Genomic DNA, 134143 nt, shown 5'->3' with positions numbered 1-134143 from the left:
GGCAGACATGCCTGCTTGATCTTACACGTGGGTGGCCTGGGGCAGGTGACATTGCTTCCCTGAGCCTCAGGTTCCACAACTTCATAAAACAAAACAAAACAAAACAAAAGTCACTTCCCTGCCTCTCTAACTCCAGAATAAAGAAACAGCCCAAAGCAAGCCCTAAAGGGTTCCCATTGCCCTTTTACCAGAGATCGCTAAGTAGCCTTACTTACATCTGATCTTCCCTAGTGCTACTCACACTCTCTCCAGCCAAGCTAATTGTTTCCCATCCTGTACATTTTGAAGGCCATTTATTAGTCACTCTATCCCTAGAATATAAACGGCTAACTTAGGGACTTTGTCTTGTTCATGGCTGTATGTACAGTACTTAGACTGGCATAGGTAGGTAGGTGTGTAATCATTCTGCCTGGTATCTTCAAAGTGGAAGCACATAGCCTCCCCTCCCTCTTTTTTAGTTTTAAGTAATCTCTGTGTGCAAGGTGGGGCTGGAACCCATGACCCCAAGATCAGGAGTTGCATCCTCTACCAGCTGAGCCAGCCACGTGTCCTTATAGCTCACCTTCCTAATAGAAGAGGTTTTCTATAAGCTTTGGTGGAATTAAGAATGACTGAACGAATGGGGGCACCTGGGTGGCTCAGATGGTTAAGCGTCTGCCTTCAGCTCCAGTCATGATCTTGGGGTCCTGGAATTGAGCCCCACCATGGCCTCCCAGCTCAGCGGGAAGTCTGCTTCTTCTTCTCCCTCTGCCTCTCCTGTTTGTGCTCTCTTTCCCCTTCAAATGAATAAATAAAATCTTAAAAAAAAAAAAAAAAAAGAATGAATGGGCCGCTGGTGCCTGCTCATTTTTTTTTTTTTTTTTTTTTTAGGATTTTATTTGTTTATTTGACAGACAGAGATCACAAGTAGGCAGAGAGGCAGGCAGGGACAGAGAGGGGGGAAGCAGGCTCCCTGCTGAGCAGAAGCCCGATGTGGGGCTACGATCCCCGGACCCTGGGATCATGACCTGAACTGAAGGCAGGGGCTTTAACCCACTGAGCCACACTGGTGCCCCACCATGTTGGTTTCTTAAGCTGAGTCATCTTACCTCATCCTCAGGCACCTTTATGGTGCCTTCACTCATCCAAACTCTGTAAGTACTTCCACTGGAATTCTGAAGGGATGGGCAGAAGCCCTAACTAGAAATAGAGAAAACTGTCTTGCCCAGCTGCTACCCCGATCACTTCCTTAGCATCCTTCACCTGGACTATTTTAAAAGCTTCCTAAAGGGACCTGGGCCTCTGCACCACTTTCTCCAAGCAATCCTCCATATCCGTGTCAAAGATCCTTTGAAACACAAACCTAATCTGTCATTCTCATGCTTGACGTCTTTCAACTGCTTCTCCCTATCAGTAGGATGAAGTCCAAACTCCTCGATTTGAATGGCACCTGATAACCTGGCCTTGGGCTAGGTTGTGATCCACCCCCTGATTTTCACAGGTGCTGAGTTTTAGTCCTACCACACTACTGGCAATCGCTCCCATGTGCTATTTCACTCCTTCCCATCTTTGTGTGGGCCAAGCTCACCTCCCATTTGCCTAGGCACTGCTAATCAACCCGTAAGTCTTTTGAATCCCTCCCTAATGCCTCTGTCAGAGTTAACTGATACCTTTTCTGTGCTTCCAAAATATTATACAGTATGTATCTCTCCTTTGCATTATAATGTGCTTTTTGCCTGTCTTCTCTCCTGGGCAGATCAGAAGAAGGAAAGAGACGATGACTCTATTTTCTTGAATCCCCTGTGGAGAACACAGTGCCTGGTACTCCATAGGTACTCAAGAAATACAAGTGGAATGACTAAAGACTTCATGCTTCCAAGACTGCTCTATGCAGCTGAAGAGTTTCCAAAACAGGAATCCCTTGAAGGGTTTGCTGTTAATATTTCTAGACAGCTACTTCATTTTTTCCTCTTTAAGTGATTAATTTTAGAGATTATCCAAAGTTTGGATGCTTGGGCCTGGAAGATGTGACAAAGCATTTCTCCTGGAATTTTGGTGATCACCCAAGTTAATCTCAGATGTTACGATTTTAGATATATACACACTTGCACAGTAGCATGAGAAGTCTCTTTCAGAGGATAAAGGTTGAAATTGATTTCCTTGAGACACATATGAACTTCCGTGGAGTCCAAGGTGCAACCCAATGAGCTCTCACCCTCTTCTTTATTTAGAGGTTCCTAGGACACAGCACCATCGATTGCGACAGGACTTATGTATATAAGTTCGCAAACTTGTGTTTATCGCTCAAAGGGAATTTATTTCACATTTTAAAAATATTTTCCAGTTCCAATATAGTTAACATACAGTGTTACGTTAGTTCCAGGTAAAATACAATGATTCAACAATTCCACATATAACTCAGTGCTCATCAAGATAAATGCACTCCTTAATCCCCTTCACCTTTCTCACCCAAACCCTACCTCCCTTCGGGTGACCATCAGTGTGTTCTCTATAGCTAAGAGTCTGTTTTTTGATTTGTCACTTTTCCCTCCTTTGTTTGTTTTGTTTCTTCAATTCCACGTGTGAGTGAAATAAGATAGTATTTATCTTTCTCTGACTGGCTTATTTTACTTAGCATTATACTCTCTCAATCCACCCAAGTTGTTGCAAATGGCAAAGTTTCACTCTCTTTTATGTCTGAGTAAGATTCCAGCATATATGCGTGTCTGTATCTGTATCTATCTATACCACGTCTTCTTTATCCATTCATCTGTCAAGGACACTTAGGCTGCTTCCATAATTTGGATCTTGTAAATAATTCTGCAATAAACATAGACGTGCATATATCCTTTTGAATTTGTGTTTTCGTATTCTTTGGGTAAATATCCAGTAGTGTGATTACCAGATCATATGTTTTGCTTTTAATTTCAAAAGGTAATTTTATTTTACTTTATTTTTTAAAAGAATCTGTATATTTATTTGAGAGAAAAAACAAGTGAGTGCATGTGCACTAGGTGGGAGGGAGAGAGGGAGGGGCAGAGGGAGAAGCAGACTTCCCACTGAGCAGGTAGCCGGACATGGGGCTTCCCAGAGAATCATGACTCAAGCTGAAGCAGACTCTTTTTTTTTTTAATTTTTAATTTTTTATTAACATATAATGTATTATTAGCCCCAGGGGTACAGGTCTGTGAATCGCCAGGTTTACACACTTCACAGCACTCACCATAGCACATACCTTCCCCAATGTCCATAACCCCACCACTCTCCCCCTACCCCCCTACCCCCGGCAACTCTCAGTTTTGTGAGATTAAGAGTATCTTATGGTTTGTCTCCCTCCTGAGCCCATTTTGTTTCATTTATTCCTTTGCTATCCCCCAACCCCCCCGCATTGCCTCTCAACTTCCTCATGTCAGGGAGATTGTATGATAATTGTCTTTCTCTGATTGACTTATTTTGCTCAGCATAATACCCTCTAGTTCCATCCACGTCATTGCAAATGGCAAGATTTCATTTCTTTTGATGGCTGCATAGTATTCCATTGTATATACATACCACATCTTCTTTATCCATTCATCTGTTGATGGACATCTAGATTCTTTCCATAGTTTGGCTATCATGGATATTGCTGCTAGAAACATTTGGGTGCACGTGCCCCTTCGGATCACTACATCTGTATCTTTGGGGTAAATACCCAGTAGTGCGATTGCTGGGTCATAGGGTAGCTCTATTTTCAACTTTTTGAGGAACCTCCATGCTGTTTTTCAGAGTGGCTGCACCAGCTTGCATTCCCACCAACAGTGTAGGAGGGTTCCCCTTCTCCACATCCTCACCAGCATCTGTCATTTCCTGACTTGTTAATTTTAGCCATTCTGACTGGTGTGAGGTGGTACCTCATTGTGGTTTTGATTTGTATTTCCCTGATGTGAAGGCAGGCTCTTAACCAACTGAGCCACCCAGGTGCCCCGTCAAAAGGGAATTTTTTTAAAAAACATTTTTTGTTATATAATATATATTCATGGGTGCCTGGATGGCTCAGGGGGTTGAGCATCTGCCTTTGGCTCAGGTTATGATCCCCGGGTCCTGGAACTGAACCAATGGCAGGCTACCTGCTCAGCAGGGAGTCTACTGCCTCCTCTCCCTCTGTGCTCTCTCTCAAGTAAATAAATAAAATCATATATATATATATATTCAGAAGGGTATATAAATATACGTGTATGATTTAAAGAAAAATAGTAAAACGAATACTCATACTCACCATCCAGCTTAAATTGGAAAAGCCCTATGTGGTCCTCCTTGCTAGTTCTCTTAGAGTTAACTTCTGCTAGGACCAACTATACGGTAATCAGTCCCTCCCTTTCACTGTAGCTTCTATACACGTGTGTCCTAAACTATAGACTTGTTTTACCTATTTTTTTAAATGGAGGAAAAGATGTATTTACTTTCAAATTATATAAGAAAAAAATGTTGTTTCTAGAAAGGATAAATGGCTCAGTTAATGAAAAACACAACAGAGTGGGCAGCACACCTTAGATAATACACACAGCATTTTTTACCTGAAGTCCCCCACATTCATATGTGTGGTCTGAACTATACGCTCATATCCTTGTTTATGCATTTTTGAATGTAATTGACCAGATGGCAAATGGCTGGGCAGTTGCCTATGTTTCTGCCTCTGGACTCCTTAAAATAGAGACTATATCCTATATTCATTTTGTATTACTCATGATACCTAGATTCCATCATTCTGTCCATTTCTCCATTCAGTTGTAATTAAAGATGATGGATGGATGAATATACTTCGTGAAAATCTAGATGTTGTTGGGCCCATTATTAAATGTAATATAAATGGAATCACAGTGTCAGTATCGTTCTCTGATTTAACTTCTTTCACTCAGTGTCCTGTTTTGAGGGTTCACCCATGTTGAGCTGAGCTGTGGTGCATTGATTTTCACTGCTGTGTATCACAACATACACTCCACTTCCCAAATTGAAGAATGAGAAGGTGGCAAAATTCAAGTGATGTTTGGGGGGTAGGTGGACTTGGCGGGTGAGTTCTCCCCAGCTCTGCCAGACAGGAGGGTTCTGGCCCCAGCAAACAGCCACCCCAGTAGTATTTAGACCTCTGCTAGAGGGGAAAACCACACAGCCCCTCCTTCCCGCACAGCCGAGATGCTATATTCCGGTGCTGAGCTGGTTTTGGTATCCTCAGGATGCTTTAGGCTAAAGAAGAAGAGAAGAGGGTTCACTTTGGAGCAGCCTGGTCAGGGCATTTGGAAGCAGAGGTCAGGAGCTCCCCCCGGAGGCCAGTACCATGGGAGGAGCCCCGTAATTCAGTCCCCACATTTTGAAGGGACTCCATAGGTCCTTAGGCAAGAAGAGATGGCATTTCAGGAAGGTTTTCTCTCAGCAGGCTTTTCTGGGCATCAGAGTGGGGGCAGGGGTGGGAGATGGTGGGGGGTGGCAGCCAACCAGCTCTGGCCTCTATCTGCATATTCATAAGCCCCCCCACACCGGTTGGCTGGGCGAGGCAGCCCCCACTGTCCCCTCTGCTGCCGGCAGGGCTGGGTCTGTCAGATGGTGCCTTGCACTGAGAAGGGGCGGGCCGGAGGCTTCCCTCACTCAGCCACAGGCACCCGGCCTGCCTGGGGAGGAAGCCAAAATCACTTCCTGACCATGCTTCTTTGCGCCCAAGGCTGGTGAAGAGTGGGCTGCTCCATCTTCTGGGATAGCAGACCCCACCTGTGCAGAGCCCAGGACTTGGATCTCCCCGAGGGCGTCTTCTCTGTGAGTAACACCATCACTTCCATTGACCTTGAATGAGCACTTTAAAAAAAAAAAAAAATGATGGAATGTTTATTATAAAAATGTTCAAGAATGCAGAACGGTGGAGAGGCTAGCATCGCAAGGCCCACCCCCTACATGTCATCGGGGTTGGTGCAGTATTTGCTTCATCTGTTTTTATTGGCCAAAATATTGTCAAGCACATCACAGACGGCAGCACTTTTTGATCTGAACACCTCACTCTGCCGTAGCTGCCTCTCCGGAGCACATTCTAAACTCTTCTTTCATCACGTTCTCACACCAGTCTTGAGTGAGGGGACGATGTCATCTCCATTTTAGAAAAGCAGAAACAGCAGAAAGTGTGTCTTGAGGGCAAATGGCTGGAGTAGAGCCCAGACCTCCTGACTCCCAGCCCAGGGACCAGTCGCGGCCACAGGAAAGGATCTCACGTCCACCAGGGTTGTGCTAGATAGCGAGGAGACAGTGCAGCCCCTTTGTGACCTTGGGCATGTCATTTCACCAGGCTTCGGTGGCCTTATCCTTGAAGCAAGGGCAGGGCATGAAGATCCAAGGTTCCCTCACACTGCTCTGTGATGTTTTCATTGGTTTTCAGAAAAGGCCATGTACGGGGTTTTACCAATCTAAATTAATTTGGATACACCCCCCTTCCTCCTTTCTTTCCTTTTCTTTTCTTAAAAAAAAAAAAAAAAAAAAGAGTAGTTAAGATTCTTTTCTTTTATGAAATAAAAATGATAGTGGATGGTAGTCTTTTGCATACCTATTTTGGGGGAGTTTCACCTGCAAATAAAGTGTCAAGACCTCTCAGGCTGGTCCAATTTTTTGTTTGTTTTCATTTTATTAATGGTTGAAATCTAAAAGTCTGGAAACCAGGCACTGTCCCAGATGATCCCCAAGTCCCCTCCAGGGCTAAATAAAGTTCCAGGGCTGTAGGGCCTCCCAAGCCTGCCCTAGAGGAAAAGGAAATTGCTAATTAAGGAGTGCCTATGGCCCTGCACTAGAGAGAGCCGCCCCCACAACTCTAAGAAACAACCTGTCATCAATCCAATCCTTTTTTACAGACAAAGAAACTGAGAAAGGAGAGAGGCAAAGTTAACCTATGTAAGATCACGTGGGAGCTAGTAGTGAGTCTGGCCCAGGTCCAGCACGCAGGGGTCACCCTCACAGACACCAATGACAGACCAGGAGGGTTTCTGACTTGGTGGTATTTATTCTGTCTGTGGACAGGGCTGCCTGGACTGGGTTGTCAAACTGACCTCCTATACCTATTTCCACGGTCAGCCAACGCAGGCAGAGCTGCCCAGGGTTGGACCAGAGATGGATGGGGTCATTCCTCACTCATAGCCACATGGGGAGGATGCAGGGATCCCCCAGAAGTGAAACCGAGATGAGGTTGTATATGGAAACACCTTAGTAAAATGTAAGCATGCTGTATGACCTTGATCTGTGCCACGCAGTTCGTTAAGCCTGCTGAGTACCCGGATGAGAGGCTGCTCGGGAACGCTGTACTCGTGCACGATGAGCGATCACTAACATGAATTGCTTGTGATGGACCCTTCGATCCTGTGCCATGTGCACGGGAGAGGCTGTTTCAGGCTACGGCACTTTCCTCCATATTTCACCAGCCGTATCGTGCGTGGGTGGTTATTGGGTAGGAGCAAGACTGGTCCCATTGGGATCCAATCATCTTGCATAAATCTGGATCAAGCATCAAAGGCAGCGATGAGAATGAATTGCATCTTTTGGGCTTTGCGTGATGCCCCATAGCCCACCTTGATTCACTGATTGGCTCTCGGATGGTCCTGCTGGAGTGTATCAGAGGTGTTTGCTGTTCCCTAAATGTGGGCACAGCACAGAAAAGGAGACACAGGCTGTGAGCTGCCCTTTCCCTTTGCCCCATGAGCAGATATCAAGGAAGATTTCTTGGAAGGGCATAGATTTGCAGGGAGAAGGGTTCCCCTGCTAGAAGGTGATCTGCATAGTTGAAAATTCCACCCACCCTGACTGTCTTTTCAGCCAGGGCCCATGGTCTCTAACACTTCAGACACCGGTTTCTTTCTTAGCCCTATTTTTTACTTGAAATTCCACCTTACTCTCATTTTACACTTTCTAGCTATAAAATCCTACATAACTTTGCACTTATTTCATGAGCCCTGTGTTCTGTGCTCATGTTTGTAGCTAAATTTGCTTCTTTAGTGGAGCTTTTTACGTCTGGTGCCCAGGAATGTATATCCAGGAAAGAGTCAATGAGAAAATCCAAGCTTTGTTTGTTTGTTTGTTTGTTTAGCAGACTTTAATTTTTAGAGGAGTTTTAGGTTCACAGCCAAACTGAGATTTTCCATACATCCCCTGTCCCCACACATGCATAACCTTCCCCACAAATGCAAGTTGTTTTAATATTAAGGGCAAAGGTTGCTTTTTTAAAATTACAATGTGAAAATGTGCCCGTTGAAAATATGGAAAATACAGAAAAGTAAAAAGAAGAAATAGAGAAAAAGAACTATCCATGGTTCCATCACTCGTGAACAACATTGCTAACATTTAATGTATTTCTTTCTCATCTCTTCTCCTTTGTATTTTTAATAAGTGATTTTCTCACTCTCTACTTATTATAAAATAATGTTCTATAAACTCTTCATAAACATGATTTTTTAAAAAATGGATACATAATATAGCATCACATAGATAGTACCTTATTTATATTCAACCCCCATCTACTCTTTAATTGCGGGATGTTCATTTTTGACATAAATCTGTGTGTCTGGCATCATTTTCTTGATTTTACTTCTTAGACAAAGAACCATTGACTCAAGTGGTATAAAAATGTCTAAGTTTTGTAATATATATAGAAATATTTCCCCAAAATACTTACTCCCAAATATGAGAAAATGAGCCAGCTTGCTGAGAATCAGAGGTATAAAGGGTGAGATGATATTTTCACCCATCGTATTGGCAAAGATTTAAAGGACTGGCAATACCCAGTGTCAATGAGGATAAGGGGCTGCAGGGATATGTGTTGTTTTATAGAGATGTTGGTAAGAAAGAAAATTGGCTATTTAGAAGTATACACACAAACAATGCAATGAATACATCCTTATAAATAAGTCCATCAGAGAAAGACAATTACCATATGATCTCTCTGATATGAGGAATTTGAGAGGCAGGGCAGGGAGTTGTGGGGTAGGGAAGGGAAAAATGAAACAAGATGGGATTGAGAGGGAGACAAACCATAAGAGACCCTTAATCTCATGAAACAAACTGAGGATTGCTGGGGGGTGGGGGGTAGGGAGAGGGTGGCTGGGTGATGGACATTGGGGAGGGTATGTGCTATGGTGAGTGCTGTGAAATGTGTAAGCCTGATGATTCATAGACCTGTTCCCCCGGGGGCAAATAATACATTATATGTTAATTAAAAAATTCAGTTAATACAGAAATATACAGAGTAGAAATGGAAAGTTTTCCTGTAGTCCCTCATCTCCACTACCAATCTGTTGGTACATTTCTGGAGGGCAGTTGAGCAATGAGTGTAAAAGTCTTACACATGCCTAGTCTTTGACCCTGAATTTCAACTTCTAGAAATAGATTTCTAAGCAAAAAGCAGTCTAAGTTTCCCAGAGATCTAGACAAGACTGTTCATCCCAATATTATTCATGAGAACGATAGTTAACATTTATCAGTAATTTACTATATGCCAGGAACTGGTCCAAAAACTGGATCCTTTACAACAACCCTATGGTAACGGTAGGTATTAATGGGTATTTCCACGCTACTGATGAGAAAGCTGAGGTACAGAGAGGCCACCAGTCTAGTAAATGCTCTAGAGATTTAAATCGAAGCAGTCTGACCCTGTGGTTCATACTCTATTGTCTGTATTGCTAAACTAGTGACAATATAAGAAAAAAATCTGTCTGATCAAAAGGGAATTTATTAAATAAATTATGATATATACTTACAATGGAATGCCTTCAGATTTCACAGTGTTGTAGATGGATACTCATGGACATAAAAGACAAAAAAAGAGAAGCCATAGGACTATGTATTTATAATTCCATTTAAAAAAATTTATGTGATTAGGAGAAATCATGTAAGTTTATCTGTACACAGAGAAAAGAAGTATGGAAAAAAATGACAAACACCAAAATGTTAACTGTGAGGTGTTTTTCCTAGGAGGCAGCTTTATAGGTGCCTTTCTTTTTCTCTCAGTACATTTCTATATTTGGCGAGCAAAACGACCCTTAATTGCTTTCATCATCCAAGAAACGCAGTAAAGCTATTTTTAAAGGGTTGTGGCAATGGCTCTGTCATCAGTGAATGTGAGTGCGCTGCTGGTTAATTTTTAAATAGAAAACATTGCTGCTTCATGCCACACCCAGGTGAAGGGCTCTGGGTGGCACGTGGACCCAGCACGCAGGCTTCCTGTTTCTCAGCTGCCCAGATGCAGAGTTTCCATGATTGTCCGAGATGGACGTCATCCTCTCTGGGCATCTAACCACAGTGGGGTCCGGCTGGATTTCTAGTTTCTGGCCTCAAGACATTCCCGCTGGCTGTTGCTTCATTGAGCACACCAAGTTCTTCTCTTACCCCCATAGTTCTGCCTTCTGGGGCACACAGACTACATGGAACCTCAGAGAACAAAGCCCTAGATAAACCACAAAGGAGATTTGGCCAAGCTGGTGGCTTTATGCCCTATCTATCTGTCTATCTGTCTCTGTCTTGGCTTTGTTCCCTGTAGATGCTAGAAAGATCTGAAATAATGTACATCTAATGAAGAGACAAAAATCAGTCTATATGAAGTACACACAGAAAATTTATGCAGCTGCATCAGCAAACATCGACTTGGCGACCGTTGGAAGCCAGGCACTAGCTGGGGTCACAGTCTGAAGGTGAAAAGACAGAGCGCCCGGGTGGCTCAGTCAGTTGGGTGTCTGCCTCTAGCTCAGGTCATGATCTCTGGGTCTTGGAATGGAGCCCCACATTGCATCAGGCTCCTTGCTCAGTGGGGAGTCCGCTTCTCCCTCCCACTCTCCCTCTGTGCTCTCTCTTTCTCGAAGAAATAGATAAAATCTTTAAAAAAATAAAAAATAAATAAAGGAGAAGAGACATTGAGTACTTCGGAGAGGAGGTGACATTTCATTTGGATTTCAGAAAAGGAGTAGGTGTTCGTCAGGTAGAAAAGTGAGAGCGGGGCCTTCCAGCATGCTCAGGGAGCACAGAGCCCAGGACAGCTCAGTTGCAACGCTTGCAACGGGGCACATTTCAAGGACAGTGGCTCCGGAGGAACTGAGACCTCTCTACCTTCGATTCAACAGGCCACTAACAAAGACTGATTCCATGGAGGGCCATAAGCAGGCCCATGTTTTAGAAAATTAATGTTGATGCCAAAGTTGCTAATGGAACAGGGATAATCAAAAGGGAATTTCCACCGGCTCCCACCACCGCAGCCACCCACCTGGCAGCTCCTGTCCACGTACACTGCCTTCCCCCACTACCATGGGTGAACCAGGGTTTTGCTTCTCTAAAATCGATCTCTCCCCTGGCATCACATCTCGCCCCATCTTCCTACGCAAGGACGGGTTCCAGAAATTCTCCCCCTCTGGCCTACATTAACAGACTCTCTTTCTACGGCATCACCATTAGCCTACACATATGCTGGCGTTTCTTCTATCTTGAGAACCCCCCTCTTGACCCCATTTCTCCTTCCAGCCACGGTCCCATTTCTCTCCTCTCTGCAGAGCTCCTTGAAAGAGTTGTCAGAGTTAATGTCACCAATTCCTTCTCTTGTCTTTTGCCTTCAATCCACTGTGACGGGGCTTTTTCTCCTTGCATGCAACCAAAACTTCTCTGATCAGGCTCTCGGACGCCTCTGTGTCACTACCAATCCTTATGTGACTTGACCTCTCCCTGCTCCTAGAAACACTTCCTTTGCTTGGCTCTCAGGAACTCCCACACCCCTAGATTTCTTCCTAGCTCACTGATTGCTCCTTCTCATCCTCAACTCATTCCCCTTTTACCCCAGCATCTTTATGTTGCTGTGTCGCAGGACTCGGACCTTGGCGCCCTCCTCCCCTCTGTGTACATCCATTCCTCGGTGAGCTCATACACCTGCCTGTTGACAACCATCAACCTTATATTTTTAGCCCAGATCTGTTCACTGAGTCCCCAGGCTCACTTATCCAACTGCTTTCTCAACATCTTCATTTAGCTGTCTCATAATTATCTCAAACTCAACACATGCAAAACAAAGCTCCTGAAACTCCTCCCCAAACCCTCTTCTCTAGAGTCCTCCCAACACAGCTCGTGCAATTTGGTCCTTCAAATCGCTCAGGCCAAATGCTTTGGAGTCATTGTTGGTGATACTTTATTTCTCTTTGTGCTCCAAATTTGTTAGCAAATTCCAATCTGTTAGCAAATTTCATGGGCTCCACATTCAACATACACCCAGGATCTGATGTAACTTCCCACTTGCATTACTACCGTCCTGGCCCAAGACACCTCCTCTCCATCACTACCCTCCAGGTCACTGCCTAGATGCCTAGAGGCGGAGAGCATCCTAAGGCTGTTACAACCCTTGCTCCCCACTCCCAGCCTATTCTTCATCCAAGAAAGAATGATCTTTTCAAGCTGAGTCAGGTCATAGTACTTATAACCGTCCAGCAGGTCCTCATTTATGTGAATAAAGGCTGACATCCTCACACTGGCCAACAAGACTCTAGCACAATGGCCTCCCTTACCTAGTATGTCATGACATCTGGCTCCCTTTGCATGAATGTTAGATCCACGTGGGCAGAGGATTTGGTTATCAACACTCGATCCACGTTTGCTGAATGAATGAATGAATGAATGTAGAAGCACCACAGGGAGAACAGGCTAGAGGATGGGCGACCAGTCACGAGGGATTGGAATCGTCTAGGTGAAAAGCCCGAGACCCTGAATTAAGAAAGTGTAATGGGAAAAGCAAGGTGGAATGTAGTCCAGAGCAATTTTTTTTTTTTGCCATAAATGATCAGGCGTGGTAACCAAAATCAGTGTTGAGGATGAAAAGTCAGGGAGGAGTCAAGGAGACTCGCCTGCTTCCAGCTTAAACAAGATTGGTAGTGTGCGAGGTGAGACCGAGGGGCAGCTGTGGAGTTTGGGCTTGAAAATGTTGAATTTAAGCAGGACGTGTTCACTCAGCAGTTAGAGTAATCATAACCAATCTCCTCTTCTTTTTGGAAGGTACTTAACTGAAAATATATATAGTTTGTATTACTGCAAGTCTCTCTTGGTTAAAATATCAATTCTGCCAGTTCAGGGATCATTATTAGTTAGAAAGCAGGCAATGCGAGTTAATGGATGACCCAGGTTTGCCTAGCAGATGGTAAGAAAGAGCTGATGTAAAAATCGCTTTTTCATATTATACAAATAATATATATTCATTGTCAAATGAGTACAGGAAGTTAACAAATTTAACTTTTTAACACGTTAAAAACGTGTTTCTCTTCAAGAGGTGGTAAACCATCCAAGCTGTTGAAAAGAAATTAGCGATACATTTTAAAATGTACATTAATTTGGCAAATGATCTATTTTATTTTAGTAATTTACAAATGTCTTACTCAAAGCAAAATCCTTCCAATGATTCTGATCCAAGAACCTCCCTTTTAGCAGCATTTTCCCCATGATGGCTGAGCAGCTGCCACCACCTCCCACCCTCCACCCTGGCGCCCGGAGCAGCATGGCTCATGGAGAGCTTGTCCAGGACTCTGGTCTCCCGGTAGCTCCAGGTGGAGGCTGTGGCCATGCCCATACAAGAACCCAGAGGCTCCTGAAAAGCCAACTTTACCCAGGGTAAAGAACTCCAAGTAAGCTTCAGATTCAGAGTAGGAAGGAAACAAGCAGTCTCTCTCCTGCCAGCATTTGTGCAAGTGAAGTAAAGGAGAGTGGAAATTTCTAGAGGAAAGAAATTCATTTACCTCTTATAGGAAAGGAAGCATCTGCTTGACCGACAGAGAAGTCAGTCTCTTTTTCTCTCTTTAAAGATTTATTTATTGATTTGAGAGAGAGAGAACAGAGGGGAGGGTCAGAGGGAGAGGGAGAGATAGTCCTCAGGAGAGCCAGACCCAGGGCTCCATCTCAAGATCCTGAGATAGGGACTTGAGCCGAAACCAAGAGTCAGACAATTAACTGACTGTGCTGAGCCCCGAAGTCAGCCCCTTATATAGGTCTTTCCATCTCCAGGGTGGCAGCTAGAGTGTGGTTGTGTCAAAGGATTTAGAATCTTAGTGGCTAAGAACCAATCTCAACCTCACTGAGCCTCAGTTTCCTCATCTGTAAAATGGGTGAATGACACTGACATTCAATTCAAGTTTGGCACCAGGTGCAATGAGGTGGCATGTTCAGTAAACTTGAAGTGCTTTAAACTTGCTATCTGAAGCCTCCTGATTCAAGTACAGTGTATTTTGATACTTTGTGGGGGGAAATAACAGCTTTAGGCAGGCTTTCCTAAAATAGCTCCCCCCTTCTTCCCACACCCGCATCCCAACCTACAGCCCCTTATTGCACTTTTCCTTCTTAGCAGGAATCACAACCTGGAAACAGACGTGTTCATTCCTTCTTCCCCTGAGGGACAGCCAGCCTCACGAGAGCAGGATTCTGCTGGTTCACCACTGTCTCTCTAAGTGCTCTGACAAAGGCCCGGCGCATAGGAGGGGCTTAATAAAGTCGTTAAACGTGAACAATGAAGGCAGAACCTGATTCTTCTGGGAGCAGGACAGCTGGTTCTCAAACTTGGGTTTACGGGTTTCAAATGCAGATTCCCTGTCCCATAGAGGGATTCTGACGGTGCAGGGCAGGTGGGGATTCCTGAATTTGCTATTTTAAACAAGTGCCGGATTGGAGGCCGGGGGGAGGTTGTGGTGTAGACACTGAGAAAGTTACTCTGAATCAGATAAACCTTGTTTTGACTCCAGCCTGCCAATTGTGGTATGACCTTAGGAGGATTACTTAACTTCTCTGAGCCTGTTTCCTTATCTCTTAAGTGAGAATGACAACACGCTCAGGGAGTTATGAGAATTAAATCGGGTAATGGATGTAAAGTTCTTGGCACAATGCCAGTGGTGCAGTTAGCTACTGCTATTACACTTCTTATTATTATTGTTATTATTATGATGATCCTATTGTTATGCCCTAGCAAGAGAATTTCTCCCTGAAGGATCACTCTTAGGAATGTTCCTTTTTTTTTTTTTTTTAAGATTTATTTCTTTGACAGAAAGAGGGAGAGAGCACAAGCAGGGGGAGCAGCAGACAGAGGGAGAGGGGAAAGCAGGCTCCCAGCTGAGCAGGGACCCTGATGCGAGGGTCAATCCTGGGACCCTGGGACCATGACCCGAGCTGAAGGCAGATGCTCAGCTGACTGAGCCACCCAGGTGCCCCAGGAATGTTCTTATCGTAGGATCCCAACCAGCAGCGCAGCATCACCTGGGAACTGGACAGAAATACAGAATCTGCCCCACCCGAGCCCTGCTGAAGCCCAATCCGCACTGTAACAACCTCTCTAGGTGCTTTGTTTCCACCTTCAGGTTTGAAAAAGCACCGCTCAGAAACACCTATGCTGTTGTTTTCTTCCCGTCTCTCATTCCAGAGTCGGCTCAGGTTTGTAAGCTCTGGCATCACGGAGTCTGAGTCCTTGACAGCTGCTTCTCATCCTTCTGAGTGCAGAGGTGGGACACCCCCCCCCCCCCGCCCCAGGCTCGCTCTGGGTACCCCTCCCGCTGAGGACATTCGGAGAAGGGACTTCCTCAGGGAGCCACGGCTCCGAGCAAGTGTCTGTTTAGCCTGGAGCTGGATCCAAACTCTGGCTTGCTTCCTCCTCTGTCCCAGGCTTGCTCCGGCCTGCCAAAGCCCTGTATGGAAGGTGAGAGAAGCCCAGCCCCCCGAGAGAAGGGCAGAGACTCCCCCTTTGCCTGGAGCCCCGGCCCCAGCTCCAGCTTCGCCGACCCTGACTGGTTTTGGGATGAGAACATCCAAGCAAAGAGGGCCAGGGTGGAGACCATCGTCCAAGGCATGTGCCTCTCTCCTCACACTCCGGCTCCGGCGCCCGGCAAGGCCCGAGCCAGGGACGGCGCCTGTTGCCCAGGGAAGGCCCGGGAGCGGAAGAGGAAGCAGAGCCTTCCCATGCAGCAAGGCCCCCTGAAGCCAGGCCCTGCCGGGGACCACGGCAGCCGGAAAGGGGGCCCTCGGGTAAGAGAACAGCTCCATCAGCTGAAGCAACAGCTAAGACATTTACAAAAGCACATCCTGAGGGCTGCTGAGCCCAGGGACACAGCCCAGGACCCAGGGGGCTCCGAGACGGACAAGGGCCCTCTGAGGGCACAGCAGAGGAATGGTTATGGACATAGGCCCCGGGCTCTGGACAGTGACCACTACCAGGGTTCCCGTGGGGATCACCCCAAGGAGGAAAAGCCCAGAGCCTCTGAGGCGGAACACCAGTCTGAGGAGCCCAGTTTCCTTCCCTGTGGAACACAGGCTTTGCTGGAGATTCTGAGGAAAGAACTGACCGGGGCAGTGTCCCAAGCTGTGGACTCAGTATTACAAAAGGTACTGTTGGATCCACCAGGCCACCTGACTCGGCTGGGCAGAAGCTTCCAGGGGCTTGTGCCAGAGGGGAGAAGTGAGCCCTCACCTCCTGAGAGAGGCGCCTGTAAAGACCTATTTCCTCTGGCCACGTTGCCCAGGAGGGCCCAGCCACAGACCGGGGTCCTGTCACAAAACTTCTCACTGGCCAAGTCTCTGGACCCTCCCAGGTACCCTGTCTCTCTGAGGATGATCCCCACACCCTATCAGGGTCCCCCAGCAAACTGTCCTTTGACTGCGCCTTCCCACATCCAGGAAAATCAGACTCTTGGCCAGCTGCTGGGTCACAGACCCAGTGGTCACTGGAGCAGCAGTCTTCCCCACAACTCAACTCCCCAAAGTCATTGCTCCTCAGAGTCCGGCCTGCGACCGTGGGGAGCGGTCAAACTGCGGCCATCGGTTCTGAGCCAGCAGCAGTACGCCTTGCCCTTCGCTTCCCCCCGTCTGGAAAGACTGCCCGTTCTTCCCTCGGTGAAGATGGAACAGGGCGGCCTGCAGGCTGTCCCCGATGTGCTGCCTTTTCCTTCAGTCCACATATCCTTTACTAGAGAAACAGGAAGCCTGGAAGGTGAGGGGAGGTGGGGACAAATAACTCCATGGCATTAAATAGCTTGCTTTCCTGATGGCCTCCTTAATGCTTGCTTCCAGGCCCTCCTTCCCTGTGGCTCAGTTACCAGGTTCTGACAAGAGGGTGGCGATCTTTTGGCATTTAAGGATGCTGGGAAAGTTCATCTACCTTCTTGTGTGATATACTGGATTCTACCATTATTGACTCTTTCCTTTGAGTCTGAAAGAGTTTCATTTGTTTGTAAACTCAGAAGGGCTTCCAAAATAGGATAAATACCCAACGGAAGGAAAAAACACCATAATTTGGTTGTCAGCAGCCTGTACGCCTAGGCAGAGGGTCGAAGGAATGACCTTGTCTGACGCCCGGCTTCCCAATCTCTTGGCTCCGCAGGCAAAAAAGCCTGCATTGTCCAGATAATTCATGGGAAAGACAGGAGGGACCCGAAACTTCTGAGGCAGATGGAATAGGGGACAGTTTCCTGAGGGACTAGACCCAAGAGGCAGCTGGGAGGGGTAAGAAGCCTTTAGTTTAAGGAACAGCTTCTAACCGGCAAGTGAGAGGACTAGAACTTGGGGGCTGGGCATCTGGTGGGATGGCGGGGGCATGGGGAAGGCTGAGGGGCCCCGGCAGGTCTGTAGGGACCTGGATCTTACTGCAATCCTCAAAGAGTGCTGCCCAGAGTAACCCTCCCTCAGGATAGTAATGGTTGTTAAGTTAGGGAAAAAGCAGCTTGGATAAATACTAGATTATTGCTACTGGTTATTTAAACACTGGTTGTTAAATACTGGTTATTTCTATTACTGGGTAGTTTGACTGCGGGACTTCTCAGAGCCTTTAGCATGCTGATGTCCTATGTGAAGCTCTAAGAGGAGAAGGTCTGCAGCCTCAAACGCACGTGAGGCAAGATCGTCTTCCAGCAGGCGTCCTTGCAGGGCTAAAGCTCCTGACAACGTTAGGATGTTGCTTTTTTAGCGAGCGCAGCTCACACCGCTCCTTCTCACGGGCGGCCTATAATTGAGTCTCCAGAGGTCAGTGCGTCCGTGGAGCTGCATACCCAGGTGTGAGCAGCCTGGGAAGCTGTATGAAGGGCGACAGGACGGGGTGGGGACCCGCTCAGGGCCACACGGCGGCGGGCTCTTGTGTTCTAAATACCTCGAGCGCCCTCTTCTGGTCGCAGGTGTTGGAAACACGCCTAAAGCTTGGACACCACCTCGCCCTGCACAGGCAGGCAGGCATCCAGCAGCTCTAAAACCAACGCAGGAACACCTCGCCGGCCACTACTGCCTCTCAGGCAGCAGGAAAGCTTCTTGGAGGCGTAGAGAGAGACCGTCAGGAAATCGCCCTGTGTGGCAAGGCCCACCTGTCTGGGCCTTTGGTAAGAGGCCACTTGGTTAAAATTAGGGCCATGGTGGAAGAACCTAAGGGACCCAACCCCAGAGGTTCTTCCCTTGGTAGGGCAGATGCTGATCCTTCTCGGGCGCCTACTGTGTGCCTAGCCTTGCCCGGTAAAATGAAGACTGGGCTCCGCTTTGGGAGGTTTGGGGGCCCACCCGCGGGTCCTGGCTGCATGGAATGGTTTGGGGCCCCCAGGCGGCATTCTGGTTCCCCAGCTGGTCGCTCATTCCGGTTGCCGATACTCCAGCATCAGCGATGTGTTCTTCTGGGCGGCTACAGCCGCTAAGAGCAAGCTACTTTGAAGCGTAAAAGAACGTTCGCGGTCGCGCCCCGCCCGACGCAACAGGCGAAGCAGGCGCGGTGACCAGACGGCAGGGGGCAGCACCTCCGCGCGGCGCTCCTTCCCGGTGGCCGGCAGGGAAGCGGCAGTTCGCAGGGACCCGTCCACCACCTCTTAGCCGCAATTCTGAGACTCGAGAGCCCTGAAAATCCCGGTGATGCCCCCTAAGGCTGATGGAGACGATTTTGGCGGCAAAGCCTGGCCTGCCCTGTTCGGAGGCTGTCGATCGACTATGCCACTTTGCTGTGGAAATCTGTATTGGGTTTCGCACCGCTGCCGCGGACCCCGCCCTGGCCCTTCTCTGACCTATGGCAGATGCACCGTGTGGCCCTTACTGGGGAACAGATTCTGAAATCTGAAGCCCATTTGGCCCAGCGTTTCGGAGAGGGGGCTGTGGGCTGGTGTGACCCCACCGTCTTCAAGCCTCCACTCGAGATCGAGAGGCAGGGACGGAGAAGCAAACTAATCTGCAGAAAGTCCCAAGACGGACACCTGCGGAGCCAGGAGTCACACCCCGGATCTGACTGCCGGACACACGCTTTTACTACTACGCTTACATTTTAGAAATGAGGCCCAGAGAAGGTAAGGGGCTTGCCCCTAATAGGTGTCTGAAACTGGGTCTTTGGACTCCTAAATCCAGCCTTCTTTCCACAGCATTTGTGAACCTTTAGGAAGGATAAGAAGTGGGTCCAACGAGGCCCAGGCAGGGGTCCTCTGGGCAGCCGCCTGGGAGCCATGGCCAGCTGTGGCTGTAATTCATTGGTCTCCTTTGGCTAAACTGATAAATCTCTACTGAGAAGTCTTCATTGTCCTAAAGGTACAGCTCTCTGACCTGAGCTCCAGCGTGACTCTGTGTAATGCTTCTCACCCAGCCCCATGCCTGTCCCCGGGAATGCTATGAGTTCTTATGTAAGAATCTTTATTTCCCTCCCACGCTGGCATTAGGCCGTCACAGCACAGCTCCCTGCTTTTGTTAGAGGAGAAGAGATCTGTTCTCAGAGTGAGGTATGGGTTGGAGTATAACGGGTTCAGGTTCACCATCTAATCACTCATTCATTCTTTCAGCCAACAATCATTTATTGAGCACCTACTATGTTCCTAGCACCGGGCTAGCCACGTGGGATACAAAGAGGAAAGGATAAGGTCCTTGCCCTCAAGGAGCTCACAGTCTAAATGGGGAGACACACATGCAGTAAAATTTCCAGTCAGGCTATTGCTACAACAGAGGTTTGTACAAAGAGCCTTGGTAGCCCAGGGTAAGGAAGGCCTAATTCAGCAGGGAAATATTTCACAGAGGAGGGGTGTCCGAGCTGAGCTGGGCGGGGTGAGGGAGAGCTCTGCCAGGCACACGGGGAACAGGCGCAGCCGAGAAGTTCAAGCTTCCGGAGCCGAAGCAAACTGGGATCTTGCCCTTAGGCTGGTTTGGTGCTTGTTGGTTTAAATGCTGCCAAGGGAGCTATGAGAGCAGAACGGGGGCCGTCTAGTTAGCTCGCCTCCTTTTACAGATGGGGAAACTGAGGCAGAGAAGGGGAAAGAAACCTCTACATGGGGTTTTGAAATCTGGGACAGACCTGCCATCTCTTCCCATTCTATTTTTTTTTAAAGATTTTATTCATTTATTTGACAAACAGAGATCACAAGTAGGCAGAGAGGCAGGCAGAGAGAGAGAGGAGGAAGCAGGCGCCCTGCTCAGCAGAGAACCTGATATGGAGCTCAATCCCAGGACCCTGGGATCATGGCCTGAGCCGAAGGCAGAGGCTTTAACCCACTGAGCCACCCAGGTGCCCCCTTCCCATTTATTCTGAAAGTAGACACGCACAAAGTATGACAAGCTGTATTTGATGTCATATATGCCATAGAATTTTACACATAAATTTTTTTTTAATTCTGAAAATTTACAGTATACATATGCTATTCAGCATCTGGAAAAAGATTTTTTTTTTCCCCCAGTAAGCTCTAGGCCCAACCTGGGTCTTGAACTCAAGACCCCAAGATTGAGAGTCCCATGTTCTACTGACTGAGCCAGCCAGGCACCCTAAGAAAAAGCTTATCTGATCAGACTTGCTAGAGACAGAAAAATGGAACTAATACACCATTCAGCTAGAAAAAATAAAATAGAAACCATAAGGAACAGGACAATTCATTATTTGGATAAAGTGATACAATTATTTGATAAACTGATGTTATTTTCCTTGACGCTGAGATAAATCCAGGAGGGCCTAAATCCTGGTCACTTGAAGAAGGCCAAACTGATGTTTTTCTTCACACGCTACCCCAGCTCCAACCTCTTGAAGGCTTACTTCCCCGATGTCCAGGTAAAGTCATTCCTCACCTCTGAAAGCCTCGCAAAACTCCCAAGAGGCAGTGGGTTTTGGCCAGTGGGAGGCAAGTCCTAGGTCATCATACGTGCCCCTTAGGTCCCCTTCATGTTGCTGCTGGAATCACTACAATTTCCAGTGCTGGGGCTGAGAATCTGCATGAATAACCTTGGACCACAAAGGTTGGGTATCTGAATTTTAAGATTTTGAGTTGTAGATATACCCAGAAACACATGGGGAGGGAAGGTAATGGCATCTTTGGCCTCGTGTTTTGTCTCTGCTGGGCAGACCATGAGAAAGAAAGAATATATAGAGTCAGGCTGCACTGTCATGTTTATATCCAAAGTGCTGGATTTCAAAACTGAAGGTGCACAGAGATCAAGCATGACAATAAGGAAGAGAAAGCTCTGATGGTTTGAACCAGACCTTGCCTGTTCCCATCAAGTTTCTGAGGGCCGCCTCCACCGTGGGTGTTGGGATAGGGTGGGTAATGCTTTGTATCTACATCTTTGTGTTTTCCAGCTCTTTCCCTCATATTCAGTTGCTCAGCTGGCCCCTGCACCACACTCTGATTTCAATTCATTCTGCAACTCCAGGGTGGCAATGAACGGCTCTCTGCTCTATACCCTTATCCCTTCCTTTCACCCTTGACCTGGCAGAAGGCTCTGGGGCTGCCATGTAATCTGCCCAGGTGCAGCGGAAGCATCTGGCCTTGACCCCAGACTCTCCCAAAGTTACCCTAGATACCATGGAAAGCTTTTCATGGGTTAAAAAAAAAAGGACATAAATCCAGTATATCAAAAACAGTATTTTCTAAGAGACATTATAGCTAATTGAGATTTTTCTGTATACAAGTGAATAGACTAAGAAAACACTGTGGCTTCTTTAAAAAAAAAAAAAAAAGCCCTTTTGCACAGACCTGTAGCCCTGGGGCTAATAACACATCATATGTTAATAAAAAATAACAATTTTTAAAAAAAGAAAGCCCTTTTGGGGGTGCCTGGGTAGCTCAATCAGTTAAGCATTCGACTCTTGATTTCAGCTCAGGTCATGAACTCAGGGTTGTGAGACTGAACCCGGGGTTGGGCTCTGCACTAGGCATGGAGCCTGCCTAAGATTCTCTCTCTCTCTCTGTCCCGCGCCCCCCTAAAAAAAGAAAGCCCTTTTGAATGGTGGTTGAAGCCATCCTCACTAAAACCTGTGTTGAACCGGAAGTTGACAGTTCTGACTCTGAGCACCTTACAGCAAACATGATGTTTTTGGCAAAAGACCTGATGGACCCTGTTGTTTGTACAGTTCAACCGCTGCATAACCTCCCAGATGATCAAGTGGTTCAGCAACTTTCGGGAGTTTTATTACATCCAGATGGAGAAATTTGCCCGGCAAGCGACTACAGATGGTGTCACAAATCCCAAGATGCTGGTGGTACTCCGTGACTCAGAGCTTTTTCGAGCTCTCAATATGCACTATAACAAGGGAAACGATTTTGAGGTAAGACCATGTACTTGGATCCCATGAGGTCCGATGAGTGCCTTCCCTTCGTGATTGAGTTTTAGAAAAGATCCCCTTCTGTGTCTGTCCTTAAGTCGCTGAGAGCTGGGGCGGCCTGGGGCCAATGTTTGTATCACCCACAAAGACGAGACTCAACATCTTCTCTGAGGCAGTGGGTGGCTATCAGAAGATGAATATACAGGCGGTCTTCATTCTGAAACTAAAACAGAAGTTGACCAGATGTTGTGCCGTTTTAGATCTAACACTCTGCAATGAAAATGCCACAGCTTGTTGACCTTTTCCCCTTAACGCCAGGAGGCCCACAACTAAATGCCCGGCTGTGGTAGCGCCTAGACTTGGCCCCCGTTTTCTTTACAATTTCTGTTCGTTTCATCATTTGGTTCTTTATTCTCCCTTGGACAGTTTTATTTGTGGGCCTTTCATGGCAAGTCACCTCAGATCCTTTCTTTCTGGAAATACTGAAGAAATAAACAGTAGTCAAGCCTCTCGGTCCTCTGGGGATCTCTGTGAAGGCACACTGTTGGCACCTTAGAGGTAAAGCATCAGTCGAGGGTGAGCAGGTGGCCTAGATGTCATGGGTGAGAACCCCTAATGCAGACACGCATGTCCTGTGGGCAGCTGACAGCTTGGCTGGGTTGGCCGCCCATTCTGGAGGTCACTGACTACACTTCCCTCTCCCTGCCTTTCTCACTTGATTCGGATACCTCAGAGAAAGGGAAGGACTGTCGGCAGCTACCAAATGTCTGTCAGGATGTGTTTGGAAACCTAAGCCTCCTTTCTGAGGCTCGTGGGGGAAAGGGCGTGTGGGTGGGGCACGCAGTGTGCATTTGGCACGCAGTGGTGGCGAGCCTGGGCCAGGCTGAATTTGGAGGACTGTGGGACTCCCCATCATTTATGGTGCCAGTCTGCACGAGGTCCTGGAACACATTCTTGAGCTCCCCCTTCAGCCTCGTGCTTGGCTTTGGAAGCAGGAATGATTCCAAGTCTTTTGGATCCAGTCCCAAAAGATGGTAGGATGAGGTACAACAGCTGTAAACTTGGGGGGGGGGATGCCTTTCCTCATTAGGCACTAAGGGAAAGCATATTAAAGACCTTTGAACCACACATTTAATTTCAATTGGAGTCAAGAGTTTCCCACTTAGTAAAATCACCACCATTAGTAGAATCAGCTCCTCCTACAAAGGGAGTGTCCCTAATAGGCTTTTCCCTAGGGGTGTCCCATGGGTACCATCATTTTAAGGTTTGTAGTTGATGAGAGAAAGCAGGGGATTCTTAGGGCTGCAGAAATCGAGAGCCAGGAGAGCAGAGATGCTCTTATCAGCCCACTACCCAAGGAGCAGGCAGCATCGAGGTCTGCGTGGCACTGGGTCTCCTCGGCCTCATGTCTTTTCTTTCTTGTGGGTCTCTCTGGGAATGCAGGTCCCAGATTGCTTCTTGGAAGTTGCCAGCCTGACGTTACAGGAGTTCTTCAGGGCTGTCTCCGCGGGGAAAGACTCAGATCCTTCCTGGAAGAAACCCATTTATAAAATTATTTCGAAACTGGACAGTGACATCCCAGAGATATTCAAATCTTCCAGCTATCCCCAGGAGCTGTTTCGGAATTAAGATCCCACAAAGTGAGGAGCAACTGGCCAAGGTTTCCTAGATTTGTCTTAAATGGCAGCCAGTATAGTTGTAGTCATAGGAAAAAAAAGGGGGGAGCATAAGGAGAACCCCCCACAGGTAGCAATGACCATTTCTGATCATTTATTTCCTTTTTCAGAATCCTCAGAGTCTTAAACCTAACCATAAAAATATATCAACCAAACGTAATGGTGTGCTGGTAGCATATTATAAAAGGGACACAACAGTTTGCAGTTGGAACTGAAATCTCCACTTCATTGTTTCCCGGTGTTGGGGCCTTGGGAACTTGCCAGCATTCTGCATCTGCAAAGCCAGGTCGTGAGGACGAAAAGATATTCTGACCTCAAGGACTCTGTGAACTATTACTCACTACACAGCTGTTAGTTTTCTCCCCCTTGGCTTTCAGATGAAGTTATCTCATGTGTGTGTGTGTGTGTGTGTGTGTGTGTGTGTTTTGTCTTCACACATTCCCAGTTCTAGTTACCTATTTATTGAGCTCCGCCTGTTGGCTAGACATGTGCAAAGACATTATCTTTAAGCTTTCCAGTTGGAAAAGGAGATGTTATCTTCATCTGAAAGATAACTGAACCCAAGTTGGGAGAGCTATGAGGCAGCTTGCGGAAGTATAAGGCTCGGGCGCTTGGGTCGGCGGGGATGGCAGGAGTCTGGAGGAACCCGAGCCCTTCTGATGCCGGACTATATGCAGGACCACCTCATGCTGCTTTTTGTGATCTCAAACAGGCCACTGTCCCCAGGAAGCATCCAGCACTAATGGGGCACTGTCATCTGACACCCTCTGCCTAGTACTCAGGAATGCCTCATCAACCAGGATTTCCGCTGATTGTGCCAGCATGCAGAAAGCAAACTTTCTGCTGGACTTGAGCTTTGCTGTTCATTCATTCATTGGCTGCGAGTTTATCAGCGGGACAACCCAAGTAAGTGCTAGAAGACCAAAGCAGTTGATGCCCCAACCTCTTACATGCAGAAGAAACTGAACGTCAGACCTGGGAGCTGGAAGGGGCCTTAGGAGATCATCTGGCCCGCCCTGCCTTAGTTAGGAAGGAGGGAACTGAGGTCCAGACGGGACCCTTGCACAGCCTGTGCAGAGTCCCACAGACGACGAAAGGCATAACTGGGAGGAACAGAGCATGACACATAGAAACAGAAATTCTCCCACTCCATATGGAAACTATGGTCGATCTTTCGGATGAAAGAATTCATGAAATCAACATTTCCCCCCCTACTGGCCCAACACAAACTGTGACTGATTCCGAGCGTCTAGGCAAGACCTGTGCAAAGCTGAGTCACCGCACCTGTCTTCACCACTAGTGAGGGTCAAGTCTTGTAAGCACTGCAAAGGTGTGCAGAGCTCAGGGCCTGCCCTTCTAAGGAATGTCTGTGACTTCATTAGCTTACTTCTTCCCCATCCACACAAAACAACTTTCTCTATTCAACTTCCCTGACTTTTTTGGGGGGGTGGCTGGATCAGAGCCAATAAAATCCCTAAACTATTGCTAGATGTATCAATATAAAAAGGTATGAAAATTGACTTTCTTTTGAATTTTCTCTTACTTCAAACAGCTTGGAGGGAAACTAAAACAGGTGGATTCAGCCCAAACCAATCTTTCCAGGTTGCTTTAAGGTTATTTGTAAATATCCTTTGATATATCCGGTTGCACTCAGATTACCTTTGCCATATTTTCTCCCATAATATTCCTTTCAAAAATGAAGCATTCTCCGAATCTAAGTTTTAAAAGCAGGCAAGCACTGAGTACCCCAAGCAAGGGCAGTTACCAACGGTTGGAGATGGCAGAAGGACCCACTACCCAGACTGGAATTACATAGTTCCTAAAGATATTCATGGGAAACAATTCCAAGTTCACATGATTGTCTGATATGGGGCAGCCATTTCTGGGACATTTCTGTCCCAAACCTAAAATTCGTTAGGGTGTTTGAAAGATTAAGCCAAGCCACTCCAGGGCAGTGAAACTGGTCCCAGGGACCAATTAGATGAAACGTACAAGCTCAAATTGAAAACATTTGTGTCCTATAGTCCTTCCAGGAAGCGTTCTCTACCCACTGACCTAAACACAGAAGAATGTATAAATACACATGCTCTGCCAACAGAAGAATTCTAATTTTTTATATTTTTGTTTCTACCAAGTATATCTCTTTCTCTGTTGGGAACACATTCTGAGCTGGTTATTAAGTTCTTTTAGCTGTCCTAACATTGCCGAAGATCTGGCCATTCTTTCCATTAAGGTATATGTGGGCACTATTGTCTCCCAAATCAGACATTTTCAAAGTCTGGTCAAACACTGCATAATTGTCTAATCCTTTAATAGTAGACAGTAGGACCTGGACTGGGGTTTATGACGATGGCACTATGAGGGAGTTAATGCTCAGTTAGTAACTAAAAGCAGGGAGTTAGTTGGCATTGCACGCAGGAAAATGTTCACTAGGAATCTTATTTCAAACATGGCTTCATACAGTATACACAGCTCCAAACCAGATTTGCACAGTGAGGAGGACAAAGGCACTTCCTGGGCATATGGACGGAGCCTGCCTGAAGTCTTTCCTTTCTTTCCAAGGAAGGGCAAGGCACTCAGGGCAGAAGGAACAAAGCCCTCTTTAATAGGGTTTTGTACCTCAGCCCTAGCCCTTTATGGAAGCCTGCGGGTCCACTCTAAAAAAACCTTTTGTTTTTAGTGACAAAATACAGAATCATCAGAAAAAATAATTTAAAACGAGACTTCTATAGCATAACTTTATATGTATCTTTAGAAAATATTTCTTTTAAAAATCCTTGTAAAATTATGGTAATGAGTTTCTTGAAGTCCTATATATTCCAGATTTTCATAATCTTTGATTCTAGCTCTTTTCTTTATAGTTTGGACTCTTTGCACTGTAAAATAGATACAAAGTTTCATGATACCTGCATTCAAAACAAAATGGAAATTTAAAAAACCCTTTGATGTTTTTTATACACACTCTATGAGGCATTGGCACATAATGCAAGATCATTTTCTCAGGACTGAGAGAATAAAAAACAATAATGAAAGTGTGATGGGTAGGGCAGAGATAAAGAACAGGTTGGCTAAAATAAGTTACAGTTCTATCAGGCTGATGTTTAAATTATGCACATTTAAATTAGAGGAGTGCTCTACAATTCTTAACAATTGCTTCTGGGCTTGATGCTTTGGGGGAGAACATAAGCTTGTGAAAATATAGCAAATATAATACTCATGAAAGTATAAACATATTCTTGGCCAGATTTAAGTATATATGACACACACTGTAACGAATGAGCTCTGGTTACCTATTTCAGAGTATTAATACATATTGTATCTCAGAGGTCGATCATGGTACTTACAATTGAAAATTATGTATTAAATGCTCACCTGTGGAAAAAGATAACTCATGAGTATTTTTCAGGGGTACACAATTCCTATAGACCAAGAAGGAACTCTTCCAGACTATAGAAATCTAAGTATGCAGGAGTTGAATGCTCAGTCATATAAAACAACAAGACAACAACAACCCCCAAGCCCCACATGTTAGCCTCCAGAAGAAGGGACTGTCTGAGGAAACGTTGAGGGCAGGTAGACATAATGAAAACAGTAAGAGAACATCTACCCCAAGTCTCACCAGCTCACACATCTACCCGCTCTCCGAGGAATCTGCCTTCTCCTTCACCAAGAGTCTTCCGCGCTGTTTGGTTTCTCACAATTGTATCCTTTCATGCTCACAGTCTTGTTTTGTTATTTCCAAATTCTCCAGTCACCCCTCACACACACACATCGGGTCCTAGTCTTCCCTTTGAACCCCCTTCCCCTCCATTTACTGACTTCTGTGGCTCAGACTCTTATTCCTTGATAACCACTTCTGGCCTGGAAATTGAGCTTTGGTAAAGAACGTTGTCTCTAACCTAACCTTTTCCCCACCTTCTCCTCAGGGATCTGATCTGTCACCCCCAACCCCTTCACTTTCCTCTCCATCAATACCTTTCTTGAGAAGAGTTCTGCCATTCAGTGCATGAGTCCTGGAGCCTGGTTTCATCCGGGCTCCAGCACCTACCAGCTGTGGATCTCTGCAAGTTACTCAGCTTTCCCCCCAGTAAAAGAGATATAATAAAATAGCTCCTACCTCACAGTGATGGTCAAAGGTTTAGGTAAAATATGCGTGAATTTCTCAGCCCATTCCCAGTGCACAGCATGTTGTTAGATATATTATTCCTTAGCAGCCCTGAACTGTTAGAGTCAGGAATTTGCACAGCTTTACAGTGGGAAAAGAATTCTTAGCTTAAGAACGACACTGATGTGTTGTTATGGATATAAGAAGTATTCTGAATTTTGTTTTTAAAATGCAATAAAATGCACAAATACCTGTGGTGACAGCATAAAACTGAGCTTTAAACTGAGATGTTAACAATTTCTGAGAGGGAAAGAAAATCCAGCTAAGAAGCTATAAAGTCCATATGCTTTCCCTCATCTCTTTACAACAGTCCTGTGTTGATGTGTCTACTTGGCACATGACGTAACTACTGTCGCTATTTGCTGGTTGGTTACTAAAGGCTTGTCTTTTACAAGCTGATACATTGTAGTCAGACACCCTCTTAACCATAAGCTTAGTGACTAACGAGGTATTTATAAAATTATTCAATTTGCGGGGCGCCTGGGTGGCTCAGTGGGTTGGGCCGCTGCCTTCGGCTCGGGTCATGATCTCAGGGTCCTGGGATCGAGTCCCGCATCGGGCTCTCTGCTCGGCGGGGGGCCTGCTTCCCTCTCTCTCTCTCTCTGCCTGCCTCTCTGTCTACTTGTGATCTCTCTCTGTCAAATAAATAAATAAAATCTTAAAAAAAAATTATTCAATTTGCCATCTTTAACAACTGTCCATTGAATAGGCTATATGGCTTGAATATTTTCTTGATTAACTCCTGGATGGTTGTTCAAAACATCTTTGTAGTTGTTCCACTCCTTAAAAGTTGGATGGGAACTTAGGGGGATCCTATACTGACACAACCATACTTTCCCTCTCCTAATGTTTAAAATCCATGCTCAGAATCACATTTTCATAAAGGTAAGCTTGCTTTTTTTTTTCTTTTTTAAAGATTTTATTTATTTATTTGACAGACACAGATCACAGGTAGGCAGAGAGGCAGACAGAGAGAGGAAGGGAAGCAGGATCCCTGCTGAGCAGAGAGCCTGATGTGGGGCTCGATCCTAGGACCCTGGGATCATGACCTGAGCCGAAGGCAGAGGCTTTAACCCACTGAGCCACCCAGGTGCCCCATTGCTTTTTTTTTTTTTTTAAAGAATTTTATTTATTTATTTGACAGAGAGAGATCACAAGTAGGCAGAGAGGCAGGCAGAGAGAGAGGGGGAAGCAGGCTCCCTGCTGAGCAGAGAGCCTGATGTGGGGCTCGATCCTAAGATCCTGGGATCATGACCCGAGCAGAGCCGAAGGCAGAGGCTCTAACCCTCTGAGCCACCCAGGCGCCCCAGCTTGCTTTTTTATTACAAATAATCTGGTCCCTTTTCTGTGTGTGTGTGTGTGTGTGTGTGTATGGTTTGTTTGTTTGTTTGTTTGTTTCATCTTATAGTCATTAATGTTGATCTCCCTCCTCTGCGTTTTCATGGATGTGGGTTGGTGATGATCTTTTTCAGAATATTTAAGACTCTTAATGTTTTTTGGCCACTCTGTTCCTAAATAAATTGACTTTTTCAAATCCAGTGTTATGAGACATTGGGATTACCAATTTGATGCTTTGCTGAATTCTTACTATATTAAATCCCTACAAAAACCCCACAGTTATGCCTGGTGGCATGTATTCTTTATCCCAAAGCTGCTTTTGCTCAAGATGATTATCTTGATGTTTAGACACTTTCTCATCGCATACCCCATTACTTCATCAGAGCTGAGCTCACTGGACCAGCCGGAATTTTCCAACCTATCAAGTCCAGAACTCTTCTCTCCTATAGAACTCTGGCTAAAAATGGAGACAGAAATGGGTTTCCAAGAAAGATTGGGGTGCAGGTATTGGAACAAAGCATACCTATAAGCAGTTTTGCTAGACTGTAGATTTATCAGCAAATCCTGGGAACAAAAGGTTTAATGACACGGAATTTACATTCCTAAACACCTTGGTTTTGATATACTAGGTGCAAAGACAGTTAAGATCCTCATGCCATGTAAATGGTAGGATTATGTATCCTTAAACTCTGGAGACGGCAGTTACCAACAAAACCTAAGTGATGCAAAGTTTAATATACTGACAGTGCTTAGAAGATGGTATTGACTGTTTCCATTTCCTTATTACAGAATCATACCTGTTCACTTCAAACACATCAGGGATTTCCCTCAAACAGTTTATCTTCTGTTTGAGGAACTACACGTGTGCACCATTTATTGAGCAAGTCTCAAATGCTCGAAAGCTTGGCAGAGAAGGAACTTTATAGCATTCAGTCCATTGCTGTTGTGCCAGAATTGGTGGATTTGCCCCCAAAGTAAAGACCAATAACAGATGTTTACATTCGGGGGTACAAATTTTTCATTTCACGCCCTTCACATAAAGTGACCGTGATTTACCTCCTTAAAACACAGTCCTTGATAAATACATCTTTCTTGATGATCACATAAAAAGAAAAGTCACTTTCTGTTGCAAAAACTAAGGTACTTACATCCACAAAGCAGCAGTCCCCCAAAATACGAAGTCCTGAACTCAGGATGATGATGGGACTACAAGCAAAGTGACTCATTCCACACCCCTTAATAGTTCTTCAAACCCCACATGGAGCACAGTATCTTGACCACAGTGGTGTTACATGAAGCCATGTAGTATAACACTGCACAGAACGCCTCCCCCAACACACACACTTTTAAAGCTGTAAAAATCTGAATAACCTCTGTGGAGTATTCCAATGTCAGTTTCTTAGTTTTGAGATATCTCTGATTTATAGATGTTACCATAGGTGCAGACTTGGTGAAGGATGCAAGAGAACTTCCCTGCACATTTTTTGCAACTTCCTATGAATCTGTAATTTTTTCAAAATACAAAGTTAAAACACACACACACACACACACACACACACACACCCATATAGAATTAGAACCTTTGATAGAATTCTATTGAAGGACTGATGTAAGAAGCAAATAAAAGTCCATGCCACCAGAAATGAGTGCTTTTATAAGGACATTTAAAACTACAAATAACATTATCTTAAATACTAAAGCAGGTTAATTTAATAAAGTACATTCTAGCTTCTTGATTAAATATTAATTTTCATTTTGTTAGGATTTATTTGGTTTTGCTCTGCGTACACAGATAATCAGAACTATCAGCTAATTCTGCTCTCCTCAGAATCAGAAGAGTCATAGAAAAATACCCTGTCCTGTCTACCCACAGCACTTGTCTTCTCCCATCTAAGATCTCTACACATCAGTCTTCTCTAAACTTTCCAGTTTAAATAACATTGTACCACAACTCACTTCTATTGTTAGGAAACTTCACCACAACTGGAAAGGTTGTGGCTTGTTTTTAGACCCAGGGGCACATATGTGTTTCACATTAAAAGACATTTTAAATCTTGGCTTTATTTGCTCCCAGGAAGCCAGATTCTCCATCTGCCTAGACTGTTTCTTGTCTAAAGCATCTTTGGAAACTGCATTAACTTTCAGGCTATATGGATTTTATTTTACACTTAAAGAGTTTCATTAATTGTTATTAACAAGTATCTTTCCAACATCTCCAACATCTTCCACACCTACAAAGTACTAACACACCAGGGCCTTTGGAAGTTATGATTGCTGAACTTATCTTTAGATGGAGATGGAATAAAATTAAACATCTCCTATAGCCCTCTGGTTCTCAAACTTGGCTGCACACTGGAACTACCTGGTGGGCTTCAAAAATTACCGATGTGGGGGTGCCTGGGTGGCTCAGTCAGTTAAGGGTCTGCTTTTGGCTTAGGCCATGATCCCCGGACCCTGGGATCAAGCTCTGCATCAGGCTTTCCACTCAGCAGGGAGCCTGCTTCTCCTTCTCCCTCTGCCTGCTATTCCACCTGCCTGTGCTCTCTTTCTAATAAATAAATAAATCTTCAAGAAATAATAAAATCTTTAGGGCTAACTTGCATTAAAAAATATAAAAATTACCAATTGCGGGGGGACTGGATGTCTCAGAACATATGTCTCTTGATCTTAGGATCATGAGTTCAAGCCCCCCATTTGGTATAGATATTACTAAAAAAAATAATCTTTGAGGGATGCCAGGATGGCTCATTTGCTTAAGTGTCTGACTTTGGTTTGGGTAATGATCTCAGGGTCCTGAGATGGAGCCTTGCATCGGGCTCCCTGCTCAGCAAGGAGTCTGCTCTGCCTCTCCCTCTGCCCCTCCACCAACTCATGCTCTCTCTCCCTCAAATAAATAAAATCTTTTAAAAAGAAAAAACTTAAGGGGGCACACCTGGGTGCATCTACCTTTGGCTCAGGTCATGATCCCAGAGTCCTGGGATCAAGCCCTGCATCAGACTCCCTGCTCAATGGGGAGCTGCTTCTCCCTCTCCCTCTGCCTGCTGCTCCCCCCAACCTCACTTGTGCTCTCTCTCACTCACTCTCACAAATAATAACATCTTTAAAAAAAACTTAAAAAACATTTTTTAAATTACTGATGCCCGAGTCCCATCTCTAGACTCTTAACTGTTATGACTACATGTCATGACTCTTAACTGTTAACTACATGTTACATGTAACTACATGTAACTGTTAAATACATGTTACATGTAACATAACTACATGTTACATGTAACTACATGTAGTTAACATGTTAACATGTAGCTTGAGCCTTGGGAGTTTTAATAGATTCCCCACGTAATTTTTTTAAAAGATTTTACTTATTTATTTGACAGACAGAGATCACAAGTAGGCAGAGAGGCAGGCAGAGAGAGAGGAGGAAGCAGGCTCCCTGCTGAGCAGACAACCCCATGCGGGGCTCAATCCCAGGACTCTGGGATCATGACCCGAGCTGAAGGCAGAGGCTTTAACCCACTGAGCCACCCAGGCACCCCTCCCCACGTAATTCTTAGATGTAAAGTTTTATAACTAATTGCTCTACCATAGAGCTTTTCGCATGGAGCACTATTTATATTTCGCCATTCTGCCAAACACGCATGCATAGAGAGTACTCTTATGTTCAAGTGCTAATGGAATCTAACCAATTATTCAACTAGAACCTTACCAGCTCTTAGTTTAAGGCCACCATTGTCAATACGCTTCCCTGACAAACTTTAGGAATGCCTTCCGGATCTTGCAGAGTCCCTATCGACACACTCAGATTCACATCTAGTGAAAGCACAAGGCTCTTATCAAAAACAGAACATCCTCACAGTATATCCTTAAAAAAAAAAACAAAAAACCAGACTGAGTCATGATGGGTTCATAGCAAAATCAAGCAGAAGATACATAGATTTCCATATATTACCAGCCTCCATATAAGCACAGGCTCCTTCATTATTAACATCCCCACCAGAGTGGTGTATTTGTCACAACTGATGAAAGTACATTGATATGTCAGCATCACTCAAAGTCTATAGTCTTCATTAGGGTTCACTCTTGGTGTTGTACATTCTGAGTTTGAACAAGTGCAAATGACATGTATCCACCATTACAGTATCATACAGACTAGTTTCACTGCCCTAAAACTCCTCCCTTCTCACTAACCCCTAACAAGCACTAATCTCTACTATCCTCATAGTGTTGCCTTTTCCAGAATGTTGACATTTTCCACTTTCTCATATAGTTGGGATTATACAATGTGTAGTATGTGCTTCTTCTTTCATTTACCAATATGCATTTAAGTTTCCTCCATGTCTTTTGATGGCTTGAAGTTTTTTTTTTAAGTGTTGAGTAATATTCCATCGTTTTGATGTACCACAGTATACTGATTCTTTCACCTACTGAAGGACATCTTGGTTATTTCCAGATTTGGGTAATAAATATTTAAATTTAGGGCTGCTATAAACATCCATGTTCAGGTTATTGTGTGGCCATAGGAGTGTGACTTCTGGATTATATGGTAAGAATATATTTATTTTTCTAATAAACTGCCAAACTGTCTTCCAAAGTGGAAGTATTCATGTTGCATTCTCATCAGCAATGAATAAGAGTTCCTGTTGCTATACATCCTTACCAGCATTTGGTTTCATCAATGATCTAGATTTTAGCCATTCTAATGGTATATGTTGATAGCTTGTTGTTTTCATTTGCATTTCTCTGGAGACATGATATGAAGCATCTTTTCATATGCTTAACTTGCCAACTGTATATCTTTTTGATGACCTACCTGTTAAAATCTTTGGCCCAATTTTAGGTTGGGTTGTTTTCCTATTCTTGAGTTTTAAGTGTTCTTTATACATTTTGGATAATAGTCTTTTATCAGATATGTATTTTGCAAATATTTTCTCCTAGCCTGTGGCCTTTTAATTCTCTTGACAGTGTCTATCATAGAGCAAAATTTTAATTTGAGTCAAGTCCAACCTATCAATTCTTTCTTTCATGGGTTGTCTTTGGTAATCAAAAAAGTCATCACCAAACTCAAAATCATTTAGGTTTACTCCTATGTTATCTTCTAAGAGCTTTATTGTTTTATGTTTTACATTTAGTCCTATGATCCACTTTGAGTTGATTTTTGTGAAGGGTGTAAGGTGTGTATCTAGATTCAACATATTTGTACACTGATGTCCAGTTGTTCCCACACCATTTGTTGAAAATACTATCTTTGCAGGCGTGTGGGTGGCTCAATTGGTTAAGCTTCTACCTTCAGGTCAGATCATAATCCTGGAATCCTGGGATTGAGCACCACATCAGGCTCCCTGCACAGCAGGGAGTCTGCTTCTTCCTCTCCCTCTGCTCCTTCCTCCGCCTGTGCGCTCTCTCAAATCAATCAACCAATCAATCTTCAACAAAAGTACTCTCTTTGCTCCATTATATTGTCTTTGCTCCTTTGTCAAAGATCAATTGATTATATTTATGTGAGTCTACATTAGGATCTCATTTCTGGTCCCTTTATTTCTGCCTATTGTCTATTTTGTCTGTTTTTGTCTTGATTACCGTAGCTCTATAGTAAGTCATGAAATCAGGTAACATCAGTCCTTCAGTTTTGTTCCTCTTCAATATTGTCTTGGCTATCCTGGATCTCTTGCCTCTCCATATGAACTTTAGAATCAGTTTGTCAATATCCACAAAAAAACTTGCTGGGATTTTTACTGGGATTGCAGTCAATCTATAGACCAATTTGGGAAGAACTGACATCTTGACAATATTGAGTTTTCCTATCCATGAACATGGATTATCTCTGCATTGATTAAGTTCTTCAATTTCTTTCAACAGAATTTTGTAATTTTCCTCATATGGACGTTGTACACAACTTGTTAGATTTATACTTTAGTAGTTTGTTGTTGGGGGTGCTAATATAAATGGTATTATTTTAAATTTGAAGTTTCACTTGTTTATTGCCAGGTACATAGGAAAGCAATTGACTTTTATACATTAACCTTGTATCCTGTAAATTTGCTATACGTTTTAGTTCCAGGAGTTTGATTCTTTTGGATTTTCTACATAAATGATAGTGTTTTCTGCAAACAAAGGTGGCTTTATTTCTTCCATTCCAATCTGTGTATCTTTTCTTTCCTTTACTTGTCTTGTTGCATTATCCAGGACTTCCAATATAATTTTGAAAAGCAGTGGAGAGAAGGGACTTCTTTGCCTTGTTCCTGATCTTGGTAGGAAAGCATCGATTTTCTCACCATTAAATATGATGAAATACGTTAGCTGTAGGTTTTTTTGTAGTTACTCTTTACCAAGTTAAGGAAGTTTTCCTCTATTCCTATTTTATTGAAGGTTTTTTTTAAAATCATGAATGGATTTTGTCTAGTGTTTCTTTTATATGTTTATGTGTTGTGATTTTTCTTCTGTAGCCTGTTGTGATGGACAACATCAACTAATTTTTGAATGTTGAACCATATCTTGCATACCATCCCACTTGGCTGTGGTGCATAATTCTTTTTACACATTGTTGGATTCAATTTGTTAATATTTTGTTAGAGGTTTTCACATATATGTTCATGAGAAATCTGTAGTCTACAGTTTTCTTTTCTTGTAATTGGTTTTGATATCAGGATAATGCTGGCCTCATAGTATGAATTAGGGAATATTTCATCTGCTTCTATCTTCTGAAATAGATCATAGGAAGTTGGTATAATTTCTTCCCAAAATGTTTGATAGAAATCCCAGTAAACCCATCTAGGCCAGGTGCTTTTTGTTTTTGAAGGTGTGTAAGTATTGATTTGATTTCTTTAATAGATACAGACCTATTCCAATTGTCTTTTTCCTTTTATAGTTTTGGCAGATTGTGTCTTTCATCTAACTGGTTGATTTCATCTAGTTGATCAAATCTGTGGGCAGAGTTGTTCATAGTATTCCTTTGCTATCCTTTTAATGTCTATGGGCTCTTTAGTGGTATCCCCTCTTTCATTTCTGGTATTAGTTATTTGTGTAAAGAATTTTTTTTAATCTATTATTTATTTAAGTAATCTCTACCCCCAATATGGAGCTCAAACTCATGACCTGAGATCGAATGGCATGCTCCTCCAACTGAGCCCCCCAAATGTTCTTTTAATACCTAAAAAAATTTAACTAGATCTTCTCATGTAAAATGGGTATTCCAGATTTGACCAAGCTAATACTTCTTCTTTTATAGGGTATGAAAACTTTTATTTTCCAGGATTATTCAAACTAGTGTTAAACAAGATGTGTGATGTGAGAAAATATTTTCATAGCACCTATGGATCCAGTTGTCATAATTCCAAAGGGAGAGGAGAAGGAGTTGAAAAAAAGAACTTCATGATTAAGGGAGATAATCTTCTCAGTTGAAAATTTAATTTCCCTACCATTGAAGCATAGCACCTATTCCCGAAAGCTTAATAGTCTTGAACTATGTATGGCTACTACCTCGAACATATTTTGCTTATACTTATACTTATTAATTCCAAATTTATTCAAAAGATTGAATTCAAATGAGAGCAGCATAAAAAACTGGATTTTAAAGTACCAAGAAAATAAATTTTGATATCCCAGCCATTAAGTTAGGACTCTTTCTTAACCACATGTACAGATAATTATTAGGAGGACATAAAAGGAGGAACTGTTTCCCTATGGCCCAATATTTAAATTCTTCTGTATTTCCCTGGAAAATTTAAAACTATGCCCCAAAAGGGCATTTACAAGAATGCTCAATCTAATATTGTCATGACAGTGAAAAAGTGTTACAAATAAGAGAAATAATCTACGTTATATAGATATCATGTAATACACACATACACACATGTATGCTTATATATACATGTGTGCATATGTATACACACAGACAAAAGGGGTCTGCAGACATGTAAAGAATATCACTCATGTAAAAAAAAAACCAATAAAACCATATCCTTACAGGTATATATATATGTATATAAATGCACAGAAAAAGATTTGGAAAGCCACACAAAAAAAATTGTAACAGTTATTACCTCCAAGATTTTAAAATGTTTGTTGCTTAGTGGGGGTTTTAGAATTTGTAGTATTTTTCTTTAAATTATGAGAATGGACGAATTTGTACTTTATGGCTTGAATAAATTTGAAAAAGTTAATGCCTCAAGACATACTTTAAGAAATCAAACATAGCAAAAGTATACCCACCTTGACATGGACAGGTAGCAACCAAGGAGCTTTAATGACATACATCCTCTTTCCCCAGTAGAAAGAGTAGAAAGCGATGGAGAGTTATAAGGACATTCTGGTCAAATTCACAGCTCGGGATGGCTGTTCAGCCACTCTGCTTAACCAAAGGGAATTCTTGCTGTCTTCTTTCTCTGGGATAAGTGTGTGCACACTATTTAATTGTGCATACGCAGGTGCTTACCTGCCATCTTGATGAATGGAGGCACGGAAAGGATGTCACCCAAGGAGGAGGCAAACAGACATGTATTCCATGTGACAGCAAGCAACGAACAAAAAATAATCTACTGCAAATTCAACATCAGTGTATTATGTAGGTATTGCTATCTGGCTCAGTGAAAACAGAATTATTTACTCCAAAATATCAGTCACAAGGTACTGATCAAAATATTTACATACAATCTATGTAATCTATGTAATATAACCTGATGTTTCCTCTCTCAGGGACATCTGTACCAGTAATTGCCTTTCAGACATCTTTTATGAATCATGTCAGAAGTCCCAAAATGATGGCCTATAGGTAATATGTGGCCTCCAGCTGACTTGCTTTGCCACTACTCTATTGTCCTCAGAGTATTTTGAAAAAATCACATCTCATAAAAATCCAGCTTTCCACTTTTATCTTCATCTGGTTACATGGTCTACCTTGCCTCACAGCAACCACAGGCTGGAGAAGAGCAATCTCACTGGGATAGGGCAAGCACTCTGCATCCTCTCAGTCCCTACCGAGCCCTACTGCCTTCCCAGGCTGAGAGCCAGCTGCCATTATCACTCTGTTTCCACTGCCGAATTTCTCACAGTCGAGTTAAGAAGAAAATGAACACTTGGACTTCTATCTCTACCCAGTGTGGGAAAAGTAAAGATACATAGTGTGCAATGTTTCGGGAAAAATTGGAAAGAGGACATCTTCCCGTGAGAATGAAGAATATTCCTACATGCCTAGTTTGCAAAATCTGTCCCTGATGAAAGAACAGAACATGCCATTATGAAACTACTGGCCAATTCTCTCACTTACGTCTTCCTGTCTATAGCAGGCATTTGAACTTATGATGGGTTATGTAATACTTACGGAAATGCCACCAACTGGAAGATACAGAGGCAGTGAAAAAGCAAACTCAAGAATTTGAGTTCTGTGAGTTACACATATATTGACCCGTCCGAACTAACTTTATATTTAAATCCATGCATCAGTTCTGAATATGGTTGAGCACCAGCTGTACATAACAGGTATTGCATATTAGGGATTCTATGGATGGAAGAAGAGCAAAAATAGAGTTCTAACCCTCCAGGAGTTTGCATTTGGAAATGCGGAAGGATGGGGCAGAAAGACAAGACAGGCTTATAAGTTATTCTACTAGAAAGATAAATTAAGAGATCACAGATCTATGGATGGACACTTGGGCTGCTTCCATATCCTGGCTAATGTAAATAATGCTACAGTAAACACAGGGGTGCATACATCTTTCCTTTTGGGGGAGGGCATAACTACCCAGTAGTAGAATTACTGGCTCATTTGATAATTATATTTTTAATTTTTTGAGGTACTTCCACACTCTTTTCCCACCGTGGCTGCACCAATTTGCATTCTCATCAACAGTAAGATGGTAATAATGTTGTTTGGTGACAGATGGTGACCACACTTACTATGGTGAGCACCGAGAAATGTACCAAACGGTAGCATCATTATATTCTACGCCTGAAACTGTGCATATTAAATCTACTTAAAAAAAAATACATGTGGGGCACCTGAGTGACTCAGTGGGTTAAGCCTCTGCCTTTGGCTCAGGTCATGGTCTCAGAATCCTGGGATCGAGTCCCGATAGGGCTCTCTGCTCAGTGGGGAGCCTGCTTCCTCCTCTCTCTCTCTCTCTCTGACTGCCTCTCTGCCTACTTGTGATCTGTCAAATAAATAAATAAAATCTTTTTAAAAAAATTAAATACATGAAAGCCACATCCAAAAAAGAAAAAAAAAAAAAAGTGACCATAGGACAAATCAAGCAAAATCCTGTGAGAGCTGGAAGGAGGGAGAAAACAAGAGGGTCAGGGAGAGCACAGCTTCAGGGAGAATGGAGCATGTGAGCTGGGCCTTAACACATAATTCCTAAAGGAAACAGGAAATTTGAGGGAAAGCTGAAAGTACCATAAATCACAGAGTGTGCCTGCAGTGTAGTGCACATGTGGTAAGAAGAGTGGAAGAGAAAGCTGGCAAAGTCATTGGGATCATGTTACTGACAGAGTTGACTGCCATGCTGATGAGTTGTCCTTAACAAGATGGGTGATAGGGAACTTCCAAGTGAAAGAGGTTAAGATGCTTGTCCCTGGAGCTAGAGCAAATAGGCCAGTTATAGAACCTAAGGAATTACAAATTACAGAAAACCGTAAAACGTGATTTCCTCTCCTCCGTTCTTACATAGTAATTCAGTACTCGTCAAATTTTTAAACTTCTGCGATTAAAAAAGAGGTATCAAACAAGCTAGTAAGCAATAAATGAGACCCCAAATGTACAGTTATACTGTGGGAGTGCAAGGAAGATGGTTTCAGAGGTAACCAACTGAATCACGTATTTACATCAGAATGTACTTCCAGGTCCACAGACATTAGGAAACATGCACCTGTGCACGCACAGACAGCACACACAATACTGGAACGGTCACCACCCTAGAACTTATGAAGGCTTCAGAAAGAAGGTATCATAGTTAAGGAAAAAGAAAATGCCAAGTCAGCGACCAGGAAACCCAAGTTCTAGCCTTGTTTGGCCACCAAACAACTGTAAACTTTGAGTAAGTAATTTGTCTCTTTCGGCCTCCGAAACTTCCTCTCTGAAATGAAGGGATTTGACAGGAATGAGCCCTAAGGTCTTTACAACCTCTTCTTGAAATATCAAGAGTTTCAAACTGGCAGCCTTCAAGTCGGAAATGGCAGGCAAACTACTCAGGCCAAAGCATTTGCAAAAAAAAAACCATACCCAACCAACCAAAACAAAACCAAAATAAATTCTTAGTGCCTAAACACTGATTTCACATAAAAACTCAGATTTTACACTTTTCTTGAAAACCCAGAAAACCTGGCAACAAGGACCCACATCCCTATATGGCCACAGTCCACTATGGCTGACCAGGCGCTGCCTCCCCTTTAGCCAGACCTACCTTGTTCTCCAGTTTGCCAGTCTCCACCCTCTGACTCACTCCTTTGTTACCTGTCCAACTGAGTAAGCGTGTGACTATGCCACACTCATGGAGGCCAGCTCCTCTATTCACTCAAGAGCTACTTGAGCCACGCACCGAGCTAGCTAGATGCTGTAAAAGAAATAAACATGAGACATACCTAAGAATTAGAACTCACCATCAGACCTAATAGGTGTCAGAAGGATTCCAAGTATGGTGGAAGAGACTGCTTCAATTCTTGAAATATAGGAGAAGGATCTGCGATCTAGATCAATGTTGTCAAAAACAAGAATGTGCATATTTGGTAGAAAGTGCAAGCTTCTTAAGTAGAAGACTCAAAGTCAAGTCCTTCCCTATACAATAAACCATTAAATCTATAAGCTCTTCATAGGATCACAGATGCAAGGTCCTGCTGGCAGGCAGAGGGCTGTGAGTAACTCCAGAAGCTCAGCCCCACTCAAGAGGCGGCTGGTGGACTGTGGTTTAATGTGAAACCAATGGAGCCTGAGAACAGAATCCCACCAGTCACTGAGGTGCACAAATATCCGGGTACAGGGGACAGTGGCCTGAGGATTTAACTTTCAGTCATGTGTGGACCAGGGACTCATCAGTCTCTCTGGCTCTTTAAGATGCATCATGATTCTTTGTCAGAATCCTATCACACAGGATTTTCCAGGAAATAAGATTGGCCTTTGTCATTTCACTATGGCCTCCCTTCTGATAGGTCCCCCCTGTGCTGTGCTGGCTCTCCAGTGCCTGTAACCCTCTGAGGATGTCTACGTAAAAGATGCCATTGATACTGTTCCTTCATTTCTAGAAATCAGGCAAGCACAGGAAGTGGCAGAGCGATGATGATATATGAAATTCAAACTTTATAAGAGCAAAAGACAGCATGGATATCCGTCAACAGAAACCTGCTATGTTAAATCACATGTTAAGGACATAGAGTCGTCCGCAGCTGTAAAAGGAAAGAGGGATGGAATGCTACTGAGCAATACGAAGGAACAAAATGCAAACAGTCAACTGCTACAGCTTGAATGAATGCCAAGAGAATTATGCCATGTGAAAAAAGGCCAAAAATCCAATAGCAAAAGGTTACATCTTAAATGGTTTCATTTATATAACATTCTTTAAATGTTACAACTATAGAATTGGAGAACAGATTAATGGTTGCCCCGGGAGATGGGGGAGTATGAGGAAGATGGGGGTGGATACACAAACCTACACACGTGACGAAACTGCATGGAGATACACCTGCAGAACATACATTCCATGCCATGAAAAGAACAGAAATATAAATGAAGCAATTGCTTACAAATTTTCAGTAAAGCTCCTTACAATACAAAGGTTCCTTTGGGCAATTAAGGAAGGAGGGAGGGTGTGAGAGGGAAGAAGGAAAGAGGAGAGGATAGAAGGGGTAGAAGAGAGGAAGAAGAGGAGGGAGAATGAGAATGGGAATGTTCCACACACAACATCTGAATGACCTCCAAGACACACTATTGAAAAGAAGGAACAAAATAAGGTGGTTTGTACAGCACTCTACCATTTGAGTAAACAAAACCAAAAAATGTTAATACTTAATGCTTATCCACAAAACCTTTCTGAAAGGAAGCAAAAGAAACAGGCAACACTGGTTACCTCTATTGATGGGATGTGGAAGGCTCAGGGTTACGAAGGAAGGGAGACTTTAATATATATGTCCTTCAACCTTCTGAATTTTATACCAGATGAATGTATCACAAAATTACCTTTTTTTCCCCCTTCAATTTATGAAAAAGCAAATTCCTGCTTCAGTGCTTTCACCTTTGTACACACCTGTGGACTGGCCACTGCTTCCTGTTACTACTTAGTACTTAGCCTTTGTACCAAAGCGTCTTAAGCGGCCATACTGGTTCTGAAGGTCAGTTTCACTCCTTACCTGAAAATGCTTCTGAATTATTACTCTTCCAACCCCCCGCCTCCCACCCACACTGCACTGTTTCATATGGCATAGCTTGGTTTATAGTAGCTGGCTATAAAAGGTGATGATTATCTTCAAGCCAAGTGAAAATTTTTGATTTCAAAAGCAAAAAAGGGAACAAACCAAGAAGTAATAACAAGTAGTAACGACGATGATGATAGCTACCAGTTTTTTACCTTTCACTCTGTGCTTGGTACTGGGCCAAGCAGCTTACAAGTGTCCTTTCAATTGACTACTCACAGCAACCTTTGTTGAGCAAGTTTTGTTATGTGCACTTCATAGATGAGGAAATGGAAGCTCAGATAGGTTAAATGATTTGCTTAAGGTCACATAACTTCTGAGAGAGGAACTAGAACGTGTACCAGGGTCTGTCAATACTAACAAGGAGGAATCATTCTTCTGTGGCTTAGTACAATTCATCTCAGTTTTGGTCGCTCTAAAATATATCTGAAAGAGCCATACAATTGCCTTGTAGCTGACGGCTTATTACTTTCACAGTCCTACCAGTGAGCCAAGATCTAGAGACCAATATTACCAAAGTACCTACAATTTGCAGTCAGCAGGATAAAATACTTAACATAAAAGCTGAGGCACCACCAAAGTAAGAAAACCTAGGTTAAAATTTTCAGTGAATTCAATTCAAAATTTAATACTCGGTTTGTCCAAACAACCACCAGAATTCTTTCACAAAGGAAAGAAATCCAACCAGAAAATTTAAGATTTTTGTCTCTGTCAATAAGCTTCTGAATTAATCACTGATATCTAAAATCAAACGTAACTTCTTGAAAATTATATGAATCAAATAAGTGTCAACAGACTACTGCGTATAACTGATGGCTTTTGATCCCATAATCAGTCACGATGTATTCTGAATAAGCCGACTTAACCCTAAATAAAATTATTTCTAAATAGGAAAAATCTCTGCATCTCATCAAGCACAGCTGAATCATTAAAGTGAGATTTTTCACATTTTGTTTAAAAGATGTGAAACATTAAAGATACCAGTAACTTTGCCCAACACCAGATTATTTTGTATTAAAACACAACACAGGATTTTAAATAAACTTAGTATGATTAAAATAAAATTAAAAACTTAAAACACATAACACAGTTTTCTGAGATGATAAGGAAAACACTGTTAATAAGACAACTGTAACATGCTAGCAAATAAATGGAACCCAAGTTTGGTCATCTGCATTCCATGAGATATTTTAAGTATATTTGTGTTATCAAGGCATTTTCTACAAACACCAAATTTCTCCAAGCTATTCTTGGGCTTTTGATTCTATTCTCCATCTAGTGATAATGCAAATTCAAGAATTTTTTTAACAGAGCTATTAGACTAACAAAGTCAAATACCAACTGACAGTCTCCATTATTTTCTTTTGGGGGCCCAATCTTTTTTTCATTAATCTTCTTTCATTGAGGTTATTTGTTAGACCAACTTTCTAAAGTAGCCAACTTTCTATGTTCATCCCCTGTTGTTAATCTGTATCTTCCAAAAACCAGCAGAGGTCATTTCTGACTCTGTTCCCTCTTCCCCATCCCCTTTAGTGTTAAGATCGCAGACACAAAGCCATGGCTGTAAGGCAAAATATGGCAGATTTAAAGTGATTCATGAGTAATTACCACTTCTTATTTCATTGGAATTCTGAATACTGTTAGAACACAAAAAGGTTAAGAAAACTAAAGTAAAACATCCTCTATAAGAACATATGTATGCTTCCATTGCCTTCTGAGCTAGAGAACACATTCTGGAAATACATTTTTGTTAAGAAAAGACATTTGGTAGATTCAAGTGAGTCTACTGTACAAATAGTAATTCTATTGGCTATCTTGTCATGTACCTTCACTCAACATCATAAAAGCGGCTGAGAAAGATGGGTCCATAGAAGTGCACTGTGGGCCCATAAGCAGCCAAAGTAGCTTGTTCAATACTACAGACAGTGGAAGTTATCCAATGTAGCAAATTATACATTCAATATTGACTTGTTAATGATCTCAAAGCCTCTTACATGTAAAACATTCAGAACTTGAGTGGAGAGAGAAGAACAGAAAGTTTTCAGGATTCCCATTAAATTAGTCTTCAGTACTGTAATTTCACATTCTTGAACCCAAAGCGATAAATACTATCTGAATGCTAATAAATATCATTTCTGGTCACACAGTCTTTAATGTAGGTCATAAAATTAAAAGGTTTTTGTCCATAGCCCAAAAGTGAATATTACAAAATATTCAAGTCTTTTGCGAACAAATTTACAACTTGCTGAGTTGGATTACAAAGTGGAAATGGTGTTTGAGAAAAAAGTTCCTGTCTTCTCCCATGTTAGAAAATGATGTTTCTTTCTTTGCAGAATGGAAAAGGTAAAAGAGGTTTTTTGTTTGTTTTTTTGTTTTTTGCTTTTAAATTGGAATGATATTTGGGTGTTAGGTCTGTGAATTTCTAGGTTCCACCTCATAGTATCCACAAGAGAGGAAACTGTGCAGAAGTCCAGGCTTTCCAATAACGAGCAATCTGGCAAGAACCTAAAAACCTGACAGGCTTAGAGGCTGCCTGCCAGAGGGCTGCGCGTCTCCGTACTCGTCCTCCCCTGCAATCTTGATGAAAACATCAACGATTCAAGTTTAAGGATAAGGCAACAAGTTCCGGAGTTCTATGGAGTACATCAGTTCTGCCCACCAGGAATCAAATCCAGATGAGGGAAAAATCAAAGCAAAACACAGCATGAAGGGACAAAGTGGAAAGAAGGAGGAACAACAAGAGGATCCAAAAAATAAAACAATGAAACATCAAGCTGTAACTGATGTACTCCAGGGAACCAACACTTGGAAGAAAAGGAGGACAGGATACTGGCAATCATCTCTACCAGTCTTCAAGACGCAAAGATAGAGAACGAAATCAGTTATCAAACAAAGATCACTGAGAGCCCTCCTTGTGCTTACAGTATGTGCTATGGAATCACTAAGCTATATAACATTCAATGGGAAAGAGGTTTTAGATGTTCCGCTAGCACGTAATTAGAACACACCATATTAAAAGAGCAGTAAAAAATAAAATTAAGAAAACAAGAGAAAGGGGCCCATGCTGTATAGCCCATGAATCTCATTGGCTTTATCGTGAAAGTTTATTGTTTTTAATCCTAGTACAATCAGCTACCAGTTACATACAGTAAAAAACAAAAACAGCCACAAAGCAATGATGATAGAGATAGTCTGTGACATTGTACAGCGGAGGAAATGTTTTCTGTTGGAATCCTCCAGCAGACCCTCCACCTGGCTTCAGCAGTTAAGCTATCACTCCCTCCCTCCCCAAAATAGTTAAAAAGAAAAATTAATGTCTTGCTTGGGTACAGCAAGATTCTAATACCTCTTGGGGACACTGGAGAACTTTAAAAAACTAAAGTGGTAGAAACAAAACAAAAACCGAAACGTGGAAGGCAAGGTGACACACAACGAAGCTCCATGAGGTCGTGGCTTCAGATCACCTCAAAGCGAACCACCTGGAAAGAAAAGAAAAGGCTGTCACGCCACGGAACAGCAGGCAGAAAGTCCAGTAGACTCCAGTATCGCATCATTCCACTCCTCAAATCTATAGAATCCAAGCTTTTCTCAACTCTTATATTAAGGGAGCCAGGTTGCAGAAAATTGCACCCTTTTCCAACACCATGCACTGTAAATGTTGGCAAGGAGCACATACTTACTTTTTTAAGAACCAGAAAATAATACAAGAGAAGCATTTTTAGCAAAGCATGCTGTCTCCTTTATCTCAAACCCTTCAGAACAGCCACCCGGTAGAGGCTATTTATGCGACTGTGCGATCTTACCTTAGAGGAACAATGACTCCGTTCAAAAACTAAGTATCATATATATTTGGTTCGATTGAGGGCTTTCTCAGCCAGGTGACCACTTTCATCTGTGATCTTCTCCCAATCAGTCTGTCCGACCACAAAGCCTATGGCCCTTTTCCTATCCGCGTCCTTCTTTTCTTCCAGGTCCGCCCATCTCACCTAAAAAGAACACAGCGTTAGGCTGGGCTTTAGGGAAAATAAATATGGAAAGAGCTTCTTCACTCTCTGGATAGTCTAAGGGATAGGGTAACTAATCTGAAACCAAGAGATAAACACATTAGGAATTAACTGGGGAGAAGCAGAGAAAGCCATGTAAGTTACAGAAAGAAAACTCTGGTCAGTTACCAAGTCCTAACCCTTCTAGCTCCTGAACAGTTCAGCTCTCAGCTCAGTCCTGACGCCTACCTTTCCTCTGTCTCTCTGCTTTCTGGTTCACTGATCTTACTTTTCCCTCTGCCTAGTCTTCCTACCTTACACACTCAGTCCCTCCAACCCATTCTGCCAGAGTGATCCCAAAATACACACGGTTATGACTCTGACCTGCTTTAAATCCTTCTCCTGCCTAAAAAATAAAATCTAAGCACACCAGGTCCCTCTGGATTTGGCCCTGTCTACTCTCCAGTGGTGTTTCTGGGCAGTGCCTACAGCCTTTTATGTAAGCGGTACGAAATTACTTCTAGCTCTCAGAGCACCTTGGGCCATTTCCCATCTCTGTAATTGTGCATATACTCGTCTCCTTCCTGAAATGCCCTAACCCTGTCCACCTGCCGTAAGTCTAGTCAGCTACCCCTGCTTTATCTTTCTTGTTCTTTGCCAATCAAATAATTAATCAATCATTGCTTCCTTAGAGCTACTTCTGGATTTTGACATGTTTACTTTTTGAACTTTCACACTATATTGCAATGATCTATTTATAGACCTGTCTTCCCTAAGAGACTAAAAACACCCTAAATCAGTGGACTTTTATTTATCTCTACACAACAAATATTTCTTGAAATCTAAACTTAGAAAACAGGGAGCTGTTACTGTTTTCATTCATGAGATAAAGAGATGGACTCAACTGCTAGCATTTATGGAAATATGTAGATTTTAACTACAAATACATAGATTAGGGATATTTCCCTTGGTTGGTATTCTGATATTTTTAGAATATAAGCAAATACATTTTCAATTTTAGTAACATATCAAATATAGATTCTTATATAAACAATTAAAAAATAAGTAGATATATTCTGCATAAGCTGAAATACTTAAGGAGAAACTATGAAACTGTGGACATAGCACCAAAGTCTGCAGAGATTATATATATATTTTTTAAAGATTTTATTTATTTATTTAACAGAAGGAGTGAGCACAAGTAGCAGGAGCATCAGACAGAGGGAGAGGGAGAAGTGGGCTCTCAGTGGGGAGTCTGACACAGGGCTAGATCCCAGGACCCTGGGATCATGACCTGAACTGAAGGCAGATGCTCAACAACTGAGCCACCCAGGAGCCTCATGCAGAGATTATATTTTTTAAAAAGATTTATTTGAGAGAGAAGAAGAGAGCATAAGCACACAAGTGGGAGGGGCAGGGAGAGGGAGGGAGAATTTCAAGCAGACTCTGCACTGAGCTTGGAGCCTGACATGGGGCTTGATCTCACAACCCTGACATCATGACCTGAGCTGAAACCAAGAGTTGGACACTTAACTGACTGTACCACCCAGGCACCCCTAAGATTGTATTTTATTTATTTTTTATTTATTTATTTTTAAAATTTATTTATTTGACAGAGACACAGTGAGAGAAGGAACACAAGCAGAGGGAGTGGGAGAGGGAGAAGCAGGCTTTCCGCCAAGCAGGGAGCCTGACATGGAGCTCGATCCCAGGACCCTGGGATCATGACCTGAGCTGAAGGCAGCTGCTTAACAACTGAGCCACCCAGGGGCCCCATAAGATTGTACTTTAAATTTAGCTTGTGATTTTATTTATTTATTTTATTTATTTATTTATTTTTAAAGATTTTATTTATTTATTTGACAGAGTGAGGTCAGAGGCAGGCAGAGAGAGAGGAAGAAGCAGGCTCCCTGCTGAGCAGAGAGCCCGATGCGGGGCTCGATCCCAGGACCCTGGGATCATGACCTGAGCCAAAAGCAGAGGTTTTAACCCACTGAGCCACCCAGGCACCCCTAGCTTGTGATTTATTATCTGTGACAAGAAAACCAGAGCATGCAAACTCCATGCTCTTCATACTGGACATAGAAATGCATTACTGCTCTTAGAGGTGCACTGACCTTCCCTATTACCATAATGAAATGTCTAGGCTTCTCCAAACAGCAACCATTTGGTCAAAGAGAAGATAAGTAGTAATAGGAATGGGAAAAATTGGTAACACAATTTAAAAAAAATTTTTTTTTCTTTAAAGATTTTATGTATATTTGACAGAGAGAGAGAGGGAATACAAGCAGGGGCAGGGACAGAGGGGCAGAGGGAGACGGGGAAGCAGGCTCCCCATTGAGGAGGAAGCCTGATGCAAGGGTTGATCCCAGGACCCTGAGATCATGACCTGAGCCAAAGACACAGACACTTAAGCAACTAAACCACTCAGGTGCCCCAAGTCCAACTGTTTTTAAAAGCAGATTTTTAGTGGGTAAAAGACCTAAATTTCCTTCATGGACTTTAGTACAATACATACATACATACATACATACATACATACATAAATAAGCAAGCCAGCCTGCCAGCCTAAATAATGTGGGCTTTTTGTATACAGAGCTCTCTGGGCTTTCTGCTATGGATTTATGCTGACTATGATAGATTCATACACTCTCTCAGTTGCCCTTGGGATCAAGAGGACACATTTTAGCAAAAAATGATTATGGTTAAGGGGAATGAAGAACGGACAGACTGGGGGCGCCTGAGTGGCTCAGTGGGTTTATCCTCTGCCTTCAGCTCAGGTCCTGATCCCAGGGTCCTGAGATCGAGCCCCGCATCGGGCTCTCTGCTCAGCAGGGAGCCTGCTTCCCCCTCTCTCTCTGCCTGCCTACTTGTGATCTCTCTCTCTCTGTGTCAAATAAATAAATAAAAAATCTTAAAAAAAAAAAAAAAAAAGAATGGACAGATTGTGGCCACCGAAGAAAGAAATGGTAAATAGTCCACAGTACATCTCTGGTACAGAGTTAAACACACTGGTCCATCTTACCCTGAACAAACTAAGGACTAACTTTTAAGTCTGTAGCTTAAATTAAGTCTTTAAAACTCAGTTAAATAAAGAACATAGGATTAGAATGAAAAGTATGTAATTATATTTTAAATAAGCAATATGTTTTAGAACAAATGCCCACAATTTTAAGTTGAAATTAAAATATTTTTGGGGCCCCTGGGTTGCTCAGTCAGTTAAGCATCTGCCTTTGGCTCAGGTCATAATTCCAGGGTCCTGGGATCAAGCCTCGAATCGGGTTTTTTGCTCCTCAAGGAGCCGGCTTCTCCCTCTCCGTTTGCCTACCACACCCCTGCTTGTGCTCACTCTCTCTCTGTCAAATACATAAATAAAATCTTTTTTTATTTTATTTTATTTATGTATTTGACGGACAGAAACAGCCAGAGAGGGAACACAAGCATTGGGAGTTGGAGAGCGAGAAGCAGGCTTTCCACCAAGCAGGGAGCCTGATACAGGGCTCCATCCCAGGACCCTGGGATCGTGACCTGAGTTGAAGGCAGATGCTTAATGGCTGAGCCACCCAGGTGCCCCCATAAATAAATTCTTTTTAAAAAATAAAAAATAAAATATTTTGGAAACTACTGTATTTTGTTCATATCTTTAATATACACTGGTGCTATATTAACATTATTTATTTGCATCTTGGACTCCTCCACTGGAGGTCTGCTCTTAAGAGGCCTCATCTGCAGATCTGACACACACTCAACACTGTAGAATGAATGAAGGAATGATTACCAAAACACTAAATATCAGAGCAGAATAATGTTTTCAACTTGAAATAGTTTCTTAAATGTCAGTGCCTCTCTTAATCTTCCTAGAGGAAGTAAAAGTAAAGTAAAGTAAAAAGTAAAAGTAAAGTACCTAGAGGTACTTTATAACTGAGATTTACCATCTTTTTTTTTTTTCCATTTATCTTAACCATTAAAAAAACGTACAATATAGAAAAGTCTTGACTAACACTCAAAGGTTTGAGGTATATATGTTTCAGCCACTATCACTAAAAATACTTCTAAAATGTGTGAGTCCTGCAAACAAGGGAACTGTTCACCTTCCATTCATCAAAGAAACACAAAGTCCACTGGAGCTACCATTTTATGCCCAACTAAGCAACCAAAACTTTTAAAAAATGAATTATATTTTAAAAATATAACATTTTCATAAAATTCTAGTTATGATTAACCCTATAGAACTACCTTCTTGTTATAGTGGACTTTAATCCTAGCAACCTGCCTGGTATTTGTAAAAAAAACCTCAATTATAAAGAAAGCAAGAGACTCCAGAAAAGGAATAAGTTATGAATTCTGCATTAGTTGCTACCCACAGGAGCTCCTTGTGGTCTGGTGTTGATTTGGTGAGTGGTTTTAGAGTTAAAAACTATTTGAAATGAGGATATGAGGCAGGGGAGGAGTCAAAGATAAGCCACTTCAAAGAACTAGGATGTGGGGGTTAAGAAGATGGCAGCAAAGTAGGAGGACCCTAGGCTCACCTTGGCCCACAAATACAACTAGATAACTATTAAATCATCCTAAATAGGGGTGCCTGGGTGGCTCAGTGGGTTAAAGCCTCTGCCTTCGACTCAGGTCATGATCCCAGGGTCCTGATCTCAGGATTCTGGGATCAAGCCCCACATCATTGGGCTCTCTGCTCGGCAGGGAGCCTGCTTCTTCCTCTCTCTTCTCTGCCTGCCTCCCTGCCTACTTGTGATCTCTTGTCTGTCAAATAAATAAATAAAATCTTTGGGAAAAAAAGTCATCCTAAATACACCAGAAATCAAGCTGAAGACTGGCAGAACAAACCACACAACTAAAGGTAGAGGAGAGGCCACAATGAAGAAGGTAGAAAGTGTAAAGAGGCGGTTTGGGAGAGAAATGGAGGGAGGAGTGGTCAGGGAGAAGGGGGAGAGATATACTAACACACTGGGGAGTGCAGGGGAAAACGAATCCCCATCTAATTGTCTTGGAAAGCAAGAGGGGCCGAATTTCATGACTTCTGCTAATGGAGTTTCAAAAGTCAGCAGGCTTGGCTAGAGACAGCCCTGAGGGCACTGCCCTGCTCTTGGAGAGAAGGCAGGCAAGCGTGCAGCATGGTAACAGCAATCGAGTGCCTGTGGCATACAGTGGGGAGGTCATTTGCTCATCTTGGAGCACACCCCCGAGAGAGCATTCACAGAGAGAGACTCCTCTGGAAACAAAGAACTGGCCAGCACCATTTCCCTCCTCTGCCCCGGAAGCACAAGCGCAGGACTACCTGTGGGAACCAGCACAGCACTGACACCCAACACTTGACACTCACTACCTAACTTGCCTAAACCGAGACCCCTCCCCAACCCGAAACCCCTCCCCACTCTGTGCATGCACAAACTCTGGTGGACCTGCCTCTCCCAATCACACTAGCCTCAGTCCCAGCAAGCAGAAACCCTCTCCCCAAGACTGAACCAAAGTCTTGCTCAGGCTGCCATCTCCGGAGGTTGGGGTTTTGCAGAGCTTCGGTTCTGGCAGTGGGGGCAACAGGTCTCATTTCACAAACTGACCACAGCACACCTAGTTAAAACGTACTACATTCAGGCCAGGGACCTAACACTGCCCACAACTAGCAAAGAGCCTCTGCAGACAACTAGCCTGAAGGATAAAATGGCTAGGACAAAAGAGCAGACCATATGCAGCATATACTCCCAGAAGCATATACTCCTGGAAGTGCCAGGCCTTGGGGAATAGGGGATAAAGAGCAGGGCACTACAGGACCTCTTCTTCATAAGGCCATCACCCTCAAGAATGAGAGATGTAGCTGACTTTCCTAACACACAGAAAGAGGCACAGAGAGTTAGACAAAATGAGAAAACAGAAATTTATCCTAAAGGAAAGAACAAGGACAGGGCCAGAAATCTAAGCAAAACAGATATAAGTAACATGCCTAATAAAGAATTTGAAGTAATGATCATAAAGATACTCACTGGATCTGAGAAAAGAGTGGAGGACATCAGTGAGACCCTTAGCAGAGAGAGAGAGAAGGAACAGCACAGCAGAGATAAAGAGTACAATAATGAAATGAGAAACATGCTTGAGGGAATGAACAGCAGGATGGAAGAAGCAGAAGAAGGAATTAGTGATCTCAGGAGACCGAGTAATGGAAAGTAATCAGGCTGAACAAATGAGACAAAAAACAATTATACAAAATGAGAATAGTCTTAGGGCACTCAGTGACTCTATCAAATGTAATCACATTCTTATTATAGGAGTCTCAGAAGAAGGAGAGAAACAAGAGGGGACAGAAAACTTATCTGAAGAAATAGAAATAATAGCTAAAAACTTCCCTAATCTGGGGAAGGAAACATATCCAGATCCAGAAAGCACAAAGAACTCCCACCAAAATCAACAAAAGCAGATCCACACCAAAACATATTGTAATTAAACTGGCAAAATATAATAATAAAGAAAAAGTCTTAAAAGGAACAAGACAAAAGAAGGCAGTAACTTACAAGGGAAAACTCATAAGGTTAGCAGGAGATTTTTCAGCAGATACTTTCCAAGCCAGAAGAGAGTGGCATGATATATTCAAAGTGCTAAATGGGAAAAATCTGCTGCGGAGAATACACTATTCAGTAAGGCTATCATTCAGAAAGGAGAGATAGAGAGTTTCTGAGACAAACAAAAAACAAGGGAGTTCATGATCAGTAAACCAGCCCTGCAAGAAATATTAAAGGGGACTCTGACTGGAAAGGAGAGCAAAAGTGACAGTATAAAGGTATGAAACAATAAAAATGAATATTTCTGTTAAAAAATCAGTCAAGGCGAGGCACCTGGGTGGCTCAGTTGGTTGAGCAACTGCCTTCAGCTCAGGTCATAATCCTGGAGTCCCAGGATCAAGTCCCGCATTGGGCTCCTTGCTCAGCAGGGGGTCTGCTTCTCTCTCTGCCCCTCCCCCGCTCATGTTCTCGTTCTCATTCTCTCTCTCTCAAGTAAATAAATAAATAAAATCTTTAAAAAAACCAGTCAAGGAACTCACAAAATAAAAGGATGTAAAATATTACAACATATACTTAAAATGTGGGGAGGAAAGGCAAAAACAATGAGTTCAAACTTAAATGACTATTAATATAGACTGCTACATGCAGAAGAGGTTATAAGCAAACCTAAAGATAACCATATATCAAAAACCACTAATAAATATGCAAAGAATGAGGAGAATGAAATCAAATACATCACTAAAGAAAATCAGCAAACCACGAGAGAAAGACAAGAAAGGATCAGAGAATACCTTCAGAAACAACCACAAAACATAATAAAATCACAATAAAAACATATTTGTCAATAATTATACTGAATGTAAATGGACTAAATGCTCCAATCAAAAGACATATGTGATGGAATGATGAAAAATAATTAAAAAATAATTTAAAATAATAATAATAATAATAATAAAAATGAGACCCATCTATATGCTGCCTATAAGAGACTCATTTTAGACCTAAAGACACCTGCAGATTGAAAATGAGGGGATAGAGAAATATCTATCCTGCAAATGGATGTCAAAAGAAAGCCAGAGTAGCAATACTTACATTGGACAAAATACTTTAAAACAAAAACTGTAGGGGCATCTGGGTGGCTCAGTGTGTTAAAGCCTCTGCCTTCAGCTCAGGTCAAGATCCCAGTGTCCTGGGATTGAGCCCAACATCAGGCTCTCTGCTTAGCAGGGAGTCTGCTTCCTCCTCTCTCTCTCTCTGCCTCTCTGCCTACTTGTGATCTCTGTCAAATAAATAAATAAATATTTAAAAACAAAAAACCCAAAGACTGAAACAAGAGATAAAGAAGGACATAATAGTAACAACGAAAGAGACAATCCAAAAAGATATAACAACTGTAAATATTTACGCACCCAACAAGGGAACACCTAAATACATAAAACAGTTAATAACAAACATAAAGGAACTAATCAATAATACAGTAATAGTATGGGACTTTAACACCCCTCTTACATCAATAGATCATCTAAACAGAAAATCAACAAAGAAACAATGACACTTTGGAACAGATGGATTTAACAGACATATTCAGAACATTCCAGCCTAGAACAGCAGAACACACATTCTTTTCAAGTACATATGGAACATTCTCCAGAAGAGACCACGTATTTAGCCCACAAAACAAGCCTCAACAGATTCAAGATGAAAGTCATACCATTCATCTTTTCTGACCACAATGCTATGAAACTAAAAGTCAACCACACGAAAAAATCTGGAAAGAGCACAGATATGTGGAGGTTAAATAATGTGCTACTGTGAATGAATGGGTCAAAAAGGAAATAAAAGAAATTTTAAAAGTACATGGAAACTAATGAAAATGAAAATACAACAGACCAAAACCTCTGGGATGCAGCAGAAGCGGTTCTAAGAGGGAAGTATAAAATATTATAGGCATACCTCAAGAAGAAAAATCTCAAACAATTTAACCTGACACCTAAAGGAGCTAGGAAAAAAAGAACAAACAAAACGTAAAACCAGAAGAAGAAAGGAAATAATAAACATGAGAACAGAAATAAGTGATACAGAAACTAAAAAAACAATAGAACAAACCAACAAAACCAGGAGCTAGTTCAATATCAATCAGTATCAATTAAATCGATAAACCTCCAGCCAGCCTTACCAAGTAAAAAAGAGAAAGGACTCAAAATCACAAATGAGAGAGAAGAAATAAAAACCAACACAACAGAAATACAAACAATTATACGTGAGCATTATGAAAAACTATATGCCAACAAACCCAGACAACCTAGAGGAAGTAGATAAATTCCTAGAAACATACAAACTACCAAAACTGAAACAGTAAGAAATAGAAAATTTGAACAGACTGATAACCAGCAAAGAAATGGAATCAGGAATCGAAAAACTGCCAACAAACAAAAGTCCAGGACCAGATGGCTTCATGGGCAAATTCTACCAAACACTTAAAGAAAGAGTTAATAGCTCTCAAACTATTCCAAAAAACAGAAAAGGAAAACTTCCATATTCATCCTATGAGGCAGCATTATTCTCATAACAAAACCAGAGAAAGACACCACTAAAAAAGAGATCTATAGGCCAATATCCCTGATGAATGTAGATGTAAAATTCTCAACAAAATACTAGCATACTGAATCCAACAATACATTAAAAAAAAAATCATTCACCACAATCAAGTGGGATTTATTCCTGGGTTTCCAGGGTAATTCATATTTGCACATCAATCAATGTCACATCAATAAGATAAAGGATAAGAACCATATGATCATTTCAACAGATGGAGAAAAAGCATTTGACAAAGTACAACATCCATTTATGATAAAAACCCTCAACAAATTAGGTTTAGAGGGAACACAACTCAACATAATAAAGGCCATATATGAAAAACCCACAGCCAGTATCATCTTTAATGGGAAAAAACGGAGAGGACAGAAACAAAACAAGGATATTCACTCTCACTACTTTTATTCAACATAATTCTAGAAGTCCTAGGCACAGCAATCAGACAACAAAAAGGACAAAAAGGCATCTAAGTCAGTAAGTAAGCAGTAAAACTTTCCCTATTTGCAGACAACATGATACTACATAAAGAAAATATGAAAGACTCCACCGAAAAACTGCTACACGAATTTAGCAAAGTTACAGGATACAAAAATCAATGTGCAGAAATCTGTTACACTTCTATACACCAATAATGAAACTGCAGCAAAAGAAATTAAGAAAACAATCCCATTTACAACTGCACCAAAAAGAATCAGATACCCAGGAATAAACCTAGCCAAAGAAGTGAAAGACCCGTACTCTGAAAACTATAAAACACTGATGAAAGAAATTGAAGATGACACAAAGAAATGGGAAGACATTCCATTCTCATGGATTAAAAGAACAAATCTTGTTAAAATGTCTATACTCTATCCTAAGTAATCTACACATTTAATGCAATCCCTATCAAAATAGCAACGTCATTTTTCTCAGAACTAGAACAACAATTCTAAAATTTGTATGGAACCACAAAAGATTCCAAATAGCCAAAGCAATCTTGAAAAAGCAAAGCAAAGCTGGAGGCATCACAATTCTGGACTTCAAGTTAAATTAAAGCTGCAGTAATTGAAACCGTATGGTACTGGCACAAAAACAGACACACAGATCAATGGAACAGTATAGAAAACCCAGAAATGAATCTACCTACCTACCTAACATTTATAATGGTCAACATAAATTGACCATTAATATGGTCAACTAATCTTCAACAAAGCAGGAAAGAATATCTAATGGGAAAAAGCCTCCTCAACAAATGGTGTTGGAAAAACTGGATAGCACCATGTAAAAGAAAGAAACTGGACCATGTTTCATACACAAAAATAAATTCAAAATGAATTAAAGATCTAAATGTGAGACCAGAAGCCACAAAAATCCTAGAAGAGAACACACACAGTAACTTCTATGACACAGGCTGTAGCAACCTCTTCCTGGTCTTCTAAGGCAAGGGAAACAAAAGCAAAAATAAACTACTGGGACTACTTTAAAACAAAAAGTTTCTGCACAGCAAAGGAAACAATCAACAAAACTAAAAGACAACTTATGGAATGGGAGAAGATATTTGCAAATGACATATCCAATAACGGGTTAGTATCCACATTACATAAAGAACTGATAAAACTCAAGAATCAAAAACCAAATAATCCAATTAAAACATGGGCAGAAGATATGAACAGACATTTCTCCAAAGACACACAAGATGGCCAACAGACACATGAAAAGACGCTCATCATCACTTATCATCAAGGGAAATGCAAATCAAAACTATAACGAGATATCACCTCAAACCCGTCAGAATGGCTAAAATCAACAGCACAAGAAACAACAGGTGTTGGCAAGGATGTGGAGAAAAAGGAACACTTACACACTATTGGTGGGAATGCAAGCTGGCGCAGCCACTGTGAAAAACAGTATGGAGGTTCCTCCAAAGTTAAAAATACAACTACCCTATAATCTAGCAATTGCACTACTGGGTATTTATCCAAAGAATACAAAAACACTAATTCAAAGGGATACATGTACTTCTATGTTTACAACAGCATTATTTACAATAACCAAATTATGGAAGCAGCCTAAGTGTCCACTGATTAATGAGTGGATAAAGATATGGGGGGGGTGTGTGTGTAAATAATGCTAAGTGAAATAAGTAAGTCAGAGAAAGACAACTATTATACGGTTTTACTCATATGTGGGATTTAAGAAACAAATGATCAAAGGGGAAAAAAGACAGAGAAAGAGACAAATTAAAAAAAAGTCTTTTAGGGCACCTGGGTCGCTCAGTCAGTTGAGTACCCGACCCTTGGTTTGGGTTTCGGTCATGATCTCATAGGTCCTGAGATCAAGCCCTGCTTCGGGCTCTACACTCAGTGCAGAGTCTGCTGGAGATTCTCTCCCTCTTTCTCTGCCCCCACCCTACGTATGCTCTTTCTCTCTCTCTCAAATAAATAAATAAATAAATTAATTAAATCTTTAAAAAAAAAAGAAAAAGAAAAAAAGAAACAGACTCTCAAGTATAAAGGACAAACTGAGGATTACCAGAGGGGAGGTGATGGGGGGTGGGGGGGAATGTGTGAAATAGTCCATGGGGATTAAGGAGTGCACTTGTGATGATGAGCACCAGCTGCTGAATGGAAGTACTGAATTACTACATTGTACACCTAAAACTAGTATAACATGGTATGTTAATTAACTGCAATTAAAATAAAAACTTAAAAAAAAAACCCCAACAACTATGAGGTGCACAGCCTAATTCTCTTTGTTCACCCAGCTTACACAGTAAAGTACATGGGATTACATACTCCATAGAGTAACAGTTATTGGACTAAAAATAAACCAGAGAAAATATTTCTCATTTGAGATTATTCATTGTTACTGAACTATACCAAATTATTATTCCCAAGGAGGAGCTATTTCTAATTCTTTTTTTCCCCTCCAAAGGGAGTTTTTAAATTTTTTTTTAATTCATTTATTTGTCAGAGAGAGAGAGAACACAAGCAGGGATAGAAGCTGGCAGAGAGAGAAGCAAGCTCCCTGCTGAGCAAGGAGCCTGATGCAGGACTTGATCCCAGGACCTGAGCCAGGACTTGATCCTGACCTGAGCCAAAGGCAGATGCTTAACCAACTGAGCCACCCAGGCGCCCTGAGCTATTTCTGATTCTATTGCTCCAACTTTAAAACTGGAATAGGAGGAATCAACACAGGTAGTGCCTGGATGGAGTGAGGCACACAGAAGGCCCCTAATCGCCCTTTTCCCTCCTTTCCAGGTACATGGACACGGGTGGGCCTAGGGGCCATCTGAACTATTTAAAAGAGCTTGGAAAACTGGAGTTCTTTGTAATGTTATCCAATGTAATGAAGTGTTACTGGCATTTTTATTCTCGTACAATAAATACTCTTTCAATATTAAAAGTACTACAGAAATCCATAAAAAAGAAACAATGTGTAAAGAGAAAGAAATGACACACAACGTCATCTTAATTAAGGAAATGCAGATGCCATTTTTGTCTTACCTATCAAATTGTCAAAAGTTTAAAAGTCTGATAATAGCACCTTCAGTGTAAGTGTAGAAAAAACAGGCATTTACTTACATGTGTTGTATGAACAGATGTAATATTTTTGGAAAGAGAGCTCACAGTATTTGTCAAACTGATAGAAGATTGCAGCTTTAGTGCTATCTACCCTAGGGATATACTTTCAAAATGATGCCAAGAACATATGCACCATAACTTTCCCCATAGTATTTACATTAACAATACAGTGAAAACAGCATAAGTATCCATCAGTAAGGGACCCGATAACTGTACAACCAAGCATTAGGTAGTTATTTAAAAAGAATGGTAGGTCTGTATATATTTAAATAGGAAGACCAAGACATATTAGCTAGAAAAGGCTTATCCAGATCATATATAACATGATTTTTTACTTTGTTAATTTTGTTTTAAAGGATATACACAAAGGTCACTTTTCCTAAATTTAATGTCTGTACAATGTTTTGGTTACAATTCTCTGCTCCTTTTCATAGCAAACTTCATCAAAAGGGTGTCTCCATCTGCTGTTCTACAGTTCATTTCCTATTACTTCTTTAGTCTGCTAAAGAAGAGAGTTAAAGGGCTTGTGCCCTTTAACTCTCTAAGAAAACTTGACTGATTACTGACCAATCAGTGATCTCCATGTTGCCAAACCTAATAGCCATTTCTCTGTTCCCAATTTACTTGCCTTCTCTGTATCATTTAGAATTAACTACTCTTGCCCAATGGACATTGGGGAGGGTATGTGCTATGGTAAGTGCTGTGAAATGTGTAAACCTGGCAATTCACAGACATGTACCCCTGGGGATAAAAATATATGTTTAAAAAAAAATAAAATTTATTAAAAAAATAATAATAATTAACTACTCTTTACTTCTTGAAACGTTCACCTCCACGTGAATTTTCTAAATTTCTAAATTTTGAGGTCCTGCGTCTTATTATCATTTCTAACTTAAATGGTCCCTCACTGACCTCGTTTTTTAGGCTCAAACTGGACTCCCCTGGTTTTCTCTGACTCAGTAAATGGCGCCACACACATGGCGTACTTACGGCCAGAACCCTGAAGATTCACCTTTGTTTCCAGCCACTCCTGGACCCTCTATATCTAATCCACTAGGAAATCCTACAGATTCTTGGGGCACCTGGGCGGCTCAGTGGGTTAAGCATCTCACTCCTGATGTCAGCTCAGGTTATGACCTGATGGTCATTGGATCAAACCCCTCGTGGTCATGGGGCTCTGTGCTCAGCAGGGAGTCTTCTTGAGATCCTCTCTCTCCCTCTGCCCCTCCCTGCCCTGTACTCACTTTCTCTCACATAAATAAATAAATCTTAAAAGAAAAAAAAAAAAAAGAACTCCACAGATTCTCTTCAACACTTTCCTCTGCACCTGGCTATTGTACCCCAGGACAAAACAGCACAAGTGGCCACTTCAAGTTCCGTTAAGGTTGACAATGTGCTGGCCATGAGATTCTGTTCTCCATTTTTAAAGTTACCTGTGCATTTTAACCTGATAATTTATAAGGTCTTGACTCCTTCTTTTGATCTGTAATATGATATAGTATAAATTGAATCACTCTAAAAAACAGCATTCATATTCTTATCTGCCTATAACTTTCTAAAACCAGCTGCCTAAAGAAGCCCTTCACCTAATGGCAATTATTGACAAAGTCTCTTACCCTCTTCTTCCCAGGTTCAGAAGCACGAGTGTCATAATCATCAGGGAGCTGAAGATAATCCTCCATTCTGCTGGCAATTGCCTCCCAGTCACGTTTCCTTTTAGTACCAGTTCTCAAGCCATCCAACTTGTCTGAGGGACAAACACAGAGCCGCAGCATTAAGGAGGAGTGTGAGTTTGCACACAACACACAAACAAAGGAAAAGAAGTCTGGAACACTGTCAGAGGGCAGAGCCACATTTTTGAGAGCAGCATCGCTTGCAGATCCAAACTATCTTCTTGGCCGAGGTAACAGTTCTGGGCAATTTCCATTGTTTATCTGGTGTTCACACTGGCAGGCATTACATTACAAAGTTGGTTTAAGTAACAAACACGGACAGGGCAAGAAAAGTCACTTGTCTCCTGGCCTCCCACCCCACCAAATCACACTTCAGCTCTTGTGTTCTGAAGGAAAATGCGAAGATGGGTTTTTCTAAAATCTATTTCTTCTACACTTTTTTTTCTTTTCTTTAACGCAATATTAACACCACCCATATTTGATCTGTAATCATGTGTGATACCGTGTCTTATGAAAAGTAGGTAGTACCAACAACTTAGTGAGCCAAGCTAATGTTTAAAAAGGTTTTAGATTAATAGTTCCTTGGGATTTTGACCAGTGTGCAAGGATTCCCCATGAGTTAATGTTTCTGAGTAAGCTGACTGTACGAATCACCACATTCTCTTTGGTTATGCTGTGAAGTGCTACTGACCATTCTGAGGCTAAGAGTCAGTCCACCAAAGTGACCAGATCTAAATTTTCTTTCTGAATCCTCAATCTGAGAGGGCTAGGTTTCTCAAGGGCCCCAAACTGTAACCAATTAAAAGAAGAGAGATTGAGGATTCAGAAATTCTGAGACATGAGTTTAGGTGTCTTCAAGAACACATGATGAAAATGTGTAGTCATTTTTAATTGGTTAACACTGATTTTGAATTCCCTATGTGAAATATTACGAGTTATTTATATTTTTAGCTACATTGAAGTACTAAACTCTTGAATCATCTGTGATTACATACATACACACACTATTATTAAGAAAGTCGATAAAAGAAAACCGAAAAACGTCAGAAATACACAATAACCACACTTCATTAAACTCCATAAAGGGTGCAGAGTGTATATATGATAAAAAATCTGTTAGGCACCAAGTTGGAGAGAACTTGATATGAAAAGGGAAATATAATGGAAGCAGTGGCAGGAAAAGAAGGTGAGTTTGTGCTTCAAATGTGAAAGATTCACACACAACTAACTGTACCACACCATACAGGCTTAAAAAACCAGTAAGATTTCGCATACTTGGCAAAGCTTTTATTTCCTAAAACCCTCACCCATAAAAGCAGTATTACTGAAAAATCTGCAAGCAAACTACAACACTTTACAAAACTCAATAAATTTTTATCATATCACTTTGGAAAAACTTTTAACATGAATGAGTTCAAAAGAAACGGTTTCCTGATCTCTTCTGTAAATCACATGCTGTACCAAATGGCTCTATCTTCACGGGTATGACAGGCTGTAGTATACAAATTCTTAAAGTGATCCCTTGACTGCTCAGGGACACAGATTATGGTATTAAAAAACCAATGAAGTCCCACAAACAATAAAACTGTTCTAGTTCAACAGTATACAGTGTTACTAGAAGAGTAGGAAGCTCTAACACACTTGGTAAATAAACCTCAGACGATTTCCAAACTTAAGATTAACTTTGACATTAACATACTTGAAAGGAAAAAAAATTCATATCTGAATTCCAAGAATAGAGCATGGCCAAGGCAGCAATGCAGAAGGGCAAGGGTGAAAACTGTAAGAACGTTTCCTCAGACACGGGGTAAGTGACAGGAGTTACAGACCAGGAGTCCCATATTTGCAACATGGAAGATCAGAAGAGCATGTACTTCTAGTCTGAACACCTTTGTTTGTAATGTTTAATTGGAAATTTCATTGTGCACAGCATGTTTAAAGCTTCCTTCTTGGGGATGAAGAAAGGTTCATACCTCTTCCACATGGCATCCTGGAAACCCAAACACACAGATGTATGGCATAAGGTGAGGGAAGAGGAATCTGGGGTGTTAATTACAGAAGACGGCTAGTGTCCCATACACCCATACTAATGACTTTCAGAGGTCTGAATTTCAAAAGATGAAGTTTTAAGATGAAGATGAAGGTCTAAACATCCAACTTAGCAGGTCACAGAATTTTCCCACATCTTCAGAACAGTAAATATTATATAGCACAACAGAAAATTTTTGTAAATACATCTATGCATTTTCTAAATATAAATGGTGTTTCTGAAAATTCGTTCATGGTAAACATACGAGGGGTATGTGCCTATATGAATAAGTGCATTCCACTGTGAAGAGATGAATGTGCCTGATACGTAGCAGGCTAATACACAATAACCGATAAGCAGAGACAAATGACAGGTGAGGAAAGCAAAAGTACTTGGTATGGAGAAACCTATAATAGGATAACACTCTCAGACCTTCTCTTGGTTTCTCCCAGTTGGAGAAACCAAAGCTGTATCATCGGAATTTGAGTAGCTTCAGTGCCGAATCCGAGCATCTGAGGTGGCACATAACACCCACCCTTGTATGAGGGTGCCTGTGCCCCAGCTGAGAAGGAGCCGGTCAGGGGCAACTGGAGTGGGCCACAGGCAGTCGTTACAACTCCACGACACCCGGGCCAGATGCATTTCAGGCCGGTTCTGAATCTTTCTAAAATTACGCCACTCCTGATTTAACACGTAAACATCAGCTGAACTGCATACTGTACCTAATGAACACAGATCAAGAATCCGCAATGAGACTGAACCAGCTGCACAAAAGGTGAACGAGTCCTTTCTCATTGGTAGACTCATTTGTGAATCAAAACTCCCCAGGTACAGATGTAGCTCTTCTGGCTCAGTGTGTGACACCAATGAAGCTTAGTATGTTTCCATCTCGCATGACCATGTTACCCAAAGTAATTCAAGAATGTTGGTAGAGTACTCACAAAAATTAATTGGACCTGGTAATCAATCTATTGAGTTTGTTGTGCTAAAGAAGGCACCATAAATAGGTTAATTCTCAGATGAAAAGCCTCATGTTTTAGGGAAGAATCTTTGTTTCATTTGGTTACATGGACCAATCTCAAAGAAGCCAGCACTTTCAAGAATGCTCACACTCAATCTGCCTTCCTCCACGGGTAGATTGGCCCTTAAGGTAACAGAGTGATACAAGATGTGAGTCATTACATGAAACATCACTGCCACTCTTATTAAAACAGCAGCAGCAGCAAACATGGTGGATTTATGTTCTGAATTCTTACTGGACCTGCAGTGCCTTTAACTGAAATGTCTATTTATCAAATCCATTTCTGGAATTAACTGCCTAACAGTCTTTCTTTAAGATGGACTGAATTTGTATAAAATGTATTTTCTGAGAAGCAAATGGTAGACAGGCCAGGATTTTTTCCAAAATCAATACCAAGTTTAATATCATATTTTCTTGAATATTCATCAAAGCTAAATTCCATTATCCTTTCTCTTTAGAAATTAGAAAGAATAGAAAATGGACTGGCTCAAGTTTAAAAAAGCATTATCATAGATCATATATTACACAATGCCTCTGAATATTATATGCTTAGTTAAAATATTGATCACTTTTACAATCCTCTTGTCTCTTTATTTATGATCTTTTTGCCCCAAAAGGTAATTGCTATTTAGAGAACCAGAAGAAGGAAATGATCTTGCAGTCTTATAGGTTATTCTCAAAGTACAGTACAGAACTTCAAACAGACTTAATTTAATATCAAAATAAGCAGATCTAAAGCATTATTATTTAGAAAGTAGTTTGTGATTATTATTTTCCTACGTATTTAATCGCACTTAAACATTTATAAATGCTTTAAAAGTTTAGAGGAAGAGATCACTGACAAAGATTTCCCAAAGAGGGAAGACTAGTTTAAGAATATGTCAGTAAGCACGCATAATTTTCACCTGTCACACATTAAAAAAAAAAAATCCTGGACTTTATATCAAAGCACCTATCCCAATAACAGAGTAATACTAAAGTTTATGGAACTACCTTTTACATAGGACCTAGTGAACATCAATTGCTAACATGATCAGTTGGGCAAAATAAGAGGCAGAAACTTATGCAACTTGTGTAAAATGCACTCCTCTTACATCAGAAACACAATGTATCCCAAACAGTGAAGCAGCTAAATGACTCAGATTTGTTCTATGAACTTAAGATATTTAGATGGTTACTTCAGTTTTGGAGTAACACCATGATACTAGAAGAGAAACGCAGAGACTGACAGTTACACTTCATACATTAGAAAGGTCAATCTTCCAGAAAGCCCTTATCTCATTTTTTAAGATTATTTATTAATACATCTTAATCAACGTGATAAATGATTCTCTTTAAGTGAAGTGGAAAAAAAAGAAAAGAAAAAATGTTTTGCAATTATTACCATGAAATACTGGAAGAAAATCCACTGGATATGTTTGATTTTCTATTTGACAGACAATCTCACATTAAGCAACTCCAACTTTTGATTTAGACAGTAATTTTAACCAGTTTACCTTGTAATCTGCCACTAAAAACAAGTTGAAGGTAAGAATCTTATAAAGTAGGCTCCTCAGAAACCTGAATTACATATCTACCTCCCCCCACCCAGAAACTCTATTTATTATACAAGGAAAATAACTGCCTTTTAAGGAATGTTTAAACTTCAATATTTATTATTATTACTACTATTATTTCCCAAAGTATGCATCATCAGGTTCAGCTTTGGACTGCAGTTAAATACTCTTTTAAAAAAGCAGAAATCTCATCAGCACTAACATTTCTGATTAATATAACAGAACGGATTTTAGAAGTGACAGTATTTTATTGCTAAATTCATACTTCCCCTTCCTCTAAAATCTTGAAGTGACAGTGAAGGCGATTCTTCTAAATACTCTTCTTTCACTCTGTCACAAGATGAAACTAATTAAACTGAAAGCTAGCGAAATAGACTGAGGATGTAAGGTAGGCCAAAAATCTTGGTTTAAAGCAGAAATTTGGGGAAATTTGTTCTTCTTACAGCAGAAAGATCTATGACCATTACCATCAGGTATCACATATAAAAACAGGAAAAAGGAGATACCCACCTAGCTTGGCCTCAGATGTGTCCATCTCCCATTTGCTTTTCGGAATGTAACCCTAAATCGCACACAGAGAGAAGCTCGAAGGGTTAGAAAGAGACACATACATGCATATCACTGTTGAACTGGAAAAGCATTAAAACTGGGAACGGATTCAGTTTCCACTCACTAGTTTTATATATATATGTATGTATATATATATATATCTCCTTAGGGAACACACAGTCTCATTATCTCTGAAGAAACTGAATTACTCAATTCACCCAACTTCACTGCCCAGATTTCAGAGTAGTCACTTCAAAATAGTATCATGAAGGCGCTTTGAGGCAGCTACAGTTCGGGACTCACAGTTGTAGTCCGAACAACAGCTGGACAGCAAATATGGTGAGAACGTACGGTCGTTACTGCGCTAGTATTAATACCATTCAGAGTAGCAGAGCATTTATAATAACTAGCTAGCTTATTTTCTAAATACAACTGTGGTTCTCAAGTGATGGTACAAAGAGTGTTCTTCGAGACAGCTACTTTATATCGCAGTGTAAGTTTCAGTACTCGAAAGAAGAAAACATGGTATCACTGAACACAACTACAAAGTTCCAACTTCATTTAAAAATGACTCAACCCGTTTACCGGTTAGATCTTACAAAGGCTGGTTTTTACTGAATCAACGTGAGAGCATTTCTCTTTCATCGGTTGGAACCTAGATTATTATTTTCAATGTCTTTTAAAATGACATTTTCCTAATATACGAAAAACCAGAAATCCCCACAGGTATTTATATTTTATTTAGTTAAAAAAAACAACAACCAAAAAACAAAAACAAACCTGGTTTATTTCAAACAATGTCCTGGAAGATTTTCAAATTTCCCAATATACCTATTTTACTATATAGTAATCCTTTCTGCTTATTCACCTAGCAAGTGTACGGTTGTGATTCCTCTTTTCCTTTACTTGGACTCTGTTCTCTATTAGATCCTAACATACAGAACTTTAGTGTTAGGGCTTATTATATAGAACAGATTCAGCACAGGTGTCAGCATCTTCTTTTAAGAATTAGTATCTCTACTCTTGGGAATATTCAAGTTCATGGAACAGACTGACACTAAGGTAGGTTGGAAAGGATGCTGAACGCTTCATGACAACAACTGCTGTGTATGAATACTGGAGCATCATAGTTCTTCCAGGAAACCTACAGGTGTGGCACTTTTCTAGTCTTTAAGCCAGACTAATAATTCACTTTCACTTATTAGGTAGTACTTCAGATTATAAATCATACCATCTTTCCCAAATGCATTTCTAGAACAAACCAAGACAAAGCTATGCTGAAGTGATTGGCGCTAAAAGTACTGATGCGATCTGTACAAGTCATATCTCAGAAATCACCTGAAAACCTTAAGCATCACTAGAATAACATATTTATAGATTGTGAATCATATCTACTAGGTTCACTGAAGTTCTAAAGAAGGAAAAATATCACACCAGTGATCCCCCAAAAGGATTCTCTTAACCAAGAAAAGGTTGGATTTTGCCCAGTTGCAGTGATTGTACAAAGCAGAAAATGAAAAGTTTATTGAGAATTCCACTAAAATGGTCCAAATGACATGAGACTTGCTCTTAACCCTTTGGTTAAAATTCTCCAAGAATCTTTTACCCTTGGAATAGAACCCAATAGCAGAAGATCTGGATTTGGCATTTTTGAATGGGTTAAGAGAAGTTTTAGAATATAAAGATATGCAAAATGAGTATATTAATTTCCTCCTGCTGGAACCACCCTGTTCTTCTTTAAAATTGTATCATCTTCTCACTGGTTGAAATGTTAAGCCACTTGGAAATAAAAGAGATAGTCCAGCAGGGTAGAGTTCTAAGACTTCCTTGCCATGTTTTTTGATGTAATAATAGAGTATTACAGCGTGTTTCACTTTTCAAAATAAATAGTACATTCAATTAAAAGTTTCGAGCTTTGACCTACACTTAGACAAGTCAGATGTTACGAACCATATCCTGAACTGAAATCTCCACAAAAGGAAGACGGAGCTTCAGAAAGCTAGCATTATAGATTTATCACATGATCACTTTCTAGGACACACGCTGCAAGTAGCCACAGGTCATTAGCCATATTCCACAACAGCGTGGGCCTTTAAATGAACTTCCTGCCTAAGTTTTAGATCATATATGTCAAAAAAAAAACAACCTAATTAAGAAAAATATTTTGTTTAAAGAAAAAACATACTGAGACTCAAATGCAATTAACTTTAAAGCTTATTTTTTAATCCGCATATGAAATCTAGGAATGTAGAGGTTGACACCATCTCTATGCACACACAGTTTCTTTTCAAAGTCCTCTGTATCACACATGGGATTGATGGGACCACTCCTTGGAGAGTCTATATTCTCTAGGGGTAAGAATCAGGGTTCTCACTTTGTACATTTCCGGAAGAGTATGAGAAGCAGCTTTAGCAAGGGCTGATGTATTAAATAAACCAAATGATATTTTGAATTAAAAAAGCAACACTGTTTCAAGACATTGCTAATCTCTGTGCCTCGTTAGCAAACACTGCAAAGTAACATAATTCTACAGGTCGCATATTTTTCAATGACAGGGTAAGGCAAACATCTCTACAGAGGTGTGATCAAAAGCATTTACAGTAGGTACACGGGAACTTTGAACTCACACTATGGAAGCCTCTAATAAGCCTTAATAAAATGCATTGCCTACACACTCAAATCATTTTCCCCATCACTGAAAAGGATAAAATGCAGAAGAACAAATTCGGCAGTCAGTGGCAACCCTCTGCCTTCTCATTCTAGAAGTTCTTCTGCCTCAGTTGACAGAAGCTCAATTTTGAAATCTCGTAGCAAAGAAGAGACAATTATGCATATGTTGGGTAGGCTGTACCACATATCTGCTGGAGTGTAAGAATGCCCTTTCATATGTAATTGATTTTTTTAAAAAGTAGACTTCCCTAAAGCCACCCACAAGTAGATGAGTGAGTACAGGGTAAGTTTCTTAGCATTCTTAAAATTTTCATGTAACAATACAGTAGAGGGTTCTTCTGATCAGGGGAAAAAGAAAAAGTACCAGAAGTCTCCTTGAAGATGATTATAGAAATTTCTACCATTAAGGTGTAAATCAACAGTAGAAATCTGACCATAGATCTGAGATTAAACCCTTAAAAATTTTAATAGAGACACTTTGTTCAAAGTGGTTGGTCTGTCTCCTACCAGTTCGCTTTCCTCTTCCTCTGCATCTTTCTTTTCTTCCTTCTGTTCTTCGATATTTGCATCAAAATCCTCCATCTCTACCTACACCACCCCAATAATAATTAAAAAAAAAAAAAAAAAAGACGAGTTAACATTTAGGAAAACGTTGAGTCCCTCAGTGAGATCTGAAACAGCAAAGGTGCCCAAAGCGGGGCAGCACAGAATCACTGTTACATCCTAATTTTAAAACCCTAAAGTTTGAAACAGAACTTATAAAAAGGCAGAATGATAGTCCTGCCTTTCATTTTCCCAGGATATCCATCTTTATAATTTCCTATTAAGTTGAATATAATAATATATGTTAAGTTGATGATTACTTGTTTTGAATGCCTGTGATTACCAGGATTTCTCTTCAAAACCTCTAGCAAGTATTTCTCCAATCCAGTAAAACATGTGTATGATTCAAATTTCAAAATGTAAGAAAGGGTATCGTGAAAAATAAGATGATAGTAGCTTGGCCCAGAATGGTAGCGATGCAAATAGAGAGTAGATGGATTAGAGAAGTATTTATAAGGTAAAATTGACAAAACTTGTAGACTGACTATATGCTGGAGGGATAAGGCTGAAAGTTTGTATAACACAGAATAAAGAGCAAAAGACAACAGAGTAGAGTCAAGGTTTCAGGTACCAAGTGATTGTTGGGTCTAATCACTAAGAAAGAGAATACCAGAAGAGGAACAGGTTTGGATGAATTACATAGTGGATAGGCTGAACTTGAGATGTGCTAAAGTAACGTGTTTTTGGTAAAGAATTTGGAAAATAATGGTAGAATTATAAAAATCACCCATAATCCCTCTACTAAGATATAACTAGTGTTAAGATGCTAATAAAATTATTTTGATTCCTCACAATTTAATATTAAGGGCACATATGTGGCAATCCAAGCTATCTATATCAAAAATACAGAATGATAAGATCCTAAGACAGAGCCCTAAAGAACTCCAACATTTAGGACTGAGTAGGAAGAAAAGCCATCAAAGGAGACTGAAAGGAATGGCCAGAGAAGCATGAGGAAAACCAGGAGAAAGTAGACTCGCAGGAGCCAAAAGAAAAATGTTATCAAGAAGGTAGACATGGTCAACTAAGTCATATGTGGCTGCAGGATTAGGCAACAGAAGTGAGAATTCTCTATTTTCATGGAAATCTTTGCTGAGAATGTATCGGAATGGCTGGGGCAGAAACCAGAGGAAATTGGTAGACGAATGGCACTGGGAGGTAAAAACACATAAAAACACAATGACAACATTAAGTATAGAAAACTCTCATTCACAGGAGCTCAAACCAAACAGAAGTACACAACTGATTAAAAGAGAAAAATCTCTCCTTTTCATGATAAAGATTTACTTCCACCAAAGTAAATTCCACCACAGCATTCCTGGTAATGTTTAACTTAAAATGAATCATGTTTTTGCTTTTGCACAGCAAAGGAAACAGTTAACAAAACCAAAAGACAACTGACAGAATGGGAGAAGATATTTGCAAACGACATTATCAGATAAAGGGCTAGTGTCCAAAATCTATAAAGAACTTAGCAAACTGAACACCAAAGAACAAATAATCCAATCAAGAAATGGGCAGAAGACATGAGCAGACATTTCTGCAAAGAAGACATCCAGATGGCTAACAGACACATGAAAAAGTGCTCCATATCACTCGGCATCAGGGAAATACAAATCAAAACCACAGTGAGATATCACCCCACACCAGTCAGAATGGCTAAAATTAACAAGTCAGGAAATGACAGAAGCTGGCGAGGATGCGGAGAAAGGGGAACCCTCCTACACTGTTGATGGGAATGCAAGCTGGTGCAGCCACTCTGGAAAACAGCATGGAGGTTCCTCAAAATGTTGAAAATAGAACTACCCTATGACCCAGCAATTGCACTACTGGGTATTTACCCTAAAGATACAAACGTAGTGATCCGAAGGGGCACGTGCACCCGAATGTTTATAGCAGCAATGTCTACAATAGCCAAACTATGGAAAGAACCTAGATGTCCATCAACAGATGAATGGATAAAGAAGATGTGGTATATATACACAATGGAATACTATGCAGCCATCAAAAGAAATGAAATCTTGCCATTTGCGACGACATGGATGGAACTAGAGGGTATCATGCTTAGCAAAATAAGTCAATCGGAGAAAGACAATTATCATATGATCTCCCTGATATGAGGAAGTGGAGATGCAACATGGGGGGTTAAGGGGGTAGGAGAAGAATAAATGAAACAAGATGGGATTGGGAGGGAGACAAACCATAAGTGACTCTTAATCTCACAAAACAAACTGAGGGTTGCTGGGGGGAGGGGGGTTGGGAGAAGGGGAGTGTGGTTATGGACATTGGGGAGGGTATGTGCTATGGTGAGTGCTGTGAAGTGTGTAAACCTGGCGATTCACAGACCTGTACCCCTGGGGAGAAAAATATATGTTTATAAAAAATTTTAAAAAAATTAAAAAAAAAAAGAATCATGTGAAAACAACCAGACAAACCCAAATTGAGGGGTAGTCTACAAAACAACTGGCCTATACTCTTCAAAAATTCCTTGTCTTTCCAGACAATGACATGGCTCAGAAAGTATTTTTTTAATATTAAAGGATGATCTCCTGGATTTTTAAAAATTGTTATAAAGCACATTATGGGAACGTTTAATGAAATGTAAATATGAGTGTTACATGAGATAATTCAGGAAATTTAATTCAGGAAATTTGTACTACTTAATATAATACTTTATCAATGTTAAATTTCCTGAATTTGATAATTGGGACTTCTAGTTTTGTAAGAGAATGCCCTGAAACACTGTATTAGGGGTGTAGGGCTAAGGGTTATGAGGCTTACAACTTAACTCTCAAACAGTTCTACAATCACAGTAATAACAATAGTAGGAATAAGAAGACATATATATCTATGTCATAGCCATCAAAATCCTAGAGAACACAGGCAGCAACTTCTTTGACCTCAGCCAGAGCAACTTCTTACTAGACATGCCTCCAAAGGCAAGAGAAAGCCAAAAATTAAGTATTGGGATTTCATTGAGATAAAAAGTTTTTGCACAGCAAAGGAAACCATCAACAGAACCAAAAGACAACCGACAGAATGGGAGAAGATATTTGCAAATGTCTTATCAGATAAAAGACTAGTATCCAAAATCTATAAAGAATTTACCAAACTCAACATCCAAAGAACAAATAATCCAGTCAAGAAATGGGCAGAAGACATGAACAGACATTTCTGCAAAGATGACATCCAGATGGCCAACAGGCACCTGAAAAAATGCTCCACATCATTCGGCATCAGGGAAATACAAATCAAACCCACAATGAGATACCACCTCACACCAGTCAGAATGGCTAAAATTAACAAGTCAGGAAACACAGATGTTGGCAAGGATGTGGAGAAAAGGGAGCCCTCTTACACTGTTGGTGGGAATGCAAACTTCCCAAACTGGTGCAGCCACTCTGGAAAACAATATGGAGGTTCCTCAAAAAGTTGAAAATAGAATTACCCTGTGATCCAGTCATTGCACTATTAGGTATTTACCCCAAAGACACAAATGTAGTGATCCAAAGGGGCACCTGCACCCCAATATTTATAGCAGCCATGTCCCGAAAGAGCCAAACTATGGAAAGAGCCCAGATGTCCACTGACAGATGAATGGATAAAGAAGATGTGGTATAATATAAACGATGGAACATTACTCAGTCATAAGGAATGAAATCTTGCCATTTGCAACAACATGGATGGAGTGAGAGGGCATTATGCTAAGTGAAATAAGTCAATCAGAGAAAGACAATCATCATATGACTCATATGTGGAATTTAAGAAGCAAAACAGAGAAGCATAGGGGAAGCGAGGGAAAAAATAAAACAAGATTAAATCAGAGAGTCTTAATCAGAGTTTCCTGTGATTAATCAGAGACTCTTAATCACAGGAAACAAGCTGAGGGTTGCTGAAGGAGAGTGGGGTACCTGGGTGATGGGCATTAGGGAGAGCACTTGATGGAATGAGCACTGAGTGTTATATAAGACTGATGAATCCCTGACCTCTACCTCTGAAACTAATAATACACTATATGTTAATTAATTGAATTTAAATGAAAAAAAAAAGGACATATATATATCTATATAAAGAAAAATGTGGCAAAATATTATCAGAAATTTCAGTGAAAGTTGTATAGGTGTTCTTATACGATTCATGCAACTTTTCTATAGTTTAAAGTTTTTTCCAGATAAAAAAGCTGCAAAAAAAGGTCCCTTCTGTGCTGCATTCATGGCAGAGGACACTCACCTCCTCAATAGCAGCATCTTGCAGCAGAGAACGAATGTCCAGGCGCATCATATGACGAGGTGCAGTTTCCCAGTGGTCAGCCATCTATTGAAAGATTCAGGAAGTCAAGTCATCTCGGGAACTACTCCAAGACAGACCAACTGTGTGTTTAAGACAAATTTAACTAATACTGTGAAGTCTAACAGGCCAGTTCCTGGAAGAAGGCCACACCTTTTTCACTTAGATACAAAGGATAAGAATCATTGGCTAAAGAAGGTAGAAAAGATTTTCTGAAAGTAAAGAGGATAAACAAGAACTTCCAGACAACATTGATCATACAGACAAAATGAAGCTGAGAATACAACACTTCCTGTTTCCAAAAATCACCTTATTTATTTCTTTAAGTTTTCTTCCATGAATATTTCTCTTGCCACAAGTCTGGTTATCTGCGCTCATTTCAGCCAAATATACCTAAGAAAGAATGAACAGTGATTAAGCAAACAAATGTAACACTTACATGATAATATAAAGTACTCCAAAGCTGTTTTACCTCAAAACCCTTGGTTTTTGCTGCACTCCAGAACTGGTCAAAATGTCTAACTCTGTCATTGATGGCATCCAGGATGATAAAGGGGAAGAAGCCGTCATCCAGAGTCTTTTTGAAAGTTTTGAACATGCTGGTGCGGTAGGTTTCCTCCATCTCAGCTTCGTATTCATATTCCATGACCTAGTGAGACATCCCAGAAGAGATACGGAGTTAGCAAAAACAAAGAACCATCCTAAACCTCTTCCCTCGTTAGCCTCTGGATAGAGATAACTTTGTAGTCTTTCCTTCACACCTAAGTACTAAAGTGTGTGTTCAAAAAAGACACAATTAGTCTCTGAACACGTTTTCCTCTCAATATTATTAATGAATCAGAGCACAGTCCGAGAGGAATATGCCATACCTTCTTTTTCACCTTCTTTCCAGAATCTGGGTCTTTTTCTTCTTTTTCCACTTCAGTGATGAAGTAATCATCTAAGCTTAGAACTCTAGGTGCAGGTCCTCCAAATTCTACCTCTTTATCCTAAGAATCATATAGTCAAGAGAGTTAAAGAGAATCCAAAGAATAAATTAATGAATGCTCAAACCAGAGTTCCTTCTCATGGCTACATAACATGCAATTTTCTGGTGGTTTCAAATCAAGCAAAGGCAAAAATATTTGTTTAAGCGGAACAAAATGTTTATGGGACAGCATCTCCCACATGGGCCAATAAGAATAAATCAAATAGGAAATACCAGTATCAATATCATACAAGAAGGAACAAAAGCAACGGATTTTTTTGCTTTCCCATACTCACTCGAATAAGCTTTGCAACATGTGTCTTTCCACTGCCAGGCAATCCTCTCATTATAACAACAATCTGAAACATAATGAAAAACCAAAAAAAATCACTCAGAGAAGATTTTTTTTATAATGATGTCTTATAGTTAAGTGACATACCGTTCTCCAGGATACAACATATGATAGGACATGAAACAAACCTTAATACGTTTGAAAGGACAGAAATAATATAAAGTATGTCTCTGACCATAATGGAATGAAATTAGAAATAGTAGGAAAATTTTGAAAAATTCACAAGTATGTGGAAATTAAACACCACACTCCCAAATAACCAATGGGTCAAGGAAGGAATTTAAACATCAGAAAATACTTTGAGATAAATAAAAATACCAAAACTTATGGGACGCAGCTACAGCAGTGCTCAAAAGGAAGTTTATAGCCATAAACACCTATAGAAGAAGAAAGATCTCAGATCGATAACCTAACCTTCACCTTCAGACATTGGAAAAAGAAAAACCAAACCTGAAGCAAGCAGAAAGAAGGAAATAATATTAGAGCAGAAGTCAATAAAATAGGCAACTGAAAAACAATAAAGAAAAATCAATAGAACCAAAAGCTGGTTCTTGAAAAGATCAACAAAACTGACAAACCGTTAGCTAGACTGACTAAGAAAAAAGAGAAAAGACTCAAATTATTAGAATCAGAAATGAAGGATGGAACACAACTGGCAACTTTACAGAAATAAAAAATTGTTTAAAGGAATACTACCAACGGTTGTATGCAAACAAATTAGACACCTTAGGTGAAATGGGCGAATCCCTCGAAAGACACAGACAACTGAAAATGACTCAAGAAAAAAACAGACAATCTGAATATGCCCATGACAAGTGAAGAGATTAAATAAGTAACTGAAAACTACCTGCTGATGTACTGTATGGTGACTAACATAACACAATAAAAAAAGAAAAAAAGAAAGAAAAAGAAAACTACCTGCAAAGAAAAGCTCAGAGGTCCATATAATTTCATCACTAAATTCCAACAAATATTTAAAGAACTCTTTACAAGCTCTTCCAAAAAATAGAAGAGGAAGGAACAACTCTCTACTCATTTTATGAGGCCAGCAATTCAAATCAAGCAGATACTCTAAAACCAAACACCAAAAACATCACAAGAAAACTATAGATTATCTCTTATGAATTTGGATGCAAAAATCCCCAATGAAATACTGGCAAAGGGAGTCCAGCAACATGTAAAAAGAATTATACACCATGACTAAATGGGATTTATCCCAGGGATGCAAATTAACATCCAAAAACCAATCACTGTAATCAATACATCATTATCAATAGAGAAAACAAACAAAAAACAACCCCCCAAAAATCACATACAAAAGAATAAAATCACACACATTAAAAAATAAAAATCACAAAAATCTCAATTGATGCAGAAAAAGCATACAACAAAATCCAACATCATTTCATGATAAAAACATTCAACACACTAGGAATGGAAGGGAATCTCTTCAACCTAATAAATGGCATCTACTCAAAACCCACAGCTCACATCACACTTCATGGTGAAATAGTGAAAGCTTTCTCTCTAAGATCAAGAGTAAATAAGGATGTCTACTCTTACCACATCTATTCAATACTGTACTGGAGGTAAGCAAGAAAAGAAAAAAATTAAAAGGCATTTGGAATGGAAAGGAAGAAGTAAAACCCTCACTATCTGCAGATGACATGATCTCGTATATAGAAAATCCTAGGGAATCCACTAAAAAGTAGTTAGAATAAATGGAGTTTAGCAATGTTGCAGGATCAATATATAAAATAAGATCAATATATAAAAGTCAGTTGTGTTTCTATACAACTGGAAACCCCAGAATGGAATTAAGCTAACTATATCAATAACAATATTAAAATGTGAGTGGCTTAAACAATCCAATTAAAAGGCAGAAGTTGTTAGACTGCATTAAAAAAACGTGATCCAACTATATGCTGTGCTGTCTAATAGAGACCTACTTCAGATTCAAAGACAAATAGCCTGAAAATAAAAGGATGGAAAAGATAAATCATGCAAATAAGCAACTACAGGAAAGCTAGGATAGCTATACTAAAAATAGATGAAATAGATTTTATGACAATGATTTATGTAGTCAAAACATCTGATGGAAATCTCTAGTATCAGTTTACTGAATTAGAATCTAACTATTTTGCAATGTAAATTTAAGAATGTATACATTTGACACCTGTCAGAATGGCTAAAATCAACAACATAAGACATAGCAGGTGTTGGCAAGGATGTGGAGAAAAAGGAACCCTTGTGCACTGTTGGTGGGGATGCAAACTGGTGCAGTGCTGTGGAGAACAGCATGGAGGGTCCTCAAAAGTTAAAAATACAACTACCCCATGATCTAGCAATGGCACTACTGGGTTATTTACCCAAAGAATACAAAAACACTAATTCAAAGACATACATGCACTCCTATCTTTACAGGAGCATTATTTACAATAGTCAAGATATAGAAGCAGCCCAAATACCATCTGGACAAAGAAGATGTGGTGTATATATAATAGAATATTATTTAGGCATAAAAAGAAGAAATCTTGCCATGTGCAATGACATGGATGGAAAGAGCACAATGCTAAGTGAAATAAGTCAGAGAAAGACAAATACCGTATCATCTTACTCACATGTAGAATTTAAGAAACAAATGAGCAAAGGGAAAAAAAGAGGGAGAGAGAGAGAAACAAATCAAGATACAGACTCTTAAGAGAACAAACTGATGGTTACTAGAGGGGAGAAGGGTGAGGGGATGGGTTAAACAGGGGTGGGGATTAAGGAGTGCCCTTGTCCTGATGAGCACCAGGTGACGTATCGAAGTGTTGAATCACTATATTGTACACCTGAAACTAATATAACACTGTTAACTAACTGGAAAAAAAAAATACACATTTGGAGGTCACTAGGAAAACAAGCCAAGCAAATCAAGTCTCCTAATTCTCCCTCTTTTTGTTTCACATGCCATAAAACCAAATCCACCTTCCCCCTCTTCAAAATAACAGAGCAATGAATGGACCTCTTATGAACCGGTTTCTGAAGTTTTCAACATCTTTTTCTGCCAAGCAATTAATCTCTAATTTCCTAAATTCTATAGGGTAAGCAATTTGAGATTATATAATGACTTGGAGATGGTAAGATGCCTTGACTCTGGTACTACCATGTCACAGAAAAATCGAGAAATTCTACTCAGGATATTTAAAAAAATTTTTTTTTTTTTTAAGATTTTATTTATTTATTTGACAGAGATCGCAAGTAGGCAGAGAAGCAGGCAAAGAGAGAGAAGGGGAAGCAGGCTCCCTGCCGAGCAGAGAGCCCGATGCGGGGGCTCCATCCCAGGCCTCCAGGATGATGACCCGAGCTGCTTTAACCCACTGAGCCACCCAGGCACCCCTCTACTCAGGATATGAAAAAGATCTCCTATCAGCCTCTGATTGACAAAAGAGTCAACTACATAGGACTCACTCGCTCAGGTCGGCTCTCTCGGCCAGGGGGTTTCAAAATATCATCCACGTTCTTAGATTCGGGTTTCTTCTCAACCCGTGGAGCTGGAGGTGGCTGGTGGCTTAGTGAAGGAGCTGGCAGGGGCATTCGTTCCTCTTGGTAAGGTCTTCGTTCTCCTAGGATTCCAGCAGTTGAACAAAATTACTATTTATGTGGTAATTATTTTAAATTTTAACTCTCTTCACTCGTGCTAAGGTAATATAATTCATGATTTTTGGGGGGGCCACTTTTAACCTTAATGAGAGAAAGTCTAAAGAAACATAAATCTATTAAAATCAAGAAAGTAAAAAGATTCAGGTACGATTTCAGGCAAACAGAATGTCCTGAAAAACACTGAAATCATCTTTGTTTGTACTAAATTTAGCAAAAAGAGACCCCGATGCGGGGCTTGATCCCAGGACCCTGAGATCATGACCTGAGCCGATGGCAGAGGCTTTAACCCGCTCTGCCACCCAGGCGCCCCTACACTGCTACTTTTGATAATAATGTTGCCATCTCTGAAAAATCTGTGAGTACATTTTACTCTGAAAGTTTATATCCATAGCTGATTTGGATACAGAAACATCTCCACTGATTTGCATTCTCAACATCCTCCAAACATACCTCCAAACATGGATGGACCTTCGTAGGCTGGTCGGTCAGACTTCCGGTCATAGGATGGCCTATCAAATCCCCCTCTTCTGGATGAGGAATGGTCTTTTTTGTCTCGATATGACTGAGTCCTGTAAGATGTAACAGGAAGTGCTTTAGAAAATTAAAAAAAAAAAAATTGGAGGTCTCTGTCTTACAATGCACTATTTACTATCTGCCCAATTTTCTCCATGCATAGCTACTACATAGTCAACATTTTCATTTTTATTTTGCTTTTCCATTTAGATCTGCCTTGCATATACACATCTAAAGAGCTCATGAATTGCAAAAATACACTGTTTGCCTACTACTTAGGTAATGACTACACCTTTACTAACAATATTATTTCTTTTCCTTACTAGCTATCTCCATCTCCCATTCAATTCTCTGGAATTCAAGCTCACAAAGTTTAAGCAGACTATGTACATAGTCTGGAACTGCTCATACCTTTCCAAATTATACATACATATGTACAAGAAGAACACATCATTTACTGAATTTCCTTTAGATACAATGACTTTTGCTGAACTTAAGTCTATGATAATTTGTATACCTGGCAAAAAGATATTTTTCATAACATACCTATCATCTCGAGGTCGGCGTTCTCTATCAAATCGATCCCGGTCATAGTCAATCACACCCCGATCCCGGTCTCGGTCTCTGTGTGTCTCCCGATCCCTTTTGAAATCTCGATGATCTGCCATGACATTACTCTGACGATCAAAATAAGGCTCACGGTCTCTGTCTCTATCATAACGGTCACGTTGGCCTGTGTGCTCTATGAAAACAATTAGTACACAGTAAGAACTACATCCCCTTTTCTGAAATAAAAGCGGAAAGGTGCAAATTTAACTTTAGAACTGGTATAAATTATGATTCTAAACGCAACTTATGAATCTTTTAACTATATGGAAGGGAGACCCAGATAATTTACCAAAAGGAAAATCACATGTAATTAGGTCCTAAAAGGTTTAGGAATATTGATCTCTCAAACCACCTCACACCAGTCAGAATGGCTAAAATTAACAAGTCAGGAAACAACAGATGTTTTCGAGGATTTGGAGAAAGGGAAACCCTCCTACACTTCTGGTGGGAATGCAAGCTGGTGCAGCCACTCTGGAAAACAGTATGGAGGTTCCTCAAAAAGATGAAAAGAGAATGACTCTATGACCCAGCAATTGCACTACTCGGTATTTACCCCAAAGATACAAATGTAGTGATCCGAAGGGGCACCTATACCCCAATGTTTATAACAGCAATGTCCACAATAGCCAAACTATGGAAAGAGCCCAGAGGTCCATCGACAGATGAATGCATAAAGAAGATGTGGTATATATATACAATGGAATATTATGGAGCCATCAAAAAATGAAGTCTTGCCATTTGCAACAGTGTGGACAGAACTAGAGGGCATTATGCTAACTTAGATAAGTCAATCAGAGGAAGACAATTATCATATGATCTCACTGATATATGGAATTTGAGAAACAAGGCAGAGGATCATAGGGGAAGAGGGAAAAAATGAAACAAGATAAAACCAGAGAAAGAGACAAACCGTAAGAGACTCTTAATCACAGGAAACAAACTGAGGGTTACTGGAGGAGGGGGGTGGCAGGAGGGATGGGGTGGCAAGGTGATGGGACACTGGGGACAGTATGTGTTGTGGTGAGCACTGTGTATTGTACAGGTACACAGACCTGTACCCCTGAAACAAATAACACATTATATGTTAATAATGAAAAAAGTACTGATCTCTCTGACTCCTACCTGTCTCAAAAGTTGATCTTTCAGGTAATGGATCTGGGCGCAAAGTTATTCTTTCTCCATAGGGTATCTGCTCAACTTTATTAGTGGACATATCTGGTGAACCAAATCAGGGAAAAAACACTGTAAGAATGAAGGTTAAAGAAGACAAAGGTGAAGCTAACAACTTCTTAAGAATCCCAAATACAGACCTGTCACCATCACTTACCTCGGCCATGGCCATAATCAACAGTCTGCTGCACTGGTGGTGGCTTGGACATTGGTGGCATACCCATAGGCAATGGGCCAGGAGGGGGGATAGAAGGGTGAACATGTGGAGGTGGTAATACTGGAGCAGGTGGAATTGTTCCAGTTTCTGGTTTAAATTCTGAATTCAGTCCTTGTTCATCATTTGTATCCCAGAGACCATAGAAAGAATCTTCATCCCAGCGTTCCTGTTCCATAGCTGAAGTCTGTGGCTTTATTACTGGAGGAGGAGGTGGAGGTGGAGGAGGTGGTGGCGGCGGTGGTGGTATTGGGATAGGTGGCCTGGTCACAGGAACAGACGATCTTACTGGTGGTGCAGAAGGCCTTATAATCGAACCTGGTGGTTTACCCATAGGAGGGGGTGGTCTATAGGACCCTGGAGGCTGGAGAACAGAGTAAATGCTTTAGTGGATAAGTAGACCACCATGTTTTCACACAGTAGAAATTAAAATCTGATTCTCCATCCATAAAAGAAAAAGTTGATAAACTGGAGTCACTCAAAAACTTTTTGTGTTTTAAAATACACCATCGGAGAGAAATACGCAAATCACGTATCTGATAAAGGACTTGTATTTAGAATACGAAAAATTTTTATAACTTAATAAGACAAACGATAGAAAAAAATATACAGGCAAAAAATTTAGACATTTCTCCAAAGAAGATACCAGAATAAGCACTTGAAAAGATCCTTAACATCATCAGTCATCAGGGAAATAAAAGTTAAACCATAATGAGATACCCTCTCAGACCCAGTAGAATGGCTGTAGTTAATGAAACAGACAATAGCAAAGGATGCTAAGAACGCACAGAGAAACAAGAACCCTCTTAGATTGCCAATGGGAATGTAAAATGGTGCAACCACTTTGGTAAATGGCTCAATAGTTGCTCAAAAGGTTAAACATAAATTTACCATACACCCAGTGATTCCATTCCCAGGTGTCTATCCAAGAGAAACATACCCACTCAGGGACTTGCACAAGTATTCATAGCAGCATTATTCAGTAACCCAAAGGTCTATCAGCTGGTGAATGGATAAACAAAACATGGTATATCCATGCAACAGAATATTCTTGGCAATAAAACGAAATGAAGTGATGATCCACGCTACAACATGGATGAACTTTGAAAACATGAGGCTACTTGAGAGACATGAAAGACCACATATTGTATGAATTCCATTTAAATGACATGCCCAGAAAGACAAATCTAGAGAGTCAAAAAGTAGATTAATTGTTGCCTGGAACCTGGGGCAGGAATGAGGATTAACTGCAAACTGGCAAAAGGGAATCTTACTGGGGTAATGACCATGTTCTAAAACTGGGTTGTGGTGATGATTGCACAGCTTGGTAAAATTTATTAAAAATCACTGAGTCACACACCGAAAATGGGTAGATTCCTTCTTATGGAAGTACCTCAATTAGGTTATTTATGAAAAAGAAAAACAATGGTCTTCGACCTTTTGCTAGACTGGGCTGGCTGGCTCTCGCTATTGCAGTGGTGACCCACCTCATCCTGTCTGATATTCTTATATCTGGAGATCTTTCTACTTCTCTAAGCTCTCCCACCTAGATACACAAACCCAGGGCCTTTCTTACAATCTCACTCTTTGGGTGCCGAGGTGGCTCAGTCTGTTGGGCGAACCCTCTTGATTTCGGCTCAGATAGTGATCTTGGGTTGTGGCAAGTCCCATGGCAAGCTCTGGAGTAAGCAGAGACCGAGATTCTCTCCCTCTCCCTCTGCCCCTCTGCCTGCTCTCTCTGTCTCTCTAATAACAAAATAAATAAAATCTTAAAACAAACAATCTCACTCTCAGTTTCTTCTTCCCTCTACCCTCAACTCAGTAACAGGAGTACGGATCCGGCTCAGCCCCAGTGTCCACCTTGCCCTGAAGCACCCAATTCTAGGGACTCTTATCCAATGCCTGAGATTTACAGGCCTGAAGAAAATCATGCATCCTTGCAAATGTCATCTGTTGAGACACCCCACATGGAGACCATCTCTCCTCTTCCTCCCTCCATGGATCTGTTTGTTCAGGACAGCCCAATTCTTCCACCAGTCCCAGAGTAAAACTACGACCCACTTCTATAGAGGAGAGAACAGCGAAGAAGGAAGATATGGCCTTGACCAAGAAACCGAAGATCAGAACCCTGTTCTCTCAGACCCAACTACATATACTCAATGACGAATTTCAGAGACAGAAATACCTCAGTCTCCAGGCAGATCCAAGAACTTCCCAATTCCGAACATTAGCTACAAGCACATTAAGACACGGTTCCAGGGGCGCCTGGGTGGCTCAGTGGGTTAAGCCTCTGCCTTCGGCTCAGGTCATGATCCCAGGGTCCTGGGATCGAGCCCCACATCGGGCTCTCGGCTCTGCAGGGAGCCTGCTTCCTCCTCTCTCTCTCTCTCTCTGCCTGCCTCTCTGCCTGCTTGTGATCTCTGTCTGTCAAATAAATAAATAAAATCTTAAAAAAAAAAAAAAAAAAAAAGACACAGTTCCAGAAACAGAGAATGAAATGTAAGAGGTGCCGGAAACACAATTGGCCAAATAGCAACGGCATGACTCAGGACAGATCAGCAAATACAGAACACCCAGGCTTCTCTTCCTGCCACCAGGGATAACTGATGAACACTTCCAGAACCTTTCCATAGGGAGCAACCATTCCTGCAACAGTCAGACCTGGTGTCTCCAGGCCTGGAACAACGATTCCTGGAACAACCAGCTCCACAACTGTGGAGAAGAATCCCAGCAGCCCCAGATCCAGTTCTAGTCAACTCTGGTCAGTGATGTGGAGTCTATCTTAGAAACGGCTGGGGAAGCCATAGAGTAATACAGCAAACTGCTAAGTACCTTAGCACCCAGCAAAGAATGGATTTATTCTCAAATGACTCTGAACATACAGCCTGAAGATGAGTGACAATGAGTATATTATTCAGTCTCAATTTGGGCACATCTCCTAGGATCTGTCTTCTAGGGTCCTGCATCTCTGCCTTGATATTGTTTCTCACTATGCTGTGTCAACTGAGGGGGTACAAATGGAGTCTAATCAAAGAGGTTTCAGTAGCATTGGCTGCTATGGACAACATATAGCATGCTTCTGGCGATAGATAACTAGATGCAGTGATAATTTGCATATCTTTAGTCTCTAAAATCTAATCTCAAGAATTGGAAGTAAACACACAAAGGTGTGGGGTGCCTGGGTGGCTCAGTGGGTTAAAGCCTATGCCTTTGGCTTGGGTCATGATCCCAGGGTCCTGGGATCGAGCCCCGCATCAGGCTCTCTGCTCAGCAGGAAGCCTGCTTCCTCCTTTCTCTCTCTGCCTGCCTCTCTGCCTACTTGTGATCTCTGTCAAATAAATAAATAAAATCTTTTTTAAAAAATACAAAGGTGTGGGGCGCCTGGGTGGCTCAGTGGGTTAAAACCTCTGCCTTCGGCTCAGGTCATGATCCCAGGGTCCTGGGATCGAGCCCCGCATTGGGCTCTCCGCTCAGCGGGAAGCCTGCCTCCTCCTCCTCTCTCTCTCTCTCTGCCTACTTGTGATTTCTGTCTGTCAAATAAATAAATGAAGTCTTTAAAAAAAAATACAAAGGTGTGTGATGAAGGATTATTTGTATTTTCTGACATTGTGAGGCTTTAGTTCTTAATAACCTCAGTTGTTACAGTGAAGCGTTAAGCTATAATGTGCTTCATGGGTTTCCTCTGCCCCTTGTGTTGTTTTACTATAACTCCTAATTTGTTCATTATTCTAGTATTTGCGGAAAGATGTTTTGTATTTTAATGTATTATGATAATAGTATCAGTTGGCTGGTTGGTTTATAGGTTTAAGTATAAATAAATAAAATACCCACTTCAGGGGTGCCTGGGTGGCTCAGTGGGTTAAAGCCTCTGCCTTCTGCTCAGGTCATGATCTCAGGGTCCTGGTATCGAGCCCCACATTGGGCTCTCTGCTCAGCGGGGAGCCTGCTTCCTCCTCTCTCGCTCTCTCTGCCTGCCTCTGTGCCTACTTGTGATCTCTGTCTAACAAAAAAATAAATAAATAATCTTTAAAAAAATAAAATAAAATACTCACTTCAAAAGCATTGGGCGTTAACTAATGAATCGCTGAACACTGCATCAAGGACTAATTACGTACTATACAGTAGCTAACTGAACATAATTAAAAAACAAACAAACAAAAAAACCTTGTCCTCAACATTATCATCCCCTCCCCCCAATGTACCACCCTCTTTTTCTCCTTCCTGAAAAGTTAGGGACTTAGCTATTTAAATATAAATGTCCCAGGCCCACCCCACACTTACTGAATTTCCACAGGGTGTAAGCCTAGCATTAGTTAAAAACAAAACCTCTGTGAATAATTCTGACGTTGACCCCTTGGCTAAGAACCTCTGCTATAAACTATCTTTCTCACTCTGGTGACCTCTTGCTACAAAGAGAGTGAATTTCCAGAGACAGAAATAAACTCTAGCTAGCCTCCTCATTTCTATTCAGTTGTCTGGTTGACAAGAGTAGTTTGTGGCAAGATTGGTACCAACATACAACATCAACACCAGGAAACAACAAAACAAAGAAACTGAGTGGGACATTTGGTAACCTCCCCAAGAGGGAGTGCCACTGTAGCGTGCAATGTTTACAATGGTTTTCCCAAAGCAATCACCAAATGTCAACAGAAATGTGTATTAAAGAGACAGTGGAACCTCTTGACAGGTCCTATCTACTCAATACTGAACCCCAGTTGTCAAATTTTATTTTAATCTTCGCAAGCTTGATTCAAATGCTCACTACACTTTTCTCTTAGTTCATTGTTTCTGGTTTGTTTGTTCTTCACGGACAGCTATTTTAGACCTTATAGAGACCAGCCAACAATATATATTACTTACATATTTACTCATGGATGGGTTGTACTTTAAAAACAAACTTTTTGAGTAACAAATGGATTTGGCCAATACACAAGAAATGTTGTTTAATTAGAGATCACCATACGCTACAGTTAAAGACAAAGGGTTACTACCTAAGGGTAAACATTCAATTATGGCATTTTAAACTTGAAGAAAATGCCAATATAAGACAAAAACTATTGTGTCTGGAGCTATCCAGTCCTGTTTCAAATATCTTAAGAACTCTTGGGACCATGTCTATAAATAAAATAGAAAATGTTTTCTTCACACTACACAGTGAAAGCAATATATACATTTGTAAAAAACAAAAAACAAAACATCCCTACAGTATTTACATAAGAATTAATAACTACATTAATAATAAAATAAATTGCTAAGAAAAACCTCAAGAGTCAAAGAGATAAATGGGTAAAAAACAAAATAGAATTTTTACAAGAAGAAATATGGGAAAAAAACCTCACATTCACTAATTATCAAAAATGCATATTAAAATATCTTATTAAAACTATTAAATCTACTAAAAATATTAAGTAGCTGACACTTGCAAGGCCCTAGTATACATGTTATACAACTATTTTCAAGAGCCATTGGTTGTATTCCAGGAATCATTAAAAATGTCCTTATTCTGTAACTGAAGTATCCCACTTCGGGAATTTAAGATGATTCTTCTTCTTATTTTTTAAGATTTTATTTATTTGAGAGAGAGAAAGTGCACAAACAAGCAGGGGGAGGGGCACAGGGAGAAGCAGACTCCCCTCTAAGCAGGGAACCCAACGTGGGGCTCAATCCCAGGACCCTGAGATCACGACCTGAGCCGAAGCAGACACTTAACTGAGTGAGCCACCCAGGCACCCCATGAGCTCTGTTTAAAAGGAAAGACTAGCAAGGTTAACAGACAAACTACAATAGGATAATGGCTATGACAGAGGCTTGTACAAGATGTTACAGGGGTACATGTGAAGGCAACCATCTTACACAAGTGGAAAAGATACAGAGCTGAGCTCTAAAAAATGAACAAGAATGAACGAGGTGGAGAAGGGGATAAGAGGAGAAAGAAAAGAAACTCTGGCTTTAGAAAACAACACGCATGTGCAAAGGGATGGAGAGGTAAGAGCCTGGCACACTTGCAGAGTTGTAAGAAGCTCCATGTGGAAGAAAAGCAGAGTGTAGGAGAGTGATGGTAATGGTAAGTAATAGTAAGTGGAGGTCAGGCCAGTTCAGGAAGAACATAAAATGTTCTAGATTTTATCCTGAAAGCCATGGGGGAAGAGGGTGCACACAACAAAGTGAGGTTTATGTTTTTGCATGTCCATTTGGTTAGAAGTTCTATCAGTGTTGTCTGAAGTGAAGTGGAGGGGTACAGAATGGCACTAGAGAACTTTGTGGGGGGTAACAGAAATTCTGTTCTTTGTATTTGTCAAAACTCAAGCCTACGTAGGCTTAAAATGACTTATGACGTAAACTATACTTCAAAATTTGATTCAAAAATACAGTAAAATAATTACTCTAGCAGCAGAATGGAGAATGGATCAGAGGGAAATGAGATGGGGAGATGAACGAGGATGTTTCTGGAATAATCTAGGCAAGAGCTGACGACGGCTAGGACTGAGGTTGTGGGGAAGTGCAGGACAGTATATTTGAATATTAAAAAGGTAGTAAAATCAGTCAACAGAATGACTGAAGATGGAAGGGCAGGACAAAGGAAAGAGTTAAGGCTGATTTTCAGGTTTCCAGATTGTGCGACTGGGTGATGGTGAGGAGAAAGAACAAGTTTAGTGGAGAATGATAATGAGCTCCGATTTGAATACGCTGAGTGACAGGACACACATCGGGAAGCTGATGGACGGACATACAGGTCGGGACAGGAGACACAGAGAGGTGAAATCATGGTTGGTGTTAACAACTATGTATGAGTTTTATCTGTTAGACCAGGATGAAAGGGAACACTGAAAAATGAAGAGTTAACTCATGAAATGGTTTGAGTTTTTTTCTCTTATTGTATTGTTATAAAGTTATTTGCATGACAACATTTTTAAAAGCCCATCACTGGCGTAAAGGTAAAAACAACAAACAACAAAAATGAATGGAAAACAAAGGGAGAACTTGATCAAACAAGTCTTTAACAGAACTTTACCACCTGAACTGGGGCCTGATGTTTGATCCCTTCCATAGCTGAGGAACCAGTAGCCCAAGGAGGTGGGGAGACCAGGAGGCTCACAGGAACAAGGTTCACGGGGAGCCCCTGCAACTGCCCAGATGAAAAACAGGACTTTTTGAACAAAAGAGATTATTAGGAAAATTCTACAGTTTTGTGATCATGAAGCCATGTAACTCAGGCATGCTTGGTGTACTTATCAAAACCTAGGGAAAAGATGCACTTGTCACACTTCTGACCACACTTAAAAGATTTTTGAAGGTCAATTACCATTAGCTTTTTACTTTCCCCAAATTTACATTTTTTCTAGAGGAAATAATGATACTCACTACAACAGAAAAAAATCAAACAACATAGAAACAAACAGAGCAGGAACACCTTCATTTCCTGAGCACATATTTTCCCATACCGGGTACATTCCAGGCCTTGAAGATGCGTTCTGCAACCTCGCGTCCTGGGGCGGCAGATGGTCAGGCATCTGTGGCTCCGACCCAAAGTCCTTCATCTTCTGAAGCTGTTCTTTCTGCTCCCTGTGAACAAATAAAATTGCCATGGTCCATTAAGGCATGTTTACTCCATTCCTAAGTGACTACAATTGTTATCACAGAACAAAAAAGAGACCTAAAAACCTTGCTCTAAAACCCTCTACAGTGCTCACAGAGCACCTGCAGGGTAACACTCTCTTGCCTTTATACAGCTAACTGACCTGTCATCTACAACCTATAAATGACTACAACGTATTCAAGGATCTTCATGGGCAGACTACAATCTGCCTCATGAGTCTATTCTAAAATATTATCTACTTGTCATGTGTTTCTTTCATTGAACAAAAAGTTCTCCTGCTATATTTTTTGTTCAAGACTCTAGACCAGAAGTTGCAAAATGGTGGCCAAATATGGCCTAGAAATTTTTTTGTTTTAATTTGGCTTTCACATCAGTTTTTAAAATCTGAATTAGCTGCCATTATTTACAAAGCAAGATATTTCACATAAAAATTCACATGTAAATTCACATTTTAAAGGGGTTTGGTAACAATGGGCCTACGTTCCCTCATGTCAACAATGAACTGCCTGGAATAGTGGCTGTCCACTTTACATGAAGCAGTTTGCCACATTCCTCACCACACCCCAGTTATACTGGCCCACTTTTACTCATTTTTAGTTACCTGTGTGGTTCTTGTGGGTATTTTAATTACAGGCCCTGCTGTGTAAGTGAGAACAAATGTCAGTCTAGACCTTTAAAAAATGACACTTCATATTCCTAAAGAGTAATTTTGTAACTCTTTATGCTTTTCTTCAAATCTCTGGTCAAATTCTTTTTTTTTTTTTTTAACTTTTCCTTAAAATGCCTACTTTAATCAGGTGTAACATCTACTATAACCTCTTCAGACCTTCTATAATCTTTTCCCTACATTGGGTGTAGTGACTCAAATAAACACAAAATAAGGGTCAATATAGTTTATTTTTTGCCTCATATAAATCATATTATGACTGTACACCAATACAACATAGCTTACATGTATTCAACTATGACAATTCTTACCAATCACCTTCATATATTTTAATTATGTTTATGTTGCCTAGAAAGAGCTTTATAAAAAAAGATGGTGAAGAAGAAGCACCTTTTATCCAGCATTTCCATATAAAGCAATAATGGATGACAAGGAAATTTTAAAAAAGAAAAGGAAAGAAACCTTGGCAGCTTGCTAACACCAATCAGCTTGGTGTTCTCCATAAACAAAACAGATTTTAGAGCTGGACAGACTGCATTCAAATTCTGGGTTTGCCACTGATTAGCCAAGTGGACTTAACCTCTCTGAGTTTTAGTGTCACCTGTGAAGCGAGGATATGGATGCGGATGCATCTACTTATCTCTGCAGGCCTTTGAGATAACAGGATTTTAGACAGGAGGACTGAGATAATACATACTAAGTTATTAGCACAGTGCCCCGCACACAGTGGGGGTTAAATTAAAGGTGTCTGTAACTTAAAACTGAACAGTGTAGCAACTAAATGTTCTCTAGCATGTTTTCACATCTTCTTCATGAGTCATCTGGAAGCGTCCAATCTCTCAGAGCGTATCTTCTACAGACAGAAATCTCCTGCGCTGCCCAAGGTACCCAGGTACCTGGATACCAAGGTATCCAGATCTTTCATCTGGACCTACAGGTACTTTTCCTCATTACACTTTTCCAGTCATAAAGCTGCAGTTATAATTTCAACTGGTATAATCCACAAATGTAGACCAGAATTGCAAAATGAAGGAAACATAATACACTGGAATATATCAAAACCTAACCATTACTTTATTTTCTCAAAACACTGTTAATTCCTAAGAAATTACTCAAAGGCTTACAATCTATCAATGACTCCTAAATTCTCCTCTCAGGATACAGTTGGTTTAAGAATTAAATGAATATATACAAAGTATTCAATACAGTTCCAGGCACATAGTAAGCATGCAATGTTAGCTTTTTTATTTTATTTATTTTTATTGCAACTACCTGGGAAGCATTACGTAGATCCCTATACATAGGTGATTGTAAATCAAGAAATCCAAGTTCTAGTATCCACTTCTCAAAGAAAATATTTGATTATGCAGAAACAAGTAACATCCTCAAGTAGAGATATCTGCTTCTAATTATAAGGAAAGATAAAACACCCCAGAAAGAAAGTATCAATGGTTAGACAAATCTGAGGACACTTTCAGGTAAACCATTCTTGGCTTCAGCAGAGAAAAACCTTACAGCATTTTCCAAAGTTTTATCAAAGATTAGCGAATATGAAGTCTATGAGATCTAATACCAAAGAACAAAATGCTTCTGGGAGGGGTTGGGGGGGAAGGTGTTACATATGAGCTCTGTGAAGTCCAGAGCACTGGAAAGCTGAAGTTTGACACTTGAAACATGCACAAGTATACGGTATGTCCACAACACATCTATAAAAGCCAAGAGTGGCTACCAAATTTTCACATTTCAGGACATAAGCTTACAATTAACACAGTTCCTAAATACATATCCTAACCCTAAAACAGCACTGAACGGCCAGGTTACAAATTAAAATTACAAGATAAGAACTTGAAGCAAAATTATTCCATTCAAATATATCACATCACTTTAAAAGAGCAGTGTGCATGTGGTTTTGACTAAAAGAAATGATCTTAAGTAGTCAACTTACCGAAGCATTTTCAGTTCTTGTGCAGCTTTCAAAATGATTTCGTGCTGCCTCTGACTGAGAACCATTACCCCTCCAAGGCCTTGGTCAGAGTCTAAGTTTGTATCCGACCCCATCATTTCAGAAGAATGATGTGAGGAGGGCATATGTTCCGCCATGGGGGAATGTCTATCCACATCAGATGGGTACCATCTGTCTGACAACCGTTCTCTTTCCCAGTCCATTCTGTCAGGGATATAATCTCTCTTTTCCCGCCATGTATCTCCTCTTTCTGGATACTCTCGGATCCTCAACTCACCCCTATCACGAAAATCTCGATCATACCCATGGTCTCGATTTCTTTCTTCTCTCCATCTATCATCCCGATATCTATCCAAAGGTGGAAGAGGTGGGAGGGGTGGTAAAGGTGGAAGAGATGGGATATCCCGTTCACGAAACTGTGATTCTTGTTCATCCAGTGGTCTCCCATAATCTCTGTCCCACTCATTATCCAAATTTCTATCATACATATCCATGGGTCTTCCAATCCGATCCACATCCCTGTCCAAGTCCCTGTCCATTTCCCTGTTGTAGTCCTCATCCATATCCTGATCTCTCTCCCAATCATCCCACCAAGGGCCTCGTCTATCTCCATCATGAGACCGAGATGGTGGTACTGAGAACCTGTCCTCTCTGTTATACGGATCTAGTGTTTCTTCTTGATAGTCACGTTCACATTCTCTCCAGTATCTTTCTCTATCCCAATCATCGAGTCTTTCTCGTTCCATTGGAGCATTTCTACCATCTAATGGGAACTCTTCGTGCCCTCTCTCTTCTCCATGGTTCCATGGAGCCCTAGGAGGCTCATCTCGGTGATATGGATACATTTTTTCCCCACCATCTCCTGGTTCTGGTCTAAATGGACCTCTGTCACGAACAAAATCTGGTCTTCCCAGTCCCCTTTCCCTACTGCCAGGCCCTCGAGGCGGTCCCCTCTCCCTACTCCCGGCTCTTCGTGGTGGTACTCTCTCCCTACTCCCAGCCCTTCGAGGTGGTCCTCTCTCCTGACTGCCAGCCCTTCGAGGTAGTCCCCTTTCTCGGCTGCCGGCTCTACCCCTGTCCTGGCTGCCTTGCAGACCACCCGGCACTTTCTCTCGACTGCCTCCTGGCCTCATCAACCCTCTGTCTCGACTGCCTTCTCCTCTATTCATCTTCTCTCGACTGTCTTCTCTTCTACCCATCATCTTATCACGAAAGTCTTCTTGCTTGACCAACCCTGGGCCACGGCTGAGTGCCTGGCCTCGACCTCTATTTACTAGTCCTTTTTCCCTTGTGTCTTCCATCCTGCTTTGCCCAGGACCTCTGTAAGATGAGCTGCTGCCTCGATTGCCTTCTAACCTATTATCTCTGTTATCTGGCCGAGGCAGCCCCTTCTCTTGGCTGTTTTCTGAATGGGGCAGACCGATACCCAAAGGTTTAAAATCATTATCTGCAGTTAATGACGATGACGTTGTCACTGCTGCTCCTCCCTCCATCCCCCCTGGTTTTGAGGGAAAAGCAGATTGAGAAGGTAGAGGTTTATTTGCAAGGGATACAGGCTGAGTAACAGCTTGGGCTTTGTCCATTTGAGTCTCCATACTTTGAGAATTCTGGTCCCAATCAGAAGGCTCTATGGGCCCTTCCGAGACTTCGCTTTTAGGTGGCTCTTGCTGAGAGTCGCTTAGATTCTCATTTGACTGAGCCGCCTTGGTGTCCTTTACATCTGGAGCAATGGAAAATGTAGCTGACTGCATTTTAAAATTCTTCTGCTGGTTACTATTGGTGTCTGCTAATTGTTCTTTGTTTCCTGAAAGAGTTTCTGCTTGTGACTTAGGTTGCTGCTGATGCTGCTGTCCAAAAGCTGGCTTGGGGCCTTTCCACTGTGGTCCACTTTGTCGAGGACTGAGGGACGTACTGGGGGTAATGTAAAACTGAGATGCTGGCCCCCGGGGAATCATTCCCCATTTGCTTTTAGTGCCCTCTGGTGGGTGACCTTCATATCTGGGTCTTGGCCCATTGGGGCGATTTCCTTCAAAACGAGGCCCTTTGGGTCTCGGTCCTTCACACCTTGACCCTAAATCCTCAAATCTTCGAGGACCATCAAATCTACAAGTAAAACAAAAGATATTACTCAAGACAGTAAAGCAGAAAAAAAAATATTCTCCATGTAAGAATATTTAAGGCAATCGTGCCTTAGAATCTGTTTATACAAAAATGACTCTTTCAGTCATCATATAAATCCTGAGGCATCTACCTAGAATCAGTATGCGAACGTGGCAGTGCTCAGAAGGTCTCAGGACAGGCTTTGGAATTCACGTCAGTATTATTATAATTCACTTCAAAACATCTCCTGCAGCAAGTCACGGATACACTAAATTGTTAAAAAGCAAATATAAACATTGTGACTTAATAGATGGAAAAGTCCACTCATTTTTTTAACGGGAAAAAAATGCCACAGCTAATTCTGAGCGTACTTTTAGAATTAAAATACAGCCAAAAACTAAATAGGAAACAATTATTATTATGATAAGGGATGATTATAAATATTGTTGGAACTAATATCATCTGGACTGACAAAAATTCAAAAAGACAGTAGCCAGCTATATCTTAGGAGTGCACCCTGACATTTTAAAGTCTGAACAGGGCCCTAAAAATCTGCTATGGACCTACTTGCTCATTCTGTAAATTTTTAGTGCACATCCCCTGCCAAGCACTATGGTACATCCAAGGGATATACAGATAAAATGTCATCTGTTGCCTTCAAAGGGTTTACAATCGAAGAGAAAGAGGATCTAAGTGTAAGTGCCCAGAGGTACAATGACAGAAGTCTATCTGCATTTAACAAAGGCAACAGAGGAGGGGATGGTCATTTCTAGCAGGCTAAGGGGGTACGGGCTGCTATGCAATAAAGGCTTTATACAATAGATGATGCTGACATTAAGTCTGGAAAGACAAATTCTGAGGCCAGGCTAACAGAGTGTATTGGAAATAAGGGAAATGGGTGGCAAGGGCATCAAAGGTTAAGAAAACACTGTGAGGAAAGGCAGAGAAACACATAGCAGCATGGCATGTCTGCAAACAGTTCAGCATGGCAGCAGCCAAGAGGAGCCAGAGTAGGTAAGAGCCGGGAAAGGAGTGCAAAGGGAGGGAACGAAGAGACAAGGTAAAGAGTAGGCAAGAATCAATCTCCAGGAGACCTTGTATGCCTTGTGCAGAGACTACTGGTGCTCCTCCAGTAGTCATTCCCCCTTTTACTTCAGTAACTAAGCCTCTTCATTTTTAGCTGGACACAAAGCTAACCAAACTAAAGACTGACTCTCCCAAATTCTCCTGCAGCTAGAACTTGTAGCGATGTTCTGGCCAATGGGCTGAGAGTGAAAAATGACTGGCGCATTCTTCTGGTTATACCTTCCTGGGTTATAAGAGGAAGGGCATACCTTCCTCTTCAATATTTCCTTTTTCATGCTGTCTCTGACATGGTGGGGAAGCATCTTGGACCATGCAGATAAGGGCAATACACGAGGGGATGAAAAGTAACAAATTAGAAGGAACCTGGACTCTTGACATTGTACAGCCATCACATAAGTGCTGAGAAAGAATAAACCTCTAATTTATTAAAGTATGTGACTGTGGGTTTGTTACCATAGATGAATTAATTCAACTGGGTAAGAAGCTGGGAATTACTTAATGAGACTTAGAGCCAACTACAGACGGTCTGATTTTTAAAAGATTGCCCTAGCAGAAAAGTAGCAGACAGATAGGTGGGAAAAGTTTTTTGTAGATTGTTTCTATAATTTGGTTAAATGAAAGTAAAGCCTGTTCTATGGCAGTGACTGACATGAGGATGTAGAGGAGATAAAAGTGAGAGATGTGAAGGAAGGTAAAATGGATTGGATTTTCTAACAGGTGAGATTAAAATGATAACAAAAGAATTTAGGATGATTCCAAGGTTTCTGGCTTAGGCCTCAACCAATGGTGATACCTTTCATGCTTTTAATGAGAAAGAGTTTTTCTCTTATTTGCTTGGGAAATCAGTGAAAAATAAAAATTTCAGTTTCAGATAAAGCATTTATCTCCTATCCCTATCAGGAATAGGCATCAGGTTTTGCTGGTCTAGAAGTCTTTTAGTATCAAAGGGAGGAATGCTCTCATCAGGGGACACAACAATAACTCCATTAAACTCAAGTTGAGACTGCCACCTGGCTACTTTGGGTTCTAATCAAAGGCAAAGAAGGGACTTACTATACTGGCTGGGGGTGACTTGGCCCTGAGCTGCAAGGGGAAATTGGGTTACTACTGCACAATGAGGATAAGGAAGACTATGTTTGCAATGGAGAGCCTCTAGAACACCTCTTAGCACTTCCATGTCCTGTGATTAAAGTCAATTAAAAATTACAGTAACTCAATTCAGACAGGTTGTCAATAGCCCAGACCCTTCAGGAATGAAGGTTTGGGTCACTCCACCAGGCAAAAAACCAGCACCACCTGAGGTGCATGCTGAGAGCAAAGGGACTATAAAATGGGTAGTGGAAGAAGGAAGTTATAAATACCAACTATAGTTACATGACCAGTTGCAGAAAGAACTGTAATAGTTATGAGTATTTTTTCCTTAATTTGGTATGTTTAAATATATACATATTATTAGTCAAATATTGTTGGTTGATTTTTCTTCCTTATCATCTAACATAAGATGTATAAATAATAGTTAATTTTGTATCTCAAGAGTTTAAATTACAGCGTGTCAAAGAGAGAGTGTGAATCAGCTAGAAGAATGAAGATTTCTCCAAGGACAAAAAAGGGACTTTATATCCTCTTCTGGGAAATAGGTAAGAATCTTTATTCAGTCGTCCAAGGATAAATATTTCATGTCAGATGCAAAAATCTCCCTTGTGACCCACCCTAATCAGAAACATATAAGGGAACTCTGGGAAGGGTACTACAGCCTAGCCAAACTGACACCACACAGAGTTATCACAAGGAATTTTGATATACATAAATCCATTATAAGCAGAAAGGAGACCAACAGCAGATGAGAATTTTGTTTTTAAATTCTGTTAGACAAAGAGCAAACATGAATGGTAACATATGGAGCAAGGAGAAGCTGCAGTTTAGAATGATGGTAGTAGAAGGACATAAAATAAAAATGGGGCTGGTTTGCTCACAGAACCCTAGAGAGTCAACATTCTCAGATACCATGAAGGACAGAAATAAGACTTGAGGGCTAAAATATGTAAATTAAAATCTATATTCAGAACCATCAAAACAGACTTTCTTTAGGCTGAATGTCCCTAAATTTTTGAATCTGAGGGCCCTTTAACTTTAGCAGACAGTTCTTTGCCCTACCACCTAAAACAAAGCCTGAATTTACTGAGTGAGAGCAAGAATAGTTGATAAGCCCCCCATATGCACACAGAGTTTCCAATTAGCTTGTCTGTGTCCCCCATTCTTAAATATAAATGGATATTTATTTTAATATCTAGATATTTGAGGAATGTCTCTAAAACAAAAGGAAGAGACCAAAGGTAAACAAAGTCCTAAATCTGGAGAAAACAGAGATAATGCAAAAAACACAAGAGAACTTTAAAAAAAAAAAAACAAAACCCAAATAATATCCTCAGAAAGATTCTTAAAGATACTGTAGCTATAAATCAATTTACTATATATAAAAAAGGATCAGAACCAAAAGAACTACAGAAATTTTTTAAAAAATTATCCAAACAAAATACAATAAAAGGATTAGTAGTATCTCAAAGTACAACCAAATGAAAGAGAAAAGAGACAAATAAAATCAATCTAGCAGGTCCAAAAGTCTACTAACAAGGAGTTCCAGAAAGAGAAAAACATAAAAGAAGAAAAAAAAATTAATGAAGAAATACCATAAAAATTTAAGAGTTGAGACTCTCATATCCAGACAGAAAGAGCCTAGCTCACTAAGTACCCAGTATAATTAGTAAAACAAAGCAAAACAAGCTATGAACTTTTAGAATACTGGGGGGGGGGGGGAGGAGTTTCTGGCAATAGGGAGAAGTCATCTAAAAAGGACAAGAATTAAAAAAAATTTTTTTAATTAAAAAAAATAAAAAGGACAAGAATCATAACAGTACAGCAACTACACTAAGTGACAGAAGAAAATAGAATGATGTTCCTAAAACCTTGAGGAATAATTATGTTCAACTTCAATACCTAAATGGTATTAAACAGTTTGGTACTGGCATAAAAACAGACACACAGATCAATGGAACAGAAGAGAGAGGCCCAAAATAAACCTGCACGTATATGGTCAATTACTTTATGACAAAGGAGCCACGAATATACAATGGAGAAAGGACAGTCTCTTCAATAAATCATCCTGGGAAAATCATCAAACAGCCACATACGAGAGAATGCAACTATGGTGCTATCTCATACTATACACAAAAACTAACTCAAAATGGATTAAAGACTTGAAAGTAAGTCCCCAAACCAAAAAACTCCTAGAAAAAAACAAGAGGTAAGCTCCTTGGCGTAGGTCCTGGCAATGATTTTTTTAATCTGACATCAAAAGCAAAAAGCAAAAATAAACAAGTGGGACCACATTAAACTACCAAGCTTCTGTACAGCAAATAAAACCATGAATGAGGGCACCTGGGTGGCTCACTCGGATAAGCATCTATGGCCTTCAGCTCAGGTCACGATCCCAGGGTCCTGGGATTGAGCTCCACATCGGGCTCCCTGCTCAGCGTGAAGCCTACATTCTCCCTCTCCCACTCCCTCTGCTTGTGTTCCCTCTCTTGCTGTCTCTTTCTCTGTCAAATAGATTTAAAAAAACCTTAAGAAACAGACAAACATAATGAATACCATCAACAAAAGCAGAAAGGGAACCTACTGATTGGGAGAAAATACTTGCAAATATTATATCTGATAAGGGGCTAACGTCCAAAATAAAGAACTCATACAACTCTGGCAAAAATACAGACAATCTGATTAAAAAATGGGCAGAAGATCTGAACTGATGTTCTTCCAAAGAAGATATACAGATGGCCAGTAGGTACATGAAAAGATATTCTACATCTTTTGTATGCATCTTTCCTGCATTAAGGAAGTGCAAATCAAAACCACAATGAGAGGTGCACCTGGGTGGCTCAGTGGGTTAAGTCTCTGCCTTCGGCTCAGGTCATGATCCCGGGGTCCTGGGATAGAGCCCCACATCAGGTTCTCTGCTCAGCGGGGAGCCTGCTTCCCCCCCTCTCTCTGCCTGCCTCTCTGACTACTTGTGATCTCTGTCAAATAAATAAATTAAAAAAAACAAAAACAAAAACCACAATGAGATATTACCCTACACCTGTTAGAATGGCTATTTTCAAAAAGATTAGAAATAACAAGTGTTGGCAAGGATATGGAAAAAAGAGAACTCTTGTACACGGTTAGTGGGAATGTAAATGATGCTGCCACAAGGAAATCAGTATGAAGGTTCCTCAAAAAATTAAAACTACTATATGATACATCAATTCCACTTCTGGGTATTTGTATGTGAAGAAAACAAAAAACTAACTTGAAAAGATACATGCATCTTCATGTTCACTGCAGCATTATTCACAATAGCCAAAATATGGAAACAACCCCAGCGTCCATCAATGGAAGAATGGATAAAGAAAGTGAATACTGAACTGATTACTATTCAGCTATGAAAAAGAATGAAATCTTGCCACTTGTGACAGCATGGATAAACCTCGAGGGCATTATGCTAAGTGAAGTAAGTCAGACCAATACTGTATGAGCTCTCTTACATGTGGAATGTAAAAATAAATAAATCAATAGAAAAAAACCAAGCTCATAGATACAGAGAACAGGCTCGTGGTTGCCAGAGGCAGGTGTGGGGTAAGGGGGAAATGGGTGAACTAATTTTTTTAGTTTAACTACATCAAAACATTTTAAATGCTCGACTTCAAATTCTATACCCAAATGATTAATCAAGTGTGAGGTTAGAATAAAAATATTATCACACACACAAGACTCAGAAAATGTACCTACCTCCAACCCACGATCTCTCAGTAAGCTACTTGGGCATGCACTCTGGGGAAAAAGAGGCACTAAACCACAAACAGGAAGCCATGAGATTCAGTAGAGAGTGAATCCAATCCAGGAAGATAGTCAAGGGAAATGCTGGAGTAACAGCCATACGGCAGATCTTTTGAGCAACCAACTACCCAACCCGCCCAGGTGAAAAGCAAGAAGATGAATAAATTTGGGAGAGCGATCTCCTCAGGAAAAAAAGAGCTGGTGCTTTTGAGACGAGGGTTGGAGAATTATTTTAAATATTTTTCAAGAAGACAATTGGAAATTCTAGAAAAGTCATTACACTAAAGAAAATATAACACACTGCTTACCTCTATAGCAAACCTGGTTTACTTATCTAACAACAGTGATATAAATGTATTAGACAGATGGGGTTGGAGTAGTGTAAGAATTAAATCCTTATCAGACCTGGAAGCAAATATATAACATCTAAAATGTGTAAGTCAAGAAAGCTGGAGCATATTATTTAGTGACAGGAAGGTAATTACCAGAAGAAACAGCTAAAGAATTAAAAGATGTCATTAGAATCTAGGCTGGCTGCTTTGCCTGATTTTTCCAAACTGTATGTGTGTACCACTTGGATAAAAATGTAAAATGAATTTAAGTGGCACAGAGAGATTACCCCTAACCATGAGGAAGAAGGACTTACTCTGAGGTTAGAAGAAGAAAGATGAGGCTAGTAAGATAAGGTAAACAGAAGGGCAGGAAGTGAGTTTCACTGGGCCTGAAAGCCTTGATTTTCTCTAGGAGACAGGAAGCTAAAATAAAGATACAAAGCAAAATAAAAATGTTTGTGGAGACAAAGAAAGCAGCACTAGTGCAGATGGTCTCTGCAAAGTGGTGAAGGCTTGGCTTCGTTACTGTCGGGCAAAGGAAAAGGAGCTGACCAGAGACGTGTCAAAGGATACACGGCAATGCTTAGGATGGAGGTCACTTATTTACTTATTTACCTATTTATGATACTGTTTCACGGATTGTGATGGTTTAGTTCCTTTTCTTGAAGTTACATTTATTAATTCAAAGTGCCTGGAAAAACACCTGAGATCATTAAAATTGTGTAAAGCCATCGGCTTTGTATTCAATTCAATAATCACTAGTTCACTTAAGTGTTAAGTAAGACTATCCTCCACAAGGTACAAGAGTAAGAACCCTTGTGCGTTTGTTACCCAGTTTTATCAACAAATCTGAATACAAATGAACTGCCTTCCTACCCAAACTGTGAACGCCTTCAGAATTTTGTCCATAACCGAGACATTCTGGCATAAGCAAGACTGACTGAACACCTATCAGGACCTGTCAGCTCTAGAAATAAACGGATACGTAACTCGAGTTCACAGTCCACGGGATGAGTGAGCCAAGTAAACCAACAATTAGAACACAATTTGATCAAATGGGACAAGTTGGCCTTGTTCACTGAGGGATCCCCATGGTCTGACTCACTGAAGGATCTCAACACATAATTACTAAAGGGCTCCCTGCCCCTAGGGCAGGAAAAATAGGAAGTTGTAAAGCAAAAACTGACAGGAAAGGGTTTCCAGACAAAGAGAAGAGCATGTGTCAAAGCCAGAGTAAAGAACAAACGAAGCCAGAGGCACTAAAAGATGTGTAGACAAGGAAGAGAACACAGTGGCAAGCCTGTAAAAGTTAAGGAACTCATTACTACAAGCGTCATGCCCGCACATACAGTATACAGTTTCCTTAAAGGGGAGGGCGCTTTGCTTTCAGATAAATTGCTGATCAACAGCGAAGGGTCATCATTTTATTTTTATTTGGGGAGTAAGAAAATGTTAAAGCAACTGAAATATACTTTCAACACTACACGTAAATGGCAATTATTTATCAGCACTGCACTTTCACATGTTTAAAGCTTGAGGATGTAACAAAATGTAAGACTATCAAAACCTTTTGTATTTATAAAAGTAAAGAATTCTTAAGCCTTTAGAAGAAATATATTAAGAGATATTCAATTTAAAAGTATGCACAAAAATAAGTCATGTTTACATCAATACAATGAAACGCTATGACCTTTTTAACATATAAAAACATTTGAAATAAAGTACAAACATAGTATATATTCACTGAATACAATCACATAAAAACACATGCATTGCCCATTGATTAGATGAAAAGAAAAACAAATATTTGGTATTTAAATATTTAGAAAATTTTTGTACAGTTAGGCATTCCATAAACTTCTAAAAAATAAAAACCCCCAAACTAGGTATGAAACCATTAGAGGTATTTATAAAACTTTATAAAAGATTTGACATAAAAAAATAGACTCCAAATGTTGGTATAAAAACTTAAGAGGTATGCAGAAAAATACATATACTCTTAAACAAGATAACATCTTATTGTCACAACAGTTACATAAACATACTCAAAGCAGCTGACCATGGGAATTACAAAATACTCAATTCTGGAACCAAATTCCTGTCCTTTTAATTTTCATGTGAGATAATTTTTCAGTTACTTTCTAATATGTACAACCAAGATCCTAAAATCAAAATTCCCCCCAAGAGTAATCTCTATAAACAGGAACAACCATAACAAATGAAAGCAAAGAGTAAAATTATAGTGTTTATAATCCCTTACTAATCCTAATAAGACAGGTACAGAACAGAAGAGGTCCACAATTCCAACCTGAAAACCAATCAAAAAGTATGTGTGACAGATCAGAAGCCGAGATATTACAAAGATGGCAATTCTTGTGCAAAATGGTCAAGAGATTCTATGCAATTTTCATCAAAATTCCAGCAGGTTTCTGAAAACTGACAAGCTGATTCTAAGCATCACGTGGGAAAGAGAGAGGACCAAGAATAGACAAGTCAATCTAGATTGGGGGTCAGTAAACTAAGGCCCATGGGGCAAATACAGTTAAGAATGATTTTTTTTACATTTTTAAAGGTGAAAAATAAAAGGAAGAAAGAAAAATATTTGACAGAAACCAAACATGGTCTACAAAGCCTAAAAATATTTACCATCTGGCCCTTCACAGAGAAAGTTTGCCAACCTCTGATCTAGAGACACAGAATTGGAGGACTTATACTAAGAGATATCAAGATTTATTAACAAAACTACAGTAATTAAAACAGGATACTGGTGCAAGGATAGACAAATAGAGTCTGGAAATAAATTCCCACATATAGTCATTTGACTCATGATGGAGTTACTACCAACATAGTAAGGAAAAGATGACTTTTTCAATAAATGGCGCTGAGGTCAACTACACAGCCATATGAAAAATAATAAACCATGACCCCTACCTCATACCACAGATTAACGAACAATCAATTCTATATAGATTGTTGACCTAAAAATAAAAGGTAAAACAATAAAAGACAGAAGATAAAATAGGATAATGTATTAATGGCTTTGTGGTAAACAAAGATTTCTTAAAGTGGGACACAAAAAAGCACCAACCATAAAGGAAAAGATCAACAAATTAGACTATTAAATTAAAATCAATAATGTCTATTAATCAAAAGACACCATTAACTTTGAGGTTCCTCTGGGTTCACTGGATCCTAATTTTAGAATTGTTTTGTTTTGTTTTTAGACAGTCTAGTATACTCACACCTATGAGAATGGCTAAAATCAACAACACAAGAAACAAAAGCTGTTGGTGAGGATGTGGAGAAATGGGAACCCTCTTACACCATTGCTGGGAATGCCAGCTGGTACAGCCACTATAGAAAACAGTATGGATGCTCCTCAAAAAGTTAAAAAGAGAACTACCCTTTGATCCATCAATTGCACTACTAGGTATTTACCCCAAGAATACACAAGTACTAATTCAAAAGGATACATGCACCCCAATGTATACAGCAGCATTTTCTACAACAGCCAAATCATGGAAATAGCCCAGGTGCCCATCCACTGATGAATGGATAAAGATGTGGGGGGGTGTGTTTGTATATATGCATATACATATACATGTGTATGTGTAATGGAATATTAGTCAGCCATAAAAAAGAATGAAATCTTGCCATTTGCAACCATGCGGATGGAGCTGGAAAGCATTATGTTAGGCAAAATGTCAGAGACAGGATTACCATATGATTTCACTCACATGTGGAATTTAAGAAACAAAACAAATGAGTAAAGGGAAAAAAAAATAGACAAACCAAGAAAGATTTTCTTTTTTAAAGTAGGCTCTACTCCCAACACGGGGCTTGAACTCAACCTTAAGATCAAGAGTCCCATGCTCTACCGGCTGAGCCAGCCAGGTGCCCCCCTCACAAGAAACAGACTCTGTCTCTAGAGAAAAAAGTGATGTTACCAGAGAGGAGGTGGGCAGGGCTGGGGATGGGATAAATAGAGGACGGGGATTAGAAAGCGCAGCTGCTGTGATGCGTACCGGGAGTTGCATGGAAGTGTTGGGGCACCATATTGTAATACCTGAAACACACATTACACTGTATGCTAACTAACTGGAATTGAAATAAACTCTTAAAAAATAAACAGTTCTATTATGAGGATTGCTATTTCATGACTTTTTTCTTATAGGCTTTCCCGAGAACAAAGAGAAAATTTACCTCTTAAAAAAGAGAATAAAACTTACATTATCATGCAATTACTCTATGGGTCCATTACAGCCTTTCATAAATTTAAGACACACTATGGGATCCTAAGTGACTTTCTTCTATATCTTAAATATTCTGCAATTTCCTTACCCTAGAATTCATTACTCACTCAACCTTACTTATCAATTATCCCCAACTATGCCAAAGAAGATTAAAATACAAAGCTAATGAAGGAATGATGGATTTGCCTAAAAGATGAAGCAAAGGTGAAAACAGCTGTCACCTCACCCCACTTTGTATTGCCCAAAATATTACACCCTACTTTTAGGCTTCATTGAACACAATTGAGAATTTAGAAATTTTCATTTTCTGACTAGCATGGCAAAGAAAAGTGAGAGAGGAAGCTGTGTCAAAATAAAAAAATAAACACAGAGACAGAAGCACTCTAGGCTCTAATAAAGCTGTGAAACCGATCATAAAAGTGAAATCTCCAACTGTTAAGTCCTCAGATGACAGTACCCTAGATTAATATTCTCAAACTCTAGATTCGATGAGTGAACAATAGATTTCTAAGGACAGAAAGGAAATGTACTGTCATCCGCTTAGTCATTAAACTGGAAGGATATCATCACATAATACTTTGTGCCAAGAACTTGGACCATTTTGCTTTGCCAGGAGAATGTGTGACAGGATTATTTCATCTTTTATGTTTACATTTATGTGCCAAAATTTACTTGAGGCAGAGCTCTGCGCTTGTAAAATATTTATAAAAATTCCTATAAGTTGTTCTTCACTATCCCTTTATTGTTACTTCTGTAAGTTATTTGTAAAATTCCTTTAAAATGTTAAAAGGGTCCGCTAGATCAATATGACACTTTTTCAGTACAGTGAGGATGAGAAAGACAAAGGGCTGTAGAGTGAGAAACAGTTGAGACAATCTAGACACAGAATGATATCTAGCATACATTAGGAATTCCTACCAATCAGTAAGAAAAATACATAACCCAATAGAAAAACTGGGAAAAGACCTCAATCAGCATTTCATAAGAGAGGAAATTCAACTTAACATAATCAAATGGAAAGACAAGTTAACCTCATTTGTAATCAGGGAAATACAAATTAAAGCCATGCCACAACACCACTAGATGTCCACCAAGATTGCTAAGATTTAAAAATTTAACAATACCAAGTGTTGATGAGGATGCAAAAAACCCGCTGGTGAGAATGTACATGGATACAATCATTTCAGAAAACTGTTTGACAGTATCTATCCAAGCAGAACCATACCTACCCTCTAATGAAGCAATCCAATTGCTGGTACATTTCTAAACAAAACACACACACACACACACACACACACACACACACACCCCTAAAGGGACACATACAGCACCAAAAGACACAAAGCAGTGCTTTTCGTAATAACCAAAAGCTTAAATGATCATCACTATTAGACTAGATAAACAGATTGTGGTATAGTCACAAAACAAAATACTGTAGAGAAATAGGAATGAACACACCAGGGATGAATCTCACAATAACATAATGTCAAATGAAAGATGCCAGACTCAAAAAGAGTACACACAGTAGGATTCCATTTATATAAACTTCAAAAACGGGCAAAACTAATCTATGATATAAAAAGTTGGTCTAGTGGTTATCTTTGGGGTGAAGGAAAATGGGCAGGGGCATGAGGATACTACTCAGACACTAGTTATCTTCATGTCTTGATCTCAGTAGTGATAACACGAGTGTGTTTACTTTGTGAAAATTCACTAAGTTATGCACTCAGGATTGTGCATATCTCTGTATGTCATCCTTTAATAAATAAATTTTATGACTGAAAAATAAAGGGTTCTGGGAAACCAACATCCACTGACCTAGCAGTTTTAGAGCAGTGGTAGTCTTCTAGAAGACCTGATGAATCAAATGATACACACAAATTTAAAACAGCTGCCCCAGATGCTCCAGTATGGAATTTACACATGATGCAGTTCTACCACTGGACTTCTTGGAAACCTTCACAGTTTTTAGAAAGCAGCGTAAATCTGGATTTTGCAAAAACTCAAAGTAATTTACATTACTTTATTTTGATAGTGTGTTATTGGTTAGTTATCTGTGTTCTCCATTCTTGTTTCTCTACCCAGCTTTCATAGGTTTCCTTGACAGTGTGGATTATTCCTTCCTCAGTCTCTTTCATTCACTTACCAACTTCCCACTGATTTTTTTTTTTTTAAACCTAGATACACAGGAGGAAAAAGAACCATGCCTAGGCAACAGTCACAAATTAAACGTGATATGAGCTAAGTGAGCAAAAGAACTAGAAGGATAAGAGAAATGGAAATGACATAAGCTAGATTGGGGAAAGGTTTTAGAAACAGGGTAGATAATGTGAGCAGGATCCAATTCAAAAACCAAAAAAAAGCCATCCTTATCAAAGTTGCAGGTGAAAAAGCTGGAGAGGAACATCTAAAAGCAATATAATCAACATTTATTAAGATTGCAGCAGACCAGAGAGTTGGCCCAAACCTAACTAGATGAAATGTAAAATAAAGTCTTAGAAAAAGAGAAAAACAAAACAAAAACAACTATACAAGTTCGGGATGAGAGAGGCTTGCCCTCATAATGGCTAATGTGAAAAAGACCAGGGAAGCCAAACTGATGTTTTGTTCAGCTACACAAGTACATTATTTATAACAAAGCTGGTAACAGGCTCTACGGTTCCCTGTATCTGAAGTAAGTGTTCATTCTGAAGGAGACTGACAAATTCAAGGCCCTTCGCGAGACAAGGAGCAATGTAGCAGGAGGAGGCCAGACCCAATGTTAGTGTGAAAAGAAAAGAAGAATCTGAGTTTCTGCAATGGCAGAGAAGAGCAGGTAAGGCCCGATGGGGGAGACAGGAGGGCAGTGTTTAAAGAACCGCAGGGACATGCTATAGATGGGGATAGGATAATTATCTGTTGTACCACAGAGCCAGATCTAGAATCCACAGGCAGAAGTGACAGCAACACATTTAGGCATAACTTTCCAGAAAACTGTCAATACCTTATTATGCTGGTATTCCTTATTGCAGTGCCAATGTTTAAGAGGCTATCAACTACTTGTCACAGGAAGTAAAATGAACTCAAAAGTGGATCGGGGCACCTGGGTGGTACAGTTGGTTGAGTGCTCAGGTTTCGGCTCAGGTTATGATCTCAGGGTCATGAGGTTGAGCCCCACACTGAACTCCACGCTCAGTACAGAGTCTGCTTGGGACCCTCCCTCCCTCTCCTTCTACACACAACCCCACACCACTGGCACAGGCTCATTCTCTCTCTCTCACAAAAAAAAAAAAAAAAAAAAAAAAAAAATCTTAAAAAAAGGGGGGGCCATCAGAAGGCCTTGGATTCTAATTCCATCTCAATCATTTACTAGCAACATCATCTGGGGCAATTTATTTAGAATCTCTCCAAATCTTAACTTCCCTTATATGTTTACTTCATGAGATCACAGAGAAATAATAAGAGAATATGTGGAAGACCCAGGATGACAACCTAAAATGCAACACAAATATCAATTGCTATAGACGGGATATTGTGCTAGATAATTGCTAAGATCTGCCTAGAAGTGAAATTATTAGCTGTACCTTATGGTAAGAAAAAAACTTAAAATAGGTCCTAAATTTACAACAAGATTTGGCAGGCAAAAGACAGAAAACATTAATATGATAGGGAAAAAAGGGAGCAGGAAATCTCTGTTTCTTAAGGTGTTAAGAATAATGTTCTTTTCTGACAGCAAATTCATTACCAGATCCAAAAGGCAATGCTTAATCTAAGAGGTAAGTGGGAATTCTAATAAAAAAGTTACACATACCAAGTAAATCAAGACTACAAAATGTACTTGTAATCACTGACAGTATGAATATCACTGAATCATGGCATTAAATACAGCAGTTAACTAGTGCTTTTGCTCTGGGAGCCCCCTGGACTCTGCTCCCACTGGGTGTGCACTCAGGCTCTACTTTCCCAGTTACATGATGCTGAGCAAGTTACTCAAACCTCTCAGGCCCAGTCTCTAAAGGGTAAACACAGGGTATGAGCCTGCCTCGTTTACAGGTTGCTGAGAAGACTCTATGAGATAACATAATGCACGTAAAGCCTCTGGCAAGGCTTCTGGCACCCAGAGGAATTCATGTTAATTATGTGTTAACCACAGAGGCAGATCTAGAATCAACAGGTAGAGGTTACAGCAACACATTTAGGTTCAATGCAAGAAACAAGTTTTCTAGAGAACTGTCAATACCTTATTCGATGGTGGAGTTTTGTGCCATGTTGTTTTAAGAGTTATAAATTTGGGGAACAAATAAAAGATATATTTTGTTTCCAAAAGTCAAAATTCAGGTTAAATTAAAATAATATAGATAACACTGACACTGAGATGGAAAACTAACCAATGTACTAATGAGTAGAAAAAGTTTACAAGACAAAATGCTCAGTATGATCCCATTTTTGATGACATATATATTTTTAATTATTATCTCTAGATTGTGGAATTAGGTGACTTTCACTTTTTAGAATATTTTTTTGTACTATCTAAATTTAGTATAAGGAGTACGTATTTCTATCACAATTTCCAATTGGGAAAAAAATGTGATTGGTAAGGTTTTTCTACAGGAAAATTAACATTTAGGTCAACCTGCAGGGGGGAATATACTTTTACAAACTTGAAAAATGAATTTAACACCTTTTAAAAAGCAAAGCAAAAACAAATAAAAAACAAAAACAAAAAAACTTAAGACTACTAGTAAATTTCTCTGTGTGCTTTTCTAAATAAAAATGTGGTTCAGACAAAAGGAAAACATCTCCCAAATTGAGGGAGATATACAGGAAATAAGCTCCATGGGGGCGGGGATCCTCCGCTCTGTTATACTCATTGTTATAAGCACAGAGCAGGAATAAATATTTGCTAAACAAGTGGATGAAAGTCTTATTTACTCTTATACTAAATTCTGTTGCCTATTTCATTAGAATATTGGCTTATTCATCTTTATCGCCAACAGCAGGCATATTATCTAACAAAGAGAAGTTACCGATTCAGTTAATTGTGAAATTAAGAAAAAAAAAACAAAAAAGATTAATAAATACTACTTCTGAAGCTAAAAAGTCAGCAAGAAATTGAGAAGCATTACCCTAAAACAGGACATTCATTCTGGACTATGATCTCTACATGTAGGATAAAAGCAGTGACATCAAAGAAATGGGGGCATGTTACTACTTCTAGATTTTATTATGTCACATCTGAGAAATGAACAATACTAACATTATTAACTGTAAACCAGGAATGTATATAAAAGTACAAAAAGAATATAAAAATCGTATAAATAAAGTTTTTTATACCATCAAGGCCTACTCAGCCTAAATCAACAAAAAAGCCAAACCAAACCAACCAACCAAACAAAGGCAGACCTACCTTGGGCCTCTTGGGCCTTCCAAGTAACTGCTTCTAGGAGGATCTGGAAGCAGTCCACCTGACCTCACTGGCATATCCTTGACTCCAGTGATTGGCTGAGATGGAGCAGCTGAAGACTCCCCAAGTCCTTGCTCAGATGAGAATGAACTATATGGCAGAGTAGACTTGCTCAGAGGAGCTTTAGAATTCATTTGTTCTGATGGGCTAACAGCTGATTGCAATGGAGGGTGGTAGGCTGAGGGCGGGCCTGAACCAAAAGACACAGGAGTGGGAAGCAGTGCTGGTCTAGGTTTCTCTGGAACCTGTGAACTCTGAGAAGTGGAGGCTGGTGGGACTGGGGCTGATCCTAACTGAGGAGGCATCCCTTGTGGAACCCCCGGGGGAGGTAATCCTGGAGGAGGTGTGGCTAAAGACAATGGTGGGAGGGGCAGGACAGGTGGAGGTGCCGTTGAGGAGAGGGACGGTGGGGGAAGAACGGGCGGTGGCCCTGCAGAGGAGAGGGAAGGCGGGGGAAGAACTGGCGGTGGCCCTGCAGAAGAGAGAGATGGAGGCATCCCAGGTGGGGGCACAGAGGTTGGTAGAGAAGGTGGCATCACAGGTGGGGGCATGCCAGGTGGTGGCACTGAAGCAGGCAGGGCAGGGGGCATCACTGGTGGTGGCAATGATGGAGGCAATACCGGAGGGGGCATTGTCGGTAGAGGTGGAGGCATCTGAGAATACGGAACGAAAGGAGGTGGCATTGACATGTTCCCCATATACTGGTTCTTCATGTTCTGAAAGGAATTGACTTTCTCCTGGAGATAGGTCTGAGTCGCTTTCATATGTCCCTGCCATGTTTTCCACTGCTTCTCATACTCCTGAAGCTGATCTTTATGAGGATAAGAATGGAGCTGCTCCTCCCACAGCTGAAACTCCCGCTCCCATTCTTGGTAGAGATGTTGAAACTGTTGCTGCTGCATCTCATAATGCCGCAGCTGCACGTCTACAGACATGGTCTACGAACAAAGGGTGACAATTATTTCAAGACATTCCTATAAGAGAACTGACCCTAAAGTTAAAATATTAACGAATCAAGGGCATCTGTAGTCTTAAGAAATTAAAACGCTAAAGACTTTGGGAGACTAGTAAGGATAAACTTGTTCCATCTCCTTAATGATGATCATTCTTTCTTCCTTTGACTCATTTCTCTAAGTTATCATAGAGCTGGAGAAACCAACTAAACACTAAAGCAAATACCTATCTCAGTAATAATTGTTTTCAAGTTTTTCGTACTACCATGGATCACTTTAAGAATTTAAAAAATGATTTATTACTATAGACATACAGACACAAGTTTGTGTCTTCCAGATATAAAAAGAGCAGTTATCTTTTGCTCTGTTTCTAGGTTTCTGTGGTGATTGCTATGATCTTTTTGGTGGATTTTTGCTTATCTGTCACTGAAGTGATTTGCAGGCAACTTGAAACTACATGATAAGAATCTCTGGTTCTTAAAATCCTCAGCAATGGTCCTTTAACACCTGCTTGGGTTGACATGACCAGAAGTCTGCACTACACCTGCCCCATCCCAAGGGCATTTCCATAAAGCTGTACTTCCCAAATCCCCGGTGATATGACAGGTAACTACTTGGAACCCCCGTGGAAAGATCAAATTTAATTTCTCTCCTTCACATTTAGATCTCTTTCAGGAATAACAACTCCTCCATGACTTGGGGCAACTTCCCACGTGCGAGCTGAGGCGGCACTTGCCTGCATATGTGGCGGCTGCTGGATAATCTGCTGGTACTGCTGGAGGATCTGCTGTAACTGAGTGTGCTTCTGCATTATTCCCTGATACTGGAAGCCGACTCGATGCTGCTGGTGCTGCTGCCAGTGCGCGGCTGCGGCCTGCAGCTGTTTTAACCTAGCGTCCTCTTCCGGGTCTTCAGACTGAAAGATAAAAGAGAGAATACACTTTTATATAAGTAACAAAACAGCAACCAAATTAACAAAAGACCCAAATATTTTATTAAGTATTGTATTACTTAATAGTCCAGAATAGTCCAGAATCTCTACAACTCTGGCTGACTGAGAAAAGTTATTTTGTGTTTAGATAAAATCCCTGGCTCTGCTTACACTGTGGCTCACGAGTACTCATATAAAGGACTTTATGAATCCCACAGTCTTCACTGGAATAATCATCTCACTGTTCCTGAACAGGGCAACCATTTCCCCCAAAACAGTCGCTTTATAGCTATGTCCTTTGCACTCTTTGAGAAACCTTTGGGGCGCCTGGGTGGCTTAGTGGGTTAAAGCCTCTGCCTTGGGCTCAGGTCATGATCCCAGGGTTCTGGGATCAAGCCCTGCATCAGCCTCTCTGCTCAGTGGGGAGCCTGCTTCCCCTTCTCTCTCTCTGTCTGCTTCTCTGCCTACTTGTGATCTCTGTCAAATAAAAAAAAAAAAAAAAAGAGAGAGAGAGAGACCTTTTTCTTTTTCACATTAGCCACTTTCAACTAAGAGATTACAATGTCATCATTACGGCTCAATAAAGTCTCCACACAGGCTCTTGGGAGAACAAATACCTTCAGACCAAAGTGAGAACTTTCTGTGTGTCAGCTGGTGACAAGGATGATCACACTGAATGCTTCAACAGCTCTGTAAGATAGCCACTGTTTGAATATACCCATTTTGCAGACGAGGAAACTGCAGCACCAAATGGCTAACCAACTTGTGCAGAGTCCCCACCACCAGCAAGGGGCAGCACCTCCCCTGCCGCCAGAGCAGCTGAACGACAGACACGGCAGCTCCTGAGGGCTGCCGGGCTGCCAGTGTGACGGCTCCCGGGCGTCCCTTTAGCGCTTAGAGAGCCTCCGTACAGAAGAGTGTGTAATTCTCCACTCACTTCAACCATCAGAAAAATGCCTTTTCTAAACCCGATCAGGCATTTATCCAATTTTCCCATATCGGAATTTTACATGTTTAAAAAAAACACACACACACAGAAAAACATATATTCATTTGACAAAGGTATATACAAAAGAATCAGAAAAAAGCTAAACAATTTCTTAAACAGCAAGTAATTAATTTTATGGTTACCTGGGGTTCCTCAGGTGGGAGAGGAGGCGGTACCTCCTCATTAGGTGGTGGCAATGGGGGCTCGTCGGACGAAGAGGGTTCTGGTACTTGACTGGTGGCAGTTACTGTAACTTCTTCTTTCACCGGTTCAGGGGCATCCTTTGCTATGACGGGACCTTTTTTGTGTCCTGGCAAGTGCACTTTTGTCCTCTGCTGCAAACTAAGCAGGTGCTGCCGATACCAATACTGCTGCTGTTCCTACGACAGAGGGCGGTTTTAAGAACGGTAGTTGAAAATCCCATATATTTGCAACTTGGTGTTGACAGAGACCTGCGTTTGTGTGTGTGGTCACGTGTCTGTACGTAAGAAAAGGCAAAGCTGGACTGAGAAAGGCAAATAAGTAAACATGATCTTTCAATTCCTCCCCCAAGTATATACATTAAAGCTAAACCATATATATTAATTCAACATACTTCTCTACTCTTTCAACACACATACTTCTGGAAGTGAGAGCAGTCTTTCTGGTAAATGCTCAGAGGAAATCCTTTCTATTCACAGCTGCTTGCTTTTAACCTGCCATTGGCTGGTGTGGATTTATCCAAGGAGTCTCATAATTAATGAACACAACCAAACAGTTGTCTCCTCTTTGCCTTCTCTCTCCTCCAGTGCTCGTCCCTCTTTTGAACACCTGCTGTATGCCAGCTCTATACACATAAATGAGAATATACTGTGTTTTAGAATACTATTTATTTTAAAAGTCTCAGCTTTGTCCTCCAAATAATACTGTAATTTAACTTTCTGGAAGCTTGTTTTGTGCATCCACTTGAAAAAACGTTACAACAGTAACAAGTCTAATGCAGAAATAATTAGAAAATAAGAAAATACAGCAGATCCTCGTTATTCATGGATTCTATATTTGAAAATATGCCTACCTGCTAAAGTTTATTTCTAACTCCAAAATCAATACTCAGGAAACTCTGGCTGTCATTTGTGGACATGCGTAATAGAGCACTGAAAATTCTGAGTTGCCAGACTTGCACATTTCCTGCTGTGGCAGAACAAGGCCATGCTCTGCCTTTTTGTTTCGCTCTCATACTGTAAATAAGTGTCCTTTTCATGGTCTATTTAGGACCACATTTTTCAGATTTCTGTGCTTTTTGTTGGTGACTTTGCTGTTTAAAATGACTGCAAGCATAGTGTGGTGTGCGGTCTGGTGCTCCTAAGTGCAAGGAAGCTGTGATGTGCTTCACACAGAAAACCTGTGTGTTAGATAAATTTCATTCAGACATGTGTTATGCTGTTGGCTATGAATTCAATGTTAATGAATCAACAAAGTATATTAAATAAGGTGTCATTAAACAGGAACACATGTAAAACAAGGTTATGTATTAACAGGTTGATGAAAATGACACCAAGCCAAAGGCTCACAGGAACCTAACCCTGCACTTCCCCCTGGGAGCAATGGTTTAGTGTTCACTAATTCAATGTTCTTGGCAACTTTATGGAACACAAATACCTCAAAATAAGGAGAATAGACTGAACAAATAAGCAATAACTAATTAATTAAAATCAATAAAAAAATCTCACCACTCAGACCTAACTACAGGATCTTCATTTTCCCAGTATTTATTATATAATTCCCTATGGTTACAAGGTTGCATACAGAAGAGAGTTGTCATAACACTAAAATATTAACACATGTACTACCCTTTATACTTCCATAATTAACAACAGCATGTATTTCTACTACAATTATAAAGATGTAGGATTTTATGAAAGTGATGTTGGAGAACTTTGGAACCCATTACTGACAGCTGAGGATCTAGCAGAAGTCCTGTCAGTTAACAACCAAAACATTTTTTATAATAGGAATTGCAAAAGAGAATATGAATATCAAAGTCTGAAAACAGCCCCTAGGAAAACTGATAAATCTCTACTTTCTTTTTCAATATATCCAAAACCAAAATAAAAGACAACATATAATGCTGCCATATAATTGTGTTGGTATTATAACTAAAAATTATAGTACAGAAACCAAATCAACACTATTCTTTGTTCATTCTAACACTCAGCTATCCCTTATGATTTGGGGCTTTGTTTTTTAAGATTGTGTCCCAAATCAAATGTTTTACTTTTTACATAAACTTTGTATACCTGTGTTGAGTGGATTCGTTTTGCTTAGATTCACGGGGATTCACTATCTTTGGATAACCAGGATTTTCTATATTGCTAATATTTTATTGTATATCCTGTCCAGTTTCCCACATGCAAGTAAAATGGATAAAAATATATAATATATACTCTTTTCTCACTGAACATAATGTTTTATTATCTGTTTTTTCACTCACAGAATGTAATTTTCTTGGGAGAGCGCTGTCTCATGCTTTTCTTATATCCTACCTGGTGCTTAAGCATAGTGCTAGAGCACAGGAGAATGTCAGTAAAGGGTTATTAATCAACTGAAGACTTCCTTTCCACTCATTTCTATGACCTGAAACTTGCTTCAAACTATTGAGAGGAATAAATCCCATCTCACTACCTACATCTTGAAGTCTGGGTCATGAATGAGCTATTATGTTTTTAATTACCATGTACATAATCATCAGCTCCAGAAATATAATTACTTTTCCTATTGAACATTAAAAAAAAAAAAAACCAGCACACTGACCATGATAGTTGATAATAATGTACCATTAAAACCTTTTCAATGTCTTCCACTATTTTATGAAAATAGCAACAGGCTTATCTTTCAGCTTAAAAAAATTAATAAACTCAGTCTCTTTCAAGTAGAAGTTAAAAGTTTCCCTTGTTTTTAGTTGCTTTGAAAGCATCACTAAAAGATACAAAGATGCAAACCATCTTTCATAAACCAGAAGCCAATGGCTATAGACATGGAAGTCTGTACAGATCTAGATTCTTGATGAATTTGTATGTACCCACCTAACTGTCAAAGCTTCCCATCTTTGTCTAAGACCTAGTCTAAGGTTAAGAACCTTATTAGGAACTCGAGTACTTTTTTTTTTTTTTTGTCAGTTGATTTGCTGACAGTAGCACTGTAGGTCAATTTCTATTCCATATGAACCCAAGAAGCAGAGTAACTAGATCTAATTCAGTCCTAGGACCAGTCTTCAGCACATTTTTAAAGCTCTACAGATGAGCATCATTCAGACATGTCCTCAGTGACCCCAAGAGAAAAGTGATTTATCTCTATTTTAGAAAGGAATAAAACCTGCTTGGACTTACTAATGAAGCCAAAGCCAAACTAGTAGCCACTTTTTCTGACTGTCCCATCGTATCAAGACAACTCAATCTTACATGGGATGCTAGTTCACAGAGGAAAATCAATGCGTATGTCACATTCAAAAAGAGATTGAATGAAGAGAGTTCAAAAGGATGTAAGAATTATTTGTCACAAATATCATTATCAAAAAGATGCTAATTTATTCAGCAAGCATTTACTAACCACTTGCTACCAGTACAGTAATGAACTAGGTACTAAATGATTTTCCAAGCAGGGAAATATAAAGCAGAGAATGTGTGAGGCGGGGCAGGAAGGGAAGAGACAGAGAGGGAGAGAGAAAGAGAGAGAGAGAGATGTTTTAGAGATCAATTTCAGAAGGTTGCCTTTCCTATCCAGGTTATTATCAATGCCTGTAACACTAAATGTACTATGTCCTACATCCTAAAGCAAGGGGTGGGGAGAAATCTGGCAAAATAATGATTTTCCATTTTTTAGTCTTATTTAAAACCTATTTATTTTTAATACTTTTGAGGTTCACATTCCACTCCAGGAATAAAGTCACCAGATAATCTTAGTCCCATCTAAAAAAAAATTAGAACTAAAAAAGGAAGCCCCTTTACTTCACCTCTTCCTTGAGCTCCTGCCCTCATTCTCTCTCTCTCTCCTTCAGTCAAACTTCTTGAAAGAGTTGTCTATACTCACCATCCCCATTTCCTCACCTTCCATCACTCCTCAAATCAATGCAATATGGCTTCAGTCACTATGAAACTGCTCCTGCCAAGGTCAACAATAATCTACATGTCAGTAAATGCAAAAGATAACTCACGGTCTTTATCCTGCTTAACCTCTCAGTGGTAGTGACACAGCTGACCACTCCCTCTTCCTAGAAACAGTCTTCTTTGTACTTCTGTGGGACTGCACTGTCCTGACTTTCCACCTACCCGTTTGGTCTTTCTTCTGTTGGTTTCCCTGGATACCGAGATTCTGCGGGACTAGGGCTCAGTGTCCTTTAAACTCTATCCTTACTCTACACACATTCCTCAGGAGACCTCATCTATTTCTGTGCCCCAAATACCATTTTTATGCTGATGACTCACAACTCTTTCATGTCTCCGAGATCTCACTTCTAGACTCCAGAGCTGTACCTAACTTTCAACTGAACATCTCCATTGGAATCATGTGGCTCACGGACCTCAAACTCGGTAGGTCTAAAACTACACTCGCCCTTTCACATCATTCCCAGACCTGTTCTTCCTCCTCTTCCAGGTTTTCCTATTTTATTAGTAAATGGGACCACCATCTACCTGGCAGTCGACTCCAGAAACTCAGGAATCCTGTTTGACACCTCCCTCTCCACTACAACTCAATCTCCAATTACATCCTAGTGCACAAATATTTCTCCAGTCCTTCCACTTCTCTCCATCTCCACTATGACCATCCAAGTCCAAACCACTGTTGTCTCTTGCCTGGATTATTTTATTAAGTATTGTCTCTAAATCACCCTTGCTCTTCTCAGTTTCACTCTCCAGACAGCAAACACAATAAGCTTTCAAAAATGCCCATCTGTCATATTCGACTATACAAAATCCTTCAATGGCTTCCTACTGCCTGAAAGTCCTCATAGGCCCTCCCAACCTGGTTTGTGTCTACCATTCTTACCCTGAGGTTTCAGTAAGCCTTACTTTGAATGTTATCTGGTTAATTCCTACTCGTTCTTCAAGTTTCACTTAAATATCACTTCAAAGGGAGGCCTCTTCAATTAGGGTATAGCTCTCAACTATATTCAATCACTTAAAAAATATTTGTTTCTCATCTACTACATGCTAGACCCTGAGCAAGACACTGCAAATATAATGGTGAGCTTAAAACCAGAAAACAAAACAAAAAACCCTGACCTTTTCCCATTCCTCATGGAACAGTCTAGCGATACTGTGTATTTTATAATCCCACAGCACCTTGTACTCCTCTTAATTACTTATTAAATGTCTTGTTCTTCCCATTGGGACAAGTCATTGAGGGCAAGTGCCATGTCTTACTTTCTTCACTATTTAATCTCTGGTACTAAACTAAGCACAGCACTTGGCACATAATTGCTACTCAATAAATACATAAATATTAAATAAATGACTGGGGTTCATGGGTGGCTTAGCCATTAAGCGGCTGCCTTCAGCTCAGGTCACGATCCCAGAGTCCTGGGATTGAGCCCTGCATTGGGCTCCCTGCTTAGTGGGAAGCCTGCTTTTCCCTCTCCAACTCCCCCTGCTTGTGTTCCCTCTCTCACTGTGTCTCTCTGTCAAATAAATAAATAAAATCTTTAAAAAATAAAAAAATAAGTGACTACAAATTCTAATCCAAGTCAACAGCTTAAGTTTTGAGAATAAAAGGATTAATAAAGTCACAAGTTATGAAAAAAAGGCTAGTATGCACTCTACCTAGCCAGTCCCTTAAACACATAGAAAAGTTAATTCTTCAAAAATACACATTCCATTAAATCATCAATGCTTTACCCTGAAAACCAGAAATTAAATGGAAGAATATTAAGCACTTATCCTACCTTTCCTATACCAACTGTATTTCCAGTTAAATAGTTCTAGTTCATGAAAGTTTTTCTTTACAGAATTCCATATAGTAAATGTAGAAGAAATGGCAAGAAAAAAATCACCATGTAATAACTTTCAGTGAAGAACTAATTTACTCAGGCAAAGACTATCAGCGGATGAATCACCAGATGGAACATTAGAGGCAAAACTGACAGGACAATGGAGGGACTAAACTGTTAACCCCTGATCAATCTTGCCTCCACTAACAGTGGAACAACCAGGCACCGTGTGTCTCTTCATGGGATGCAAATTAAGTACACAGCACCACCCTCGTTATGAAGTACACTTGCCAAAAGAAATGTGAACTTAAATCTAAGCTTTCAAGAGTTTACCAGAAACGTGAAAGGGAGTGGGACAAGTCAAATGATAAGAAACCAAGAAAGCAGGCAAATCCAGAATGTGGGACATTCTGCAGAACCAGTGAGACAGATTTCTCATCAGGTTCAATGGCATGGGATAGAAAAAGAGAATAGGAGAGACTAATAGGCGTTCTTAACTGAGTGTGATTTTAACCCCCAAGGGATATTTGGCAATGTCTGGAAACATTTCCATTTCCCACCGGAGGCTGCTACCAACATCTAGTAGTTACAGCACAGAGGTGTTGCTAAACATCTTACAATGCACAGGACTGCCTTCCGTGACAAAGAATGATCCTGCTTCACAATGTCTGTATTGGATCCTGATCTGAATAAACCATTAAAACATGACTGAGTTCACTGGGGAATTTTAACATGGATGATACCAAGGAATTTTTTTAAATTAGTATGATGAGACAATAAGGGAAGTCTGAATGGGTCAGGTATTAGATGATACAAAGAAACTATTGTTACATTTTGTAGGTGTTATAATGTATTTACCTAAGAAAAGGTCCATTTAAAAAAAAAAAGATTTTATTTATTTATTTAACAGAAAGAGACACAAAAAGAGAGGGAACACAAGCAGAAGGAGTGAGAGAGGGAGAAGAAGGCTTCCCACTGAACAGGGAGCCCGATGTGGGGCTTGATCCCAGGACCCTGGGATCATGACCTGAGCTAAAGGCAGCCACTTAACAGCTGAGCCACCCAGGCGCTCCACAAAGTTCCATTTTTTAAAAAGATGACTAAGAATGTAGAGATGACATGACATGACATCTAAGATTTGCTTTAAAATATTTCAGCAGCAATAAAGAAAAGGCACAGGTCAAGTAAACATGATAAAATCTTGACAGTTTTTGAATCTGAATGATGGGTTTAAAGAAGAAACCATACCATTTTCTCTACTTTTGGGTGTGTTTATAATCTTTTGCCATCAAAATTTCTAATGACATATTCCAAAAATAAAATATGAACCAAAGAATAATAAATTTGCAGAAGGGTTCATTGTCAGAGATCAGTACTGGCATGAAGAAAACCTGTGTAATCTAATAAGCCAAAGTATCCTAAGTCTAGAACATGACAACTCTTGTAGCTTATTCAACAAATCTCCATGCAGAGTCTACAATTTGCAAGGCACTGTCCTAGGTGCTACAGAGGATAAAAAGATGAGATGGTCCCTGTCTGCAAGGGACTTAAAATCTGAAAACCAACCAACCAGATGGGTGAGTCAGGGATGGCTTCACAGAGACCCTGATATTTGAGATGTACCTTGAAAATAATACAACTAAGGCAGGGAGAGAGGGTTGAGAAACTTGGGGTGAATTCTAGACAGAGGTAAGAAAACCTAAACAAGCTTACGAGGCCCTTCTTGGTCTGCCCTCTACACTTCTCAAGCCTCATCTTCCACTCTTTTTTTCTGGCTCTCACCAAAGAATTGGAGGCAATGAATACGCAAAGCACTGAAAGAAGTTCAATACAGATAAGGGTGTAAAGGCAGAAAAGCAAAACCAGCAAACCAATGTTCATGTATTTGCATTAAAGACGGGTCTGATTCCTCCTCCCCTTCCTCCAAAAACAGTTCATTTGTCTCTCAAAAGGCCAGGAAAAGTCTAGTAGAGAGGAGGATATGGATGTTGTACTTTGGCATGGACTAACTCCGATAGTGTTTTGACAACAAAAACAATGGGAATTTCAGAATGGGTTGGGAATGGGGACAGAAATTTCTTCTCTATAACAGAGGAATCTGGGGAAAATAACCTGATGGGATGGTGTAAGCCCACAGAATCTCTTATTCTCCTATTTTACTCCAGTATCACAAGTGTCTTCTCCTGATGATGTGTCAAGCACCACATCTTGCTTACTTAAAACAACTTGTGTTCTTAATTTCTAATGGCAAACCATTAGAGCACCACATCCCTATCTTCTGGAAATCTTTTATATGTAAATCTGAGCTTGCAGACTAAGACTCTCTTTTCATTAGGGAATCTACGGTAGATTAGTAATTGCTAGAAGTGTCTATTGTAAGAAGTCATTAACAAGTTATTTACTCCACTTTAGTTCTATCTTCTTTCTTAAGGGAGGAATTTATTTGTTACTGCTATCCTGTCCATCTGTGACTGCTCTGTAGCAAGCATCACTTAAAACAGAAGTTTATAGGAATGACTCTCTCATGGAGGAAGATATATCAGTAACTTTTCTTCACCTTGGCCAAATTCCAAGGCAGTTACTCTGGAGTGAATGGTAACAATGCATTGCAGCAAACTGGTTATGTCTTAAAGCTTGCTTTAAGTGATGTGGGAAAAGGATGAATGGGTCCATTCCTTAAAATAACCAAGAGACTCCCAAATGGTCAAAGGTGAAGAGACTTCTTATGTATCGCATACACATCTATACACATAATTAGGATGCTCCTGGTAAGAATAAGATTTCCATTCCTCATTTGCTAACATTTGGAATTCACGAAGCTGACAGCTATCAGTGGCCCCTGAATAACTTTTTAAAGAAGCTAACTAGTCATAAGGTTTGTATACATTTCAAGTAACAGCCTTTGGGAAACTTCTTTATGCTGCGTCTCAAATGGAAAGTTGAGGTTAAAATACAATTTTATAAAAGAAAGTGCTTTGTAAAAGCAACAAAATCTAGGAGGTGGGTCAAAGGGAACCAAAGAATATGTCTGAGAAGTAATTCTTCAGCCACCCCACTACTCTGTGGTGTTCAGAAACATCCTCACACACTGTTCTTTTAATAATCCACATTTAGCTACTTGAAAAGCAGAGATGTCAGACTTGACTCTTAAGGAATCCTTTGGAGTGTAAATTAGCTATTCATTGTGTTGGAATTAGCCTAAGCACAGGTTAAAGCCCTGAGGCCTGCTCACTTAGGGCCCTCTAGGTGAAAGATGCGGCTCAGGCAGATGCTTTCTTACCTGTGGAGTCATTGTTGAGGGATCTGGCTCTGGGGCAGCTTGCTGTTCAGCACTCTTGCTCTTGGCCCCACTCTCCAAAGGCTCTTGCTGGACAGTTGTCTTATTCCCAGAAGGGGCGGACGGTGGCGGTGGAGCTAGTAGCTGGGATTTAGAATGGCCCTGGGAGGGGCGGGAAGGAGATGCCTGAGAGGAGGGCAAGTAGGACTGGGAATGGCTCAAATAGGATTGCGAGGAGGAGGAAGAGGAAGAATAAGAAGGGGTGGGCGCCAGGTAGGATTGGGAAGGGGGGGACTGAGAAGGGGACGGCTGAGCGGGAGGTAGGTAGGGCTGAGACGAGGCCGGGGGGTAGTACGAGGGTGGCGGCTGAGGTGGGGGCATGTAAGACTGAGAAGGGGGCATATAAGATCCCGGCGGTACAGGGGGAGATTCAGGGGGGGAATCCAGCTCCATGGGAACCAAACCAGGAGACCCATCTCGTTGGTGGTGGAGCATCTGGTGTTTGTACTGCTGCTGCTTCTGATAGCTGAGGGCCGGCCCAGGCGGCGGGGGCATCGGCGGCGGCGGTGGCTGCCAGTCCCCGTAGCCGCCCCCCGGCATCACCGGCGGGGGCGGCAGGGGGGGCGGAGGAAGGTGATGGGGCTGGAGCACGCACTGCATTTGCTTCTGGTGCATCTGCTGCAGCTGCTGGAGCTGCGCCAGGTGCTGCTCGCGGAAGCTCATGAAGCCCGAGGAGGAGGGGGCCGCGGGAGTCGTCGAGCTCGAGTACCCGGGCCCCGGCGAGGCCTCAGGAAGCGCCACCGGCGGTGGCGGCGGCGGGACCGGCGGCGGCGGATAGTGGCTGCTCCCGCCATACCGGCCCCAATTCGGGTACATATCGGAGAAGGCGGCGCAGGGCTCGTCCCGGCGCCGTTACTCGTCGCAACCGACCTCCAGGAGCTGCGGCGGCGACGGCGACAGCCGGAACTCGCGGCGCCTACAGGCCCCGGAGCGTGTAAACGGAGCGCGCCAGTGCGCCGGCGCTACCGAGCTGGGCCCGCGACCGGGAAGGCGGGGACGGCACTGGAGCGACTACGCCTGCGCAGTAGCCACCGAGAGGAGAACAAAGGCGAGATAGAGCGACCCTTTGCTTAGTGACTCTCGGTTGCCATCTTCCTTCAGGTTCGGATAATGGACGTGCGAGTAGAATATTCTCATAGAACCAAGGAACCATAGAGTCTCACCGCTAAAAGGGTTGGTAGAGATCCTATCGCTCCAAAGGTTCATTTTTGAATGAAAAAAAAAAAAAGGGGGGGGTCCATTCACAATAGCAACAATCTCAACAACAACAAAAGAGACATGAAACAAGTAGGAATAACTCTAATAAGAAGTATGTAGAATTTATATGAAGAAAACTACAGAATCATACAGAATCATATCCGAGGGGAATAAATTAGACCTGAAATAATGGAGAGGCTTACCATGATCCTGAATGAAAAGGGAAAAATTGTAGAGCTGTCAGTTCTTCTCAAATTAAATGAGTAGAGTTAATTCAATTCTAACAAAAAATCCAGTTGGGAACAAAGCTGTGAAGAGTAGAAACATTTTGAAGACAGAATGTAAGACTACACCAATCCCTACAGGTATATGAAAGATAACGTCTGCTAAAGGTGAAGAATGGAATTTTTTAGAATAACTCAACGCATAAAAATTCATGTTGAAAAATCTCAACTAAAGCAAAGATAGCAAAAACCAGATTCAAAGGTTGTCCGGAGAGGGTGACCTAGAAAATAATCCAATCTGTCAACATAATACTCAACTTTGGCTTGAATGAATCACTGAAAAACAAGGCTGATACACACTGAATTCTGGAGAGAGAAAAAAAAAAAACTACCTAACTCATGTTAAATGTGTCAGTGTGTCAGTTGTGAACCACTTAAAGATTTGACCTTCCTTCCATCTTAGCAACCCAGATCTTCACCTCTCTTAGGAGGCTGATGTGAGTGGAAATTGGGGCATCTAAGTATCTTTCAGAAGAGCTTTCATTCTCATAGGAATTTAGCTGAATTTCTCTTAACTTTTTGTTGACATATAACATATATACATAAAGTTAAACATCATAAGTGTACAGGTTAGTGAATTTTCACAAACCAATCACACTGTTGTAACTAGCACCCTGATCAAGAAACAGAACATTAGGGCCAGGTCAGATGTCTGCCTGCCCTTGTGCCCCTTCTTTTCCCAAAAAGAGAAGAGAGAAAGAAAAGAGAAACAGAACATTTTCCAACTCATAAATCCCACTTACTTGGAATTTTAATATTTCTATCAAAGTTCTTTTGAAAAATATTAAAAATACATGTAACTTACTATAGTGATAGCCTAAAGGAGAATATGAGATGACTGTCTCATTAGATGAAGAAAAAGTGTATGACAAATTTCAACATCTGGTCACAATTTTTAAAAATTTTAGCAAACCAGAAATAAAAGGGAACATCTTAATCTTATAGAGTATTTGTTTTTAAAAACTACAGCAAACATCACACTGAATTGTGAAAAGTTGAAGTTTTCCCACTGGGATCAACAACATATGTTCAGTACCATCACATCTGTTATGGATTGAATTGTGTCCCATCACCCCCCTCAAATGTTTAAGTCCTAATCCCTGGTACCTCAGAATGTGACTTTCTCTGGAAATAAGGTTGTTCAGTTGTAATTAGGTAAGATAAGATCACATTGTAGTAGGGTCAATCCAATACGACTAGTGTCCTTATAAAAAAGATGGTCATGTGAAGACACAGACACACAGAGACAATGCCCACGTGATGCTGAAAACCAAGATAAGAGTTATGCAGCTGCAAGCTAGAGTGGAACAAATGAAATTCTCATACATTGATGGTGGAAGTGTAAATTTAGGGCAACAATTCTGAAAAACTATTTGTCAGTACTTACTAAAGCAGAACAGAAGCATAGCCTATGACCCAGGAATCCCATCACTAGGCATATAATGAAAAGAAATGCATGTATATGTCATACAGAAGGTATGTACAAGAATGTTCATAGCAGCACTATTTGTAATGTTTTAAAACTGGAAAACAACACAAAGGTCCACCTCCACTAGAATGTATAATGAAATTGTGGTACATTTATACAAAGTACATTTATAAATGTACATTTATACATTTATACAAGAACAATGAAAATGAACAAACTATAACCACATACAACAACTCAGGTGAATCTCACAAATATAACGTTGAACAAAGAAGCTAGGCAAAAAAAAAGAATATGTTCTGTATGTTTTCACATATATAAGTTCAAAAATAAACATAATTGATATGCAACATTAGAATTCAGGATAGAAGTTATTCTTGGGGTGAAGGGATAGTGATTTAAAGGGGGCATAAAAGGCAGCTGCTGGTAATGTTCTGCTTCTTGATCTGATAATGTTAAAAGTGAGTTTAGTGGTTGCCTTTAGAGAGAGGGAAAGGGTAGTGGTTAGTAGGGGATACAAGTAGGGTTTCTGAAATGCTAACAATGTTCTATTTCTTGAACCAAACAGTAATTCCACAAACATTTGCTTTGTTAAAACTCACTGAACTGTATGTTTATCCTTTGTGCTTTCCACTTTGTGTGGTGTACTTCACAATTTTTTAAAAGCTAAAAAAGAGTGGGAAGGAGGAAAGTGATAGAGAAAGATGAGATTAGATGGAAAGAAGTAGAAGGTTTCTCTTTGTCTTTTTCTTTTCCACCTGGCATTGGTAGGTTCTAGCTATTCCATCCTCTATTCCATCCCTCAACAACCATGGGTTTTTCAGCACCTACTTCGGAGACAGCACCTATGTTTAAACAGGCCCTTCCACATTCCCCTCATTATTTCAAGATAAAGATCCAACTGGGAATTGTTTTAGATGCTATAGGAAATCCTGTCCCCTACATTCTTACTCTCAGGGAACTAACATATAGTTGGCCGCTCAAAACTTCTAGCCTGCACAGTTTTCAGAAAATCGCAGCCATCTTTAGGATACGGAACCCCTATCCATACCAGAAAATTCTTGAAAAGAAGATCTCCTCAAGACATCTTATTGACAGCGACTTCACATTATATGACCAATCCCGGGCCAAGTTTTTAAAGATGAATTTTACTAATCTAGTTTGAAAAAAGTAACAACAAAAATATAAAGTGCTCCTTCAAAATGAGCTAAGGTTTGAATTAAAGCCCAAATCATGCAGAAGGTTTTGTGTGGGAGACTCCAGAGGGGGTTAGCTCTTAATTGTCAGTGCTGTCAAAGTCAACTTGCATGAGCCTTCTCTGGTGTAGGTTTATAACCCAGCTGTCCTTCTTTCCTGTTACGTTTCATTCTTGCTGTTGCTAGGGGGACTTGGGTGAGGGCTGGGAAGAGGAGGTGGCATTTGATTGGTTAATGGTCTGAGGTCATATTCTGATTGGCTGATGGCTTACATACCATCTTGAGGAATACAAATCTCTGTTAGCTCTTGCAGCTCGTATTGCTCTAAGCAACAGGATCTAGAGGCAGATTGTCTACTGTTGGACCTTTGCATCCTTAGGCAGGCAGTTCACCAGGATTTTGGATGGATAATGTCTAGACTTACGAGTAAACTGGTCACACATAACCTTGGCCATGTTAGTGCTTCTTCCCCTCCCTATTACGCTCTCCTCCTCTACTGTTCTCATTTTGTCTTAAAGAAACCCATAGGTGTTCATATGTAATCCCAGTTAACATGTAGCAAGTCCTTCCAACCATTTCCAATGGATCACAGTTTAGAAAAGCCTGGAACTTAAGGGTGGTTGTATCCATTACAGTTCTTTTGATGTTATCCATAGCAACAGCTGAAATTTTTTTTTAAATGTGTTGAAAAGATACTGTGGGAATCACAAAATAGACAAGAAGGTCATTTAACTAGATCTAGAAGTAGTACAAAGCCGAGGCAGGAGCTATTCTATCATCAAAATTCTGAATGCTGTAAGAAACAAAGTTTGACTCTTTTTTTTTTTTCTTTAACCTTTAGCCACTTGGTGCCCTTGCAGATGTATGGGCTAGTAAGAGAAAGGATCTAGAAGAAAGAGACTCCATTGTTCCCCTTATCTTCTATAGCAAAAGAGCTGGATACTCTGATCTAAATCCTGCAGACAACTGTGGAAAATGCAACACTGGGGAAATTGCATACAACTGGGAAAATGTAACGTTCAAAACCAAACCAAAACAAAAAAGTCTGGGTGCTGTTAGGAAGGAAAAGTGGATGTGGATAAGCAACAACAAACATCCACTACCCTGGGCCACTGTTGTCAGGCTAATATGTGTAAGGACAGAAGCATAAAAAGGAGTTTAGCAGTATAGATCAAATGCAAAAAGAACATCACCAGAAAGATCTTGAGAGAGAACAAACACAAGCCCTCTGAGCAAGGGTGAAATTGGGAATGACTTTAAACTGAATAACTAATGTATTAATTAGGATGCAATCTAAGATGCTATAACAATGAAACACTATAGTGGCTGAAATGAAAGTTCATTTTTTCACTCATTAAACAGTTCAGAGGTAGTCAGCCCAAAGTTATCCTCTTCAATATAAAGTTTCCATTTCTGGGTTCAAAGTGGCTACTCTAGCTCCCGCCATCAAATCTGCACCTAGCCTGTAAGCAAGTAGATGGGTTAGGGAACCACACCTTTTAAAAAGCATACCTTTTTGGCATCACAATTCCAGACTTCAAGCTCTATTACGAAGTTGTCATCATCAAGACACTATGGTTCTGGCACAAAAACAGACACATAGATCAGTGGAACAGAATAGGGAGCCCAGAAATAGACCCTCAACTCTGTGGTCAGCTAATCTTCGACAAAGCAGGAAAGAACGTCCAATGGAAAAAAAGACAGCCTCTTCAACAAATGGTGTTGGGAAAATTGGACAGCCACATGCAGAAAAATGAAACTGGACCATTTCCTTACACCACACACAAAATAGACTCCAAATGGATGAAAGATCTCAATGTGAGAAAGGAATCCATCAAAATCCTTGAGGAGAACACAGCTGCAGCAACTTCTTCCTAGAAACATCGCCAAAGGCAAGGGAAACAAGGCAAAAATGAACTATTGGGACTTCATCAAGATCAAAAGCTTTTGCACAGCAAAGGAAACAGTCAACAAAACCAAAAGACAACTGACAGAATGGGAGAAGATATTTGCAAATGGCATTTTCAGATAATGGGCTAGTATCTGAAATCTATAAAGAACTTATCAAACTCAACACCCAAAGAACAAATAATCCAATCAAGAAATGGGCAGAGGACATGAACAGACATTTCTGCAAAGAAGACATCCAGATGGCTAACAGACATGAAAAAGTGCTCCATATCACTTGGCATCAGGGAAATACAAATCAAAACCACAATGAGATACCACGTCGCACCTGTCAGAGTAGCTAAAATTAACAAGTCAGGAAATGACAGAAGCTGGTGAGGATGCGGAGAAAGGGGAACCCTCCTACACTGTTGGTGGGAATGCAAGCTGGTGCAGCCACTCTGGAAAACAGCATGGAGGTTCCTCAAAAAGTTGAAAATAGAGCTACCCTAAGACCCATCAATCTCACCACTGGGTATTTACCCTAAAGATACAAACATAGTGATCTGAAGGGGCACGTGCACCCAAATGTTTATAGCAGTGATGTCTACAATAGCCAAACTATGGAAAGAACATTCATCAACAGATGAATGGATACAGAAGAGGTGGTATATATATACAATAGAATACCATGCAGCCATCAAAAGAAATGAAATCTTGCCATTTGCGACGACGTGGATGGAACTAGAGGGTATTATGCTGAGCAAAATAAGTCCATCAGAGAAAGACAATTATCACATGATCTCCCTGATATGAGGAAGTTGAGAGGCAAATTGGGGGGCTTGGGGGCTAGTGAAGGAAAAAAATAAAACAAGATGGGATCAGGAGGGAGACAAAGCATGAGAGACTCTTAATCTCACAAAACAAATGGAGGGTTGCTGGGGGTAGAGTGGGTAGGGAGAGAGTGGTTGGGTTATGGACATTGGGGAAGGTATGTGCAATGGTGAGTGCCGTGAAGGGTGTAAACCTGGCAATTCACAGATCTGTACCCCTGGGGCAAATAATACATTATATGTTAATTAAAAAAAATTTTTTTTAAAAAGCATACCTTTTAAAGTAAGGACCCAGAAGAGATACATATCACTTTCAGTGACATCCTGTTGGCTACACCTTAGTTGGTTGGCCTTCCCCAGCCTCAGGAAGGCTTGGAAATAAAGTTTCCACCTGGGCAACACAGGTAAAACTCATGAGACATATTATTAAGGGAAGACAAAAGAGTATCCGGGGACAACTGGCAGTATCTGCATTCAAGTATTGAACTTGACAATACCAAGTTCTAATGAGACTGTGGAGCAATGGAAGCTTACATATGCTGTTGATGGGAGTACAAAGGTGTACAGAAAGTGTAATTTGACAATATCTATCATCACTGAAGATATACAGTGCCTTATGACACAATTTCACTTTTAAGTATATATTGGGGACTAGAGATATTTTTATACATATGTACAAGGAGGCATGTAAGAGAATGCAGCCCTGTTGGTAACAGCAAAAATTGGAAACTCCAATGACCATCTAGAGGAGAATGGATAAACAAAATGTTTAATATTCACACAATGAAATATCATGCAGCAATGAAGGTGAATGAACGACAGCTCTACCTATTACCATGGATGAATCTTAGAAACATAACAACAACAAAAAGACTATATATATTAGGAATATGCCCAAAAGAACTGAAAGCAGAGACTTGATGGGATATTTGTAGACCCATGTTCATAGAAGCATTATTCACAACAGCCAAAAGGTGGAAACAACCCAAGTGTCCATCGACAGATGAATGGAAAAACAAATGTGATTTATGCATACAGTAGAATATTATTCAGTCTTAAAAGAAGGACATTCTGATACACAAAAACATAGATAATCTTGAACATTATGCTAAGTGAAATAAGCCAGAAAAGGACATATACTGTATGGTTCTACTTAAATAAGGTACCTAGAGTACTAAAATTCATGGAGACAAAAATAGAATCATGATTGATAGGGGCTGGGGGAAGAGAGGAGTGGGGAGTTGTTGTTTGATGGGGACGGAGTTTTAGTTTGGGAAAATGAAAAAAAATTCTGGCGTTGGCTGGTGGTGATGATCTCACAGCAATGTGAATGCCCTTCATGCCACCATACTGTCCACTTAAAGATGGTTAAAATGGTAAGTTTTGTGTTACCACATTAAGTAATACTACATATGATTTCATTTATAGGGAGCTCAAAAACATACACCTTACAAATATATAGTCAAGGTATTCAAATGATGGGTAAAACTATAATGAAAATCAAAAGGACAGAAATATAAAATCCAAGACCGTGTTTATCTCAGAGGTGGGGTGGAGTTGAAGGCAGGGGAATGTAATCAGGGAGAATTACACAGAAAGTTTCAAAGTTATGGGTACTATTCTTTTTCTTAAATTAGGATAGGGTACAAGGGCGTCTATTTTAGTAATATTCTTTTTTTAAAAGATTTTATCTATTGGAGAGAGAGCGCACATGCACAGGAACGGGGGTGAGGGACAGAGAGAGGGATAAGCAGACTCCCTGCTGAATAGTGAGCCTGACCCCAGGTCTCAATCCCAAGACCCTGGGATCATGACCTAAGTTGGAGGCAGATACTTAATTGACTGAGCTACCCAGGTGCCCCTAGTAATAGTCTTCATACCTTAAATATACTCTATATATCCAATATTTATATCATACAATTTGTCATAATTCAAAGGCATATTCAAATATGTAACATAAATGCATAAAGTATTACATTCTTTAGTGTGGGAAAATTAAAGGAGAATGGAGAAATATTAAAGTGGGTTGAGGGGGCGCCTGGGTGGCTCAGTCGGTTAAGTGTCTGCTTTCAGCTCAGGTCCTGATCTCGGGGTCCTGGGATCGAGTCCCACATTGAGCTCTCTGCTCAGCAGATAGTCTGCTTCTCCCTCTCCCTCCCTCTCTCTCTCAAATAAATAAAATAAAAAAAAATAAAGTGGGTTTAGGAAAAATTAGAAAAAAAATGTTGACATTTGTTCTATACTCTAAAACATAGTTTCAACTTGTGTAACTCTACCTCAAACACTCAAGTATTTGAGAATGAGGTGCCCATAGAACATCCATTTCCTTCCTTCTTCCTTAATAAAATTTCAGTTTTGCTCAGGTATTCACAACTCCCCATATATATCCCATGTCACTCAGAAAAAGCTGACCATCTCTGGCTCCAAGAGTACGTCCCAATTAGTTTAAGTCAATCATGATTATATCTTCCCTCCTGCCATTTATTGGGAGATTCTGTAGTAACCTAATCAGCACGTGACATTTCTTTGGCCACCCAAGGGTTGGCATCTGCCCAAAGTTGGTACAATCATACTAAAGACAAGGATTTTTATTACATAATTGGGAAAGAAGCCCTCTTTCTTTCCAATGGATGTGAACAATGAGCTTGTTGCTCCAATCGCCGTTTACAGCCAACTTGGGGCTTTGATGACAAAGTGCAGAATTGAGGGATGTAGAGCTTCTACTGATTGTACTGTGCATAGAGCTACACTACCTTTGAAATTCCTGTTATTTAAGATTTATTTCCTTATTGTTTGCACTGAAAGCAACATAACTGAAATCTGGATATATATTCTAAGGATACATATGGTAACAGCAATCTCAGACACAGAGCTGGGCCCATGGAAACTCAGAAACTCCACTAGGCACTATCAGACGGGCTGCATATGTGGACCTTACAGAGATGAGAATGTGTTTCAGGATCTCAATGGTACTTAGGACCCAAAGTAGTTGTAGCTGTTACTCCCTCAGCATTAAGAGGTTCTTGATCAATTCCTACCCCGGGATCTGACATTGTGGTCCTCCGGTATTAAATGCACCACTGCTTTTATGTATGGCTTCTATTCTATGAGTATTCAACTCTTCATGTCTTTGGATCTAAATTCCCCAAAGAGAGGATCTACTTCTTTAGGACAAAACTTTCTCAACAGCCCACCTCATGATCTCCTGGCCAATCTGTCCATTGGATATTTGTGGGTAATTTGCCCATAACGTTGACTCAATTAACAATCAAGTTTGTGATCATGAAGGACCAGTTTGGCAATTTGTATTGAAGGAACCTCTTAGAATTGGCCTATGTGTGTGCTACTTATGCTAGGGCTTCTGTTCAGCACATAGGTGGATTAATCACTGAACAACCTAGGCTCAAAATTTTTTCATCATGTCAATCTCAAAATCTTTATCCATTACCATTGGTACCTGTACAGCAACATACATCAGTCCTTATCTTTGCTGGAACCTCTGATACTTTAATTACATATCTCAATCTTTTAAAAAAATATTTTATTTATTTATTTGACAGAGATCACAAGTAGGCAGAGAGGCAGGCAGAGAGAGCAGAGGAAGCAGGCTCCCTGCCCAGCAGAGAGCCCGACGCCGGGCTCGATCCCAGGACCCCGGGATCACGACCCGAGCTGAAGGTAGTGGCCCAACCCACTGAGCCACCCAGGTAACCCAAACCTCTGATACTTTAATTACATATATCAATCTTTTTTTTAAGACTTTATTTATTTGTTTATTTGACAGACAGAGATCACAAGTAGGCAGACAGGCAGGCAGAGAGAGAGGGGGAAGCTGAGCAGAGAGCCCGACGTGGGGCTCGATCCCAGGACCCTAGGATCATGACCTGAGCCAAAGGCAGAGGCTTTAACCCACTGAGCCACATAGGCACCCCACATATCTCAATCTTTTATTTCTATAGCCCTCTCAATCTCCAATTTTTTATACACGTTAGTCAACCTTTTGAGCCCCAGCCCCTTGACTGATCCTTAACCCCCTAGTTCACTGCTCCTCTCAATGGTTTTACTTCTTTTCCTATCAGTTCTTGAATCTATGTTATGTCAATTCGACCTCTTTTGCATGCATCCTCAACTCTGTTCTACTGTGGTAAATTGGCCTGTAAATTTCCCATATAGCTTACTGAACTTTCTTTTACTGAGTGGTTACGGAGAAACCACATAGCATGCCATTAGTACTACTACTAATTCAGGCTCTGCTGTCCTGTCTGGGTTCTCATCATTACTTTGCCATCATTTTATGTCATCGACCTCTCCCACTCAGTACAGTTGCTATCTCAATCCTTCACCACAACCTCAAGCCTTGCCCCTCAATAAATGGCCTCACTTTCAACTTTATAAGGACCAATAGGCACAAACTCCTTCAACTTCTGCTCGCTCTCCTACATACTAGTCTTTACTGGCAGCCACCCCAGCCTCCTATCCTCCAGTTTTGAGTGGCTCTTCTCCTGTCCCAAGTTAATGCTGGTCTTTATGTTCTAGATTCCATCCCTTGCCACTACTCTCAGTTATACTTTCACTCTACTGTGTGTTTCATTTATATTATTTTTTCATGACTTTCTATTTTGAAAAATGCCAAACCTAGAGAAAAGTTGTAAAAATAGTAAATAAACACCCCTCTCCCCCTCATTTAGGCACACCATTTGTTAGCATTTTCTCACATTCTCGTTCTTCCTCGTCCTTTCTCTCTCATCTATTTACGTAGGTATCTATCTATCCCTCTTTCTTTCTATCTATCCCTCTTCCCCCAAACCATCAGTTACTTGAAGACACTGTAACCCTTCATACATAAACATTCAGCATGTATTTCCTAAAACAAGGGTATTCTTTTTTTTTTAAGATTTTATTTGACAGAGATCACGAGTAGGCAGAGAGGCAGGCAGAGAGAGTGAGGAGGAAGCAGGCTCACCGCTGAGCAGAGAGCCTGATGTGGGGCTCGATCCCAGGACCCTGAGACCTTGACCTGAGCCGAAGGCAGAGGCTTAACCCACTGAACCACCCAGGCGCCCCAAACAAGGGTATTCTTATATGTAATTACAATATAATGTTCATGCTAAGGATATTTAACATAAATACAATTATGCTATCTAGCAATCAGTCCATATTTAAATTTCCCTAAGCGTCCCAATATCCTTTATGGCTTCTTGGTTTTTTGGTTTGCTTTTGTTTAAAGATTTTATCTATTTGAGAGAAAGTGGGGGAGCAGGTTGTGGG

At 40.6% G+C, this 134143-nt stretch overlaps 2 protein-coding genes across 5 annotated transcripts; one reads left to right on the top strand and one right to left on the bottom strand.

Annotated features, from left to right (window-relative positions):
• Positions 1 to 13435: 13435 nt before the first annotated feature.
• PROX2 (prospero homeobox 2) lies at positions 13436 to 24124 on the top strand. Its single transcript, XM_032837409.1, has 6 exons — positions 13436 to 13602; positions 15333 to 15405; positions 15556 to 16920; positions 20897 to 21004; positions 22304 to 22498; positions 23939 to 24124. The coding sequence occupies exons 1-6, from the start codon at positions 13436 to 13438 to the stop codon at positions 24122 to 24124; spliced, it is 2094 nt and encodes a 697-aa protein (XP_032693300.1).
• Positions 24125 to 46125: 22001 nt separating this feature from the next.
• On the bottom strand, positions 46126 to 123038 carry YLPM1 (YLP motif containing 1). 4 transcript variants are annotated; one of them, XM_032837398.1, is made up of 21 exons: positions 121993 to 123037; positions 112894 to 113130; positions 111568 to 111747; positions 109822 to 110816; positions 91778 to 93898; positions 89011 to 89131; positions 81512 to 81932; positions 81307 to 81399; positions 80122 to 80317; positions 79513 to 79631; positions 78871 to 79025; positions 75362 to 75424; positions 74968 to 75087; positions 74571 to 74747; positions 74408 to 74491; positions 74042 to 74125; positions 69716 to 69796; positions 66500 to 66551; positions 61327 to 61457; positions 46867 to 47049; positions 46126 to 46542 (listed from the first exon to the last, which is right to left on the bottom strand). In XM_032837398.1, exons 1-20 carry the CDS (start codon positions 122863 to 122865, stop codon positions 46903 to 46905), a joined length of 6450 nt encoding a protein of 2149 aa, XP_032693289.1. In that variant the 5' UTR covers positions 122866 to 123037; the 3' UTR covers positions 46126 to 46542; positions 46867 to 46902. The 4 variants fall into 4 exon arrangements, with proteins under 4 accessions (XP_032693289.1, XP_032693292.1, XP_032693291.1 ...); XM_032837401.1 differs by lacking the exon at positions 91778 to 93898; XM_032837399.1 differs by lacking the exons at positions 46126 to 46542; positions 46867 to 47049; positions 61327 to 61457 and adding an exon at positions 62656 to 63373 and having other exon boundaries at positions 121993 to 123038.
• Between the last annotated feature and the right edge of the window lie 11105 nt (positions 123039 to 134143).

This window comes from Lontra canadensis, unplaced genomic scaffold (genome assembly GCF_010015895.1).
Source record: "Lontra canadensis isolate GAN:19392208 unplaced genomic scaffold, GSC_riverotter_1.0 scaffold98, whole genome shotgun sequence".
NCBI classification, from domain to species: domain Eukaryota; kingdom Metazoa; phylum Chordata; class Mammalia; order Carnivora; family Mustelidae; genus Lontra; species Lontra canadensis.
Note: the sequence above shows the minus strand (reverse complement) of the source record. Positions and strands in the feature narration are given on the sequence as shown.

Bases quoted from the DNA above. Each gene is read 5' to 3' on its own strand.
- PROX2 (XM_032837409.1), top strand. From the start codon at position 13,436: ATGGCTGAGCAGCTGCCACCACCTCCCACCCTCCACCCTGGCGCCCGG. The intron at 13,603-15,332 runs GTAAAGAACTCC...TTCCACCTTCAG, and splicing joins AAAAGCCAACTTTACCCAGG to GTTTGAAAAAGCACCGCTCA. The intron at 21,005-22,303 runs GTAAAGTCATTC...TTGTTTGTACAG, and splicing joins CTTACTTCCCCGATGTCCAG to TTCAACCGCTGCATAACCTC.
- YLPM1 (XM_032837398.1), bottom strand. From the start codon at position 122,865: ATGTACCCGAATTGGGGCCGGTATGGCGGGAGCAGCCACTATCCGCCG. The intron at 81,400-81,511 runs GTAAGTGATGGT...TTGGTTCACCAG, and splicing joins TGATTATGGCCATGGCCGAG to ATATGTCCACTAATAAAGTT. The intron at 66,552-69,715 runs GTAGGAGACAGA...TGTGCGATTTAG, and splicing joins AGGAAGAGGAAAGCGAACTG to GGTTACATTCCGAAAAGCAA.